This window comes from Mixophyes fleayi, chromosome 2 (assembly GCF_038048845.1).
Source record: "Mixophyes fleayi isolate aMixFle1 chromosome 2, aMixFle1.hap1, whole genome shotgun sequence".
In the NCBI taxonomy this organism is placed as follows: Eukaryota; Metazoa; Chordata; class Amphibia; order Anura; family Limnodynastidae; genus Mixophyes; species Mixophyes fleayi.
Window position 1 is genome coordinate 38,135,682 of NC_134403.1, and position 144,179 is coordinate 38,279,860.

The 144,179-nt window shown below is 40.2% G+C and overlaps 1 protein-coding gene across 1 annotated transcript; it reads right to left on the minus strand.

The window, feature by feature from the left end:
* Positions 1-2,831: 2,831 nt before the first annotated feature.
* On the minus strand, positions 2,832-115,249 carry CWF19L2 (CWF19 like cell cycle control factor 2). The gene is made up of 18 exons (XM_075198821.1): positions 115,030-115,249; positions 112,430-112,540; positions 102,574-102,678; positions 101,418-101,528; positions 92,044-92,163; positions 81,574-81,667; positions 79,756-79,871; positions 77,017-77,651; positions 67,694-67,790; positions 64,090-64,188; positions 48,236-48,361; positions 44,478-44,615; positions 31,967-32,179; positions 23,683-23,799; positions 15,752-15,907; positions 11,491-11,571; positions 5,177-5,278; positions 2,832-3,102 (listed from the first exon to the last, which is right to left on the minus strand). Exons 1-18 carry the CDS (start codon positions 115,120-115,122, stop codon positions 2,962-2,964), a joined length of 2,655 nt encoding a protein of 884 aa, XP_075054922.1. The 5' UTR covers positions 115,123-115,249; the 3' UTR covers positions 2,832-2,961.
* Positions 115,250-144,179: the final 28,930 nt, after the last annotated feature.

Consider the following 144,179-nt stretch of genomic DNA (forward strand, 5'->3'; position numbering starts at 1 on the left):
GGCAAGATGTGAATTCTACGATGCAATTCAATTTACAAACTACAATGACTGCTAAAGAACATGACCTATATGTAAGCGATCAAATATCATGATGCATTGGTCTACAGCAGTGATGGGCAAACTATAGCCTGCGGGCCAGAGCCGGCCCACTTAGAGGTTCTATCCGGCACGCCAATATTTTAAAAAATTTCATTAAAATATGCATAAAATTATTAGGACCCTGTGTGTCAGAACCTTCATTTTTATGCCTTCCCAGCTATTTCCTCCATTACACTTTATCCTCCTTCCTAAAAGACACTTTGTATGTCAATCACTCAAACACCTGCCCTCCCCCTAATGGCTGAAAGTCATGTGAGAAGAGATGGGCTGGGCCATATACTAAGGCGGGAATCAATTGGCTGCTGTGTTGTCAGTTAGTGGCTCACCAGAAAGATGGATCTGCAACAACCTGCTGAAATAAGTGCTGTGTCTGTACGATCGCTGCACTTATAGAGGTAACACTGCTATATAACACCCTCCCGTCCCATTCAAAAAAAATTATATTTTATATTTCAATATTTGAGTTTTTTAATAAATTATATTGGCCCGCCTAAAGTTTTTCTTTTTTATTTGGCATGCTCCTGAAAAAGTTTGCCCATCACTGATCTACAGTATATCATCCCTGGCAGAATCATATTGTAGCTCAATCATTTATCCAACAATAAAGCAATTGGGAACTAATTATACATACTATAAATTATGGCCTGAAACAACATTCATGTTTCTTATTTAGTAATCATACACAGCAATACGTTTCAGGATTCTATTTGCATTTTTGCTAAGCTCTGGAAAAATCAATCATGTGAACAATACTATCAATTGTGATATTTTCCATTTAACTAATAGATGTATTCGCTCTATTTACATACAAATATAAAAGTATTGAAACATGTATAAAAGTTCCATAAGCCAAGGCTCTGCAAAATATAATACATATAAAAAGTAAATTTCTGTGTCCCTAGCAATACATTTTAGTTTACAGAGTGTAATCTCCCCTAGAAATATAATTTCTGATTACATAGCATTGTATGGGAAGAATTCAATTTTCTAATCTTGTTATCTTTTGCATTGGGGGATAGAAAAGGTTAAGAGTTTTTATTTCCTAGGTGAACATTGAAATGGAAAACAGAGTCAATCCATCTCCAGCTCTTTACTTTTGGGAGGAAAAAAAAAAAGAAGTTTTAATAGCTTTGTATACTGAACGGTGAACTTGCAGCAGACTTGGTACCTGCATATTCACTGTGATGCATTTTGTTTTTTTACATTTTGGGAACAAATCAAAAAGCCAAAGAAAATTAATAGAGATACTGTGCAACTTGTCACATACTCCTCCCTCTCACATAGTAATAGTTGATTGAAACTCTGCCGTGCACACGTCTGTCCGTTCCTCTAATAAACACATTTACTTCATCTTGTCTGGACCAGTTATTGTTATTCCGGCCACCTGTTATTTACCTTGGCTGGTTACAGATTATACTTCCTTGCTAGTAACTATAACATTTGGCTCATGTACCAACTATGATACAGTGTTGCGATTTCCTTACCCTGTCAACTCCCTGGCATCATTCTATGTCCTCAATTCACTACTACCCTGTCCTGCTCTTGTCAGAAGCTGCTTAGTGGGACAAGCCTAAGGGCTGTTACGAGCTGCAGCAGTGCCTCTAGCCTCCGCGACTCGCTGTTTCCCTCTGGCTGTGTCCCGACCCCTTTATACTGTCCCGGTATGAAGTGGTCCAGGTGCGTGTGCAACATGTTTAATTCAAAAGTCTATCAAGATAAACAAAGAAAAAAACCTTAAGAACCTACATAATCCAAGTTCTTTTTTACCATTTTATAAAACTATTTTATAGAAATAAATTTGGAAGTAGTGACTTTATTACGCTAGAGTTGTCCACTTTCATTTCTTTGCATGCTTCCTCTAATGAGCTTATTGGACGAAGGATGAAGATTATAGAGACATTTCTGAATGCTTATGTCCATTTATTATCTGGAAAGAAGAAGGCAAAGATACCTTTGAATGTTTATGATTACCTACTGTCTGGTAGGAATCCATTTTATTCATTAACACGGAGGTGATGGTGAGGTGTTTGTCACTTTGGACTTGAGATTTCCAGATATAAAGCTATAAGTCATATCATTACCAATAAGATTTTTGGGGAAGATCACATTGGAAAAAGAACTGTGGACTCTTGTATTGTTTTCTTTTTATTGTTTTTTTGTGTATTTATTAATTTTTTTCTTTATTTTTTTTCTCTAATCTCCTAAGCTTTGGGTACATTTAGGCGCCGATAACTTTGGATTTTTGCTATACAACCAGTTGAGACCACCTCACGCATTCTGTAATTTACCTGCTTGCTTTTGGAACACACTGTTTTTAACACTTACTACTGAAATTCTGCTTTTACCCATTTTTCCTTAAAGTACTATTTTTATACTAACTTGTTGCTCCTGCTGTGTTACTTATGGAAAGAACAGGAGAGCACTGGAATAGCGGAAACACTACAGGGTAAATTAAGACACTTGTCAGCTCTCCCTTATCAGCAGATTACAAATACCTAAGAATATGCTGTCAGTTCTTTATCAGATGCATGGCAGAAAATAATACAGATGATCTCCTCGTACATAGATGTTAAACTGTCACCTGCACACTGTGAATGCAGCCTATTTGTGAGATGAATCATAATTCATGAGAGCAGTCAATCAATTCATGAGGCACCAGTGAAATCACTGAGGTATAATACAATACAAAAACATTACACATTAAAAACACATTCCAAAATGTTTTAATTAGAAAATATTTAATAAGGAAACGTGGTAGATTTTGTTCTAAACCAAAATTAATAAAAATAAAATAAAAAAAGACACATCCAGGAGTATACGAAGAACTAAAACACACACAGAGGAACCCTGCAGTGTTAAAAATTAGTCTTTTGTTTTTGTGACATCGAACGGCTTCCACCACTGGGCGAACTGTAAAACTTTCTTCCTCTGGTCATCAAAATTCTCCCGAACAGCTTTCCTCCAGACTCTTGGCTCCAGATCCAGCATGCCACCAATGATTTCCTGCGAGACACAAACACCATAAACCGGTCAGCAGCTGCCGTTCTGTTCCTGCACTGACTTGCTATTAAATCAGGAAAGTTTCCCCAAGTACAACAAAGAACAATGCAGGATCTCATTATTGAACGCACTTAACAAGGATCAAACTCTGACCTGCAGCTGTAACTCAGCCAGTTTGTTTAATTTTATTATATCTGTTAAGGCAGACCTATCATAAAACTATAAAGCATAATTATTATCCCTTACTTTTAAAGCGCTGACATATTACGTAGCACTGTACATTGAGGGGATAATGACGCAAACAAAGAACACACAATGACATGATAAGGTCCTGGGCAAATGAGCTTACAATCTAAATGGTGCAGGGAACACATGATACATAAAGTAGCAGAACAACAATTGTAGCTGCAGCAGTATTATCAGATGACAGCAATAAAAAAGCCATTGGTGACTGGTATTGCTTTGCAGACTATAAAATACATTGTTTTGTGTTCATTCAGTGCTTCAGTGAGGATCGAGGACAGGTTTACTACAGAAATCCACTGTGCTGCGGACATAACTAACTCTAATACAGCTTAAAACACTATAGGTCTGATTCATTAAGGAAAGTTAAGCAAAATAAAGGAGTAACTTTGAACCTTGGCAAAACCATGTTGCATTGGAGGGGGAGGTACATTTAAAATGTGGGGACAGATTTATAGCTGGGGTAGGGCATGTCCTAGATCAACTTTTAATATCAGTGTACAAATAAAGCTATCAAGTGTGTGTGTCCTACATGAAAAAACAGCCAGTATTTTCCTTATGTGCAAAATAATAACCTCATTTGCAGCCCTTGCACTGCAACATAGCTTTGCCACGGTTCAGAGTTACTCTTCTTTTTTTGCTTTACTTTCTTTAACGTATCAGGCCCTATAGCGTTACTTAGTGTGCCCAACCTCACGGGCATTGGCTGGATAATGACACGGCTTATATAATAGAATAGACTTTGGGTTGTTTACAGGGTAAATATATACCTGTAGTTTAATCTAATATTATTTGGGGAAAAAAGCTCCACTAATAGACCATAGTCATCAAGAGGAATTTACCAAAGGATGGTTAAGCAATTATATGTGTTTACAGTATTTCTCCTTCTAACAAAGAATCTAAACAATTGACAAAGATACTTCCTACAAAAATTAAACTTGCTGATTTGTAAGAGACCTCAGCACGCCAAGAGTGTAGGATAATGGGGAAAACAGGGACGTGGATAAAACAGTGACATACCAGGCAGCCAAAATAAAAGCAGATGTAAAAATAAATAGTAGGAGAGAAAAAAAACGTACCTTTTCGCCCTTAAAAATAGATTTTTCAGCTTCATTAAAAAAGGGCTTTCATAGAATAAATGTTAAGTCATATAGAACATATTTCTTTCAAAGTCAGGTTCTTCTGTGGCACCAACTACGCACTCTGTTACTCATTAAAATAAGCAGCAAAGTGTGTATTTGGGGGGGAGGGTTGGAAATGGCCACATAACGTTACAGAATAAGGAATACAAAGGAAGAGCACCCTAAAGACACATGTCCGCAAATTTAAATGTATCCTCTTTAATAGAATTTCCCCCAATGTGTCATTATATTGTTAATTGTGTTTACTGCAAGAACCTATTGAAAGGGCACTGTACACACAGAAAAAGCATCAAAACTCAGATGCCCGTAACAGCTACTGATATCTATGGTAAATGCATGTTATACTCCTGCTCTATGGCGGCACTCTACAAAAATAGAATAAGCTGCATTCTAGGGCTACCTAGAATCCTAGTGTGCACAGAGGATGCGCTTATCAGTGATGTCAGCGACAGCAGTTGCTCCATCTGTGTAAAGCAGTGAATGCTGCTAAAGGAACAGCAGATAAAGCACTGATTTTTATTTTTTTACTAATATGAACAAGCCCCCACTCCCACTCTGTTTCTAGCTGATCCCCATCTTCCTGTTAACTCAACAGAGGGAGTAAACCCCTGGAATGTTCATAAATGATCTGTCCTATTCAACAAATCAATAACCGACACACTGCATTTTATGGTGATAGGATATAAAAATACCTTGCCAAAGTAATGTGGAAACTTGCTCTGATCTTCAATAACGTGAGCAAATCCTCCTTGCAGCCCAAAATCCACAGAAAAGTACGGCAAACCTTTTGGAACCTTCGCAAAAAAAAAAGAAAGAAAAAAACACAACAGAAACAAAAAATCATTAAAATTATTTTTCAATCCAGAAAACAATGTCAATGGAATTAAAGCTAAATTTACTTTCAGTGCTACGTCATGTAAGGAGCCTGGAATGAATGCACAGTGCTCCTGAGATTGGAAAAAAAGAAGTCGAGATTTTAGACTTTTCTGAGATGATACCATAAACTCCCGTAATATCGACCATGATGACATTACAGCTATGCAGCTTTAAATAAAAAAGGTGACACAATATAGTAAATTACATGTCATATAAGTATCAGAGGTATTTAATGATTTAAGGCTTTGCTCACTCTGCTGAATGTTAACTGTAACTTTATGTTTGTCCTATTTTTTTCCTCATCTACCAAGTTTCCCATATAGGTCATTCCTTCCTGAAAGAAACCAATATTCAGTATTTTGTATAAATATACGCTTAACCTAAACCAGCCATAATACACAGAGCAGAACTAGCACATAACCACTACTATAATGACAGAAGTAATTCAAAAGGAAGATTAGTTGGATCTCTGAAAGTATACGGTCAATGATAGGTGTCACATCGAGGCAAGGACTGAGCGAGCTAATGGCACAAAACATTTCATCCCCAGAGCAACTCTCCTGCTTAGCTGTAAAACAGGATTCTGTGTGGAATGAGTCACTGATGATATGTGAATGGAACCAAGAGCCATATAATGTCAAAAGGTGAATAGGCCTTTCAGGCTCAAAAAAAATAAGATCTCAATTTTAGTTGGCACAGGAGATTTTTCTTCTTCTCTTTAATAAGCCACATCGGATCTGTTCCTTTTATGTTACTTATATATCTAAAAATAAAGAGATCAAAGTAGAGACCTGAGAAAGGCCTTCAGTGCTCACGACACCAGTTAGTATGATCTATAAATACATTTTTTTTTGATCATTTCAAGATGTTTTTATGGTATCTGTGAAATGCCTTTACATATGGAATTAATATATTGTAGGTGGTAAATGGTTAAGAGGAATTTCATAACACTGGGCCTGATTCATTAAGGATCTTAACTTAGGAAACTTCTTATTTCAGTCTCCTGGACAAAACCATGTTACAATGCAAGGGGTGCAAATTAGTATTCTGTTTTGCACATAAGTTAAATACTGACTATTTTTTCATGTAGCACACAGATATCAACTTTAAATTGCAGTGTACAAATAAGCTATCAAGTATTTGTTTGCTACATGAAAAAACAGTCAGTTAAGATCCTTAATGAATCAGGCCCACTATGTGCAAATGCCCAGTAACAAAGTGTCAACAACACTTCTCTCCCACCAGAAAACACTTATTTATCAAGGATCGTTTTTTTTAAAAAAGATGATTTTTTCCTCCAGGATTTACAATGGAAAGTTTATTAAATGCAAAACCCAAGGTTTTGGGTTGGAAAACTCCTGGTTTTGCATCTAATAAAGTTGCCAATTTAAATCCCGGAGGAAAAATCTCAGAAAATCGACAATTTTGAAAAACTGATCCTTGATATAAACACCCTTGGCCAGCAACCAATACCTATCTCCATTTATACTCTGGACTCATCATATTCCAAATGGAACACAACGGGCAACAGTGCATGACAGAAGTCGATTGGTCTCTAAGCCTTCGAGGCATGGACGCCATCATGAGAAGACATTGCCGTCCTACCCTATACTCCCCATACTTTTCTCACTATGTATTCAATTTGGACTCAAAAGACAGCTAATTTCTGTCTGGATGAGTCCTAAAGTCAGCCGAGGTGTGTACATATATCAAAAAGATAATCAAAATCACATCGGTTTATATCCTTAGATTGTACTCTCACCTGAGCAGGGCCATCTCTCCTCCTGTTTCCACCACTTCTAACTCTGCTCTCCAGCTACCTAGCCCTCCTCCTCGAGGACCCTCTGCCCTCCGAACCCTCTCGCTCCCTCCTCACCCCTCTGGGGTTCTCCTGGTCATCCGCGCCCTCCCTCTTGGGCTCCGTCGTATGCGGATCTTCCCTCTCTCCCCCCCCCTCTAGCTGTGCTTCGAGCTTACTGAGTGACTGTGCTCATTGTTTACTGTACCGTGCTGTCTCACCTCGTATTGTAATTGTTTGTCCCTGTACGGCGCTACGGACACCTAGTGGCACCCTATAAATAAAAATTAATAATAATAATAATAATAATAATAATCATAATATAAATACTAAAGGAGGACTTTACACCTTTCCTATTAATGTTCTGTTTTAGTCTATTTGGCCTTGGCAAAATAGCTTCTAAAAGTGTCTGTATGTAACGTGTTCCATGTCGAATACCATCTGGGACTACTTTCATCTCTGAAAGCTGCTCTCATGCGAAGAACATTTCCCATCATGCCTTTCTACAGTGCCTGGAGCTTCACTATGGTGCCATAGATAAGAGAGCCGGCATAGAATGGTCTGAAAACAGTAGAGTTGTCCAAGCCCAAGTGTTGGGAACTGTTATTAGATATATCCACATCAGTGTAATGAAAGAACGATGCAGCCAAGGAGGAAAAAGGCATAGGACATATATTTATACTCATAAGTAAATAATGTTTGGGTGATTTTTAAGTTTTCAGGTTACTGTATGGCAAGGGTCAGGGAACTTTTTTACCTTTTACCCCCAAATATATTTAGATACGTCGACGTTACCCCCTTGATTTGAAAGGAAGGAAATCATATATTATTAATTATTGGAATTCAAAATTTTATTGAATCTATTCAAAATTTCTTTGAAAGCTTCAACTTCAAAACGTTAGATTTTGGAGAAATGATGTTGCCTCATTTTTGATACGAGAGCATCAATATTGGGGCATTTTGATATCAGAGCAATTTGGATACAGTCTTCAGCGTCCAATCGATTTCTCTGCTTTGTTTTATGTTCATTAGAGTGGAAAATCCTTGTTCGCAAAGGTAGGTTGTTGCAAAAGGCAGCAACTTTTTGACTGCCTCCTCATGTGCAATTTTAAATGCCTTTGCAGCTGTTGACATCCAAAGATATGACAGATCTGCTTTGTTTTCAAATGCAATACGTGCTTCATTATTGAATTGAAGCTCAAGAAGTGCCTCTGCTAACCCTTGAGGCTCTTCTGGTACAACAGCAATTTCACATTTAAAGGGGTCTACAATCTAACTGACAGCATGTGAATCGTTAGCATTACCCCCAGGAATTTCATTTTCCCCCCATTTGGGTTAATTTACCCCTGTTCCCTGACCACTGCTGTATGGCAATCTCATGTCCAGTATTTCCACATCACCGCCCAAAAGCCTGCTCCATCTTCCATTAATAAAACCAAGTAGATATATGAGTAAATCTAGCCACCGGCTTCAAAATATAATTATTTGCGCTAAGATTTTAGTGCATGACATATGATGGTCTACATTATAAAACCTAGTTAAAGTCACAACCCCACAATGGTATCTACAAAACATCAAATACAGATTTATTAACAAAAAGCAATTAACTATTCTAATTACAATTTTATTTCTAGCCTTTAAGCTAGCAGTAACAAAATCAAATAAAAAACAAGTGCGATCCATCAGATACAACTATATAAAAGCGTAATAAAATAAAACCAGCAATAACTATTACAAAACTGTTAACAAAGTTTTGAGAAATAAAGACAAGAAAAAATAAATGGGAAACTGAAAACTCAAAAATATTACATGAGCAACAAGTGAGAAAAAGATTAAAGTAAAAGGCGTCTTTGTGAGACGAACATTAAATCTGACATTGAAAATGTCAAAGAGAGGCCACGGGCTGATTTAGACATTGTGAGATTTGTCATTATAGGAAAAGCTGCAGACAGCTCGACCTCCTTAGAAGGACGTATAATGTACATGAGTGGATATAGAGAGACCGGACGTCTACAGTGGCATATGAATAGCAAAGCATTGCAGGCTGAAGACACAGTGATCTGTGCAGATGATGGATAACATTACTGGAAAACACATTAATATATCACTTAAAGTAGATCACATTTGATGTTCTCATCTAAGAAATAGTGGAGAAAATGTATCCTTGCTCCACAAAAATCATACAAATAGAAAATAGAGGTAATCACAAACAATAAGCTAGCAATTTAGCACTGTAAAACAGACTTAGATTTTGTAGTTCAAAACCGTGACAGAAGTGGAGGGCTGCACTTGCGGCCCCACAGTCACCAAAGGGGCCACACAGAGAAAGGAGGCAGAGCACACTGCACGCCCTGGCTGCTAAGGTCTATTCTGGTAATCTAATGGAGTATGTTTTCAAAGTTACTTGATACAGGAAGGCCGAGTTCTCCAGCACACTAGTAGATGTATTAGAACAACTTTACTACAGGCTTTAATTACAGTGATTTGCAATATCATTATCGATTGACGTTCTAAACAACACCGCTTTATGTACCTGTTTAAAGGGCAGATCATTAAAATAATTTAAACAATATTCATGTCATCCACTGCAGATGTCCCGGAAATTCCACAGGTTAGATCAGAATTGGCCGGCGGATTCACCTGCTTAAAGTGGATCTGTACACTAAACAGGATGCTTTTTACCTAAATATATAAAATAAATGCTGAGCTCACCACAAACGGTTAGTGGCTACTAACTCAACCTATTCTACTCTTTAAGCCATTATGCTGCTTTGTGTAAGGCAAACATTCAACATAACCAGTTAGAAAGACAGACAATGAAACACATGCAGACAGGGAGAGATAGACAAGGAAACATAAGAATGATATATAAATAGGATATAGAAAAGATAGACAGATACACGTGAAAAGACAGATCTATAAACATGAAGAGTAATAACACAAATTCCTTATTTTCAGTAAGCATTCATCGGTCTTGAACATCGTATATGAGGAATTTTAGCCCTCTTCTTCTTACAACACTGCTTCTTTTCACTAATGTTTGAGGATATTTCGTTATGCACTGAATAAACCACAACTGCATCTCAGTGGAGTTCAGATGTGGGCTTTGACTATTCCAAAACCTTGACCCCCCCCCCCCCCCCAGCTATTTAACTGTAGATTTGTTGGTGTGCTCAGCATCACTGACCTGTAACATGATTTAATCTCAGCCAACCTTTAACTCTCGGACAGATGGCCTCGTGTTCTCATTTAGGATACTTTGGTATCCACAAATGCCTTACTTGTTCAGTCTTCTTCTCATGGCAGAGTCATGAACCTTAACATTTACTGTGACAGAGACCTGTAGATCTCTGGATATATCGTTTGGTTCCTTCACAATGTGTTGGAACACTATATGGTCTGATCTTGTGGTGAATTTTTGGGACACCCACTACTTGGAGGACTGGCAACTGCTTCAATATTCTTATTGTAAATAATTTAAAGTCCATCATCCTACACTGAGTGAATATTGTTTGTAAAAGGCCTTATACCCATTTACAGACTGATGAGCAGCAAGATTTGCTTTTTTTAATCTCACAGCAGATGTCTTCACCTTGGCCTGGTGCGAACACAAACCTGATTGGTCCAGCCTAAACTGTCAAATGTTATGCTTTTATATAGAGGTGGACAACACTTGATTAGGATCACCTGGCTCAAATTAACTTCTTTATAGGTATGGAACAAGAAAAGGTGTACATACTTTCTCACACATGACTTCTTCTGTTGGTTTATTTTTTTGTTGAATAAATAATGACAACATAAAAGCTGTTATGGGTTACCAGTCATGTGAGATTAGATTTATAATATTATAAGACTTGATGATGCCTAGATTGTTTTAACTACAAAGCCATAATTAACAAAGATTTGAAAGAGGGTGTACTTTATATATATTTATATATACATATACATATATATATATATACATCCATATATACATACATCCATATATACCTAAGTATGAAAGAAACAGAACCATCGACAGACAAGAGGATGCATTGACATGGTAAATATATATATATATATATATATATACACACACACACACACACACACACACACACACACACATACATATATATATATATATATATATATATACATCCATATATACCTAAGTGTGAAAGAAACAGAACCATCGACAGACAAGAGGATGCATTGACATGGTAAATATATATATATATATATATATATATATATATATATATATATATATATATATATATATATATATATATATATATATAATGTATTAGATAGACAGACAGACAATATTTAAACTACCATGGTACTCACTGATCTCCGAATATCCTTTGAAGAAAGATCTATCAACTTCTTATTCATGGACCATTCCTCATCAGATTCCATTATTGCTTTCTGGGACAAAAACAAAAATCATATCTGTAAGGAGGCAATTTTACTGTGAATTAACATCCTTGTTGACATTAAAGTAGCAGCTCAATTCTTTCCAAATGATATTGGAATGAATGTATTTTTAAAACTTTAAGTTTAAGGCACCCGGATGGTCTACATCATTTTTTCAAAGCTCCCCTAAGCCAAAATAATAGTAGTCCACCGTCTTACCACTGACCCTGGCCATGGCACCCCTGTGACATTGCCGTGGCACCCCAGGGGGTCGAGGTGCAGTTTGGGAACCACTGAATTAAGCTACAATTAGACAAGTTCTAGAATTGCCTGTTTAAAGGGTAGAAAAGATGTAGTCCAAAATCCTATAACCACACAGTGATTGAGATCGTCTTACAATTGAGTATTGCTGACATTACCAGATAAAATGCAATAGATATTTATGACATAACAGAAAGGGTAGCAGTAGAGGAGGCAATGAGGACAGCCATTGTCAAGAGTTAATGTAATGGCGACACGTTTTGCCTAATGAAATCTTGCCTGGGTTCAATGTCATTCTGCGAAGCCACATGTGGATGTGTTCTTGAACACCCCAGAGTTCTATTTGCAATGCATTTCACCTCTGCTGCTGAATACATTGAGCTGTGATTCATTTCTGCAATATCCAGCCATAGATCTCTGATAATGAGTTTTAAGTAAGTCTGCAGGAAAATCCTTCTATATACGGAATTGTTGCCTGATTGAAAAGATGTGATCTTTAGCCTGCCTGCTACAAGACTTCAGGTGTAATATTACTCCAGAATATCATATAAGACGTTCCTGTGGTGAAGACTTAAAGTTTCTTCAAATAAGAAGTTATTCCGAAACAACAAGAATCAATATTGCATTCATAACTCGCATGTAAAGTCATTTCATTAAACTCTTGAAAAAAAAATAGATGACATTTAGGCAAAATTGATTGTAGAAGAATTGCTGTGTGAAGCTTGTTTTGATAGAACAAAAAATAACATTTACAATAGCTTTTCCATGTAAAGTTATATTATACATAATCTGCAAATCGTTCCTTCCAGTTCCTTACAGATTCTGACAAAATACAATTTATTCACCTCTATTGCTATGTTGTACTGATCCCTGGAGCCCAGAGCTTATAGGATGTGTGCGGAAAGGTGGTTGCTAGGATTGCCCTGAACGTACAATGAACACCAGCTGCCAGAATAAGAGATAATAAGAGCTGCCATGGTCTTCAGACTGTGTGCTGAGCATTGGTTGCTAGAGCCAGATACAATGTATGTTAAAGGTGGATGCCAAGGTGAGAGAGTTTATGGAGCAACCTGGCAGCCAGGCCTGGCTACAATATACAGTGAAGACTAGTTGCCATGGTTAGCAAGAATGCATTCTGAAAGCTGGTAGTGAGAGTAAGAGGGGATGTGCGATGAAAGGTGACTAGAAGGGTAGGGCGGAATCTATTCTCAACCCCAAGAATATATGCCAATTTCCTGGTGTAGAGAGATCGCCTGCTGGATGCTTGGGTAGAGAAAATGTATGATGAATGCTGGTTGCCAGATGAATAGAAATGTAGAGTAAAAACTGGTTGCTAGAGTGCTCCAAAATGTACGCTGCACCAGGTTGAATGTGAGCTGTACAACTAGTTGTCAGGATCAGAGAGAATGTATCAGTAGTACTGGGTGCCAGGGTCAGAGAGACAGTGTCAGGAACACAGGTTTCCAGAGTAAAGAGACTGTATAAGGAGCAGTTTGCCAGGGTCAGAGAGAATGTATAAGGAGCACTGAGTGCCAGGGTCAGAGAGACTGTATAAGGAGCACTGGTTGCCAGGGTCAGAGAGACTGTATAAGGAGCACTGGTTGCCAGGGTCAGAGAGACTGTATAAGGAGCACTGTTTGCCAGGGTCAGAGAGACTGTATAAGGAGCACTGGTTGCCGGGGTCAGGGAGACTGTATAAGGAGCACTGGTTGCCGGGGTCAGGGAGACTGTATAAGGAGCACTGGTTGCCGGGGTCAGGGAGACTGTATAAGGAGCACTGGTTGCCGGGGTCAGGGAGACTGTATAAGGAGCACTGGTTGCCGGGGTCAGAGAGACTGTATATGGAGCACTGGTTGCCAGGGTCATATAGACTGTATAAGGAGCACTGGTTGCCAGGGTCATATAGACTGTATAAGGAGCACTGGTTGCCAGGGTCAGAGAGACTGTATAAGGAGCACTGGTTGCCAGGGTCAGAGAGACTGTATAAGGAGCACTGGTTGCCAGGGTCAGAGAGACTGTATAAGGAGCACTGGTTGCCGGGGTCAGGGAGACTGTATAAGGAGCACTGGTTGCCGGGGTCAGGGAGACTGTATAAGGAGCACTGGTTGCCGGGGTCAGGGAGACTGTATAAGGAGCACTGGTTGCCGGGGTCAGAGAGACTGTATATGGAGCACTGGTTGCCAGGGTCATATAGACTGTATAAGGAGCACTGGTTGCCAGGGTCATATAGACTGTATAAGGAGCACTGGTTGCCAGGGTCAGAGAGACTGTATAAGGAGCACTGGTTGCCAGGGTCAGAGAGACTGTATAAGGAGCACTGGTTGCCAGGGTCAGAGAGACTGTATAAGGAGCACTGGTTGCCAGGGTCAGAGAGACTGTATAAGGAGCACTGGTTGCCAGGGTCAGAGAGACTGTATAAGGAGCACTGGTTGCCAGGGTCAGAGAGACTGTATAAGGAGCACTGGTTGCCAGGGTCAGAGAGACTGTATAAGGAGCACTGGTTGCCAGGGTCAGAGAGACTGTATAAGGAGCACTGGTTGCCAGGGTCAGAGAGACTGTATAAGGAGCACTGGTTGCCGGGGTCAGGGAGACTGTATAAGGAGCACTGGTTGCCGGGGTCAGGGAGACTGTATAAGGAGCACTGGTTGCCGGGGTCAGGGAGACTGTATAAGGAGCACTGGTTGCCGGGGTCAGGGAGACTGTATAAGGAGCACTGGTTGCCGGGGTCAGGGAGACTGTATAAGGAGCACTGGTTGCCGGGGTCAGAGAGACTGTATAAGGAGCACTGGTTGCCGGGGTCAGAGAGACTGTATATGGAGCACTGGTTGCCGGGGTCAGAGAGACTGTATAAGGAGCACTGGTTGCCAGGGTCATATAGACTGTATAAGGAGCACTGGTTGCCAGGGTCAGAGAGACTGTATAAGGAGCACTGGTTGCCGGGGTCAGGGAGACTGTATAAGGAGCACTGGTTGCCGGGGTCAGGGAGACTGTATAAGGAGCACTGGTTGCCGGGGTCAGGGAGACTGTATAAGGAGCACTGGTTGCCGGGGTCAGGGAGACTGTATAAGGAGCACTGGTTGCCGGGGTCAGAGAGACTGTATAAGGAGCACTGGTTGCCGGGGTCAGAGAGACTGTATATGGAGCACTGGTTGCCGGGGTCAGAGAGACTGTATAAGGAGCACTGGTTGCCAGGGTCAGAGAGACTGTATAAGGAGCACTGGTTGCCAGGGTCAGAGAGACTGTATAAGGAGCACTGGTTGCCAGGGTCAGAGAGACTGTATAAGGAGCACTGGTTGCCAGGGTCATAGAGACTGTATAAGAAGCACTGGTTGCCAGGGTCATAGAGACTGTATAAGAAGCACTGGTTGCCAGGGTCAGAGAGACTGTATAAGGAGCACTGGTTGCCAGGGTCAGAGAGACTGTATAAGGAGCACTGGTTGCCAGGGTCAGGGAGACTGTACAAGGAGCACTGGTTGCCAGGGTCAGGGAGACTGTACAAGGAGCACTGGTTGCCAGGGTCAGAGAGACTGTATAAGGAGCAGTGGTTGCCAGGGTCAGAGAGACTGTATAAGGAGCACTGGTTGCCAGGGTCAGAGAGACTGTATAAGGAGCACTGGTTGCCAGGGTCAGGGAGACTGTACAAGGAGCACTGGTTGCCAGGGTCAGGGAGACTGTATAAGGAGCACTGTTTGCCAGGGTCAGGGAGAATGTTTAAGGAGCACGGGCTGCTGGGGTCACGGAGAATGTATAAGGAGCACTGGCTGCCGGGATTAGCAACACGATAACATTGTTTCCAGGCAGAAGAAATCAGCATACATTTTATAACATGATTTATATTTAAAAAAAACTGCTGGAAGAAAAGAAAACACAGTACTAAATATTTTAATATACAAAAAAACTGTTAACTCCATGATGTCTAAGGGTTACCAACCTTAAAATAAATCGGTGCCATATCTCCTATTTCCTTTGGAAGGGGGATACATTCATAGACCAGATGAAAACGCTTTTTTATGTTCATGTTCATTTCAAGAAAAACACAGTCCAATCCTTTTTCTGCAAACATTCTGACCAAAGCTTTCCGGAACATCTAGATGGCATGAAAAAAACAAACAAAATAACAACTTGTATTGGTTGCAATTCACCATGTTACACGTAAATTGGTATTTTATTTCTCTTAGATGTGAACGTCACAAAATCCACCTAGTCTGTAAGGCCTCCAATGATCCCATGCTAGGTTCACCTTTAACACTCCTGCTCGCCTTGATTCAAACTAGCAAAGCTGTTGTCAATGCCCCTCTCATCTGTACTTCCATGGGCAAATGAGGATTGCACTTAGGAAGTTGAACCGACGGCAGGTCCAGGCAAGCAGGACTAGTGTACAGGAGCCCAGCAAGAAAATGTTAGGAGTCTTCACTGACCCTTCACATCGAGCGACTAGTGCATCATATTTAATCTTAACAGTGTGTGTTGAGCAGAGTTGTTTAAAAGGTTTTGGAAGAAAGATTTCTCTTTAAAATACAAACCAAAAGAACATGTTCATAAAACTACTTCAAACCACTGTGAAAAAAAATAAATAAATTATATAACCAAAAAATATAAAGATATATAAAGTCAAATGTGAACACAACAGCAAATAAATACATTGGATTTACAGAACAGATCAACATACATAATAATAAGGCACACCGTGTGTTTATGCCCACCATTAAAATACTGCTTGAATATGATAGTTTCTTATACAAAAAGGAATCCAAGGAGTAGATTTGCCAAGCGGCGGCTCCGACGAACCTCCGCCGCTTAGTAAATATACCCCCAAACCTCTTATACATTCTCTCATCTCCTGCCTTGACCATCTGATGTTCCCCTCACTTATCTATCACAGCTTTAGTCTGGCCTTGAAGCCAAGGCAAGAGTTTTCTTCCTCTCTACCTGCTCCACATCCGCCGCACTACTCTGCAAATCCCCCTCCCCCATCTGTGTGGAGTTTGTATGTTCTCCCTGTGCTTGCGTGGGTTTCCTCCGGGTGCTCCGGTTTCCCCCCAGACTCCAAAAACATACTAGTTGGTTAATTGTCTGCTAACAAAAATTAACCATAGTGTGTGTGTGTGTTAGAAAATTTAGACTGTAAGCTTCAACGGTGCAAGTACTAGTGTGAATAACAGATATTCTCTGTACAGCGCTGCAGAATTGGTGGCACTATATAAATAACTGGTGATGATGATGATCCTACTACCCTTAATGTTAAAGTTCTGTGTAAGGATGTTGGAAGATGTGGGAATCCAGAAGTGCAGAAAGGTCTATGGGGGGAAGAAAATAGTTCTTTTGTTCTAACTGGCGTTCCCCTTTAAATACATTATCCATTGTAGGGTCTATTAAACCTCATTCTGAAGTATGTCATTGTCTTCACTAATCTACATAATTAAAGTTATGTTAATAAAAAGATAGAGAACATTAAATAATGTTTATGCTCACGTTACATAGAATTTAATTACGTTTGCTATCATTTGCAGCACATTGTGTTATATTCACTAAATGATCAAAACATATAATTTTATATAAGCCCCCCCAGGCAAGGAAGTGACATGTTTGGATAATTTTAGATAGCACTGAGCTTATTGTACCTGTTCTCAATACCAGTTTGAGTGTTAAAAAGATGAGTAATGAAAAATGAGGGATGCGGTCATATTTCGGACAATGAAATGTTGGCAGGCTGAATGCCGACACTTCGGTTCTGGTGACAGCTTCAAAATGTCGACAGTTTGATTGTCGACTTTCACAATATCAACAGTCACAATGCTGACATTAAGGGGCGTATTCAATTAGGTTTCCGGTCCGCGGTAACGTGCGTTACCATTAAAAGTGTGCAGTATTGACGGTAATACGGTACCGCAATAACGCAGATTTTCCTTCGCAACCCTATGGGGTGCGAATGAAAATCTATGTTATTGCGGTACCGTGGATTGCATTCACGGCCCGTTCCGGCGCGTTACCGCGAAAATGACAACATTCTTAACATCAAGTATTTCTACATACAGTAATCACCTCTTACTTGGGGCGTGGGCTTGGAGTATTAGCAGTATCCTCACAAAACAAAGATTAAGGATGTTAATAACCCAAATGCTGTGGTCACTCAAATCAATTTTTTTTTAATGAGTAATGTTGTCAGTAGAGATGCTCACTGACCCCCGTGAACTGGTTTTGGTTTTGGATCTGGATTAGCTTCGTGTTTTGGTTTTGGCCAAACCACCCTCGTGTGTTTTGGTTTTTGATTTTTTAGAAAAAATCCTAAAATATGCTAAAATCACATAATTATGCTCTTTTTTTGTTCCTACATTTTTATTAACCTCAATAACACTAATTTCAGGTGATTTGCAGTCAATTTAGAGCACCTCACAGGTCACAATATTATTTTCAGACATTTTCAAACAAATAATGCAGGATTCTTGCTGGATGGTAAGCGACAGAGCAATGACACAAACACACAGCAGTTCCTAGCACATCTAGGAAACATTGGCACACAGCAGTGGAAGAAAAGCTAAGTGGGGGTCCTTCCTCCCTCCCACCCTCTGTGATGTTGGATCTTTAAAAGGAATTAAAAACTCGCAAGATCCAATGACGTCACAATGACTTTTGCCTCATTTTCAATTCTGAGGGCGCGTGACAGTACCGAGCTGGCTCGGCTTGGCAATCAGATCCCCTAAGTTCGGGTGTGTTCGGTTCTCGAGGAACCAAGCCTGAGCATCTCTAGTTGTCGGATTTAGAATCTCTGTGTACAAAATGCTTGAGTTTAAGTGTACCCGTCTCCTACACACAATGGAGGTAGATATTGTGTGCGCTACACTGACGTTAAGACTATCAATTCACTAGGAACCACTGACATGACTAAGTCCTTCATACCGCAGTCCAAAGTAAACTTAATAGGCTGCATTCTCAAAATGGCAGACACCACTGTGTGTAGGTGACAGGACTACTTTACTGAGAAGGCAGAAACTAGTGACATCACTGCACACATGGGAGGCAGACATTTTGTGGGCTGTAGTAAGAAGTGCAGAGATAATGTAGAAGGTAACAGCTTTTATCACGCCAATAAAATTGCTCTTACTAAAAAATATTGGTAGAGAACACTGCTGGCACATTCAGATGTTGGTTTCCTGAGGTGATGTGGAATACAACCCCCCAACGTTCCATGTCTGGCATTCGGGCCACCGCTACAACACCTCCGAAAAGGGGGTGTGGCTGCCCCGTGCTAGGGCAGCCACATACCCTCGGGGGTGTTCGTGTTCTTTTTGAAGCTTCCCCGACCCCTCACCTAAAAACACCCCTTCATTGCCACATGCATTTTTGTGAACATTTAAGACATACGGAGTAATGCTTGGTTCGAATTCATAGGATTATGCCTTAGCTCAAAAAAAAATAAAAAAAATAAAAAATGGCTGCTTCCACTTATGTGAGGTTTAACAGATTGTTTAATCAGCAGAATAATGGAGTCTTAATTGTATATTCTAATATGACAACCAAAAAAAAAAAGGACCGCTGCCACTGAAGGGCCCACAGCCTACAAATTACTTACATGTTACCACAAACGACTGCAGACACTACAGACATTCTAATGAGGGGAGGAATGAGCAATTATAAAATAGGAAATATAAAAGACTGCTTCTTAATTCCAAACACTTCATAAAAACAAATGATTTCCTTACCACTTTGTCAGCAGCTAATTGACCTTTACTTGTTCATTCTGTAAAGTCATTTTCATGACAAACGGGTCCGCTCCTATTTAATGCAGAGAATTTTCTCTGGAAATGTGCAGCGTGCTGTTAGCGGTAGCAGGTTAAGTGGTAGAACTTCGTTCCCCACTCCTGACATCGTTTAACCCTCATCTCAATTAAACATGCCACAATCCCTGTTTTCTTTTTCGCTCGCATGTACAATAAAGATCTTCAGCATCTTAAAATTAAAACCACTGGTTGCCCATTAAAATTCTGCTCCGTCTTTTGCAATAAGTGCATATTTGTTTTTCTTGCCATTAGGGTAAAGGCAGAGGCCTGGCAAACGTAACCCAGTGACTGTCCGTTGTGAATTTATAATTGAGAGATTAAATGATTATTTAAAATGGAAAACGCATAATTAAACTACTCTGCATTACAAGGAGGTTAGAGACATTGAATTATATTTGTTTGTTCTTGCTCACAAAAGTCACAAGAATGTTACAACTTCCTGTATGTTAAAGAATCTGTGGTGCCCTATAATAAATGCTGACGATAATTGTCAAGATTATTGGTCATGGCCTTAAAATAGCTGCCCCCACTTTACAAAAGAGTGGGGCACTTTAACCTCTGCGGAGTCCTCATAAATTCATAATAGAAATGCTTTATTTTTTTTAATCATTAACATTTCTGCAAACTTTCCACAGCCAACATACTTGCCTACTCTGTCGGAATGTTCGGGAGACTCCAGATTTGTAGGAGACAGGCAGGGCTCCCTCCTGGATACCACCAACCTCTCTAATGTAGTAGGCGGAGGTGGGGCTTGATTACACAAATTGCTGGTAACATCAGTTAGGAGACAGAGATTATTTATATATATATATATATATATATATATATATATATATATATATATATATATACACACACACACACATATATATATATATATATATATATATACACACACATACATATACACATATACATATACACATATATATATATATATATATATATATAATAACATATATTTATAAAATTTACAAAAGGGATTGTAAAACTGTGGAAAACAGGAAATCACAGCACATACAGTTCTTTACTAACTTTAAAGCCACTAACACTAAATTCATAAAAGTTATTTAAAGCATTTGTGTGAATTGCACTTCACAAGTTAGGTTTAATGTGAAAGTGCTCTTAAAATATGAAAGTAAAAGCACAGTATAATTTCAATCTCCAGCAAGTGGCCCCCTGACGCGTTTGGCCACAGTGACTTTATCAAATGTTATTTATCATGAATGCATCTTTAAAACATCACAGGCCAAAGTATACTTCACATTAAACCTGTGATGTTTTAAAGATGCATTCATGATGAATTACATTTCTTTGATAAAGTCACTACACGTGACGAAACGTGTCAGAGAGAGACAGTTGCTGGAGATTGAAATTATATTGTGCTTTTACTTTCACTTTTTAAGTGCACTTTAACCATTAGTACCTGCTATCAGAGGACTGAGATTGTGGACTTCTATTCAATACTTTATAATAACTAACTGAGATATAGGATATAGCAGCTTATTATCATACTCTCACCATGTAAGGAATCATCTGTGTTAACAAAATATACAAAAAAAAAAAAAAAAAGAGTTCTCTGGGTTGGAATGCTACAGTTAGGGGATGAGGAATCCCCTATCCAGCTATGTGTTTTATCGCCACAGCGGCAATCATACCCGCTTAAAGAATACTCCTGCAGAAGGGGAAGGAAAAGCTGCTGCTTGCACCTATTATCATCCGCAACAGGTGAAGTGAGACATCAAACTCTTTGTTAATAGAACTGTCTCATGCCCCTTGCAATGACAAATGTTTATTGGCAAAACGGACCCCAAATTCGGCTATAGTTATCCTCACGGGGAGTGAGGTGGTTCATTAAATATATTAATATTTATTATCATTTGTTATGTTACAGAATAAAATCTATAAAGGAGTGAGGTGAGCTGGCCTCCTTTGTAACTATATTTGCTTATATAACATTCTCAATCAATGATGCAGCTGTGGATACTATGCGGTATATTTGCTAAACTTTGGGTTTGAAAAAGTGGAGATGTTGCCTATAGCAACCAGATTATATCTGTCATTTTGTAGAATGTGCTAAATAAATGATAACTAGAGTCTGATTGGTTGCTATAGGCAACATCTCCACTTCAAACCCGCAGTTTAGCAAATATACCACTATGTTTTTAACAATGTTTTATAATTATTCTTTCAATATGTACTCAATTTCTATTCGTTATTAGGCATTTGATTTTATATTTAATATTGTATGAATATGGTAGGGTATGAGATAACAATTTATCTAGTTGAGAGCCCTTCGTGTATTATTCTGCCATATCATTTAAAATAATAAAAATACAAAAATACAAAAATAAATAAAATAATAATATATATATAATTTTTTTATTTTTTTTATTTTTTTAAGGTGATTGTGTGTTTTAATAAGGGCATAGGTTATTCGTTTTGGTTTACGATAAATAACATATCTATATCTATCTATCAACATATGTAATTTATCTTAAACCAAACAGATTAACCTATGCCCTTATTAAAACACACAATAACGTATTGAAGAATGGGCTAAAAGAGGAAGAACGAGGAAGGGAGGCAGTGGAATGCGGGGTGTCAGAATTAAGTCCTAGAGAACCACACCCACATCCAGGCTGAACATAGCGTCTTCCTTTTTAATTTGATTTTTAGGTATACCCTCTGGAATACGGCCTCAGGCGGTGGCAGGGGTAAGACTTTTGTTACCCATCTATAATTTTTTGTCTCTGATACATAAGGGTTAGGAGACACCTAGTATGATCTAACTGTATGTGAATGTTTGAATTCTACCCTTGTAAGCAATGTGGTGGTGAACTCGGAATAATTGTCACTGCCAACATTATATTCATTGTCATATACTGTAAACAACCAAACCACTCCTTACATGAAAGGGCAAGGAGAACCTCTAGTGTATAGGAATAAGTGGCTTGGTAGCATTATTTATATGTTTCAGGAGAGATTTCTTGTATTTGGAAACAAAAATGTCAGAATATAGAAGCTAGACACCAGGATCTGTTGACACCTCACAGTGACTGTTTTCTCCACACAGTTTGGTAACTTTGCAGCAAATTGGAATAATCTTTATACAATCCCACCAGGTGTGGACAAAGTTGCCAGTTGCTAAGTTACATCTCCAGAACTTTGACGGAACATCGGGAGAGAATCTGTGTAGTCCACCTGGAGTTCTACACCACCTGGACAAGACCTCAAATGGAGTCTCATCCACAGAGACCATGAGTGGACAAGCACGTGTCATCAGGAAGATTTCTGGCCATATGCTAAGGTAATAGGTAATATGTACACAAGAGAAGGACACTGAAATAAAAAGAATTCCACTCAAAGACTGAAATTCTTCCCAGAATACAATCTCCACAGGTAGAAATCCTTCACCTGTGACTCTTCCTTTATAGTTGTTGTTAAAACAGCATCTGAGCTCTACACAGGCTTCAGAGGTGAATCCCCTGGGTGAAAAATGTAAATAGTTGCCAAGGTGACATCTGCAGTGACAGCCACACCTTAATTTATAACCGCTTAGTGTACACTCCACTGACAACTGTCCAATCAGGTGTTGATTTAAGTGTATCCTCCCTGATGACAACAGTTTTAACCCTACATAGCGGCTCTACCTCTCCAGTCCAGAATACAGTAGAATAGCGTCTCTAGCTTTCATTCAAGCATGTCGTCCTGTTATCAATGTGTCTGAAATGCAAATCAAACAGCTGTAGTTAACTAAAAACAACAAAGTGGGTGAGTATTATCATTTAATGGGCGGGGCTTGTGATAATCATCATAATTTATTTAGATAGCGCCACCAATTCCACAGTGATGTACAGAGGATATTTGTCACTCACATCCGTCCCAGTCCCATTGGAGCTTACAGTCTAAATTCCCTGACACACACTAAGGTCAATTCTGATAGCAGCCCATTAACCTACTAGTATGTTTTTGGACAATAGGCACCGCATATCTCACAAGCTCCTCCTTCAGGTAGCTGCTAGCGCTGTCTTAGTGAAAATAATTATAAGCAAGATCTCCAACATAGAAATAAATCACTGACCTGAATTTCATTCCATATGTCTTCATCCAACAAAGTGCTTGCAGTGTAGTGCTGTAAAGGAACGATAAGACAATGTCCCTCTGTGAGGGAGAGGTGGTTGGGGAGACACAAGTATACCTAAGGAAACAAACAAAGTCACATAATGGTCATATAATTACTCATGGCTTCTGGGTCACTTTATAGTTTCAATTTAAAATATTTATCTGTATAGTCATCCCTATAAGATACATTTGGCATCTAAAAGGACAATGCTTGGGATATAATTAGGCTAGACTTTGAACTGGTTTAGTTTGAATTTTCAACATAGGACAAATAATAGACAGACAAGGAAGTGGGTGGAGAACAGAGGTCATTTAATCACTACTAACCATGGACGCCCTGCAACTAACCGTGCACATCCCTCGCAATATATCTGTTGTGAGCCTCACAGGCGTGCAGTATACCCGATGCACCGTATGATCTGTAGCTGGCACTAGCCTTTCTGCCAGCAGTTACTAGTCTTCCTGCCAGGAATCCACATCTACATTAGGGCATAAAGACATGCCATCTCTGTTTGCACTTCGAAAGCTCCACCAACATAGGATGGTGAATAAACCAGCAGAGCGGAGATAGTTGTTTAGTGAGTGAGGACTTTGTAATGAGAGTTCTCAGTCCCAATAGTTCACAAGTGATGGGGTGTTGTCCAAAACAACTTATAAAGCATGGTGCAGTTGGAGATATCTACACAGCCAATACTTCTGTTTGAGTTGGTCAAAACACAGCTTCCAGAAATAAGTTCCAGAATCTTAATACCAAACATTGTTCACTCCCGAGGATTAGGTAACGCCAGAGCGTATGACAGATGCAGATTATCCCCATAAGGGAGCAAAGGTAGACTGTGTTACAGGGACATTAGACTCTCAGCATATGTGATGCTTACATACATGTCCTGACATGGACAAAGTTATATCACATCTGGACCAAGATGAGCAAAGACCCAAACAATGTCAACTTTAAGCACACCTGCCTGGTTGTCAGGATGTGGGAGGACCCCCCCCCCCCCTGTCCGTATCTAGCTGTGCTATCAAGTAGTAATTAGAGAAATTACTCAAAGGCAAGCCCCCTCTCAATACTAAAGCAGGGAACTGTACCACCCAATAAAAAGAACACAATAAGTCTATCTGTCTTAAAATTTGTTTTGAGAGCCAGACAGGAAATTTACTATACATAAATCCCATCTTTCTTCAAAATGTTGCCAAAGATTATTTTAACACAACACTGTGACCTCCTCTTTAAAAAGATGTTCTGCCAAAGAAGGGGGGCACATAGAGGATACACAAAGGGGAAAGGGGTTCCATAAAAGGCCACATGAATCAGAAACACCAGGATTAGGAACAGATGGAACATTCAATCAATCCAATCCAACTCTTACAAATTATGACATTTTGTTATTTTAAAAGATTTTCTTTTGCTCCAACTAACGGCAATAATCCTTTAGAAATATTTTTACGTTCGAATACATTTATAAGAAAACTTACATTTAAAATTTTATTTTAATTAATTCGTTTTGAAAGTTATTTCCTTTAAAAAGCGAGAATATAATCTAAATGGGGCTGTCTTGAAATTTGGATTTAAAGGCCGCTCTAAATTACCTTTAATAATCTAAAGGAAGGTATATTGATATTTATTTTTAGGAACCAGTGAAGAAAGATATCTCCACATTAGAAGAGCGAAATCAGTCCAGAGGCTAAATTTATCAAGCTGCAGGTTTGAAAAAGTGGAGATGTTGCCTATAGCAACCAATCAGATTCTAGTTATCAATTATTTAGTACATTCTACAAAATGATAGTTAGAATCTGATTGGTTGCTATAGGCAACATCTCCACTTTTTCAAACCTGCAGCTTGATAAATTTACCCGCAGTAATTTAATTGAACAAGAACACAGAGCCCATAAACAACTTATGAATAATCAAAATATAATTTTGGTTAAAAGAGGTGGATTGGTTTTAATAAACAAAGTGGATTGCATTATGCAAACTAACGGATTTTGGGTGATGAGAAATCCTATCAACTGATTAATCAAAATCCTGTGTCAAATACATGTTGGATGAAGGTTTGGAAAAGGATTGAAACAAAGATGAATTTGAGTATATGTTGATCCACAGTCCACTTATTCCCATTTTTCCTAAAAGATACACAAATCATTAGATAAACCTCCTGTAAAAGCCCTAATTGCAGTCGCACATTCTCTGACATCACAAGTGTCTGAGTACGTGGAAATATTTCTAAAAAAATATGAAGATAACTGAAAACCCTTCTCAAAGACACTACTGCCATATTGAAGAGTTTATAGGAGCTCAATAGGAATGATGCATCTCAGACATACATACATCTTCGTATATCTCTATAACAGTAAAGGAATACAGAATTCACAAGATATCTACCATAACATCCCATTTACAAAAGATATTGAGTTTATTAAGAGACATATTGATGATATTTTTGTAATTTGGCATGGCCATTAACAGAAACGTATTTGTAGAGGGGGGTTTCCACACCACGCCACCAGTGGGCGTGACCAGCAGGCATGGGGGTATGGCTATAATATTAGACAGTGCTTGGCTGTTCTCCAACTCTTCCTATACTATACACGGGCAATGCTGCGTGCACTACTGTTAGGTGCACACAGCTCTTCCTTTTCAAGCAGAGCTGTGTGAAGCGGGGGCAGGGTCCAGCCACCTCAATTATACAGTGCCCCAGACTTGGAGAGGGTGTCCAGGCACTAGGGACCCCCCTTTGGTTTGCCTATGATAATGTTACCCAGAAGGATTCCAATCAGTAGGCATAACAGCAATATCTAAAGCTTTAGCTGTCAGCTTACATTATAGAGATTTTAATTTACTCTCATGGGCGGGGGTCCTCTCTACTCAATGTCTAAAGTCTGCATTTCTACCTCGTTTGCCCATATGATGTATCACACCCGAATTCTTTGTGTGGCCACATACTTGTGTTTTGTACCACACGTATGCTTTTATGCTTAATTTTATTTGTTATTAGACTAATGTGTATTTATGCATCGGTATGCTGCAGAATCTGTGGCACTTTATAAATATGACGATCATCCCTATAACGGTACACATGGGTTTGTATCTCAGTAAATTAAACTTCCGACAATTTTGCACACTGCTCATTCAGTTATGACAATTATTCTCAGAATATATATGAATTTAAAGCTTGATGAGTAGAGGGTGAAGACTATTTCTATTAAATAAACAAGAAATCTCAAATGTGCAAAACACATTTTGCTTGAATCATTATCTTACCCAATACACTTTTGGGAACGGAAGTAACGGTTTTTATGGGACAATTATTTTGTCCTGACATACTGTTGGGTCTATTCTTAGCATACAAAGAGCTGTGAGATTCGGTTACCCAATCGTTGTCTGTGACACACAATAACCAAATAAACTAGACAGGCTCTGACATATGCTGTTATCGTCACTCTATAAAAGAGGACTTTTTCTAGGCTATGATTCTAATCGCACTGCAGCAGCAACAACCATTAAAGTACAAGGCCTTTTTCCAAGAACACAATGTCAGTTTTCATCTTGTAGATTTCAAACCAGTACCAATGCCCCCATACTGCTAATACTACTAGTGCTAAATTTCATCCGTACAGCAATTTCATGCTAACCTGATTCAGTCTAAGGCTTCAAGCTACAAACTAATCTTGCTGTAATCTGATAGAAAAAAAAAGTAGTGTCATCTCTAGACTTTGCTGGCCTGTTAAGAACCTTTCTTTTCTTAGAGGGAAAAAAAAAAGCTGTAAAACATGTTTGCTGAATGGTTTCTTGCTATCACACTTTGCAGCAATCAAGAATCCGGTTTTATGGTCATCAAAAAGCAGCAGCATCGACTTTTGGGGAAATTATTTGTTAAAATCTAATTTTGCTTTGTAGGAATGGCTTAATGAGATCCACATTTGCAAGATTTGAAAACTGCTGTTCAACAATGGTCTCATCCAACCTGACGTAACTTGAGCAACACTGAAAAAACAATGGCCAACAACTGTAGTGTTTATACGTGCAGAGCTAGTAGAGACTCACCCAGAGATTCACACCAGTAATTGCAACTGGGGGCTTCTACCAAGTATTAACACAAGGGGTGAATACTTATGGGATCAATTATTGTCATGTTTTCTATTTTTAATAAATTAGAAAAAACTATTTTTTTATTTTATATACCACTTGACACCATGGCACGGTGTCCCTGGCAGCCTGGCACAGTGTCCCTGGCAGCCTGGCACAGTGTCCCTGGCAGCCTGGCACAGTGTCCCTGGCAGCCTGGCACAGTGTCCCTGGCAGCCTGGCACAGTGTCCCTGGCAGCCTGGCACAGTGTCCCTGGCAGCCTGGCACAGTGTCCCTGGCAGCCTGGCACAGTGTCCCTGGCACATCCCTCCTTTAAAGCAGAAAAGGGCCCTCCTGGGAGGATGCCTGCTTTCCAGGATCTGACTCTAACCCCCCCAGAGAGTCTTTGGGAAAGTACACAACTTTTAACACCAATTATTGTTTTAAGATATGTAAGCAATCCATTTACAAGTCCTAGGAAAGGGCAACAACCTTTGCCAGTAAAAAAAACCTCCTAAAACACAAGCCACAAATGGACACGATTTCCAACTTTTCATTATACTGGACTGCTGCTTGCAGACTATATTGTTTTTCATAAGCTAAACAAAGATATTCATGTTCTGAGTACAAACAAAGCAAACTTGGCTTGTTTAGACAATGTGTTCAGACAATACCCAAGTGTGCGGATATTTGTACTTGAGAAAAACACGTTACATTAAGCTGTCATTCCGCTGACTCATCCATTCCTCTCCATTGTCTCATGTCGGCTGGAAGCCGCAGTCTGTTCTAACCTTTAGTCCTACTGCACTCTAAATAGCCAAACAATAAACACAAGACCTATACGGAAAACAAAGCTTTGATTGCAATGGTGTTAAAGGACAACTAAGCATAAATCATAAAATATAAGTTGCCTTATATAAAACAGTTACTAATGAGTCACACATATACTGTAGGTAAAAGTTTTCTGAGCTTATACAACAGGAAAGATTCAAGCTTACAGTCTAAATTTTCTACCACACAAACACTCTAGGGCACATTTTGTCAGCAGCCAATTAACTTTATGGTATATTTTTGGACTGTGGGAGGAAACCCACGCAAACTCCACACAGATGGGGCCTTAGTTTGAATTGAACCCATGCCCTAGAGCTGTCAGGCACAATGCTAACCACTGTGCCAAGTAATCATTTTTAGCCACAGCCAAAACCTTTGAGACCAACTTTAGCTTATTACATATAAACATACAGTGGTCAGGTGGCCCTCTAATAAAATGATGGCAGTGTATAAGCGTCTATCTCACTCCCTTTTCAACTGTATGTTACTGAAATTACGCCATCGACATTACACTGAAACTGCACTCACAAAACTGCTCTACCAGTCCTGTTACCGTCGCCTTCAAAATATTGCTAGAATATCCGGTTTTCTTACCGAAGAACCAACTGAAACTCCATTCTCTAAACACCTCTCACCTCGGCTACTGCAGTTTCCTCCTGTCTGGCATTCCTCTGGCCAATCGGTCCCTGCCTATATTTGCCCAAATGTGACCAAGCATTCTCTCTCACCACACCAAATCTGCCCACTCTACAAATCCCTATACTGACTCCCAAAATCCTCCAGAATCCAAGTCATCTGACTTACCCTACAAAGCTGTCAACATCTCCTTTGTATCTCTTGTTTTTGCCTCTGAATTGCATCTCTGCCTCTCTCTGATGTACACCTCTCACTACCACCTACAAGACTTCTCTGCTTTAAACCACATGTGAAATTCCCAACCACATCTGATCAGACTCTTCACATTCAAAGCTTTAAACACTCTCTGAAAACCCAACTCTATAATAGAGCTTATCCTACTACCAACTATACTAGTCACACTGGTACACCCAGGCTACTGTCCACATTCACTCCTCTCTGCTCTTTTCCCGTAGATTGTAAGTTCTCTCACAAGCATGACTCCCACTCTACCCTTTGTTTTTACATCTGCATTTATTTTATCTACCCTATATGTCCCTGTTTTATTTATGACCTGTTTTCCCAACTACTGTGGGAAATAACAATAATAATAATAATAATAATAATAATAATAATAATAAAGGGTGTTTCAAAAATATGGAACCGATTTGAAATTGCTTTGATGACTTCATTTTTCATCAAGATGGAGCACCTGCTGGTTCGACGCATTCTAAATGACGCCCAGCCTCAAAATAGGTCGCTCGGGACCCCAAGACTTGGCGCTACACTCTTGTTCCCAAGATCTTTTTCTAGTGGGATACATCAAAATCAGTGTTTTTGTGCCACCATTTGCAACTTACCTGAATGACCTGAAAAACAAAATCACGGCAGCTGTGAACTCAGTGGAAGAAGACACTCTGAGATGCGATTTGGGGCGAATTCAACTACTGTCTCGAAGCTGTCCGTACAGCAGGTGGAGGGCACATAAAGCATTTATAAAATTCTTGGTAAAATTTGAAAAACTCATTAAAACCCTTTGTAACTTTTTGTGTAACTGTAACATGTTGCCATCATGAAATATATTGCTTTGAAATTGGGTCCATCTTTTTGAAACACCCTGTACAATTTAATAACGCAATATATAATAATAATACAATAAATAATAAAATGGAATAATAATAATAATTATAACAACAACAACAATGGTTCTTCAAACACCAGACACTTAGACCAGGCCTACTTCCAAGGCAAATTTAGTCAACTTCTTATGGGTATAAACCTTCAAGACAAATATGGGAAAGGAAGCAACATGCCAGTTTAAATATCAAATGGGTATTCATGGGTATACACGGGGGTATCCATGGGGGGTACCCGTGGATTGTTCAATAAGGCCCTATTCTAGCTCACTGGTGATAAACCAAATCCTACAACTATTTTTCTGCAGATATCATATATTATTGTATGTGACGTTGCCAGTTCTGTACATGTTTTTTTTTATGTCATAATGAATTTCTGAGGAAGTTGCTGTGGAAAGAAACATAGACAAACTTCTGTTTGCAGAAAACTTGTAGCCGCTCCCCCTGAGGAGCCATTCAGGATCTTGGGGGCTCTGTATAAACAAAAATGTGCTGTGGTTGCTACGGTAGTTTCTCAATGTATAGGACTTAATGCCCCCTTTAAACGTGGGATGGAGAATACAGTCCAAGGCTGGAAACATCACGTTGTCAGGTGAACGACATGAACAGTGACAAGGAATAGCATGTTTAACTGGGAACTAATACAAATGCACCAAATGTGCTTAATCACACACTAGAGCACTGCTAGCACCCAGAGGTGATTGTCTTGGTGTTTGTCTTTAATAGGATGTTTCGTGATAATCTAATAAAAAACGTCCTCTCTGTCCTATGCCTAATTATGTAGGTTGGAGGACACACAAGGAAAACGTACCGGAAAGTAACAGTAAAAACTTCACATCAATTTAGCGTCACCCCCTATATTAAACTTAAGTCTTTCATGAAAATACTGCTCAATTTATGCCTTAAATGACACAGAGGACATCGAAGCTGTCTTTATTATATGTCACTTTATTTCTGTGATACTTTTAGTACATTGGCTGAAGTGAGCCTAGAAATGTGCTTTGCCGCAGAAGTACAAGTGGAATGGGCAAAGTGTGCCTCAATATAAGTACAGGTGCGAGACTCGATCTCCGGGATCGCAGAGGTGGATGGGACTTCAAGTCTCTTTGCGGGGAGGAAAAAGTCTGTGGGCACTGCCGCAAAATAAGGAAAATACGCCCTCTCCACCCCTTTGTCTAATTTAAATAATCCCGTCTTGCAAAATTAAATCTCGATTTTGACCTTCAGTCCGCGTTTAATCCACACTTGGTGAGCAAGGTGCTTTATCCGCCTAACTCCTCCCAGTGGACTGCACACCAGAAGACACCGCCATCCTAGACCACAAATCTACGCGGTACCCGTAAAACTAGATGCACTTGCGCAGACGTAGGAGCGCAACTTCACAAAAATGTGTTTACACTTTTAAGGTTCGTACTTTACCCTTTACCGAGAAGAAAATAGTAGCGCGTATGCCCTAACTCATTTCGGCGCAGAAGGAATTGACTGAAATATAACTTGTTGGAGAGATTTAATCCTATCAGCGGGCCATGGAACAGGCTTTTTATGATTTGTAAAGTAGACCAATACTGGAGAAAAATAGAATGTCACAACTTACCTTGACGCCAATAGCGATGATAAGATGCTTTGGAAGCTCTGCGTTACCAAAGCAGTATGGACATTTATCCATCCTGGCAGCGAGCTTCCGATGCTCAGATATCGCTTGTTGTCTCTCCCTCTCCTCTTCCGCATTTGCATGCTCTTTCTTTGCGGCTTTTGAGACAAACATGTCATCGAGGGTGTAGTAATCTTGGTCTGTTTTCTCGGTGAGCTATAAGAGAAAAAAAAAAAAAAAAAGACACCACAATTTTACAAGCACAAATCTTGCAAATATTAAACTATACCATACTTGCCAACTCTCCCGGAATGTCCGAGAGACTCCCGCATTTCGGGTGAGTCACGGACTCCCGGGAGAGTATAGCAATCTATAGCTGTGAAATGAAGCTTTTGCGTCATTATGTCACTGGGGGGGGCGGGTCCAAAATTATGTGATTTTTGGAGCCCCGTCCCCCGCGCGCCCACCTCCCCCATGAGGCTCCCGGACACGAACTACAAAAAGTTGGTAAGTATGAACTATATAAAGACAAAATTAAACAAAAACTGAAAATAAAAAGGAACTCTGCGCCAGCATAGCAAGCCAAATAAAATGCTTTATTTGTGAGTCTATGAGACCAAATGTAAAAACAAAAATAGATTTATCACAACAAAATAATATATTTGAGTATATTTAATATCACAAATGAGAAGAAATATAACTCCAGATATTAAAAGTCTATAAAACTTTAGAGCAAATGTTGTAATTTGCTGACATTTTTCAATTTCATGAATTTCCTTCAGAATGTACATGGCTCTGTTCAAAGATTGAGAGCCAAGAGGGATGCTGTCCAGAAGGCTCACTGACATTTGTGTGCTTCAGAACACATCACTCACCTGCCACCGTCTGCCCTATACATGACATATGCCAGAGATTTTCACCTACTGCCAACTAAACTTTTTTCCCCCTGTGAAAATCACAAATCTAGATACAAAGCAATGAAGTTGTTATGGAAACAGTATTTATCGCTTTGCTAGAAAACTTGACAGGGTCACATTATCTCTTCCAATAATAACATTACTCTCAGCCATTACTGGCGTCTAATTCTCCTCGACCTCTGCCATAGTAGTGGTCAGTGTCACATGCTGCATTCCCAAAGACACAATCTTATAATGGATTTCACCCAACCTATCAAATCGCTCCTTCAGTGTTTGTATCTCTGGATCCACCTCTTCTCTGCTTCCTTTATAAGTTGGAATACCACAAGCACAAGGCTTGGTCCTAAGGCCTCTGCACATCTCTATCCATAAAACTTATCTTGGAAAACAAATAAAAGTTGCTTTAGGAGCAGCACCATCTCTATGCAGATGACACCCAAATGCATCTGTGGTGGCTTAGTGGTTAGCAACTCTACCTCACAGCACTGGGGTCATGAGTTCAATTCCTGACCATGGCCTTATTTTGTGCGGAGTTTGTATGTTCTCCCCGTGTTTGCGTGGGTTTACTCTGGGTATTCCAGTTTCCTCACACACTTCAAAAACATACTAGTAGGTTATTATCCTATCAAATTGACCCTCGTCTGTCTTTTATGGAATTTAGACTGTAAGGTCCATTAGGACAGGGACTGATTTGAGCGAGATCTCTCTACAGCGCTGCGGAATTAGTGGCGCTATATAAATAAATGATGATGATCTTGTCTTCTCCAGATCTTTCACCATCTCTAACAGACAGGCTTTTCTGAATGTGTTTGACATTTTAATTGGATGCCCTCTCACCATCTCAAACCCAATCTTTCAAAAACAGATATAGTAATCATTCCACCACCCAACAAAAACTACTTACCCGACACCTTAATTTCTGTTGATAACACATCAATGAACCCCTGAAGCTTGCTGCCAAAATGTCATCCTTGAATTGTCCCTTGTTCACCATATACAATTACACGCATCTAAGAAACCCCTCCAGAATACACACATCTCACATAAGACACTACAAAAACTGTAATTCATGTGCTCATTATCTATTGCACGGAGTATCTGAAATCTGCTTCCTACTGGTCTTTAGCTAACCAGATTTCACTCCATTCTGAACAGAGGCGCTAGACATTTTCCTATCAGGACACTCATCTACTGCTGCCCTGCTTAGCAAGTCCCTACATTGGTTGCCTGTACTTTCTACAATCCAATATGAAATATTTCCATTATAAAAGCCATTAACAAAACTGCAGCAACATACATATTCTCACGTCTCAAAATATCTACACAATTGATCCCTGTTCTCTACCCGAGATCTATGCACTTTAATCCGCACTCATTACTTTCTCCCGTCCCCGCATACAGGATATTTTTCAGGCTGCACTCACTGTAGAATGTGCTTCCTCCCACCCTTGTACAACAAGCGTCCCAACCTTCAAGCTCTCTCTGAAAAATTGCCCCTTCAGGAAAGCTTACTCAATTCCTGAGACACCTTTTTAAACTTTCTATGCTGTTCTCTATGGTCACCATCCTCTACACAGCTCACAACTGCAAAGCACTGGAGATTATCCTGGTGCTATATAAATCTATGTTAATAACAACATATCTCACGAACATATCCAGTTTCAGTCCCCTTATGCATTTATAAAATGTTTACCAAATTCCTTTCCACTCCTAATCTAGCATATAGCAGAATCTTGTATTTTGCTTATGCTATAATGTAAATAAAATAATCAAATATATAATTGATATATTCCTCACCCACAATTTTCTCTCCCTATCATAACTTACCCACCCTCTGCCCTCTCTACACACACTGTGTAAGGCTTCAATTATAAGCCCTGGCTGAGATAACAACATTACTTAGTACAGCGTCTCAACTCCAGTCCTCACATCTCCCCAACAGCCCATGTTTTGAGGATTTCTGCCTGAGATGATTAAAGAAATCCTGAAAACATGAGCTGTTTGGGAGGTTTGAGGACTGGAGTTAAGAAACAATGACAGTGTGATAGGGAACCAGAAGGGGGCAGTAGAGAGCTCAAACATGTAGCATGTGGCTGTCATTATATAGTCACAGTGTTCCAATGCAGATGTTCTGCTGTATGACCATCATGACGCCCAACGCCACTCTCTGGCTTAGCTACTAGAAGAGGGGGGAAAAAAGGGGGTGGATATTTCAACCTGGTCAGTTAAGCATTCAATTGGGAAACCAACATGACGTAAAAATTGTCAGCATAATACATGACATACCGACTGTACTTAGTGTTGTAAATCGGTCATAAGTGCCCTGGGCATATGGTTACCGATCTACAACTATAACCAGCATTGACTGAATTTGAGAATAATAATAGACTAGAATACAATGTCTTCTAAACTGAAAAAATAGCTGGCTAGCTGAGAGGAGAAACTGCATTTTTGGGTGATGTTTTTCACTATAGTATTTCCATTTATATTTGTCAAATATATAATTAGATTTTTACTTTACTTTAAATAGTCCTAAAAAGGTGCTATCAATTTTAGGCAAACTAATTGCTGCAAGCAGAATTCCACTAGGTGTTGTCCCCTAAACTCCCAAAGTCACCCTTTCAATGTTAATTTGCAATAATCCTTTTACAGTACAACAGCATAGGGTGTGGAATAGATAGAGGGTAGATCTGAAATGATTGGGGACATGGGGCTGACATGGAGTTCAGTGTTCGGGCAGCCAAGGTCAGGTGACTGGTTCCTGTAGTTTGTACACTGCCTGCACAGTGCGGAACATAGGTTCTCCATTCCCACTATTACGTAGTTCTGTAGCATAATTTTAGAATGTGACCTTCCCTCATTTCCTAAGGTTCTGCAGATATAGATAGCAGGTATAAGAGGTATCAAGCAAAGAGAATCAGGTCTGTAAACGATTGACACATACCCCTGTCCCTGTTCATTGGTGGAGGTTACAGTGCCTTTAGTGATCTTATTTACTAAGATATGCAGAGTTCGATATTATTTCAAAAGAAAAATTTTGTAGGCAAAAATAAGAAAAAAAAACAAAATCATCATCCAGTAACCTACTATGTGCCAATAACTCTGGTTAATTTCTAGCTTTACCTTATACTAGACATGAAGACCATATATGAAGTCTACCCTCTTGGCCTCTTTCATAAGACATCTTTATTATATCAGCTTATTACACTCCAGTGATCTACCACACATTATGTGGTAGAAACTTTACACTCTGCCTTTATTCAGAATCATGTGTTTGTTACCTTTTTAATAATAAAATATGAAAACTGAAAGATCTCAGTTGCTAATAAACTGTATATTTTGATCAAGTCCACAAGTATTGAGCCCTTAAGCCCTAAAGTCAATGGACTGAACTTTCAGGCATGACAGTAAAATCCCAACAGCTGAAAATAAAACAAACCCATGAGCCACGTCTTTGTATACAGAGGACATGTTTGACAGTCGTGGCATTTCCAGGTAAGTGGTCACCTGAATAGGACAAGTACAAGGGTCCCCCTGGAGATGGAGCCATCTGACCATGACTTACAGGGCATCCTAGGCTCTTTGTCGAACCTTTTGGGACAGACTTGATGGTTCATGTATTGTATAAAATGCTCTTATTCAAAACAACTTATTTTAGCACATAACACAGCAAAAGTAGAAAAATCATATTTCACCTATAGTGTTTCTAAACATATAGACAACATAAGCAAGGGCTATAACAAATTAAAAGCACACTAACCCTGACTTGCAAATTGTTCCTTTCAAAGGCGGAACTAGCGAGCTGTGCAGGGAAGCGGAGGGGAGGGAATCAGAGCCCACAGCTCGCTAGTTCCCAGTGCAGCGGGCCCCATTATCTACATGGGCCCCGATGCACCCCACTTGCTGCACCAACGGTAGTTCTGCCACTGGTTCCTTTATTAGTTACCTAATTTACAAATGATTTATGGCTGCCTGCTATACACACAGTAGAAACGTCACTTTGTGACATTACTCACCTAGATTTATTTGAAAGCAAAACATTCATATGGGGAAGCACATGAACTTGTGGACAAAGACGGTGGAATCTGTGGGGTGCATCATTTTATATCTTCTAATTGGTATAAAACTATATAACTGTGCTCTGCAAATTTAGTGTTTGCTCAGATGTTTTTGTCGCTCAGCTAACAAAGAAGATGGGCTATGAGTGGCTGCTGTGATGTCACTGTAATGTCAATCTGACTATTCAGAAACCCGGCAGCCAAATTAAGGCTTAAGCTACGGTCTATTATCCTATACACCTATCGCTGCTGTTGAAGAAGTTTCTGCAAAACTTTTTATCAGAAACAAAAAAAGAAAATGCACACAATAAACAGTGTTAATATGTGTAACACTATTTGAGTCATAGAAAAACGAACAAACAAGAATCTCCAATAATCAATCTAGAAGATAAATATGTATTAAAGTACTGGCTTGATAATAAAATTACATTTATTAATGAAACCTAAGAAATGGGAATTAAAAAAAAAAAAAAAAAAAAAAGTCATTCCTGGCTGTTATGTTTTTCACAATATTCATTCATATCCTGGTACGGATCTATCTGGCTAAATATATTGTATCATCTAAAATTCATACAATTATAATTTACTCCATCAATAATATTAGTTCTTAAATTAAGAAGCTATAATCAACCCAAGAGTATGATTAAGATGAGGATCCGGGTGACTAGCACTGGCTGTACAATGTAATTGCCAAAGCCCTGATCCAACTCAAAATCCAATTAACCAGCAGCAGAAACATAACACAGTGATCAGTGATATAAATAGGATCACTATGTTGCCGATGTAATACCAGTGTCCCAAATAAATCATCTCAGCCAGATTAAAAGAAAAAAACAGGACAAATAAAGTGAAGTATGTGTTAAGAATTTGCTTTAGAAACATATTTGCTAAATATCATTTTTTCTTTAGAAGTTTCCTACCTTTTCATTATACTGGTGGTACTATGCACAGGAGATTGAAAATATGACATTTAGCTGCACTGCAGTATATAAACAGAGCACTATAAGGTGTAGTTCTAAATATACTGCTACCCATAGAAGCCCGAACTGTGGGTACTGTAGGTATTAGAGCATCCCCAATATTTCCTGGGAGGGGGTGGGGGTGGACATGAGCACCTCAAATAATTTAAAAAAGTTGACTCTGCGGCTACCGGAGAGTGTGTTCTGGTGTCCCCCCCCCTCTCCTTCTTCATTAAGTGAGGGGTGGATTTCATTTTTAGAACACACATAATCACTAAACTTTTCAAGAATGACAGGTTCAAATTTTTGTTGCAGGATGCATTTTTTTTCTTCTTTAAGTAACTGTAGTGCAGAAGGAGGTTCCCGCATGCAAATGTCTAAGTTATTGGCTTGTATATGCTCTCCTACAGCTACTGCTATAAACATACACTACATGGGCAAAAGTATGTGGACACCCCCTCTAAGTAGTGTTTTTGGCCATTTCAGTCACACCCATTGCTAACCAGTGCATTATATCAAGCATACAGCCATGCAATCTCCATAGTCAGACATTAGCGTATAATAGTCCTACTGAAGAACTCCGTGACTTTCAAAGTGGGCCTGTCATAGGATGACACTGTTCTAAGGCAGTTCGTCAAATTTGTGCCATGCTACAGATGTCCCGGTCAACTGTTAGTGCTGTTATTGTGAAGTGGAAATGTCTAGTAGCAGCAACAGCTGAGCCGTGAAGCAGAAGGCCCCACAAGCTCACAGACTGGGATTGCTGAGTCCTGAGGTACATAGCATGCCAAAATAGCCGGTCATCGGTTGCACTATTGAGCTCCAAACTGCCTCTGGTAGCAACGAAAGCACAAGAACTGTTAGTCAGGATGTTCATGAATTGGGTTTCCATGGTCAAGATGGTGCCCGCGAGAGTCAGATTACCCTGTGCAATGCCATCAACTGATCTCAAGAGTCCAATGGAGTATAAAGCACACCAACATTGGACTTGCGTTATCTGGAGGGACGGGTCACGCTTCACTATCTGGCAGTCAGACAGACAGATTTGAGTCTGGCGGATGCCAGAACGCTTCTCACCTGAGTGCATACTTCCAACTATAAAGTTTGGTGGAGGAGGAATTATGACCTGGACACCTTAGTTCCAGATAAGGAACTAGGGGGTCTTAATTCTACAATAAATCTTAATGCTACAACATATAATGACATTTTTGAGAATCATGTGCTTCCAACTTTGCAACAGTTTACAGAGTCCGTGACATCATTGAAACTCCAACCTCTAAATTTACGTGGAGCCAGTAACATCGCTGAGGAACGTGGAGCCAGTCTAGCGGATCTATATGAAGCCAGCGGCATTGCTTTGGCACTAAAATGTTTGCGGCTCCTAATCACTTAGAAATGTAATTTTGTGTTGGACAAGCAATCAATGTAATGATTTCTACTCTTGTATTAAATACAAATATGCAAGAAAATTATGTTATAAAACTATATACACCCATAGGACTAAACAATCAATAAAATAAAATGGAAAAAAACACTGCTTAGATGATGTTTCCTCTTTAAACAACTTTAAAACAGGAAATACAATAAAAGCGCAGATAAGTGGGATAAATGTTACACAAGGAAACATGATAATAGATTGCTCATAGAAGCCTTAGAGACGTTTAAAATATATTGAAATTGTAAACCTACGTCTTAACATCAGTTTAGATAATACTGATTATGACTGAACCGTGGTTAGATTGCTTTCATATTGCTCTGCACATTAATATGGCTGGAAACTTTATACATATCTCAAGGCCTGTTGGGAGGGATGATTTAATCATTAGGTGCGCACAATAGTTTGCTCTCTACCTACAGAAGATTATAAATAATCACAATAACTTCTGTAATTCTATTTTAATTGCCAGCTTTATTTATAACTCAGTTAAGCCTATTGTGTGCATTCCACATTAAAATTAAGTCTAAGCATATATAGAGGCTTTAGTTTACATACTAAAGTTAAGCATATTAATCTTGCCCCAGGTGGACACAAAATACATCAAATCTGTCTCATTGATGCACAAAGTCTTTACGAAGTACTGCTACTATATGTGTAAATCCCTACAACTGGTGAGCTTGGATGTCATTGCTTACAACATGTGATGTATGATGTCATAACTTCAGGATTCATTAAGGAAACTTGTGTAATAAATGAAATAACAAACCCATTTAAATTATTACGGATATTAGACGTTCCCTCTGATATCCATGACCTATATAAAAGCACCCAGCCTGCATATCTTTATATGGTCATTTCATATTAACGCTTTTTCATACGTACATACCACACACTTAGACAGGTCTGGACAATATGCCCGTTTTATCGGTGTGTGTTGAGCTTAAATATACTTGAGAGAACCCATCTGAGATGAAAACAACCTGGACTTACACTCATTTGCATACAGTGCCAGCGACAAAGGAGATCTAAGCGGCAGATAAAAGGGTAATTAAATAAAGTAATAAGTTCTAGGGAAAAGAACCAGTAGCACAAATCTGTAAATTGTATTTGTACTATGGAATAAAAAATAAATGGTGACAAGACCGGTAAAAAAGGAAATATGGTGCCTGTAATAAGGAACAAAGCAGGTTAGTAAGTGGGGAGTGTAACAGACAACCACAGTAGGAACACTTGCTCTTATGGTAAGAGACTTTTACAAATGACCTTCTGTTAAGAGACTGCTGTCACGTGAATGAGTGGGTGGTAGAATCTGATGATGCTATTAAAAATCCTGCACTAAAAGCAATATCTGGGAAAGAAAGACAACCTAAAGCAATACATTAGTGCTCAAGCGGACTGAGTCTATATAACTTAACTGAAACAAAACATTTATTTTTTCTACAAATCCACATACGGAAAAAGAAGAATCCCATCAGAACAATGCAGAGGCTTTCTATTCAGTGATTTCCACCTGTCTCTAGGCTTTTGCAGCAGTAGTTTCCACTATATGCTGTACCACACAGCTGCAGATACAGTTATTCTTTCATCACTAGTCAGTAACCAGGGGCCTCTAAAAATACTATCTTAAATCTATAAGTACTAGAAGGATAGTTTGTATAAAGTGATCTCATTAATAAACAGAACATGCTCCTTGTCGTGGCTTAATTTCATATAAATGTGTATTTTTTGTTCAGTAATATGACAAGAGCCTACACCACTACTGTGTGCTGTTAGGGGACCCTGCGCCTTCCACTATCTAACTTAGCCTGTGCCTCCCATTTCCCTTCTGATATTACTGCATACTTGCCAACAACATTTTGAAGTTGGTGTCTGGGAGTTCCTGGAGAGAGTATGGGTGGAGGGGATGGGGCTTAACAAATCGTGCCATTTTGGTCCCGCCCCTGTGACTTAATGATGCAAATGCGTCATTTTACAGCAGCGAGAGGGGGGGGGGGCAAAATGACACGATTGACTGAGAATCGCATCATTCTGGTTCTAATTCTACCCACTTCACTAGGAAGTGGGCAGATGCGGGAGGATTACCTACTACGGGAGCCTCCCGGGCATTCCAGGAGAGTTGACAAGTATGCATTACTTACTCTGTGTTTTTGGAGGGCCGCTGTTTTTACTATGGCTTCCCTCTTGCCTCCATTCCCCTCCTCATAACACATGCAGCCCTGTTCTTACTTCTATAAATCGTATGAGCAGATCAGTCACTGCTTCCTACAAGACCAGCACACTCATGCCATGATATACTCTGTGCTGCTGTGAGCACTTTGATGACCCAAGTAGCTACATGTTGTTCTCTCCCTACAAAACCGGGGACACATGAATGAGGAGGAGGAGAGGGAGGCATTTACAATGTATCTGTCAGAAGGCAGTGTGAGTACCGGGATCCTGGAGGAGGAGATACGCATGTGCGTAAAACACCTGTGTGCCACTAACTTAATGTTGTGACGCAACTGGCCACACGATAAATTTTTGGGGAGTAATGCATTAATGTGAAATAATTGTAGTAAATACAAGGTCAATCGTAAAAAAGTATGTTCAGAAAAAAGTACATTCAAAAAAAAAAAAAGAGGTCTGATTTTGTATCAATGCAGTAATCTTAATTTATAAAAAGTCCGTCTTTCTGTTTTCCAGATGAAAGTAGGAGAAGATGAAGTTGTGATGAGCAGTGGCAGTAAATGACCACTAGGGGTATATCTACTAAGCTGCGGATTTGAAAAAGTGGAGATGTTGCCTATAGCGACCAATCAGATTCTAGCTGTCATTTTGTAGAATGTACTAAATAAATAACTAGAATCTGATTGGTTGCTATGGGCAACATCTCCACTTTTTCAAACCTGCAGCTTAGTAGATATAACCCCCCCAAGCATTTGGCAAAGATGCTTCCATGTGATTTACATTCAGAATGCATCATAGTGCATTGGGCAACATGCACTGAAATATGTGGCATACTCTGCACAATTAATTGCAGCATCCTGCATACTCTTAAATTACTATGTTGGGGAAGAAATTCATGTAGGGTTAAAGTCTAAACATACCTTATTTATTATAAAAGCTTAATCAATACGTGGGCAGCACAGTGGACTAGTGGTTAGCACTTTAGCCTCACAGCGCTGGGGTCATGAGTTCAATTCCCAACCATGGCCATATCTGTGAGGAGTTTGTATGTTCTCCCCCTGTTTGCGTGGGTTTCCTGCGGGTGCTCCGGTTTCCTCCCCACACTCCAAAAACATACAAGTAGGTTAATTGGCTGCTATCAAAATTTACCCTAGTCTCTCCATGTCTGTCTGTCTGTCTGTCTATATTAGGGAATTTAGACTGTTAGCCCCAATGGGGCAGGGACTGATGTGAATGAGATCTCTGTACAGCGCTGAGGAATTAGTGGCGCTATATAAATAAATGATGATGCTGATAATACAATCCCCATTTTCATATAAAAAATGACTAAATAGAAAGTATGTCACCATAATGTACCGCGTGTAGGAGAAAATACAAGCAATCTCTCATACGTAACTGCCCTCTTTACCACTACCGACTCTTTAAAGGGATAGCAAAGTTTTAAATAGATGTACTATGCCATTGAGCAAGAGGACTGATATAATAATTACACAACACCTCTGCCGTTCTAACTGGCAGTGAGCTAGACATCCATTACTTTTATGTGGGGATTACAGATTAACTTGTCTTTAATATTTTTTACTAGAAAACAAAAAAAAAACAGGACTCTTTCCTATAAGCACTTTTCAGAAGTATATTTTCTGTACAGTTTTGTACAATTTATGATTGCAAAACAGTAACTAATTATGCAAGTGTCATATGATGATATGTGGCATGAGGTAAGAAAACCGCAGCTTTAATTATACGGACAATCTGATGATCTCCAGTCAGGTCACGCATGGAACGTGTTTCTGGAGCAGAGATTTAATTTAGTAAGAACCGTGCACAGCCCTGACGACACGTTCCAGTGGCAGCCCGAGCGACGTCTGACAACGCAGACAGCTGTACTTAGTAATAATTTCACGCATTTGGCATCAGTCAGGAGAGATTAGCCAAAGTCGTCTCTGATTGCAATAACGCCAGAGCTGTTGGATGAGGAGACCGTTCAGTCTTCAAAATCAGTTATGATAACAGGCTACATCTCTGTATATTGTATGACAGTAGGACATTGCACTGGCATAATGTGTTGTGTTTGTCTCATAGATTCGTATAACCAAAAACTTTAACTTTTTTTTTTTTAAACTATGGCATTCAATGTAATAAAACTCTAATTATATAATAACAGAGGTACAATATACACATATTTACAAACAAAAAAACAATGTAACAGAAGGTGGTGCTTAGTCCATAAGAGCCTCATTTTGGATGCCAAATGCACTCGACTTATACGGTTTTCCATACCTATTATTTCTGCTAATCTTTACAACTTCTATCTCCAGAAGTTGTAGGAGGGTAATGATTATAAATGACAGATTTCACCAAATGTGACCACTTCATACTATTATCTCCATAATTACATCTCTTGCCCATATACTTTCCGAATACACTTACAGCCTATGTCCCATTTAAAAAAAATATATATAATGAAGATACAATCCAAGACACAAGAAAGTAAACAGTTTACTTAATAACTTGGCAAACACTTGCTGTAGCGTGCACTCCAAACAACTCATCTGAGACTGAACACAATGCAGGGGAGTAGTCTGAAATATTTGGAGCTGCCCCCTAGCATATATATATATATATCGCTCTTTCACATCTGCATCACATTAAAATAAATATTTATATTACATGTGAGCATCGTATGTGGTTAGACCTTTGCATGCAAGTACTGAGCACACTTACTAAGTTACCGCAGGAAAGCCGCAAAACGACTTTTCTATAACTGAAACTGGACATAATATCCCATCGGTGTCCCAGTTTATCATTTCATGATTTAAGTCCTAGTTATAGAGATCACCGGCAGCCCTGGCGCGTTTTGCAAGCATTCACCCTGCCTTGAACTCGAACAATCTCAGAGCTCCCGCTGGCATAAGAGAATGATCTGATAATTAACTAATTATCACCAATGACAAACTAAAGGAGGCCAGACATTACCTTGGACATCATTCTCATGTACATTTTATTTTGGTCTTCGGCTGTTCCCATCTTCTCTCTCTTGACGAGATCTTGAAGGCTCTGGTTATCGTCATCGTGGAAGTAACGGATCCTCTCCTTATCAATGTGCGTCTCAGCCTGCAACACAGAGCAATGTACAGCTTATATCATACAGTCCAGACACTGCTTCTTGCACTGACCGAACCATTTCTACAGGCATTCAGGAAATCATTTCATTTAACCTTGTAAACGATTTAATAACAAAACAGAATGTCACATGTCTATATAGAGTATACAGCATCTTCGCCAACGCATCTGGAGCGACCCCCCCCCCCCCCCCCATTTAAATGCGAACACAAATCTGAATTTTCACGTCATCGTTGCTATACTTCCATATGGGATGAGGTTTACCTGCACACAGCTTATAAATTCAGGATGAATTGGTTATACGTAGTGTAGTGTAGGACTGACCAGAAAAGGAAAAACTTTGGCGCAAGTTGGTAATCTTAACATATATGCAATATATTGAACCAACTTCCCCTGCTTTGAACACACAGTACAGCTTAAAAGCAGCAAAAAATCCATTTATGATATCTATGGCCGGGGGAACATCGAATGGGTTAAAACTCAGCACTAAAGGATTAAAGACGTATTAAAGGGTATATTTATTCATTTAAATGTAAATATTTAATGTATGGGCACTGTGGTGCTGGTTAATAACCGGCGCACAGCACAGAAACGGCTAGGTCCCTGCTCTGGAGTATAAATGGATTTATTTTCATATTCATGTATTAATTCCTAATGCAATAGCCTTGTATGTGACGGAATTTTTTTATTTCGGAGACCAGGGAAGGAAATTTGTTTTTTGATTCAACCTTTCTAGAGGAAACCCCAGTTAGGCTAATTAGATCTTTGCCATCTGAGTGACCAACACTTGAATACACAGAAGGGAGTCGTTACCGGCATCCTGTCTGATTAAAGTGAAAGGAAACCTCTGAACACTGTGATTTAGGATATCACATTAGTGTAAATTTTGTTATGTATAAATTGCATTTAAAATCCAAGTTTAAGGAAGATCTCACATTCTGATGTTAATCTGTGAATGAAATATTTCAGTCTTTGCGGAGCCATCTCGGATCAAAGGGCTGGTTTACCCCCTGAGAGGATTTGTCAGGATCTGTATTAAAAGGAGAGCTGTTTGACCATGTGATGTATTATTGTTCCATCTGGCCGTCTGATCACTATACACTAGTGTTGAACTGTTCTTATTAGGACACAAGCTAATAAACATCATTTGCTTCAAGATCCTGCCTTGACAACTTCTTTCCTTCTGTAATTCCTCTGACCTACAGATTAGACCCAAATATAATCCGTTATCCGGCTGTTCTGAGGTTGGGACCCAGCATTCCAGTACCAATGCTCTGCCTGCTGCCTGCAGCTCTGGCCAGTCGGCGAACCATCCACAGCAACCCTGATCTGAAGGCAAGAGGACAGGGGTACCAGTCCAGGTGTACCAGCTAGGGGGTACACTAGCAGCGACAGTCACCCAGAAGGAAGCGGTTCTAGGTGCCGGTTTAGGAGCCTAGTGGTGGCAGCAGGCCCGTCCTTCTGCGACAGGAGGGGCGTATTTGGGATAAAAAAAAAAAGGGGGGGCGGTGGCAAGGCAAGCCCAGCCGGTCCTCAGCAACACAACAGACAGAGTGGCATAGGCGGTCATTCCTGTCATAATATTTATTACATATTTTTATATTTCAATCAAATGAACCAGTACACACAAACACTTCTAGAGCGATTATGTCAATTTCAGCACTGCAATGTGATCCACCTGTAGACATTAATACATACGTGTGTGCAGATGGATCACATTTATATTAGACAAACGGTGTGTTCTAGCGTCTTCCGTGCATTACATCCTTTGCACCACTTGCTGCTATCCGTGCCATGCTGCCCTTGTTAAACAAAGGATGGAGGCTCTGCTATCACCAGAACATGTGGTCTAATGGGCACATACTTTTTGGTTGGCCATATATTAAAAACCACTGCGCATTGTAAAAGTTTCAAGACATCAGCAGAAGGGAAGATATCAGGTAGGACCATTATTGGGCCACGTAACCGTTTCTGGACAGGTTCTGTCAAAATATGGAAACTTTACCTATGCAGCTGTGGTTGTTATTAGCAACTTTCTCCTAGAAGACAGCTTAATATTTTTAGATTTATTCGGCCTTTAAGGTAGAATCTCTATATTCTAGAATGGTTTACATTGGCATTTAGAGAAAGCATAAAAGAAACTTTGGACATAAGTATCTCACACACCTTTATATTAGATAACAGCACAATGTATGGAAGAGAGTAGCGAATAAGCGCACCTCCTATTTGGTAGACCATAACTAAGCTTAGTGTGCAGCGGTAGGATGCTGGTCTAATGCGTTACTAGGCAATATTATCTTCTGAATATTGCATGCATCATACTGATGTGAATATTTCCCAGGAGAGGAAGCCTAAATGAAAAAGCCCTCAAAGAAAATGAACATTAACATGAGCGTTCCTATTAATACAGAGTGAGGGAAAGTTCATTTAGATCCACCCCCCCCCCCCCCACATAAGGCTCATTAACCCTGAGCTCCTCTTTAAAGGCCTCTGTGCTTTATGAACTGTGCAGAGACAGACAGGGAAAGGTGACAACGCTGATATGTAGATGATCCAGGACGATAAAATATGCAGCATAAAGGCAGCCGCCTGCAGGTGCTGAGATGCTGGATAGCAGTGACCGGAATAAATACTTTATTTACAGAAGGCAGTGTGTACAAACCCTATAAGTAGACTCCCTTACAGTACATGTGTCCTCCCCCCCCCCCCCCCGCCAGAGTTTGAAAGTGTATTCACCTCTCAAAAATAAAAAACATAAAAATCTGCAGTAGCATACATTACTGCTAGGCCATGTATTTATTGGTACAAGTCAGTGACTTGGTATGTGGCATAGTGAATCATATGGCAGCATACAGTTAGCAACTTCTGAATCATTCTCTGGCTATAGAACTGCTGTGACTCCAAATTTGAGCTACATGTCCTGACCCGCGGCCTGTGCCTGACTACAAAGTGTGTCTTGTTCTCACTGCTTTAGGTGTCCCTTGTTTATGCCTAGTTGGACAAGACCTGGGGATGTTCTGCAGTGAAGATGAAGCCCTCCTCGCATGGACCCCTAACAGATTCTATGTGTCCCAGGTGAGCCTGCACCAACTGCTAGCAACATGGTGGGTTCACTGCTAGCTCCCATGATGGTGAGTTGTAGCATGCTCAGAAACAGAAAGGAACCTCACATTTCAAAGGCTCGTTGATTGTATCCATTAAGTCTAGTCTAATGAACTTCTACCATATGACAAATATCACCTTATTATGGCCAGCTATAAAACTCTCCAGTACATATACGAGATAAAAGGTATGTACACCCTTTCCATGTGCCCATGGCAAGTCCTGTCTCAGCTGTGTTCACCTCCCAGTGAACGCAGCTCAACCAAACAGCAAACAGGGTTAATTGAACTCGAAGAAGAATGCTCTCACAGTTAACAAGAGCGATCAGAGTGAACGTTGCACGGAACATGGACAACAGGCAATAGAACATGCTACCTTAATGATCCACCCAGGGAATGTATATGTACATTGTCCGGTCTTCTTCATAGGGTTCCATGACCCTATCCGCAGCGCCAACTGAACCCCAATCACCCATGTGTTAAAACCCAAAAACGAAACACAGAATTTACCAGCTGTCTCTTTCTCCTTCCACCTCTTGACTCTACTGGATCTTCCATCGATTTCAGAGGCCATGCTCGTCCGGATTGATCTGTCCTGACAAGGAGAACCTCTTGTTCTTCTCTTGCGCTAGAACCCTTCAAGAAAAAAAAAAAGTCAGGAAAATAAAATTAAAAACAAATTGTTTCAAAACGATTGTCCAGCCACTGTTTAAACACAACTTCCAGAATGCTCTGAGAGCAGAAAGATATATTGTTCCATTAATAGACTCGTTTTATAGCAGTATTCTCTCTCGGTGATGTAGAATGAGATTTTCTTTTTCATAAATTCATAATAAAACTTTCAAGGTGTTAGAAGAATTTAAACTATACATAGAGGTACTTAAGTCGCAGAGCTGACTTTTTCTTTCTGAAGTGCATGCTAAATTATTCAGATGTGCAGAAGGCGTTTAACATTTATTGCTAATGAATCTTACTGTGTGTTTCTGCCCTTTAACAAAATGATTAGGCCTCTTCGCTTTGGGAGATTTTTCGTTTTGAAAATGAAAAGAAGTAAAACCAGAATGAAATAAATTGGGAACTCAGGAGGCCGTCTGAGATAAAGCCATTACCTTATAAAAACGAGGAAGTACTAAGCAGGTGGTGATTCGTCAATCACGCACTATTAATGCATTTAGGAATTGTGCTTGTTTGTATTGCGTTTCTGCTGGTTTAAAAATGATCAACGCCATGTGGATCTCAGATAAACGCACTGTGGGAGCATCAAAAGAGCGGTGTATCAAGTTTAACATTCCCAATTCCTATCTAATTTTATTACATTTTATTTTCTATGTGCTCAGCAAAACATATGCACTTAACCTTATTGTTCTGCATTATTACATTTATGAGCAAATTTGCTTAGCAAAAGTAAAAGTAAGCAGACTCCAATAAAACAGATCCCATAGAGAAAACACGTGCTAAGCATTACCAAGCTATACATTTTACAAAATCTCTCTCAGACATGGTCACACCACTGCTTTATATAGTAAATAATGTTTCAGTATAATGATCCCTTTTCCTCTGTACTTCACATGTACTCCAGGTCCTTTATTCCAAATTAAATTCCAGTTCTATCTATAATATTCCTGTATCAAAACAGTACAAAAATCACAATGCATATACTGTATATGTATGAAATTGAATCTTTACTTATACAACTTACACAATAATGTAACAATATAATTTAAATAACAATCTTACACACAACAAATAATTCAACATAGATGACATGTCTGTGTGTAAGTACAATAAATTATATCACTAATTTATTACTAATTGTAGATATCTTTCTCATGTATGTGCGTGTGTCCCAAAATTAATTACAATTCCCACGTTGGCTGCATTATATCCACCTTACATATAGGGGAGATTTCATTTGGCTGCGTCACTCGTGAAAGAAACACGGCCCACGCACTATTACCGATAGTATGGTTATCTATCGCTATCTATATCTAAATATATATCTCTTCCAGTACTTATACTTTAGTACTCATACATGTACAACTCCTAATTTAATTACAACTCTCTTCATTAAGCACAGTCGACACTTCAGGCACAAACTTCACCGTGCACAGTCAACTTCATATATATTTATCATCCGTATTCCCATACAACATATACACAGTCCCACAATTATACAGTCTTACAGGGGTTAACAAAGCATGGTACAATGTCGGCCATCTTGAAAGCATGTTAACAAAGCATATGCCCCAATCTTGATTATGCAATATTTAGCACAGTATTTAAACTTAATTGCCTGTGCTCTCTCACAACCACAAGTCTTTATCAAATGTATACAATTCATATTTATGCAACATAATGCAGACAAAATATATCACAATAAATTCCATATCAAACACAAGCTCTATTATATGAACAGTCAAACTCCTTATGTATCACGATAAGAATACTGCACTTCCAGCAATCAATATACCATTCTGTCTGCTACGCAATGAGCTCGTAACTCCAGGTTCCCAAGAACAATGCATAGCAATATTACTTACACATATAACATAGTAACATAGTTGATGAGGTTGAAAAAAAGACACCAGTCCATCAAGTTCAACCTATTTTGCATCTCCTGCGATCCCTCACTTATATTTGAAATTGATCCAGAGTAAACAACCGCTAATCTGTTTCAATTGTGAAAATCCCCCCACACAAAATATTGCAGTCCTATTTTTACCCTATATCCACTAATATCCTTCATTTTAATTAACGGTCGTATCCCTGGATACACTTTTCTGCTAAAAATTTGTATAACCCTTTCTCAAACATATCTATTGAATCTGCCACGAGAACCTTCCCTGGCAATGAATTCCATATCTTGACTGCCCTTACTGTAAAGAACCCCTTCCTTTGCTGGTTGTGTAATTTCCTCTCCTCTAAACTTAGCGGGTGACCGCGTGTCCTGTGTATAGTCCTTGGGGTAAAAAGTTCCCATGAAAGTTCTCTGTATTGACCCTTTATGCATTTGTACATAGTAATCATATCTCCTCTTAGATGCCTCTTTTCTAAAGTAAACATGCCTAAGCTGGCTAACCTTTCCTCATAACTTAATGACTCCACACCCATTATCAATTTTGTCGCCCTTCTCTGAACCCTTTCTAGTTCCTTTTTTATAGAGTGGTGCCCAGAACTGTACTGCATAGTCAAGATGAGGTCTTACTAATGATTTATAGTGGAAAAATTACACTGTCTTCCCTTTTGCATCTATGTCCATTTTTATGCATGCCAATACTTTATTTCCCCTTGCACATGCTGCTTGACATTGAGCACTATTGCCAAGTCTACTGTCTACGAGCACTCCCAAATCCTTTTCCATTATAGATTCTCCTAAATTAATTCCATTTAATTTATAGATTGCATTCTTGTTTTTGATCCCTAAATGCATAACCTTACATTTATCTATGTTAAACCTCATATTCCATTTGGCCGCCCAATCCTTCAGTTTATTTAAGTCCCTTTGAAGAGAAGCTACATCTTGTTCTGATATTATTACCTTACAGAGTTTAGTGTCATCTGCAAAAATAGAAACTTTACTCTGTAAAGCATCACCAAGGTCATTAATGAATATATTAAAAAGGAGTGGCCCCAGCACGGAACCTTGAGGTACTCCACTTAAAATTTTTGACCAATTAGAAAATGTTCCATTTATCACAACTCTCCGTTTCCTATTCTCTAACCAGTTTTCGATCCAAGTACAAATGTTGTTTCCCAGACCCAGTTCCCTTTTTTTGTAAACCAACCTCTTGTGTGGCACTGTATCAAAGGCCTTTGCAAAATCTAAGTAGACCACATCTACTGTGCTGCCCTGGTCTAAGTTCCCACTAACTTCCTCGTAGAAACTAATTATTAGTTTGACATGACCTATCCCTCACAAATCCATGTTGATTCCCACTAATAATCTTATCGCGCAACAAGTAATCCTAAATACTATCCCTTAATATACCTTCCATCTACAATATCCATGAAATCTAATGTAGCACATCAATGCTACCTCAGTATAATGTATACATCTTTCCTAGGTCACCATGTCCACATAAACTATTTACAACTCCTATTACTAACCTCCATCACAATTATCTATAATTTCAATTTTACAATATTTACAGTCTTAGTTCATACTCCGCCTTATATTGAAACCAGTGCTCTCTGTGTAAGTCCATGTGTTGGAGCAGGAAGGAAAGGGGAGAGAAATAGATGGATGTGGTCCTTTCTGAATCTATCCTAGTAAGAATGCAAGACAGATGGAGCGGAAATCTTTTTACTGCTCACCTATCGTGGACGGTGTCTCTGTACAAGATGTGAGCCAGGACTATTTATTTGCACCTAGAAGGTCGTTAGTCTAAAACTCATCTAGCAACTCTCAGGACAAGGACTAGTATCATGCCATGTAAGGTGGTGGAGGAGAGTTATTTCGAAGGACTTGTGTATATGGAAAATTAGATATTATAATAATTTTTCACTACCCCATTCTGTTCCCACAATTCTTGTGGCCAACTAACAGAGAGAGGTGGTTCTTGAGCCTTCTGTTCCCAAGATCGGCTCTCAGATTCCCTGCACTCAATTAACAGGGAGGCATGATTCCTACCCCCTTCTTTCCCCAGGCATAGCTCCCATAATCTCTGCACTCTACCGGCTTGGCACGTTACCTAATATTTCCTTAGCTGCTGCCTTGCCAGTGTCAAGTGGATGTGTCGTAAAAAAGCAAACAAAAAACAGTATTTTTGGCATATTTCAGCCACCATAGCTGGTGAGTGTACAAGTTTTTAGCTATATTTATGTGCCATGTATTGTGAGTGTGGGACTCTCAAAAGACCAATGCCCCTCTGACTTTTGTTTTTCAGCTTGCATACTTTGGCCAAAATATAGTATCTCATATTTTAATTGCGCTACATACAATATGTACAGATTTACACTCATAAGTATAAGCAGTGACAGTCATTGTGCTCTGCAAGCAAGGCTACGCATGATAATTACAGAGGGTGGAGTCCCCTACAAAACAACTTCAAAAAATTGTCCGTAGGCACATCCCACCATCAAATTAGATGCAAGTATATCAAGAAGACAGCTTTGTGTCTTATTCCAGAGCCTACTTACATAAAGAACAGGCTGAGAACTACAGAAGGCAGCTAGAAAATAAAAGCAATGTATTAAGTAAAAATGTGAGGAGGGCACATACAAGCCAAGTCATCAGGGAGTGGAAAGCCCATTTACCTTATATTTTCTACATTTGCAGTGCTGGCAAGTCTTTATACTACTATAGGCAAACACCAAGCATAGACTGGAAACGTTTTCCAGAACTTGTAGTTCAAAAAATAAAATGGAGAAAAGTGGTCATTGCTCTTGAACTTGTAAAAAAATAAATATGTGCTTTGTGCCGCTCAATGAGGGTGTTTAGTATGCCATCAAGGAGGCCAGACATTGCCCATATAATAATACACAAAAGGCGAGATGCTAGAACACTTGGGAGACAATGCAGACAGAACAATGACAATAGCTACAATGATTGTAGAATTATCCGATGAAAACTCTGGCTCACTTTATTTCCTAATAACCCGCAGTCCCCACCTGCTGATTCTCTGTGCAGAGTTTTCCCTCTGGAAATTTGTCAAAAGCTAAATGCCGGGAATCTCAAAGACAATAACTAAAAGTGTCTTATTTAGATTTGAGAAAGCTTATCTAAAAAAATGCAATTAATTCCAGCAAGACAGTCTAATTGCTACTTGTTATGCCATATTTTAGTTTGGTGCTCGGAATGTTTGAAGAAATGAGACAATGCAATTTTATCAACGCTGGCAATCTGTACATAACAAATGTTTTACATTAAATGCATTACTTGAGAACCTCTCATTAAATGCCAAATTGGTGTTAGTATTAGAGTACGCAAGACCCCTCAGAAGCAGAGGGAGACCATATAGAGAAGAGATAGGCAACCAGATACACAGCAGGTACGGCCCTCTAACATTCAAAGGGGCCGCACATTACCCTTAATCTCAGTATTAAGCTAAAACAATACATTTAATCAAAGAAAGAGACACCTATCTGTAATAACTTATCAGAGGGCATTTTAAACAAGTGTTACAAGCTATAATATCATGGGCAGCATGGTGGCTTTGTGTTTAGTACTTCTGCCTCTCAGCACTGGGATCATGAGTTCAATTCTCAACCATGGCCTTATCTGTGTGGAGTTTGTATGTTCTCCCCGTGTTTGTGTAGGTTTCCTCCGGGTGCTCCGGTTTCCTCCCACACTCCAAAAACATACTAGTAGGTTAATTGGCTGCTAACAAAATTGACCGTAGTGTGTGTGTGTGTGTGTGTGTGTGTGTTAGGGAATTTGGACTGTAAGCCCTAATGGGGCAGGTACTGATGTGAGTGAGTTCTCTGTACAGCGCTGCGGAATTAGTGGCGCTATATAAATAAAATAATAATAATATAACACATCTGACAATAAAGTAGGAAGGAGCTGAAGGCCGCAGGTGAAGGCTCAGATGGCTGTCATTTTACCATCATTGATTTAGAGTTACAGAAAGACCAAGTTTAGAAGACCCAGCACTAGGCATCCTCCGGCGTTACAGTCACAAGCACGGTTTACTGATATTATATTCTGGATCCTATCAACATAAGGGGAGCTTGTTTAAAAGACTAATATATCTCAAAACCAAAGAAACAACCACCCCCCCCTCCCCAAATTAGCAGAACTTTGGTTACAAGTTAATGAAACATTTGTTCCATTTCTTTTTTCCATCCCCTCTATAATGCTCCATCAATCATCACTAGAGGCAGTGTTAAATATGATTTTTTGTTAAGGCCTCATAAGGCCTTTGTTCAGCCATTTTATTGTAACTTGTATAGAAATATTATTTGCTAGAAGAGATTATTCATTTTTCTGTTAACTTGCAGTTTTGCAATATGTGAGCCTATGGCCTTGAAGTTGAACTAATAGAGAACACCTGAAGAATGTAACCAGTTATGAAAACAATAATGAGCTTCATATCCAGCTGGTAGTATGGGAGCTGTATCCATGGTGTTGCACATAGCATATCTCCAACTCCCCTTGAGATAAGAAATAATAGGCTCATCTGTCCTTAGAAGGGGGAGAAAAGTAAACACCTCAAGAATACGTGAGAAAGTTAATCAGTAGCGCTTCTCATAAACTAGTGGTATAAACTATTGTATGCATATGACGTAGGATTCATTTATTCAGTAGCCTATAAAAACCTGTATCTTTGTATCAATAAACTAGAGAATATTCCTTGCATACAGAACTTGGTCTGTGTCAATTCTCTCCAGCTGATTGAAGCGCTTCCAGATATACTTGACACCACAGGCTGACTTGGGTCAGAATTTTAGATTTAACAGCAGTCTGCACAAGAATACATTTACAAGTATTACTCCCAATATATGCCACCTTCTTTATACCCCCACCCTTGCTATAATGCCAGGTTTGGCCTGTGTTTTAAGTTGAAAAATGACACAATCAAAACTGCATCCACTGAAGCTAAAAACTATTTAAAATAAATACAAACCCAAACAAAGAAAGATGAGAACATAGTATAATTTACAGAATAAAAAAAACAAATCAATGTACAGTGGCCTACAGAGGGTCAGCCTAAGAAACCACGGAGCACACCTGGATATTGAGTGCCTGAGCCAATCATCATCAGCAGCAGCAGCTATTTATATAGCGCTACTAATTCCGCAGCGCTGTACAGAGAACTCACTCACATCAGTCCCTGCCCCATTGGAGCTTACAGTCTAAATTTCCGAACATACACACACACAGAGAGACTAGGGTCAATTTGATAGCAGCCAATTAACCTACATGTATGTTTTTATAATGTGGATGGAAACCAACTCAAACACGGGGAGAACATACAAACTTTACACAGATAAGGTCATGGTTAGGAATCAAACTCATGACCCCAGTGCTGTGAGGCAGAAGTGCTAGCCACTAAGCCACCGTGCTGCCCAATGCAAATTTTTACATATGATGGACTAGTCAGCTGTTTTGGGAACACCACCCAGAACAGAGGGCTGTTTCCACCTACGCCTTATTTAATGCCCTACGTGAAAGTACAATAAATGTACATGCAAGTTATTCTTGTACTGCCTTTCCCTGTTTTTATTTGCAAACATACTGTATGCCCCATATTGTATCATGCAATTTTTCTGTGGATGCTTGGCATTATCAGGCATTATGAACAATATATAAACAAATCCTATCCGGGAAATTCTAAACAAATCGTTTCAGGGTAAGGGGCACAGTGGAATATTGTGGGACCTTCTAAACAAAACGGTGATGATTATTTCTCGTTTTAATCCTAAGAAGTCATGCAAAACACTTTCACCCCAGAGATCTGCACCAGACATTGGAGATTGGATACAGCTGTAATCATAAACTAAAAATAGGGTTTTTTTTTGTGTGTGTGTGTGTTTTACAACATCTATCATCGAAAACTTGAAACGGGTCCACATTCTTGGTGTGCAAATAAAATACTAAATCTAACGAGACAAGAAAACTACTTGATTTATAATAGAAATATGCAGACAGTATGTGTGACTGGATCACTTATAAATAACTTATGGTATACATTTATTTAAAGGAAATAGCGCAGGGCGCTTATTTATATAATTGCAAATGTAGTTATTTTTGAGATTGTGTTTATTTTGGTAAGGGAAATATCTTTATTTCTGAGACCAAGGAAGGAAATTCATTTTTTGTTTTAACTTTGCTAGAGGAAATGCATTATTTCTGAGGTATATACCTGATGTAATAAGCCTTTGTTGAGGAAGTATTTCGTGTATTTTGGTAGGGAAATGACTTGTTTGGGGTTTTGTAACTTTTCTTTGGGAATGTGTATTCTGCAACTATCTGAAGAAAGGACGCATGTTAATTTCATGTAAATTAGACCTTTTGATGTGTGAGGGTCCAGCACCTGAAGTCACAGGGAGGTTTAATTAGACTTGTTGTTAGATTCCCTGTGTCTAAAACAAGATGCAGGATATCACAGCAAGTTTTAGGATATCACAGTTAACTGTAAATATTGTTAGCTTTGCATTGCATGTTAATCCATGTTTGGGTAAGCAAATAGCATCCTGATTCTATAAAAAGCTCAGACCTCAGGGGGCTGGCTTACTTTGTGAGGCTGTCTCCAAAACTGTATAAAAGGCACTGTTTTGTACTGAAAATTGTTCTTCTTGTTTCATCTGACCTGCTCACTGGTACCTTCAACCAGGGTGAGCAAATAAACATAACTTGCTTCAAAGACCTGCTTGGAAACTTCTCTATCCCTGTGACCTACAGATTAGATCCAACTCTAATCCGTTCAAGGTTGTTCTGAGATTTGGACCCAACCTTCCGGTACCACCGCTCTGCCCGCAACCCAGCAGCTCTGGTCAGTGTGGTAGTCCAGGGGGGACCCATCCACAGCAACCGTGGTCCATCAGAAGAGGTCAGGGGTACCAGTCCAGGTACACCAGTAATGGGGTACACTAGCAGCGTCAGTTACCCAGAAGAAACCCGGTACTGGATGCCGGTAAGTCGTCCAATAGTGGCAGCATTTTTAAGCCCCTCCTACTGTGGTTAGAGGGCGCATTTTGGATGCTCCCACTAACCACCCTCTAACAAAGGGACTGGTGGAAAAGTAAGTCCAGCCGGTTCCCAGCAACAGACAGGGTGGCATAGGCGGTCCATCCTCTCACAGATGTATGTGCAGCATTTATATACTTTAATACGCTAGCAACTACACTGGCTCACAAAATGATTTCAAAATGTTTTGTGTTGTAGGTGGGTTATTTGGCTACAAACCTTAAGTAGGGGGTCACAGTGTGCATTGCATTTCAAATCAAACTATATGGTATTGTTGTTGGCAGAATGCGCAAAGCAGGACTGGGCCTAAAAAGCAGACCTGGCAAACATATCACACCAGCCCAAACAAATATGTTCCCTCACCATATTGCATCAAATATGGCTTGTGGTTGCATATACCTATTGGTGTCTCCAGCAAACCAGGGCAAAAGTGGGGGCTGATTGCAGAGTGTCTCGCGGCTGCAATGAGACCATATGAAAAGGAGGACTGGGGGGTGACTAATACTGATCTGTTATCCCAGATCAGACTGCTTTAGCCAACCTGCTCTTATGGCAACTGCCAGAGCTGGCAGAATGCTAGCCCAGGCCTGGAGCAGGGATATAGGGATTTTACTGCCATGTAAGGTAAGCAAAGACACCCAATTTATAGCTGTTCAAAGCTAATGCTATATAAAATGCTAGTTGAGTTTTTCTCCCACACTATACTTATCTCAGTTCACATTCCTGGTGTGCAAATAAAATGTTAAAGCTAATGGGACAACAGAAATATATATTTAAGTTTTAATAGAAATATGCAGACAATGGGCCCAAGTCATTAAGGAGAGCAAAGCATAAAAAAGGAGTAACTTTGCACTTGGACAAAACCATGTTGCATTGGAGGGGGGGGTAAGTTTAAAATGTGGGGAGAGTTTTATAGTTAGGATAGGGCATGTACTAGATGAACTTTAAATATCAGTGTAAAAATAAAGCTATCAAGTATTTGTGTGCCAAGGAACAAATAGCCAGTATCACAAAATAAAAAACTAATTTGCACCCCTTGTATTGTAACATGGTTTGTCCCAGAGAACATTTACCCCTTTTTTTGCCTTACTTTCCTTAATGGCTCAGGCCCAATGTGCGTATGCAGTATTTGTATACAGACTCTCTTACAGCCTTTAAATCTTTATCTGAAAACCCATCTCTTTATTAGAGCTTACCACTACTCCCACCTATACTACCCACACTAATGCACCCTCACACCTTACCCTACTCTCACCTATATTACCCACACTAATGCACCCTCACACCTTACCCTACTCTCACCTATATTACCCACACTAATGCACCCTCACACCTTACCCTACTCTCACCTATATTACCCACACTAATGCACCCTCACACCTTACCCTACTCTCACCTATATTACCCACACTAATGCACCCTCACACCTTACCCTATAAGTCCCACCTATACTACCAACATTAATGCATCCTCACACCTTATCCTACTACTTCCACTTAATTCCACCCACACTAGTATACCCTCACACCTTACCCTACTGCCACCTATACTACCCACACAAATGCACCCTCACACCTTACCCTACTGCCACCTATACTACCCACACAAATGCACCCTCGCACCTTACCCTACACCGATTAAAACTACTCACATTAATGCACCCTTCACTGCTGTCCAAATTTCCATTGAGCCACACTTTCTCATCTTATTTAAGCTGTGCCCTCTTCCAATTACAATATAAGCTCTCTCATGAGCCCTCCCCTGCACTGTGTTCTCAGGTCAGCATTTTCTTTTTCTACTGTGTATGTCCCTATTTTATGTATGCCCTGTTTACCCCCCACTGTCCAGCTCTGTGGAATACTGTGGCACCTTACAAAATAATAATAATAATAATCCCTCTTTATAACGTCATCTAAAAATACAAAGCAAAACTGGGGTTCTAATAATGGTGGAGTTAACAGGAGGGTGACAAAGCATGAAAATAATACAACTTAGTACTATTGCGCAGTGACTATATTGGATGGTAAGCCAGGGTGGTATTACAAAGAGCATTGTTATAAAGAGTGAACACTTTGGTCTAACTACACAAACTAAGATAAAAAGCAATTTAAACGTATGCAGATTTTTCTTCACACATAGCCACTTAAATATAATCTATATGCTAACAAAATAAAAAGTCCATCACTCATTGCTATAAGCAGTTGTGTAACTATAGCTGGTAATCAGGACAGCTGCCTATGATAACTTTCAAAACAGGGCCAAAGAGCTTCACTTCCTGAGTTTCTATTACTAGGAATTAATTTTCCACATCAATACACAATACACCCAAGTAAGATTTATAATTTAAAGGAGCATTGAGTGAGAGGACCACAGTAAATTACTGTCAATGATATGCTAATAGCTTCAGTGCAGGTGATTTATTTTTAGATACTTTTAAATTACTTTGGTCATATCTTAGCATTTTTTAGAAGATACAAAGAAGGATGAAGCAATTAACATTGTGTTGCACCCTGGTGGAACTTAATTGCTTTAAACAGGAATAGGAAGGTAAGAAACTAATTCAGGTTTTTTAACACAGTGAGATGTGACGTGCAAAAAAAATAAAAAAATAAATAAAAAAGGTTTCTCAGATTTAGTAACAAGAAGACTTAATGATGTCAAATTACAAAGTGTAACTTTCAATTAAACACAGTGATCCTCATTCATGATGCGCACCGGACTGCACAGCAGCCAGATAGCATCATTTCACCGTGAAGCATAGTGGTGGTAGCGTCATATCATGGGCATGACCGAAATCACTTTCAGTTTACGACCAATCGCCTTTATGATGCGCCCAGCACACTTCACGCCGACTAGTTTGTGAAGATTCCTTCACAAACTAGAAGTTCGTCGTCAAAATGATAACGTATTTGCACAGTAATGAAATGGAAATGCCCCATTCCATATAGCAAGGAACGCACTTTATAAAAAGTCCCTCCACCTCTTTATCTCATTTTAGATCTCTTTTTGTTCTTCTACCCAGAAAACTAGGTGCTCTGTACTTGTCAATGGGTCCCCTCAACCCACGTAACTCCCCTGACTGTCCGATGTAAACCTCTGCTCCTATACACACACCGCTTTCTTGCTCTGCAAACCAATGTGCTTTACAGAAAAGTTTTGCATACCAATGTAAATCGAGGGGAGGTCACCAAAGAGGATTTTGCATCTCAGCTATTTTGGCAACTGTCCAGCACCTAAATGAGGTCTAGTAGTGGTCTAATGTTAGTATAGTGGCAAGTATCCCCCGCCTGTCACGCAGGAGACCGGGGTTCGATTCCCCGACGGGGAGGCCTTTGTTTTGACAGCACGGTGGCTAACTGGTTAGCACTTCTGCCTCACAGCACTGTCATGAGTTCAATTCCCGATCATGAACTTAGCTGTGTGGAGTTTGTATGTTCTCCCTGTGTTTGCGTGGGTTTCCTCCGGGTGCTCAGATTTCCTCCCACACTCCAAAAACATACTAGTAGGTTAATTGATGGCTATCAAAATTTACCCTAGTCTCTCTCTCTCTCTCTCTGTGTGTGTTGGGGAATTTAGACTGTAAGCTCCAATGGGGCAGGGCCTGGTGTGAATGAGTTCTCTGTACAGCGCTGTGGAATCAGTGGCGCTATATAAATAAATGGTGATGATGATGATGTTGTTCATTTGTGTTTATATTCCCAGAAGTTTTTACGATCAGGTAGACTTTTCCAGTAGGGGAGATGTTCTGCAATTTAGGGTTTGTGGTAGAAATGCTCTACAGATCTCCAGCATGGAACTAATTTAGCAGTGGAAGTTATCCTATTATTGGAACCGATGGTGAAAACTTCCCGTAACCTGTCCCTGCACAGTATTCTAAGTGTGCTCCAATATGTAATGCTCAGCAACAAATGTATGGAGTTTAGAAAAACTGGGCCTGAGAAGGGGTCCTATGTCCCTAATCACAACGAAGCACATTTAAACTTTTTAGAAGTAACAAGCCGGGAAGAACAATACTTTAAATGCCTTATAAATAATGAAATAATAAAATTAAGGATAAAATACATGTCTAATTGGTTCCTAAATTATTTAGCAGGATGAAGCCTCAAGTTAATTATTGCAGAATCTCAATTATAAAATATGAGTGACTCATTTACACAGCTCCTGTACTCTGAAACTATGAACAGGGTAACTGAGGTAAAGTCAATCTGCTGAAAATAATTCCTTTATTATAAACTGTAGATGTCAATACCGTCAATTATAAAGACGGCAACGACATACGGGCAAAGTAAACAAGTGATGGTCACCAAACAAGCGCAGCATGCTATATCCAGGGCAATATAACTATTGAGGATGCCAAAGAGAACATATACCCGTACATTATTCATTCTATTTAATGCGGTAATGTAAAAATCAATTGCAATCTGGGTGGACATGCTTGGCCGGATCCTGAAACAGTATTCCTGATGATTCTCCTCTAAAACTAAGTAAGAAATTAGAGCTGACCAAGGAACGTGACATGTTCTCTCCTGTTGACAGAACCGGGAGTAATATCCATATATATCTCTGCCTACAAGTTACATTGCAAACCACTGTTCCACATCTACTATAAAGAAATACATCTATCACTCCGATAATAAAGTCTTTTATAATAGGCTGCACACTGTATCCAATCACTGCTCAGAGGGTAATACAAGTCTTTTAATACCAAAAATAGTATCTATTACAAGTCAGCATTGACACACATACAACCACAGGGGGGGGTAGACTTGCTTATCTTACATGACAAATTGCTTATCTTCCATGAACAGAACAAATTTCACATTTTCCGATGCTTTCATACAAAGGGGTTGTAACTTTTTTATTTCTTAATCCACCCAAGTAAATTTTAGGTTGTTTTTTCAGATACCTAGAACTTGTGTTTGGCAGCACATACAAATTAATATAATTTAATATCATGTGCATTATACAGTGAAAAGGAGATGGATTATTATGAACTACACTTTTCAATGATTCATCCCACAGTCAGTCACACATAGTCACAAGAAACAGATATCTACCCTAAATAGACTATTTTCCTGAGTACAGGATTACCAATAAACATGTAAAGATCTCACATGATTATTGGGCCTAAGATCAAAGGCTGTGTACACACTACAGAAATTCTCTCCTGATGTGTTATTTATAACGATTGTACCAACGACTGATAAAAACAAAAAACAAAAACAAAGTCCCGATCAGCATACAGATTCATGTGTACACACTATACATGTTTTATAAGATTTTCCTTCAGATCTGAGCATAACCATTGGCTGAAAAGATCTTCTCTCTTAACTCTATGGAGATCCTGATTGCGAGTGCATACACACTGCAGAATTGGAACGACATTGTTCCATTAACGAACAAGATTTTTAGTTTGGTTTAAAAATCAAAAGAAACGATACAATGCGCTAATTGTTCATCGTTGGAACGTACACACCAATGTAATATCGGTCCGAACACTTGTTTATCGGGTGAAAACCCTGTAGTATGTACCCAGCCTAAGGCTAAAATAGTTTTAGTGGCAACAGAGATCTGATCTGGACTCCCCAACACAGAATGACTTCATTATGACAACAGCAGGTTAACGTTAAGCGGTAGTAGTACAGAGTAGTGCATTATGGGACAATTGAAAAAATCAGAGACTCCAAAATACCCAGAAAGTAAAGGTTTTTGTTGTTTAAATATTCTACATATTGAACATCACCCAATACTAAAACTGTGTGTGGCGTTATCCTTTAATATAAGACAGAGGTTTTACTTTTTGCCTTTTGGTATTCATGTCTGCCGCTTTGCTGGACGACCCTCCCAAATGTTGATACCATTCTATACAAATGACAGCATAGGGACAGACCCACCAGACATTCTATTAGTTAAAAAATTGTGGAAAACAAAGCTAATGATATACCTGAATAAGGGACTTTGGGCTGACAGAGGTTTGATCAGTTTATTTGCAATTCAAAGTAAACCAAGCAAAACAACGCAAGTAACTAATTGATGTAGAGAACGCCAACACATGTAATCCAAGTAAAACCGTTAGGGCCCGAGTCATTAAGGCACGTATCTGCCTGTTTTCAGCTTATTCTCCGCAAAATTGTTTTGTGCACGAGCAGAACCGGCTAATATGTTTTGTTAAAATGTACAGTAAAGGCAAAAATCAAAGGGTCCCCATGACCCTAGATTTACAACTACCAGCACTAGGCCGACAGCACTGGGATGAGCAGGCTGCTACAGGAGCTGACCGGTACGCACGTATCCTGCAACGACCTGTGTAGAAGAGCAGAGATGGAAAATACACCGGTAGTCAATAAGGAGTGTGTCTTGAGATCCGTTCCTTGTTGACTAAGGGTGTAAACAGAGCCTATTTGCTTGGAGTCTTACTACTCCATGCAGATACGTGCCTTAATGACTCAGGCCCTTAGAGAGCACCTATTCTTTACATATTCTGTGGACTGAACCAATATCCAATAGAAGGCATCTTGCACATTTTGCAGAAAGCAATGGCTCTGATTTTGGTCACACCCCATTAATACTGGTCGAGCCTCATTAATATTGGTTGCGACATTACTCGGTGATGTCATGGATTCCTGCTGAATAAATAGGCTATCATTCCCGCAGATATTGTTTCAGGCCTCTGAATGGCTACAGCCAATGTGTACAGACAAGTGCGCTTTACGATCCTTAGTAATGGCTTTACCTCTGGCTTCTCTCTGCTGTTTTTCACAGGAGCTTGCGGCTGATTTTGTCGCTGCTGTCGGGCTTCTTCCAACTGAGCTCGAAGTTTTGAGGCCAACTCCTGAACAAAAACGGGTTACAATAAACACAAAACAAGTTTCCCATTCATGTGAAAAAAATAATGCAAAATGGACAGTGTTTATACTGCCAAGAACAAAAAAAAAAACCTTCACATCTTAAGATTACCCCAAAAAAAAAGAAATAAAACAATTTTAGCAAAACATGAAATGTCATTGTTCTGTATACCTCCTAACATTTACAGCGGTGCTGGAACTGATCTGAGATTTCTATATGTTGGTGGCCATTTATGAAAAAAGTTCTACAGGTACGTTGTTTGTAGCAACCAATCAGATTGTGCTTTTTCCCAGTTCAGCTAGCGCTATCTGTGGAGCAGTTTTCATGAAAGGTGGATAACTAGGTTTGCATCCAATTGAAACGTGTACCCTAGATGAGTGTTTTTTAAACCTGGTCCTCAGAATCCCTAACAGTGCAGGTTTTCCATATCTCCTTGCTTTAGCACATGTGTATTCATTACTAGTTGACATATTGTAACAGATCCACAGGTGGTATAATTATTTCACGTGACACCTGGAAAAGCTGCACTGTTAGGGGTCCTGGGGACTGGGTTTGAGAAACACTGCCCTAGATGATGTTGTATGTTACCAAGGGGTGAGGGTATACACACCCTCAACTAGTTAAAAGAGTTTGCAGACCAAGAAGTGGAGCAGTATGCAATGATCATGTGTTACAGGCAGTGCTGATATTCAGACCATAAGTTATAGGGCAACTTTTTTGGCCTTTTATTTTTTGTTTGTTTTGCACCAAAAATACAGTAAAAGGTTCTCGTCTGCATACCGTGGCTTGTAAAATAAATCGAGACAGGCGGTTGATGCCTTTTCTCAATCTGAGCTAAACAAATGCACCTTTTCAACCGTACACACATTCCAATCAACGTCACATCTTCCAGTTATATGCAATAAAAAGTCATTATTTGAATTAATGTACAAAGTGGGTAACCAATCTTTATGCGGTTAATTGACATGCTGCAATAATACAAAACTGATTTACTCATTATTGCTAAGCTTGCTATATAATTAAAAGCAATTAATTTTGCAATTATGGAGGGGAAAACAATAGCTTACGTTATTAGTTTATATTAAACCCTAGAGAGATTGCATTATTGCTGAAAATATCATTAATAAAAAATGTAGCTGCATCTGCAGTTGGTCTGGTGTTAGTGGAGATCTGTCAAGGGTGACATTTATAGGAGCTGCAGGTAAATTTATAGCCACACATTTGGATGAGATCATCTTCAGCGGAGCTAAACACACAATAGATGCAATTTCTACTGGCGTAGAAAAGGGTACTGTGCCCGTCTGCAGATGCTATGTTGCAAACCAAAAAAGACAGTTAAGCACTTATCCTTCACACAGCATATCTGTGTGTATCTAGCAAAATTAAAACATTAGGTATTGGTTCATATTTCCATCAGAACATTTAAGCCTGCATCCCAGCGTCAAGGGCACCTTGACGCTGTTGACCCAGTAGAAGACTGCAGTAAGTGCACCTCAGTGTAAGACTAAATGACGGATTAAGGATGGTTGTCTTTGTAGTCTGAGAAAGTGAAGGAATCTGAACTCTAACTTGCCTTTATCTACCAGGGCACTCTAATACAACAGCCATTTAAATTCAGCAATACCTCCTCTACCTAATAAAAGGGAGGGATCACTGTGAGAATCCCACACTTAAGGTCCTCACCATTCCCAAATACAAAACCTTTGAAATTATATGGATTCACTGAAACGTACAGAAGCAACTGTGATATCGCCTATAACTGGATTACTGAATTCAAGGGAGAACAGTTGAGGTCACTTGTAAAACAAAATTATCTTATTTATGTTCAATGGTCCCCAAACAATAAAGAAATACACCAATTCAAGAGTTATTAATGGTTTTACGCCCAGGACCCCAATTATATTTTTGTGACCCATTGTTTAATTTTTGCATAAAAAAAAAAAAAAAACTTTTGCATAATTACTTTAACATTGTCTTCAAACAAAAACCATAATTAACCCCTTCTTACACAAGTGTACCACCGTCACTGATCCCCGATCAGTGATAGTGTGGTCGCCCAGCACTGGGGCAAGGAAATGTTTAGATCCTGACACTACAATCACTGCACATAAAGCTGAAAACAAAGATAAGTGTGTGTGCACCGCGTTTCACAAAAGGAAATGCTTTGACTGGAACTAGGACACCCCCTTACTGTCAGGCAGGCTAGGGCTCCTCTGTAGGCTTGAAGTAACTCACATCGGCAAACTGGATGTAACAGTAGCAGTCTTCCCAGTTATTATTAGATCCGGGTCACACTGAATCTGTAAGTGCTGGCAATAAGTGGAGACCACTGGCATCACCTGTAACCCTTCAAAAAGAAAGTCTAGAACTGCATCAAATCAGCAACTAAAGCCACATAGATTTTGTTAATCTTATTTCTGAAAACTAGCAAATGAAACTTTTACGTATATGGGGTAGAACTATTTTCTTAAAGTAGCCTTTGGCTGAATGTGAAAAGTGCTTTTTCTTATTATTCTAGCTGTGATTTCCTGTATATTCAGCTTAAAACCAAACTGTATTCATTGAATACACAACATCTTTCAGAAATGAACATTATAAAAATACAAGATATGGTCAGTCACTGACATTCAAGATACCTGTAGTCATTAATGGGTTATAATAAGTAGATGGTATTATTAGCCATTATTTATAAAGCACCAACATACTACGTAGTGCTGGACATTGAGGGAATCGTACAAATAAATAACATACAATAAAAATAGTAACAATACACAATGGGGACTGGGTTTGAGAAACACTGCCCTAGATGATGTTGTAAGGAAAGCAAGGTAAGGAAAGGAAAGCACAAATAATGAGTAACTTTGCACCTTGGCAAAACCATGTTGCATTGGAGAGAGGGGCAAATTTAAAATGTGATGGCACATTTATAGTTGGGGTAGGGCATGTTCTAGATCAACTTCTTAATTTCAGTGTAAAAATAAAGCTATCAAATATTTGTGTGTTACATGGAAAAACAGCCAGAATTTATCTTATGTGCAAAATAATAAACTAATATGCACATCTTGCATTGTAACATGGTTTTGTCCAGGAGAAAACTTACTAATTTTTTTGCCTTACTTTCCTTAAATAGGTTTGAAAAAAAAGCAGAACATGGGAGCCCAGCATAAATGACGTGCTGACCCATGTTTTCATCGGGTTTCCTCCGGGTGCTCTGGTTTCCTCCCATACTCCAAAAACATATTAGTAGGTTAATTGGCTGCTATCAAAATTGACCCTAGTCTGTCTGTGTATGTTAGGGAATTTAGACTGTAAGCTCCAATGGGGCAGGGACTGACGTGAATGAGTTCTCTGTACAGCGCTGCGGAATCAGTGGCGCTATATAAATAAATGGTGATGATGATCGATTCGATTTCAAACATTTCAGTATCCACATTCATTCAGCAGGGAAGGAACCACACACAGGGTAAGGGTTAGCAAGAGAGGAGGCTTACCGTGTTACCCATTATTTCTGCTTTGACAATCTTGGCACCGAGCTTGTTCATCTCTTCCTCAGAAAGTAATTGGACTGGCTGAGATCTTGAATCCGATCTGTATAACACAATGTAAGGGTAAGAACACCAAAAACCACCCCTATTCTCATGGTCATTAACATTCATAACATAATAACCCAGATGGAGGAAAGAGAGATTTCAACTAAACTTCCCCCAAATATTCCCAAAACCACCTGTGGCCGGATTACTCACCTGCTACGCTATGCCACGACCACAGTTACAGACTACAGTAGGGTTATTCTTTAAATCCACTAAACACATTCAGTGCCAATTGCTATTGTCACTGTTTGACGCCCAAATGATGGTTAAAGACATGACTGGGGCGGGGGGTAAAGTGGTTGTCTATCACTACAAACAAACAGTGAAGCGAGGCACAGTGGTTAGATACACTCTCAGAGGGTGTCTAACAAATAATAAGCACTTGGTAGGATCGTGCATTTGTAAAAATTAATCCAAGGGTAAAGTCATTTTAGGTAAAAATGTTTTAAGACTAGGGGCATTAGCCTTCCACTCATGTGGATTTCCATTTGACATCCTTCATTAAGTCACATGACATAATTTATTCAATTATGAGTGATATTACAAAAACACTTTGTATTACATGACTGATCACTTAAATCGAAGATCTTTAAGACACCAATAAAGACATAAGAAGCCACATGCTCAAGATTAGTAACGAATAGAAAAAGGATCAGATGCAATAAAATATTATGTTGTTCTAAAAGTGTCAACGTAAATAAAACAAGGTAATATAGCAAGCATACACAATATTACTGGAAATGCTATTGAAATGCATAAGGATAGTCAAACTAAAACTGTAAGTTATATATTTTACTAGTAGATAATCAATATATATGTGATTAGGTACAATAAAAAGGTATAAATTCACAGGTATACAGTCATGTGAAAAATGTATAATTAACAATCATCTGATCCTCACCAAGGGCTAGATTTACTAAGCTGCAGGTTTGAAAAAGTGGGGATGTTGCCTATAGCAACCAATCAGATTCTAGCTGTCATTTTGTAGAAAGCACTAAATAAATGAAAGCTAGAATCTGATCGGTTGCTATAGGCAACATCCCCACTTTTTCAAACCCGCAGCTTAGTAAATCTAGCCCCAAGTCCTGAAATTTGATAAATCTAATAACTGGTGCCAGATAACAGATTTTGATAGCAAAAAGAAAACAGGAAAGAGGTTATGCAATGGGGCACTCCAGGATAAATGGTTATGCAGAAGTAGCAATATTAAAACAAATACATTTTATTGGTATATATTAAAATTGAGACATCCTAATGAACAAAAAAAAAAGCTACGCGAAATATAAAAACAAAACAGATACAGTGAAAAATAAAAATTGCAGATCAACTGCAAAAGGCTCTGTGGTCAGACTTGGTAAATAATAAATCATATAATATGGATAAATGCATCCGTGGGCACGTGTGAACCCTGTATATATGTCTTCAATTAATAGAAAATATAAATAAACAGAAAGACACATTTCCAGGGTTATACCCAAATTGTGTATCTCCTACACATCTCTCCCATTAATAGGTGCTGTAAATTAATAAGTTGGATGGATTCCTTTAGATCTGCCTGTAAAGGTACTAATTGCTATTAATGGTTCAGTTCTCTGTTATGTAATTGAAAATACTTAATAATTGGATCTGACATATATAGAAAAAATCTCACTTATAAACACTGTAATTGTTTGTGTTTGATCTATCATCTAATATGGGTCACAGATCCTGGAGTCCAATAATATCAACAGTGACGCCGAGGTAAAACAATATAGGACAAAAGCGGCTCTAAAATAGTCATTAACATGAATATTACAAAATATGAATCTAACAGTAATGTGTGACTTATAACAGTAACAGAATATGCAGAGAAATTATTGTGTATTACAATAAGATTATTGTGATTCCATTCATTGATGACCGAGGTAAGATGCAACAGAAGTGCATATTAAGTGCCTCACAGAGAAATATAATATATATATATATATATATATATATATATATATATATATATATATATATATATATATATATAATGATGTAGGTGATATAATTTAATAAAATTCAATATACATTAGAAAAAATAAATAAATTACATGTGAGTGAAACAAACAAAAAACAAATGAAAAAGCAAAAATAATAGGCAATATAAATGTAGGTAAAAGTGAATTAGTAAACAGTGGTTAAGGGTCATAAAAAAGGAAAAATAATCGTTACATGATTAATTAAATATTTATGTTTCAGCCTGTTCCTCCTCCATTATACAGGCAGTGACTTTATAACCCTGAAACTATCAATTACAGTGTTTATAAGTGAGATCTTTCCTATATATATGTCAGATCCAATATTTAGGTATTTTCAATTACATAACAGAGAACTGAACCATTAATAGCGATTAGTGCCTTTACAGGCAGATCTAAAGGAACCCATCCAACTTATTAATTTACAGCACCTATTAATGGGAGAGATGTGTGGGAGATACACAATTTGGGTATAACCCTGGAAAGGTGTCTGTTTATTTATATTTTCTAATAATTGAAGACATATATACAGGCTTCACACGTGCCCACGGATCCATTTATTCATATTATATGATTTATTATTTACCAAGTCTGACCACAGAGCCTTTTGCAGTTGATCTGCAATTTTTTTTTTCACTGTATCTGTTTTGCTTTTATATTTCACGTAGCTTTTTTTGTTCGCTAGGATGTCTCAATTTTAATATATACCAATAAAATTTATTTGTTTTAATATTGCTACTTCTGCATAACCATTTATCCTGGAGTGCCCCATTGCATAAGCGCTTTCCGGTTTTCTTTTTGCTATCAATTGAATCGTAGGTTATAGGATGCACCACTCAGCTATTCTGCTGAACACTGACCATACTGGATCATTAATGATACATCATAAACTTAATATCAGGATATCTGGTCTTAAGACCTAGTGCGGTTATATTTTTCTTGCTACAAGATAACAGATTTTACCAATATTTATTAAAAAAAATAAAAATAATAAGTGCTATTTATTTCTATCATGATCCCTCAATGTACAACGCTGCATAATATGCTGGTGTTTTATAAATGATGATGATTATGTTATAATCCTTAATCAGATTGTTATCAATCTAGTTTCGGGCTAATATTGTTGCGTGTGGCCGGTTGAGAGTTATATGGTATAGTATAGATGGGTGTGAAGATTTTCCTCTACAGTGGGAGCGGCATTGCGTGTAGTCCCATTATATTTTACAGGAGGGGCAATGCTATTCGGCATATATAAGACATACATTGATATCACTTGTGTACTATCATTGTAAAACAAGGACTGAAAATATAAATATATCAACTAAATAATGTATGTATAACCCGTGAGTTCTGATGTCATCACTAGAAAGTGGTCATCAGAAAAACAGGTGTATTATAAGAAATAATGGACCCCCTACTGTAAATTATATGCATATTAGAAGTTGCCTTGGAGTTCGGCATGAAAGCACTCCGCTTGTGGCCTTGTCCAGATATATGGTCACGGAAGTCCTTGGACTACTAATATTGTTTATAGTTTACAATAGGGGATGCATTATCCCATATATCCGATGAGTAATGTTACTACATGATGGCATCCTTATTATCTGTCCGGAAGGCATATGAGCAACACGTCTAAACAAGTCTACAGTAAAATAAGGATATTTGGAGGTCACGTCAGAGGTCCATGACTTGAATAAACACAAGAGCCTCTGTCCTCCATATATGCACAGATCGAACAGTGACAACTGTAAGTTATACTGTTAAAAAAAGATTAACCAATTATAAAATATAAATATCTACAACTATATTTTATATACATTATAACAAAATTAAACTATAATTATGCACAAAATATAAAACATCTTTGTGGCAAGCTGGATAAATTTAAAAAGGTTACCTTCTGTTCTTCCAAAAATGTAGATTAATTATATGAAAAGCACAAACACTGCCTACCAGGAAAGGTAATAGCAAAAGCTGAGGGGCCTAGAAAACTGCCAGGGAGAACTCTCTATTAAATGCAGCTTAACCCTTCTGAGGCTTAGCATAAGTTGTGTGAGAAACAAAGACCCAACTTCTTCTTGGATGTAAAGCAACAATCCTTTTACCAATCATCTGTCATTTTTCTATCTTCCTACAAATCATTTTCTCCTTTTCAAAAGCGCTCTGTTTGACAAACAAAAATGTCTGCCAGACACATACAAAGGCTTACAGCTCTCATCACGTTCGGTGATGGCAGAGGGGGAAGGCGGAAGGGGGATGTCATAGTGCAGACGGCTCATTGGGGCGTTTCAAACCTCTGTGCATCATGTGCCACGTGACTGTGGTTGCCATGTTGTCCAGAATCATAAATTATTAATAGCAGTATGTAGACAAAACACAAGGACAATGGTAAACACCAGCATTCTTCTTATAACCTGCCATCGTGATTTATGTTGTTACTTTTATTGGGATGTTGATTTAATTATGCTAGAATAGAATCCATCCTAAGTGCTGTGTGTACTGCTATACATACTGTATGTCATCCATTGCATATAACATTGAGCCAGGAAAGCCAGCACAGTCACTCTATATATACTCTAAATATATCTTTTAAAGCAGGCTCTGGATAAGCTTTGTTTTTAAATTAGGTCATAATGAACTTCTAGCTGCCAGCTCTCATAGATTTTCTGTGATGGTTTAACGCAGACAATAACAGTCCTCTAAAACAATTTATTTCTCTTAAATTTCATGGATTCCTCCACACGACTGTATTGTCACGAGTAAATCCCCAACACCCCTGTCACTTGGGAGGATGTGCTCTGTTTGTTATAGAAGCCTATCAAGTATAACTGCATACACTTCATTTTTATTCAACATGCTTCTGAAAAGAATAGGCTTTAAATAATTGAAAGGTTGATGTTCCCTTGATCTTCAGTTACTAAAACACCAGTTGCAGCAAGTTCGGTACAGAACATAGGTCACCTATCTGGCTTTAAGAGATGCAACATTCCATTATGGAACTTTGTCAAAAGAAGACACACAAATGTAGGCAGGGACTGTTTCTTGAATGGGTTTGGGTACGTTATACAGACTACCACAAACCCGATGAAACTTACCCCAAAACGGATTAGCCGACCGTCAGTTTTCCTACACAGTTGTAAAGCCGAATGTTTAAGTAAACAGATTTGCAAGAATTCCGATGAGATAACATGCCGTCAGTTGTAAATGACGTCACTTTTAAAGACGATAGTATTATTTCTGGTGTTAAAGGATTCATTTAAGGAGGCGCCGAGTCAACAATGTGTTTTAGTAAGGCTTTTAAATTATAGAGGCGGCGCCTCCTTAAATGATCTCTTTAACACCAGAAATAATACTGTCGTCTTTAAAAGTGACATCACGTTATCTCATCGGAATTCTTGCAAACCAGTTTACTAAACATTCGGCTTTACAACTGTGTAGGAAAACAGACAGTCGTCTAATCCGTTTCGGGGTAAGTGGTATCGGGTTTGTGGTAGTCGGTGTAATGACTACCACCTTCTTGAATACATAGAGCCGGACATGTTGATAAGGGGCATATTGTAGATGGCTCCAGGGAAAATAGAACTGAAATTTCTATCCCTTTCAGTGGAATTAGTATTACATGCAATGAAAAAAATAAGCAGCCTGAAACAAATTGTATATAAGAAGCAATCTATTGCAGCAATACCTTTTCACTGCATTACAGCCAGCTGCATCCTCCTACATATTTAGGATGGAATCTGATACAGGTCAAACAGATGATGCTGGGTCACTATGATATTACTGGCCCTGCCTGAATCAACCAATCCACACTGTGCATTTCAGCTTGTTTAGGAGGAAACCAGCTAGAGACGTGTGACAAAGAGCACGGTAGCATACCTCCCAATATCTCAATTTTCGGCTGGACAGTCCGGTATGCGGGTCTAAAAGGAGGAGGAGCTTACACTGAAATGAGCTTGAATAAAGTGGGTGTGTTCAGCAGCAGGGTTTGGGCAGATTTGAGGCAGAACTTATTTTGTCTTTATAAATGTTGGTGGCATGTGGCAGATATATTTGTATAACTATAAACACTCCAGTTATTTCATATTTATTATTCATCCGAGTAATATACACAAAGTTTTATATATATATTAATGTCAAATAATTACTTTACTGGCCCCTTTAAACACTAGCACAGTTTAGGTATAAGGACAGGAGGAAAAAAAAAAAGTGTACTTTCAGGCTAATAAGCACCACACAGGATACTAGTTACAACAGGGACTCAAGCAAGTCTGGGTGTGTCTGCTACAATCTTGAATTATGGTTGTTTTGAAATTAACATTACTATATTACTTTAATTAAAGTAAGGCTGTTGGGATACTAAATACTTACAGTGGAAGGAAAAATTTGTATTATACAGTTGGGTATTTGTAAACGAGGGTGGTAACCGACTATAATTTGTATGAACATGTTATTTTTGGTTCCTGGCCTGCTGGCTAAGAACCCTTCAGTAATAAGTTGGAATCCACTCAGAAAATTTTAACCTGCTCATCCAGGTTGTGGAATTTAAGCCAAACGTGGAATTAAAGATTGAAGCGGATACCTGGATTTGCTTTGGGTCTTGCGGCAAAAAATAACTTCCTGCAAAACCCATATGCGAAATCACTCATGTGAAGAGCATTGCTGGTCTAATTAAAGTTCTCTACAACAAGGTCAATAAATAAAGCTATTTACCATATGCCATATGGACAAAGTTGGGGACTACATGCTAATAGCAACTGCATGAAATGGAGATATATGGAACACAAAAACTTTCCAGGGATTTAGGAGAGAAAGCATAATTAGCCAGCTAAAATACTTTTCTTGATTGTAATATCAAATTCACAGGTCATTCTTGCACTAGCCTGTGAACGTTACAACCTGTCGTCTTTAACTTGTCAGATGGGCAAAGATTATATAAGTATCATTTTTCTTATTACTATTTTTTAAACTTCACTCTAATCTTTTCTTGTATGACACATTCGTAGTGGTCGCAGATTACTAGACTGCAGAAGACTAGATATAGGGCTACACAGTGGCTTAGTGGTTAGCACTTCTGCCTCACAGCACTGGAATCATGAGTTTGATTCCCGGCCATGACCTTATCTGTGTGGAGTTTGCATGTTCTTCCCATGTTTGCATGGGTTTTCTCCGGGTGCTCCGGTTTCCTCCCACATTCCAAAAACATACTGGTAGGTTAACTGGCTGCTAATTAAATTGAACCAAATCTATCTCTCAGTCTGTGTGTGTGTATGTTAAACAATTTAGACTGTAAGCCCCAATGGGTCAGGGACTGATATGAGCGAGTTCTCTGTGCAGCGCTGCGGAATTAGTGGCACTTTATAAATATATGATGATGAAGGGCTAGTGAAGTACGCTTTGCCCCTAGTGTTTCCTATGATTGGCCAATTCAGTTCAACGTCCCATGGTAACAGTCGCAATTTACTTTGAATCTGATTTGGAAGCTGGAGTTTCCATTTAGAAGCAGAGCTTTTCTACACCCTTTAGTAAACAGACACCATAAATCATTTTCATATTGGGGTGTACAGACAATGGCAACATATGAAAATCATTACAGATGAGCTAATTTATTCTCTTTATAAGTTCATTATTGAAATGGAGAAAACATCACATTACACAGCAGCTCTCCAGCACTAATATTAGAGGAGAGCAGTGTAACGCTGTCTGTCGTGCACATACGGAGAAAGAAAGATAAAAACCTAATAGATCTGGTCTGCTGAGCTGCAGGAAACTAGAAAGCAGAGAAGCCGCACGGTTTGATAGGGTGGGGAAATATATTTCCTCTCTGTTGGTTTCTGAGATTTGGGCTTGCAAAACCACTGGAAGCAGCAGGTGGTTATCAATTAGGAAAGCTTTCAACTGCACTCCTCTTTTATGCTGTTTTCTTAACCTATTCAGAACACGGCAGGTCTGAGAAGAGAACTGTCTGACCTCTGCCGCACACTACAAAGCATGTATTATTGGAAACACTTCTTCATCTAAATTATTCCAAACAACAGTAGTAGAAATGTAACTGGATAAGAATAATATTTAGAAAAGATATAAATAGTAAGATGCATGTTAATAAAATAGATTAGAAACCTGTGTAATAGAAAATATAGCTTTTGTATGCAAGGATTTAGTTTATTGAAGGACAGCTTGTATGAATACGAATGGTTAAAAACAATAACTAGCACTCAGTTGCTTAACAAATGTAAATACAATGTCAAACATTTCAAAATGTGCCAAGCTATGAGGGAGGGGGAGAATTACATAAATATATATTGGTGTAATATAATATGCTTTCATTGAATAATCATGAGCTAAGAACCAGCGCATACTTGTCTACTCTCCCCAAATTCCAGGACACCCTCAGATTTCGTGGGGTTTTCCCAGATGCCCGGAAGAGTAGGCCACCCTCCCGGATCCCGCTTCACTTTCTTCTGAAGTGGGCGAGTACCTTGATGACATAATTTGATGTGAAACGCGTCATCATATATTAACGGATGCCATGTGCAAAGGCCGCTTTTATATCCATCTTTACTCCATTCCACCTTTCGACGGGAGAATTAAGGAGAGCTGGATACTTGCCTAAAGAGACTGCCGGACGGTGCACACGGATGGCCATTGACAAGCAGTAAAGTGGGAAAGTAGGTATGTTCTACTTTCTTTAGCTCAATCAACCACTTCTAAAAAATGCTATTGTGCACATGCTTGAAGATCTCTCCTTAAAGATCGATGATCTGGAGACAAGTGTCCATATGCAGAAGGCCAAAAGCCACAGTGCAAGTTGGTGGCTTTAGTAATCTAATATTATTATATATATATATATAATATATAATTATAATATATATATTATAACATATAATAATATATATAATATAATATTATAAATATATCTACTGAATTTTCCTGCCCCTTAAGAAGATCATCACTAGTAGGAGAATGGACACATGCCTTGAAGAAAAGGCAATCATGATATCTGTGCAGCTTTTGAGGTTATAATTTTTGGTTTTATTTATTACATGTTAATTAACGTTGACCTTTTTGTCTAGTGGAACTTTCACACTAAACTACAAGTTTTATCTTGAGAAGTGTTAAATGCTAGAGCTCCGATTATTGCATTGGATCATCAATATATTTACTAGATAAGGTTACGGGCAACATTGGAAAAAACAACTGCTCAGATTCCATTAATGAAAAGCTTACCGTGGAGATGGCGGCCTGGTTTCAGAAGGCTGCTGGTCTTTCACACCTGAATCTTTGCCACCAGACTCCTCACTCATGTTGACGATGTTACCGTCTTCCGTACTGGATTCCTGCTTCGCTTCCTTGTGACTTTTTGATGACGTCCTCTTCCATGATGGCTGAGAATCATCACTTGTAGGCTTTGAGAAGCGACTCTTCGCTGGCGTTTCAGGAGATAAGCTAGGCTTATGTCTTTGTGGTTTAAATCCCGAGGTAAATGATACATCCTCGGCTTCAGATGGTTTCAGGAACTGATGCTTGAGTTTGGAAAAAGAACTCTTTTGATCAGCAGCTTCTTCAGAACGTTTTACTAGATATCCTCTACGTTCCGGTTCTATTCTGTGCCCCTTGGAATCTCTTTCCTCCGTATTTGTTTTATCTAAACCCTGTCTATGAGAAGATCTATCATGCCTGCTATCGTCCCTATAATTATCTCTATTTGTTTCGTAGTCATCTGAATGACCCGGTTTTGCAAATCTCGGTGAGTCATGGTGTCTCGATTTTCTCCACCTTCCTTGTCGGTCATCATGTTCTCTAGGATTCTGTGATGCCGCCTTTTCTGCGGCTTCCATTTTATTTTGGAAGATTTCCATGGACTGCGCAGAAATAAAAATAATAATAATTTTTAAAAAAAGCATGAAAAAAATTGAATGCTTATAGTTTAACTGTCCAAATTATGAAAAGAGCAAATAAAATTCAATATCTGAATGCCACAACATAGCACAAATATCACAAATGGCTTTATAACCTTAAAACAAAACAACAACTAAGCGCAGCAGTCAAACAAAACAAAAAATAAATAATAACAATATAGAGGGATGTGATATATGATCGCTTGGTTTTATATGGTTTATGCAGAAAAAACAAACACTGGGCAGAATGATTGTTGCCGTTACAGTGTCCCCCATCACCTACACACAGTGGAGGCAGCCATTTACCAATGTTCATAACAAGGCAGCCTTTCAATTTTCTGAAAATATTGACATCATAGACATGGGATTGGCTGCCTCAGATGTCAGTAGCTGACACTATAACAGCAGAAAGAGAAAATAAAAAAAACTGAAGCTAAGGGGGTATTCAATTGTCCGCAAGTTTTTTTTTTTGGGTCCACGTTAAGTCATTTTAACGCTGTTTTTTTATCATTTTCAAGCGGGTTAACTTTACCCGCAATTCAATTCCATTCTTAACGCTCAGTTTATTTTTCATGAAAAGGTCCTCTCGCGCTCCAGTAGAAGGTCTATTGAAAGTAAAGGGTGTGCTAGAGGCAGCCGCGATAAAAGCTATTCAATTGTTTTTTTAACGCAGTGCGTTAAACAGGCCAATATGCTGTTTTATCTTGCACCTCTTTGGGGTGTGTTAAAAATAAAAAACCTCTGAAAAGTATTGAAATCATGTAATAATGTGAAAAACTATGTTTATCAGTAAGGCCTAACAGTAAAAAAGTTGATATTCTTGTGAAAAAATAATGAAATAAAATAAACATAAAAAAATAAATAAATCACAAAATAATTAGATTTATATATGTTTTTGATACAAATATGAATGTAGTAATGTGTTTTGACATGGTATAGATGATTCTATGTTAAAAAATAGTTCAATTAAAAAATGCTAAAGAAAGTACTGTATCAATGTGTAATGCAATCTAATGTATGCACAACCTTTTTTTTGTGTTATTCACTCCCCTAAAAACGCGCAAACACAATCTTTAACGTGCGGGTGCAGCCTTCCCTCATTTTCAATTGAACTGCACGAGTTTTCGCGCTGCGCTAACTAAAAACGGTCGGTATTGCAGTCGATTTTTTTTTTTTTTTTATTTTTTTTTAACGCTGTGGGGAAAAAGGAAAAACTCGGACAATTTAATACCCTCTAAAAGTGCTCAAATTGTATATACAAAATGTATGGATTTCAAAATATTGATTGATCTCTCTTATTTTCTTAGATTTGAACAAGCAAGCAGCAAATTTGGGAAGCAGTTGAAAAAAAAAATCCCAATTACACTGTCTTGTATATTGTAAAAGTTGTAATAACGGGTGTTTAATGTAGGTCACATTGTTGGGCAGTAAGCATCAGAGAGGCTGTCCACCTGGTACATCAAACTCCCTTAGTAGAACTCAATTTACTGTAGATCGTAAAAAGCATTACTAGATCTTCTTAAATAGCACTTATTCCACAAGCAAATAATCCATACTCAGCCCACCCTATGAAGAAGATATACAGTGAAGAGGTGTCAGGCCATGTCCACAACATAAAACAGTTGTGCATACCAAGGTAATTCCAGGGAGATTGCATGTTAACAGCAGACAGAGTCAACATTCCATCTAACTCCTTGCTGTCCGTATTTAGTGACATACAATGAAGTTGCAAATATTTTTATTGGTAAATACTTGAACATATATCTGCAGTACAGTCTAGTCTAAATACGCCCAGCAATGGTGCTAGTACTATGCTGAAAAGACCATAATAATAGAGCATGGCTCTACAGCACACGTAGGCTGCCGGTGAACACACAGTTGTTGTGGAAATACAAGAGTCATGTCCACAACAGTCTAAGTCTAGACCACTTAGCCAAAAGTCACTTTATGCTGGCTCTGGCATAAAATAATGGAAAATAGAATGAAACTCTGGCAAGTACTTTTAGCATAAATGATTGGAAATGATAAGGTGAAATAAAAAAATCAATATTAAAAATATTATTCTTACACCATATCTCTGAGCCACGATGTCCTCCAGGCTCCTCTTCTCTCTTTCCGATTGTTCCTTCATTCTCTGCAAGGATTTTTTCAGCCAACTCAGGCCACCATCTTCAACAAGCTGAACTAGAGAAAAGATGCCACAGTATAGGACTCCATCACATCATTAAGTAAACACCAACCTCTCCCTCCAAAGTCTACTGCTATGGAATCCCAGCCATAAAGTGTAATGGGGATTATAATACTTAATCTTGCTGTCTAACCTATGTCTTATTATTGGTGGATACATATTTTTACTTTCATGGAAAATCGGACATCAGTTCAAGAGGGTGGTGTGAGTGGGCTTACACTCCATGCTCCAGAGCTAATGACAGCCGGATTTGTAACTATCGCTCTACTTATATTACATTAATATTACAATACAAATCTCTCTAGTGGTCTTATGGGACTCGTAAGTGCATGGGACTGGTGTTGGTTATGGACTTGTTCCCTCAATCCACCAGTTATTTATAGATATATACCATTCTGGATGCTCCTAAGGGACTCACAACTAGCTGAGGGTGAATGGTTCCCCGCAGATCTTTTGATTGTTCCAATTTACCTTTATTCTACTGTGAATTGTGATTGTGCACAATCTTTATTGTCTTTATGTGTATTGTTTTAATTAAATAAGATTATTTTTATCCTAGTGGCTTCTGAGATAAAACACTACATTTTATGCATTAGCTACATAGATGTGGTGGTAGTTTAGCACTGCTAACAAACTGTGTGTATTTCTACCATTTAAACTGCATATTCCTCTCAACAGTAACATTACCTGAGATGAGTTAACAGTTGAGTTGAGTTTGCAAGGAATGAATAAACTGTTGAATCAGAAAATGCTGATACATAGGTCCATACTGCTGATTGGGGGGTTTAAAGTTACAAAACTTTTTTTTCTTTTGTTCTATTGAGGGGGCTTATGTTCCCTGTGATTTCAAAAGAGCTCTATGGATGACTTCTATAGAACTCTATTAAAAAGTGATCAATGGATTGAGTCCTACAGCAATAAGCACTGTTGATCTCGGCTTAAAGGCATGGGATCGATTAGACTTGGGAGGATTGGGGGATCTATTAGGCAGGGGTCATCAACTTTAATTAAATAGCAATATTAATGAGGAATTGCACCCACAAATAAGATAACATAATAATTTAACAATCCATCGTCTGGAATCTTGGCTATCAATCCCCAATGCCTGAATCAAGGGTCAGTTCACCTGCTGGACGAGGCAGCAGTCTGAAATGGACTAACCATCCAGACAGCCCTTTCAACACAAGGGGATAAATGTATGAAGCCGAGGGTTTGAAAAGTGGAGAGGTTGCCTATAGCAACCAATCAGATTCTAGTTTTCATTTATTTAGTACATTCTACAAAATGATAGCTAAAATGGGATTGGTTGCTGACAACATCTCCACTTTTCAAACCCGCCAGAAACTCAAAGTTTGATACATTTACCCCAAGGTGTCAATGTGCTTGAATGCAAACATCTCCTGGATCCTGCGAGGAGTCACCTTTGTGGATTTGGACTTAACTGGGAAATATTAGAAAACTGTACTATGCTTGCAAAGAAACTTTAGTAAACTTGTTCTGTTAATTTGTTACAAAAACAAAATACAAAAAGAAGAAAAATGCTAATAAAGAAATGACAAATGTGCAATAATCCTTTCCTGTCGAAGCAGATCTGCAATTTCCATTCTTTCAAGGCCCCCAGACTCTTCAGTGTGACAGCGAAATATAACAACAGACAAGCTAAGCATAGGAAGCCGCCTCAACGGAAATTGCATTTACCTTTTTTAACTGAGGTTACATCTCCCTCCTCTGGTGGCAATCCTGAACCACCATCCTTCCAGAATGGGTTTAATTCCCTGGCTTGCAGCTTTACCTGAAATAAACACATTCAATCTCAACAAACACTACATTCTCTCCAAAACATTTTAGTAAAAAGCACAATAGAAATGAGAGCCCAATGTGTTCCAGTTCCCCACTTCAAGTGTCAAAACTGGGGTTGGATTTTAAATGCTAAGACTAAAAACAGCGAGAAACTCATTTTTAAAGAACAATTTTAACCAATTTTAATTCATACTGTCCCGCCACCCACAAAATAAAAATGTAAAACTGACAGGAGAGGTACATTAAAGAGGTTCATCACATAAGATATAAGTCTAGACCATCAACCGAAGTATATTAAAATGCAAAAATATCATCTATTTATATAGCGCCACTAATTCTGCAGCGCTGTACAGAGAACTCATTACCTGAAGTCCCTGAATTTAGAGCTTACAATCTAAATTCCCTAACACACACAAACAGACTAAGGGCAATTTAATAGCAGCCAATTAACCTACTAGTATGTTTTTGGAGTGTGGGAGGAAACCGGAGCACTCAGAGAAAACCCACACAAACACGAGGAGAACATACAAACTCCACACAGATAAGGCCATGGTCGGGAATTGAACTCATGACCCCAGTGCTGTGAGGCAGAAGTGCTAACCACTGAGCCACCGTGCTGATAATATCACTCAATTACCACCCAGCAAGCACCAGACAAGCGGAGTCTATGTATGCGACAATCATACAATGTGGCACAACCGCCTAGTGACAGGAACAATCAGATTGTAAAGACAGCCAGTCACATTCAACTTTTAGGTAGACCTATGGCCTGTAGGGACCACGGGCCAATCAGGTTGTAGTTTGATCATTCGTTTTTGGCATTAGCGTCAGATTTGCTGCCTGTGCTGGGAGATAACCATGCACAGAAACTGTTGCGGAATTAAATGAAAGATGTTGCAGCAGACACATATTTGTACCGTCTATACATAGAAATACTCAGTAAAAACACTGTTCTCTGAAGGCTAGGAATGCTAATGTAGGTCAAGGTACATGTAAAACAAAAGAGGAGGATAAAAACTCTACTTCTGAATAAGCCACATTTACCCATTTCTGGGACAGTTGTGAGATCTATACTAACTCCACCAGCAAGATGACAGCAGATCTAACAAACGATAAATATAACGAATGTTCTAATAATCAATCTGGAAAGCATAAAAGTCCTATTGTCATCTAACAGCAGCCTCACATTGTGAGGAGAATGTAAAGCAATACATGCCTGGGGCAAAGGGCAAATGGTAATGTTGCAGCATCTAATGTGATGAATTACAGTTATACAAAATGACATGAGTAATGGCGAGGGGGCGGTGTGATGGGACAACCAGGACGTGTCATTTTCTATGCTAAGCAAGACAGATTTCAAATAAACTCACAGCTACACCACCGTCATTAGCGCACCCAGGTTATTTTTGTGCCGTAAGAACTCCTAATGGTTATGTTGGAACAAAGCTGTAGCAGCCACACAGGTCTACAGGGACAGACGAGTACTGTGCAGCACTGCACTGTTAGGGGGTAACGCAGATATGGCTGCATGCTGAAGTGACTGGCACCAGCTGGGCAGAATGATTTTTTTTTTGTTAGTATAAATCGGTTCACATATGTAGCAAAAAAAATATAAAAATCAATATTCTCTCAGTTTGCTCGGAGAGAAAAGGTCCACAAGACAGCACAACCACCATGCGCGGGCTACAGAATCAAGCTGAACAGTGCTATCCTCTCACCAAGGGGGCAGCAGCCTCCTTAAGATACAGATAATTGTGAACTCCTGCACCTGATCACTGTACACCGGTGTGCCACGAGATGTTGCCAAGTCTGCCATGGCGCAATGCCTCCAACAGAAGACAAAGCATGGTGGAACAGTGGTTAGCACTTCTGCCTTACAGCACTGGGGTCATGAGTTCAATGTCCTTATCTGTGAGGAGTTTGTATGTTCTCCCCATGTTTGTGTGGGTTTCCTCCGGGTGCTCCGGTTTCCTCCCACACTCCAAAAAAAACATACTGGTAGGTTAATTGGCTGCCAACAAATTGATCCTAGTCTGTGTATCTGTGTGTGTGTGTGTGTGTGTGTGTTAGGAAATTTAGACTGTAAGCCCCAATGGGGCAGGGACTGATACGAGTGAGCTCTCTGTACAGCGCTTCGGAATTAGTGGCGCTATATAAATAAATGGTGATGATGCTGATGAAGATTCATGGGGTATATACTATTGTTAACTGGAAGACCTTCATCATTTGTTCCATAAGTTTTGTTTGTAAAGTATTTTAGTGCAAAAAAGAGTTTACTATCATTATTATTATTATGCTATGGGTTGACACTTATGAATGTATTGAGTGCTTGTGACGTTCCCGCATGCGTGTTCCTTTTCTCTCCACTGTTGTCGCTGCCTTGCGTGCGAGAGACGTGAGGACTGAGGTGGGAACAATAATATGCCTTGAGAAAGCATTCCGACACTGATCACATCTGCTATCTGTTGCGTTGCTTCAGAGACTATTTAATTGCTAATAATTTAATAAACTAACATAGTTAAAAATCGTTATAATAAAAAATAATTAAATGTAATTTCTGTGTATGCACTTTGTAATTCCTGCTTTTTTTTGTATATATTTTTCCTTTTGGCGTGTCGCGGAATTCTGTGGTGGGTTTAGGTGTGACGAGGGTGAGAGAAGGTGAGAAAAAGAAAAATTGTTAATCCTGCCCTAAAACCAGCAGCCTGAAGATTCCCATCAAATATTACATCGGTCATTGTTAATAATGTTCCCCGTAAACCTAGCCCTTTTCTTATTGTTTCCTTTCTATAATAGTTATCCATTAATATAGTAAGGAAGCCAGAACGTATTGCAAGAAGGACACACAGTTTCCTGCAGGGCATAGCAGCTAATATCTACATTTAGGACGACCCTAAATGATATATTACTGAACACAAATCAATGCAAACATCATGCTACTATAAAAAGCAAGCAAATAACCAATATAAAATGGGCTACACAAACATCTACAAATTGCATAAATACAACATAAATATGAACCTGCAATACTTTAATAACAATATGAAATACATTTCAATTTTGCACTTGGAGAGATGAGCAGAACAGTGACATCACACACGCATAAAAAGAATTGCTGTACCAGTTCAATGATATTTAGTCTGTAGGATACATGACCTTGAGAAAGCCATAGCGAGAGACAAATATTGTCAGCACGAATATTAAAGCTGCCTGGTCACAAGAGCAGCAGTACAGAGAAATGCCTTAGGAAGATAACTCTCCTTGCGGTTTACAGGTTATGTTTACTAAATGCAAAGGCAAATAATACTCTCCAGCAGCGATAGAAACGCTCACATATATTATAGGAGTCATAAGAAATAAACATGAAGGGCTGCAAGAGTAAAATATACAGGCAGAAGTCATTATTGGCAAACCAGAAATGTGCATTTGTATTTATGTCTGAACATATAAATTTTACCTAAATTGCCAATCTTCCCAACCAGCAGGCTGGGCTGGGGGTTCATCAGCCCCCTGGGCCAGTTCGATAGTGAGCCACCTTGGGCTGGGTCACTGGGCTACTTCAATTTTTTCTCTTAAAATGTTCCTATTAGTCGAGTCTCACCTCCGGGGCTAAAATTTGCCAGCTAGCCAGCTCCTGCCCCTAGGTTCTTCCATCGGTATCCCCGATATTAATTGCATATGGCACATCAAAGTGAAACAGTGAAGCACCAAAGAGACGTGAGCCTGCAAACCTGTCACAGGGGGGACATTTAAAGCAATGCAGTCTAAATATAGCACAGTCAACGCCGGAGTCCTAAAATGAGATTAGGGGGGGGACAGAAACGTCCCGTTGAGCAGAAGAGCAAAGGCTAATGTTCTGCTCAATGGAAGGTTTCTAACCTCAATGAGCGGACCACAGGACACCTTCCTTTTTTTTTTTAGTAGTAAATTCTTAGTCTCCAAGTTAACGGTACTGGTGGATTACTAAACTAGGGCACTGTCAGTGAGGGCACAGACAATATGAAAGGAAACAAGACAGAGGTCGTTTTATTATCTGAGCTATCTATATTGTAAGAGAATTTTAAAGGCATGAGATCCATGGATGGAGGCAGCCAATTACTGCACATGCAGTGATATCATTCACCGACCAACAGCATTTTCATTAAAGAGAACCATTATATCATTGATATGGCAATAATAGAAACTTTTCGCATAGACTATTAAGTTTATTGCTAGTTTACACTATTTCTTCTCACTTCTTTTGCTACCATTTATTTTTCTGCGCTTTTCTTCAAGGACAGATTTAAGCTCTCTCCCCCCCCCAGGCTAATTTTGATACAATTCCCCCATCGTCTTCCCATTTAGCTGCCACATCTCAAGTGTACCGAATAAATAAGTGTATTCTGAAATTAAATCTCATTATGCCAGTAGCCATGTGTGCCCAAAAGCAGTACAAACATATATTAAAAAAGAAAAAAAACCATATTGAATTAATGGCTACTAGGGGAAGCGTAAAGAGCAGCCTACAATCCCCGAATTTCTGCTGCCTTAACCCTATAAATTTTGACTAAACAGTAAAAACACTGGCACTATCACACATTTATGATGAATAATGAAAATGGTTTAAATAAAATTTCATTAATTATTAAATTGAGGTGGCTCTCTCACAATAGTGTAAAAGCTAATGTAAAACCATCATGTATGTTAATAAGTCCTCTAATTGTGGAAAAACAAGGTGCTATTAATGTATAGCAATGATCACATAATGAGGAATCCATTATAGCCGCCTCTCATGATATGCAAAAGCAAAAGATGGACGTGATGGTGTGGCTGGATCACTTATAAATAACTTCTTGTATAAATATAGTTAAACTAATAGCGCAGGGCGCAAATTTATGTTATTGCCAGTGTACTGATTTTATTTATATTGTGTTGTATTAAGGTATGGGAGATGTATTTATTTCTGAGACAGTGCCAGGGGAGGAAATTGGAACTTCAAACTTTCCTAAAGGAAGTCTCATGCTAATGAATTATTTTCATGTGAAGAGACCAACACAAACTTTTTAGCCTGAAAGCAACGCAGGGAGTAGTTTACCTGTTATCCTGCCTTGTTAAAGTGAAAGGAAACGACTGAACAATGTGATTTCTGATATCACAGATTAGTGTAAATTGTGTTAAGTAAAAATTGCATTTAAAAATCAAGTTTAAAGAACATCTCACATCCTGATGTTAATCTTTGAACTAAATATTTCAGACTTTATTGGCCTGGTTGGAAATTGGGGCCCTCAAAGAGAGGTATCAAACAATCAACTTGGTGCCTCAATGTATAAAAACAAGCACTGTTTGACCATGTATCATTATACCAACAGTACTTCTGGAGAGCACTAGTACCTTAAACTAGTGTGTGTCTAACTGTCCTTATTAGGACTACTTGAGCTAAAGAAACATCACTTCTTCAAGATCCCGGTTTGACACCTATTTACCTGCAGCAATTCCTGTGACCTACAGATTAGACTAATCTTTTCCGTTGTCCGTCTGCTTTGAGGTTGGAACCCAGCATTCCAGTACCAATGCTCTGCCCGCTATCTTGCAGCTCTGGCCAGTGTGATAGGCCAGGGAAAGCCATCCACAGCCACCCTGATCTAAAGGAAGAGGTCAGGGATACCAGTCCAGGTGCCCAGTGAGGGGGTATGCCAGAAGCGAAAGTTACCCGAAAGTTCTAGGCGCTGCTGCAGGAGCCTAGAGGTGACAGCAGGCTCCCCATACTGCGTTTAGAGGGGCGCAATTTGGAATAAAGAAAGGGGGCATTGACAAGGCAAGCCCAGCCGGTCCTCAGCAACACGTATAGGGTGGCATAGGAGGTCTATCCTGTCATTGATGGTCATTAGTTTAAAGTAAAAGATCCCTTTGCTCCATGTCTGGTTTGAAGTTAATTTTTCACCTACACTGTGGAAATAGACAGACCCAAGTTAAACAGATTTCTGTATGCAACTTACACAGCGTCCTAGAAGGAAAAAAGAGGAATGAAATAGAGAAAAAAAAAAAAAAAAAAAGAGATGTGCGATGATACAAAATAACAATCAAATGCCAGATGTTAGATATTAAAGTAGCTGCCAAAGAGATTTTGCTTAATCCGGTTTTCTCCCATACTCCAAAAACATACTAGTAGGTTAATTGTCTGCTATTAAATTGACCCTAGTCTCTCTCTCTCTGTCTGTGCCTGTGTGTATGTTAGGGAATTTAGAGGGAATTTAGACTATAAGCTCCAATGGGGCAGGGACTGATGTCAGTTCCCTTTACAGTGCTGTGGAATTAGTGGCTCTATATAAATAACTGATGATGATGTGTAGAAAATAGAAAATAGGCCTCAATATTCAAGATGTTTTAATTCCTAAAATGAGACTTGTGTAATTGCCAAGAAGAAAGGAATATGCACTGATGAGAGAACTATTTTCTAAGCAAAATCTAGAGTTCTGCCCATGTACAATATGACAAAGTTTTTTTTCTTCTATTCCCCGTTTCATACTGTAAATACCAGTGTACTCTCCAGCATTTACATGGTAAATTTATGGTAGTTGTAAATCAGGCAAACACCTGGAGAGTATTCAAAGTAAACATGACTGGTTCCTACTTTACTGAACCCTTCTTCCACAATTACATGGTGTTTGAAGTGGGATGTAGACGTCTGCAGAAGGAAGGATAAATAGAGCTGGCCAGTTCCTGGGTGTAGTCCAGCACCATAAAAACAAGGTAAGGTAACACTTTAAAATTCCTATTTGAGGATTTGCACTGTGGCCTGTCGTTCCATCTTATTGCCAAGGATAATTAAGTCTGACCTTTGTCCTGACTGTCCAAATTCATTCTGAGATAAGAATATAAGGATTCTGACATTTTTAAATTAAATAGAAAATGTGGTGGTAAATGAACAGTTGTGTGAATTGAAAAAAGTCCTTGAATGTGCTGCGTGAAAATAGTGTTCTTGTTGACCATGTCTGGGAATTAAACGGAGTTACTCAGTAGGAAATGCACTTAGGGGTAAATGTATCATACCCCGGTTTTTTCAACACACGGGAGATCGGCGTCTTTGCAGCTATAATTTAAAGGGGCGATGGCTTGTAAAGGCAAGTTTGCCTTTAGAAGCCATCTCCCCTTTAAATTCTAGTTGCGAAGACGCCGATCTACCGTGAGTTGAAAAAACCGGGGTATGATACATTTACCCCTTAGTCTTCTTGAAAATCATTTTTCATTTGCATATAAGGACCATGCCAGACACTTTTCATGAACATGTGTAAATGGAGTAGAAGTAGTTTAAATTGTATATAGGTATCTCATAGTTCCAATTCTTTAAACAAATTCCAATTGGAAGATCATTCTTGGGCTAGGTTCCAGAACCAAATCTAGAGCCTTTACACGATAGGGACACTTGTCCCAGTTCAAAATTTTTCTTCTACTACTTTCCTATATATTTGTTGCAGTAAAAGAAGAATTAGTGTCATCTGGATTTATCCACTGTCTGTTCAGTAATAAATGCAGCTATTTTTATTATTATGTGACTGAAGGAGAGAACTGAGAGGTTAAAGATGGAGACAAGCGATAGTAAATGCCTGCTTCTCAATGGGAAGCGTACTCTGATTGGCAACATTAAGATACTAACAGACAGGAAATGTCCAAACTAGGAAGTTCAGAGTCTTGCCCCCATGTTCAGGTGCGAGGAATCTGAAACCTTGTGCCCTAAGTAACCCCGCCTGTCCTGTGAAAAAAAAAACCCAGTACATAAGAGCCTATAGAAATCGTTGTCATCTGAAGGCATGTTGCCTAATTTGGGGAAAGTTTAAGGGATATTTTAACTTTGTGTAACAGGACCCTTTCATTCGAGGAATGCCGATTTCAGGTCTAGAGGGGAGATTCAATTCAGCACGTAGTGTCTCTGTAGAAGTCCAGAGACGCACTGTGCTGAAGGATAGAATCTCCAATCATTTTTCCTCACTCCCCATAGGTGTAATGAAAAATGAGTGGAGATGCCTTAACATAATGACCAGCAACGTGCGCAGCCGGACAACGCGGTGACGTCTGGTGGTACAGGGCGACCAGTTGAATCTCCCCCTAGGAGTTAGAGAGAGGTACAATCAACTTTTTGCCTCACTGGGACAGCTTCCAAAAAAACAGGAGGTCCACAAACTGTGCATGTCCCTAAAGTATTCCGGTTCTCCCAGACATTAGACAGGACACCGATAAATTTAAGGAAAAGTTACATCAGTTGTTATAATCGGATTTGGATTTCAGTAAACAAACTCTTAAAGACACATGTAAGCAAATAAGGGAGGGCTTCATCTGTAAACCAGAATTGGTATGCTCCAAATTTACTGCTGCTCAACAGTATTATTACATGAGCCCTATTTGTGAGGCATATACTGTGGACAAGTTTGAGAAGACACAGAAAACAGAGTGTTAGGAAAGGTTAGCAATGAAACTGCAAGTGCATTACAGAAGATCACTGTGCAAAGGTCTGCCATTAGCACTGCAGTACACAATGTTACGCTGTATGCTGGACAGTAAAGGAATAATAGAATAAAATAAACTGTATAAAGAGGAATCCCTGAGTTTCTTAAACATTTGTAAATATTTTTCACAGTTGTTTCTTTTGGATATCCCTTATTTCAGTAACTTGGGGCAGAAATAAAATAAAACAAAACAAAAAGCATCTTATTTAAAGCTGCATTACCAGTAAAATTCTGCCAGTTTTGTAATACAGAAAGGGAGAACCAATCAATAGCCCCAATTTCATATGACTTTTACTAGGTGGTAGAACCTAGGACAGGTGTCACTTCCTAATAGCTATATAGAGGAGAATTTAGTCAATGAATCCCGTTCCCAACAATCGGCCAATGACCGTTGCCTATCCTCCACTCTGATCACCTCATCCCACTCCAGAATCCAGGGCTGCCCCCTTTCCCTATGGAACAACCTCCCACACTCCATCCGACTGTCCCTTAATTTGTGCACCTTCAAGCGGGCATTTAAAAGTTATCTGTTCCTCAAATCCTACCAGCCATCCAATTAACTTTCTCTCCATGCTCAATCTCCTCTTTCTCCCCTTGCGATTGATCCCCTCTAACTCCCCATTGTGCCTCCTGTCTGTTTCCCTCCCTTTCGGATGTAAGCACTTATGAGCAGGGCCCTCTTCCCTCCTGTCTCTCACCTAGAGGGGTAGATTTATCAAACATTATAAAAAGAAAAAGCAGTGGAGGGGCCCAGAGCAACAAATCAGGTTTAGCTATCATTTTCCAGAATGTATTAGATAAATGATATCTAGAATCTGAGGTGTTGCTATGGGCAACACCTCCACTTTTCCTTTTTTAGAAGATTTGATAAATCTACCCCTAAGTGTATATAAGCAAACATTCGTTACAATTAAGTTTCTCTACTAAAGGAATGACTCTCAGAGTATAATCCCATTCAATTTTTGATCTTAAATAAATTTTACGTTAAAATGACACCTGTAAGCAAGCGTAATGTCATCTATGTTTACCATTTTGGGCTCTCAGTTGCTCTCTGCTGTGTACTTTAGCAGCCATATATAGAAGGCATGTACGTATATAAAAAGCTGCTTCCAGGCACACAGTTTTATATTGTATACCTTTAGTTTTGCCAAGCTTATGGAATTTTTGGATATATATTGGTGAATGTAATTAGTACCTTCTGTTATAGAGAGCACGCTGCATTTTATGTGGATTCATTTTTTAAGACTTATGTATGTAATGCAAATAGGCCCATTTAGATTAAAATGATTCAGTTTTCGGTGGAATATACCAAGGAAAACCTATTCCAAAAAAGATTTCTTACTTGGGATACGGTGTTCGGACTATTTGTTAGGTACTCTGGTGTCCACACTCTTCATGGCCTGGTGGTAAATTTATCAAGCTGCGAGTTTGAAAAAGTGGAGATGTTGCCTATAACAACCAATCAGATTCTAGTTATCATTTATTTAGTAAATTCTACAAAAGGACAGCTAGAATCCGATTGGTTGCTATAGGCAACATCTCCACTTTTTCAAACCCACAGATTGATAAATTTACCCCCTGATCTTTTTACAGACACGTAGGAGCGCGCTGACCAGCGGCGGCACATGCAAGGTTCATGAAACCTACTGGATCCCATGAATGCCGGACCCCAGGCAAGTAATCTTTTGGGTTTTACTTAGGATATTCCAACTGAAAGTGAATGTTGGCTGAAATTATCCTTTAGACACAGCGTTCCATTACTTATCCCAGAAACAAAGCAATGCACACAACATAATAGATAAGTTGGAAACACAAAGTTTTCCAAGACAACTATTAAATTCACTGAAGACACCAGTCTATACAGCTTTCAGATGAATGACTTTGTTACCTTTTCTACAGCTTCAGCTTTTTCACGCTCCAGTGTTTTTTCCTTTTGTTTTTCTGCTCTTAATGCGGCTGTCGATGTCGCTTTCAAAGACATAAAGTCTAAGGTCATCCACTCGTCCCTCTGAAATGGAAGCACGGGTTCATTTAGCATTACAAAACATAGAGCGGATCTTTGGTCTCATGGGTAAAAAGCTTTACTACACAGAAACTGTCAGGTACCTAAGTGGCTGGTGCGTCACCAGCACATTGCTAGCATTATAAACCGTGCACAATTCTCACACAAGTGTCAGAAATTTAACTCGATTCACTGGGAAATGTTCACCATAAAAAGACACAGAACAACGTAATATTTCACTGTGAAGGTAAAAAAACAAAACAAACTATATCTAAATAAAATGTAGTCATTGGAGAAGCCTTTATTGATACTGAAGAGATGCATGTGTCATCATTTCCACAATTAGGCAGCAGATACTAAAACAACGTCACTACAAATGGTTGCTGATGCAGTCTACGGAAAAATCTTCATTTATTCCTCTGCTGAGGGAAGCAATAAAGCTGCTCTCACTTTTACTTAGGAATGCAAATTTGCAGAGATGGTATTATTAACTTGCTTGCAGGTTGCCAGAGTCAAAAACTTGGAGGGCAGATTTTATAGACTGAGAAAGGCCCTGGGGCAGATTTATTAAACCTTCTAAAAAGGAAAAGTGTAGGTGTTGCCCAAAACAACCATTCAGATTCTAGATATCATTTAACACAGTGGTGGGCAACAGTCCGCCAGCAGCCCACTATGCCTGTGTTAAAGCAGAGAATAAGGCAGGCAGTGGGCAGCTGACTTTACTGTCACGTGACCTCATCATGTGACTTCAGGGATGTCACGTTACATAACGCCAGACAGAGTGCTGTTCGCTCTCCCTCCTTTCTCTGTGCGGCCCTTTGGAAGGATCGGTCGTCAAGGAAGACGAGTGCGCTCATCATTGATTAATCCACGCTCTATCCCGCCCTCTGCGTTCGGCTAATGACCGTCGCCCCTCCTCCCCCCTGGCTACCTCCTCCCATGCTCACATCCAAGGCTTCTCCCGCGCTGCCCCCCTCCACTGGAACCAGCTCCCCCGCTCCATCAGAACATCCCCCAACTTGTCCAGCTTCAAACGGGCCTTAAAAACCCACCTCTTCCTCAAAGCCTTCCAGTCCCCTACCTAACCGACCTCCTTCCAGCCTCCCACCTACCGCCCTCCCTATCCTGCCCTCCCTATCCTGCCCTCCTCCTGCCTCCCTCCTCGTCATTCTCCTCTCCCCCCTCTCCCTCTCCTCTTCCTACCCTTGTGTCTCTGTACGTCCTACCCTCCCCTTAGATTGTACGCTCCTTCGAGCAGGGCCTCCTCTCCTCCTGTTCTCCACCACCTTAACTCTGCTCTCCAGCTCCTTGTCTCCTCCGTGAGGTCCTCCTGCCCTTCTGCCCCTCTAGCTACACCGCTGGGGGCTCTCACCTCTCATCTAGCTGTACATTGAGCTTCCGAGTTACTGTGCTTTTTGTTAACTGTTCCGTGCTGTCTCTCCCTGTATCGTGTTTGTCTGTCCCTGTACGGCGCTACGGATACCTAGTGGCGCCTTATAAATAAAAATTAATAATAATAATAAAAATTAATAATAATAATAATAATAATAATAATAATAATAATAATAATAATCTAGTGCATTCTAGAAAATGCTAGCTATAATCTGGCCGCTATGGGCAACATCTCCACTTTTACTTTTTAGAAAGTTTGATAAATCTACCCCCAGTGTTTTCCAATTTTCACAGGACAACTCTGCCATTGATACTCAGAATGGAAACTTTCCTACAGGCTGAATCTAAATCAACAGTGTCCAGGTTTTCAGATTTAAAAAGGGATTTGTATACCTACTTCTGGTCATGTTTGTACAGCAGGTAAAACACAAGCAGCTTCCTGATCACGTGAAGGGGTGAAAAGTGTAGTAAAGGCGAGTATTGGCAGAGGCTTTCAGAAGGACTTGGTTGAGGGAGAACATTTCCCCTTACCCAAACCCAAAAAATGATTTATTTTGGTGTGGAAAAACTAAGATCCTGGAAATTCATTGGAGCTGAGGCAATAGGGGAACAAAAGTGGCATCAGGTGTTGGACTACTGTGGTTCTGATACTCAGCAGGAGGAAAATAAGATTTTTGTACTAACCGTAAAATCTCTTTCTCTGAACACGAGCTGGGGGACACTGCTCACCTTGGGGTATAGAGGGCGCTGTGGGAGTAATGGCACTAAAAAACTTGTCTAGCCTGGTCTCCTTCCCTCAATGCCTCCTCCCCCGAAAGAACTCAGTTTATTACTAACCAAACCACAAGAGAGGGCGGGAAAAAAATCCCACCACACCACAGAACATACAACAGGACTGTCAGAACAAAGGGTGGGAGCGCAGTGTCCCCCAACTCGTGTTCAGAGAAAGATTTTACGGCAAATACGAAAATCCTATTTTCTCTTTCACACTAGTTGGGGGACTCTGCTCACCTTAGGGACGTTCCAAAGCTGCCCCTATGGGTGGGAATGCTCAGAATGAGCGGCACGTAAAACTTTACGGCCAAAACCTACGTCTTTTGAAGCAAAGACGTGTAAAAGATAAAACCTGGTGGATGTATGAAGACCAAGTAGCTGCCCTACACAACTGCTCAGCCGAGGCACCATGCCAAGCCGCCCAAAATGCGCTAATCGACCTCGTGGAATGAGCTGTCAGACCTTCAGGAACCGGAGAGCCCTCCACAATGTACGCCTGCCGGATAGTAGCTGTGATCTATCTAGCCACTGTCTGCTTTGTGGCCGGTCAGCCACGCTTGCGACAGTCATACAGGACTAGAAGACTATCAGTCTTCCGAACCGAAGCTGTAGGGCCCACATAAATCCTCAAAGCTCTGACCACATCTAAAGAGTCCTGACCAGGCGACAGCGAATCCTGAGGAAGAACCGGCAGAACAATATCCTGATGTTTGTGAAACCTCAAGACCACCTTTGGTTGAAACGAAGGCTTAATTCTAAGCACCGCACGATCATCATTGAAAATAGTAAGAAGAGCCCAACATGACAGGACTGCCAACTCTGAAACCCATCTGGCCGAAGCAATGGCCAGCAAATAGATCACTTTCCACGAGAGAAGTTTTAAAGAAACAGACTCCAAAAGGTTCAAAGGGCGACTTTTGAAGCGCCGAAAGGACCAAGTTTAGGTCCCACAGAGTCACTGGCGGTTGTACATGAAGCATACCCTGTAGAAACCTTTGCACCGCCGGTAACAGAGCTATACATTTCTGAAAATACACCAACAACGCCGCTACCTGGACCTTTAGGGAAGACAATCTCAATCCCTTGTCCAGACCATATTGCAGAAAAATCCAACACCCTGGCTAAATGAAAAGAATTAGTAGACACTTTGATCTTCTCACACCAACATATATATGCTTTCCAAATGCGGTGATAAATGGTGAATGATGACGGTTTTCTCGCCTGGCTCATGGTTTGAACCACTCTCTCCGAAAATCAAGGATTCAACTTCCAAGCCGTCAAAGCCAATCAATCTAGGTCCTAATGAAAGAATGGACCTTGACTGAGAAGATCCTTCCTGAGAGGCAGACACCAAGGATGATCCACCGACATGTCTAGATCAGAGTACCACGCTCTTCTCGGACAATCTGGTGCCAATAGAATCACTGGGACCCTTTCGCCTCACTTTCTGCAAGATCCGCGGTAGCTTCGGAAGTGGAGGGTAACGGTACACCTACTTGAAGTTCCAGTGTACCGTCATAGTGTCCACTAAGAACACCCGAGGGTCTCTTGAACTGGCACAATACCTTTCTACCTTGCGGTTGTGCCGCAAGGCCATCATGTCTATTTCTGGCTGACCCCCTCAGAGGACTATTTGAGAAAACACCTCCAGATGGAGCGATCATTCACCTGGGTGACGGGCTTGCAGAATTTATTGTTCCGCCATTTTCATGATCTTTGACACTTCCTTCGTAGCAAGAGGATTCCTTGTTCCTCTTTGATGATTTATGTAAGCTACCGCCGTAGCATCATCATCATTATCACCATTTATTTATATAGCGCCACTGATTCCGCAGCGCTGTACAGAGAACTCATTCACATCTGTCCCTGCCCCACTGGAGCTCACAGTCTAAATTCCCTAATATAGACACACACTCACAGACAGAGAGAGAGACTAGGGTCAATTTTGATAGTAGCCAATTAACCTACTAGTATGTTTTTTTGGAGTGTGGGAGGAAACCGGAGAACCCGGAGGAAACCCACGCAAACATGGGGAGAACATACAAACTCCACACAGATAAGGCCATGGTCGGGAATTGAACTCATAGTATTGTCCATCTGTATTGGGATCGGCCGACGTGCCAGAAAGGACTGTGCCTGAACTATAGCATTGAATACTGCCCATACTTCCAGAACATTCATGGGCAACCATGCTCCCTCTGGCGTCCAAGTCCCTTGCAATCTGAGGTGAAGAGTGACTGCACTCCACCCCTGACAAGCTGGCTTCCATCGTTACCACGGTCTAGTTCCACTCCAAGAAGGACGCCCCTGTGTTAGGATGTCCCTCCTCAGCCACCAGAAAAGAGACAGGCGTGTTGTTGGTGACAACCGAAAGACCTGCCTTTCTAAGTGGGGATCCGACCTCAACCACTTTGCCAGAATCTCCTGCTGGAACGTGCGCGAATGGAAACGAGCAAACAGCAGAGCCTCGAACGAGGAAACAATGAGACCCAGTAGCTTCATACACTGAAGTACTGATACACGATTTAGAGATCTCACATGACGCCGGATCTTCCACACTTTGTCTGAACGGAGAAAAACCCTCTGACAATTTGACAATTTGTGTCGAACAACAATCCCAGGAACACCATACGTTGAGTTGGTATCCAACTGGATTTTTTGTAGTTGATCACCCATCCGTGTTCCTGCAGAATGTCCCTAGTCAGCTGCAGATGTAACTGAAGCTGAGGTAACGACTCCGCCTTGATCAGCAGGCCGTATAGGTAATGTAAAATAGTCACCCCTTGTAAACGCAGCTCGGCTGCCATTATACTCACGGTGAGGTGGTCAAACCGAATGGGAAAGCCCTGAACTGAAAATGCTCCAGACCCACCGTAAACCGCAAGAGACATTGATGACCTGTCCATATCGGAATGTGTAGGCAAGCATCCTTGATATCCAAGGATGCCAAGTACTCGCCATTCTTCATGGAATTTATTATAGATCTGATGGACTCCATTCGAAAGCTGGGTACCCGTAAGCAGTTGTTGAGATTCTTCAGGTTTATAACTGGTCTGAAGGACCGATCCGGGTTTTTCACCAGAAAAAGGTGACAGTAAATGCCTTGACCTCTCTGCCCAAACAACTGGAACTGGAACAATCAACCCGAAGTGAGTGCCCCCTGCAAAGCTTGTGTTTTCTATGACTCCCTGGGAAAAGGTGTAGTCATGAAATGCCATGCAGGTGTCCCCACCAGGTCCAAAATGTATCCTCTGGACATTATACCTTTCACCCAGATGTCTGTGGTGGACCTGAGCCACCGCTCCTAAAAGAACAGTAGGCGCGCTCCCACCACCGGAGCCCCCGATGGAGGATACAGGAAGACATGCTGCTTGTTTGTCTGCTGGCTTAGGGGCAGGGCAAGGTTCTGTCCAGGCCTGTCTGCCTCTTTGCCCCCCTCCCCTTGTAACCGGGGCTTAGCTTCTGGAAGAACCACCTCTTGAGCAACAGGCAAAGCGAAAGGAGTGAAAACTCCTCCCTTTTTGTTTTGGAGCAGCTACCGGAAAAGAAGAGCACTCTTCCCCCCTGTAGCCTGAGCAATGAATTTGTCCAAAGAAGAACCAAACAAAGTCACTCCATCATATAGGACAGATTCCAAAGCTATCTTGAAATCAGCATCTGACTCCCAAGATCTTAACCATAATGTGCGCCTAGCTGCCACTGCTAAGGAAGAGGTTTTTGACAACCCCTGACCCTCATCCCCTAAAAACTCAGCAGCATCTTTAATATGCTCTGCCAGAGGAGCCAGACTGAATTACTGCAAGAAGGGTAGTGGCCCACTTTTCAACAGCATTAACGACCCAAGCCACCACCATCACCGGGCTCAGGCACACCCCAGACGCTTAATAAATCAATTTCAAAATCGCTTCACACTTTTGTCAGTACTGTCTTTAAGAGACGCTGCATTCAGCAACGAAAAACAGTAGACTTCGCCAAATGTGCAATAGGAGCATTGATACTGGGACGAGTCTCCTATGATACTAGATCTGAATCTGCTAAGGGAGTAGAAAATTTCAGATTTGTCTGGGAATCTGAAATTTATTATCAGGCTTAAGTTTGGCCTTGTCCCAAATTTCCAACAGTTGTGCAGAAGGAGGGAAGAAAACGTTCTTTTCTTTGCCCTTTTAAACGTGGAGGTCTGAGATACAGATTGTTCCCCATCCGATATGTTAAGAACCTGTCGCACTGCCAGGATAAGGACCTCAATGTCCTGTCTATTGGACATATCCTCCTCACCTGTGGGCAAGTTCTCATAGTCAGAATCCTTTAGAACATCACCATTCCCCAATTCGGACGGATCCGTGTCCAAATCTACTAACTCCTGGGCAATAGGCAAATCCAAGCGCTTAAGCCGTCCACCTGCCATACTCGAATGGAACAATTTTTCAAGGGAATTAGACACTCTGGTCAACCCCTGCACAGACCATTCCAAACTACTCATCCAAACAGGTTCCTGGGAGACCCCTGGACCACCCTGCAGCAACTGAGACGCCTGTCCCGAAGGAATGGCGTCTGAGGACTGCGTACCTGGAGAAGAGGAACAGGTATCAGCACCTACCATCCCCAGGCGTGGGTTATCTCTGCTTAATTCGGCAACAGACTGTGTCAGCTCTTTGATTGCCGTGGAGAAATCCTAGCTATCTATAAAAAATTCTAAGACTAGACTAAAGTGCCCTACTCCGTAGGCACTAAGAAAAAGACTGAGCTAGCCCTTCCGGTGGAGGGGGCATAGAGGGGAGGTTAGCAAGCTAGACAAGTTTTTTAGTGCCATTACTCCCACAGCGCCCTCTATACCCCAAGTTGAGCAGTGTCCGCCAACTAGTGTGAAAGAGAAATCATTTCTGTATGATGTACATGGCTTAAAAAAAAAAAAAATAACACAATCAGATGGTGAGTCATTACAGCACCTGCAAAACTCTCTGTTCACATTATTTTAGAACATAAAAATATCAAAAAAATAAATTATGATTAAATAAGAATTCAATGTCACTGGCGAATGCAAGAAACTAAATTTTTAGTATATTGATGACTTTTGATTAATCATATTGATTATATTTAGAAATGTTTCTAGCCTCTGCCAGATTCCCACTTAACTCCAGTCAACTACTCACCCTATGACACTGAGCCGACACATGAATATCTGCCCACACTAACATAACCACTCCCTCCCACATGATAAACACACCTCCTGCTACTGTGAGCATTCTAAAGTTTTGATTTACTAGGCGCTGAGCATTCCGATAATCACATTTATTACGTGGTGAGCTGTAATGATCTGATTTACTAGGTGTTTTCTGATTATCTGATTTTATTATGTGGTAAGCATTCTGATGATATAATCTAATATTGGTACACACAGACAAGCAAAACATGAAAACTGGATGCAATAAAGGTGCTCAGAGCCAAACACACTTTAAAAGATTTTTTTACTTGAAAAAATTATATACAACATATTAAAATGTATTTGTTTTAAGGATATTAGCCAAAAGAAAGCACATCAATCTTTCTGAAAGTATTAAAAACTTCAATTGTTAATGATGGAGAACTTAATCCATATGTTGCTCGGCAAACATGGACCAGGGACATTTGTGTGATTAATCCTGGAAGCAGTTAGTGAATACACTGAACACCTGCGTCCTCCAGTTCAATGGGACATTCGGCTTGTGTGCCCAGATGGCTCTCTGACTTATCAATTCCTAGATGAGGAGACAGCTTGGACAAATCATGGCATTGGGGTGTGAAGCAATTGAAATACTCAGACAATAAGTCACTTTTCATTCTAGGTGAATTAACGTAGGAACAAAGTTATAACAAGGTTTCCAACAGAAAACACACTTTCATCCTGAAGGAGATGGAGATGTGAATATCTGCATATGTGTTTTATTTAATCATACTGACATTGCAACACATGGCACAGCAGTTACAGAGAAACTTTTCAATCCCCCCCCCCCCCCCCCCCACAGTCTCCCTTTATAACCGGCATGGTAGCCAGAGGGAGTGCTGCATGCTAAATAAGATAAGGGGGGATCTGTTCCTCACTGAAAGAAGGGTAAAATACAGGGACTCCCTCAAATTTGCAAGGTCAAAAGAGAAGGTTTGTCAGCCTAAACCCCAATCCAACCCACACATCAGATACCCGCTATAAGGTCTTGATTGAATGCTACTCTACATAACCAAGCTTAGGGTTTTCCAAAGGTAAACTTGCCTCAAACGTACCCTCTATTTCTTTTATGTGCAGGAAATGTGAAACTGTTGTCCGTTTTTATGTTCCCTCCTTGGGTAAAGTCTGGTTACATACAGCAAGCCGCAAGTCCCTACTGCTCCCTACTTCCCATCCTCTTCCCCTCCAAACAAATGTCTGATAGGAAAGTAAAGTAGCTCTAACTAGTTAGTTGAGAAGTGGTGCAGACAGACGAGCAGGTAACTTTTTTTAGCACACACACACACACACACGTAAAAAAAGGTCCATTCTGAAAGAGCAACAAGAACGACAGAGGTGTTTTAAATGGGCTGTTGAACTGTTACTATATACATAGTGTACAGAAAACTTCCCATATAATTGTTTCCATATAAATTCCATTATATAAATCATATAAAAAGCTTTAATAAAATTTGCTAAGTCTAAGCCTTTGTGTTACCATTTATATAAGAGGCACGAGTCTGCTGCCACTCATTATTTACATGTGTACAATACAGTGCCTCATGATTGTAAATAAACTGTTAACTGTGCTTCTTAAAATGTTATTTCTTTTTGAATTACTGTATACAAAAGAATAGGAATAATTGTCTTTGCTGGCTGGCAGCAGTTAAACAGCACTCGCCTATCACTACGTGGCTGTTAGTCGATAAAGACAGTCAATATGGGCCTCCGAGATGCAATAAAGTGTAGCACGACGGTCAATAGGCCCAATGATTGAACATCATTAATCCTCTGCGTGATTGTGAAATGAGCTTTTTAAATGTTAGTATTGGGAATGAAGAGTTCTAGAAGCTGTCCTGGCCCTTTAAGGACAGTAAAATAAGAAAGACACAACGACAACAAAGCAGTACAATACCTCAGCTGCTGGCACCGATTCCCTCACAGGAGAATCCTTCTGTACTTTCCAGGTCTTCTTTTCACCCTCTTGCTCAGCAGGTGCAGCTACAACCCATTCACCCTCAGAATCCTGGAAATAGAAGCCTAGTTATTAAATAACAAAAACCATGGCTGATTAAAGTCCAATAATAGTCTGGGGGCTTATGAACAAAGTGTTTGGAGAATAATAATAATAATAATAATAAATAATAATAATAAACAATAACAACAACAATAGCAATAAAAATAATAATAATATTACATCTAGTATTACTAATATTAGTATTACTATTGTCATTATTAATAATATTAACAACAGTAATACGAATAGCAACAATAACAACAATAAACAGTAATTAATAAATCCTCTCCCTAGACATCCTAAAGCAGACAAACTACATAACAAAATGTATGAAATATAAATTTTGAATGCGATAAACGGCAAAATTCCATTTCATTCTAAACAGATTAACAACGCTCCAGTCGGTTGTAAGGTTGGATTCATATTCTGGAGATCGTAGTCTATCAATTCACTAAGAGTCGGTGACATCACTAAGTCACTGGTAGCGGCAGACACCTGTGCTCTATTAATGAGAATAAAGGGTGTCGCGTGTGCAGTAGACCCGATATGTAATGTAAGAGAACTGCAGTTTTATTTTTTATTAACAGAACAGTAACATCTCCACAAATTCATTGCACAGATGTGCTCATCAAATGTGATGGAAAGAGTTTGAGTTAATTAGCAGCCTATGTTCAGATAAATTATTATAACATTAAGCAGTCATAAGAGGTGTGGACGAACGCCAAGGTTAATTGAGAGAGAGAAGGTCATGTGGTTGCAGGCTTACACGTAACAAAAGTAATTTCCTTAATGGAGGCTTGTGTGCAAAGCCATTCAGGGATAGCATCTTTTACTATTTATTCAGGATTTATCTGTCACAGTAGGATTAATGGCACTGGAAGGAGAAATTATACCAAGATAATGGCGCTCTTCTCTGAACAAAAACATTGCAGCTCAGCAGCACAATTTACTTCTATTGCTTTTAAATTAAATTACAGCAGGACGCCAAAAAGGCCGAAGATAGAGAAAGAAAAAGTAAAAGCTCTTTCTCCATAACAACATCCGAGCCTCATACCGTAGAAGCATCTGAGCTGCCGCTATTCTCAGACCTGGTCTTTTTGCTCTTTTTCTTTTTTTCCTTCTTTGATTTTTTGCCTTTTTTCTTCTTGCCAGAATGTTCCTAAAACAAAAAGGAACAAAGTTTGTGGTAACAGCAGGTTTCAGCAGTACCGTCAGTATTAGAGCTTTTAATATAACATTTTTTTATTTTTTATTTATTTTTGTATTATTTTTCCATTGCCAGTGAAGTCAGCAGGTCACTAAGAAACATGTTTTTTTTTGTTGTTGTTCTTTTTAATGAATCATTCTGAAAACAGCATCTCTTCTGCACAGCAAACAATAGAATAGAATAGAATATCCTGGATGCAATTTAAAAAGAAAAGATAAAAAAAAAACAAAAAAACAAAAAAAACACATCCTCATTTCTATCCTCAATAGCTTCCCCCAAACTAACAAAAAACACTGATAAAAGTCTAGTCTACCATTGTCATTTAACAAACACATACCAAAAATGCTAAAATGTGTCTGGTCAGAATGTTTACCTAGTCATTAAAGGGTTTGTTCAAATGAATAACAGACCATTAAGGAAAGTTTTAAAAAACAAACAAAAAAAAACCCACAAAACTCTTTACATTTAGCTAACGACACTTAAAAATAGAATGCCAAAAATTTAGCTTTTGCAATAGAGTAAGCTGAAAGGGTTCAGCTATATAAAGTATTACATTGTTTCTTTGGGCAATTCTGTTATCATGGTGTAACCCACGCAGTATGCTTTCTCCATACAGGTAGATATTAAACACAAACAAATCATTGGACGGAGGTGACTGTTAAGTCTCTATTCAGTTCACAGTTCTCCGCTATTCATCTGCATGATTTTTCTTTAAATTATTGACATTTGCTCAGACCACAGATGTTGGCGATTCATTAATTTATAATGAACACAGCAATTTGATTTCAGCACAGTACAAATGAGCTGTATACTTTTAATTCACCTGACATGTATAGCACGATTCTGTCAAAGTAGCATCGGCTTGTAGAAATATGTATTGCAGGGAATTTCAATTATTATGTTATGGCTTGGGAATCACATGACGCAAAGTGATGAGTTTCCCTTAAAAGTCATCACGCGGAAAGCAATTAACAAAATCAACTAATGTTGGAAGATAATTTGACACTTGCTACATTTGCATCTTTCTAGCTAAAGGGAGGGAGGATTCAATTCAACACGATGTGAATCCGGTGCACAGAGGACAGATTGTACCGATATGGAGGCTGAAATATCTGTCCCCATAGAGGTGCAAGGAAAAAGGATTGGAGATTCCATAACAGAATGACCAGCAACGTGTGCAGCCAGATATCGTGGTGATGTCCGGCGGCCAAATAATTCTCCCCCAAAGAGTTAGATTGTTGACGTACCCAAGCATCACAGAGGGACCGTTCAAGAGACTATGAAGTATATTAACTAAACTGCAGGTTTTAAAAAGTAGAGATGTTGCCGACAGCAACCAATCAGATTCTAGCTGCCATTTTGTAAAATGTACTAAATAAAATGATAACTAGACTGATCTCCACTTTTTGAAACCCGCAGTTTAGTAAATATACCCCTATGAGTAAAAAAAATAATTCCTGAAAATAAAATAGCTAGGAATCAATGTACAGGTAGAGTAGCAGATATTATTTAATCATGCTACCAAACGCCCAACATAAATAATACATTATTATAAAATGTATTTTAGGTTCAGTGGACCTTTTAAGGGCAAGTTACAATAAAAAGTTAGCTTATATACAAGAACTGCTAATAACATTCACAAATATCTATGTAAAAGTTCCAGAAACTTATAAGAACTAAAGATATTGGAGGTAAATTTATCATTGCGGAGGGAGATATTTTCCTACGCACAGAAAACTTCCTGCCAATATTCCCACTGAATGACTGCAATCAGCCTCTCTTCAGCCTGCAATGGATAACTATATCCGTAACAAACTTGCCTCCATCCACGACCTCTTCATCTCCAACTCTCTTAACCTTCTTGCCATCACTGAAACCTGGCTCACTCCTTCTGATACCACCTCACCTGCCACTCTCTCCTACGGTGGCCTCTCCTTCACCCACTCCACCAGACCAGATGATCGTCCAGGAGGTGGAGTGGGCCTCCTCTTGTCCCCCTGCTGTACATTTCGGGTCATCTCCACCCTACCTTCCCTCTCGTTCTCCTCCTTTGAAGTTCACTCCATCCGTCTCTTCTCTCCCATCCACCTCCGTGTCTCTGTCATCTATCGTCCCCCTGGCCCCACCTCCCTCTTCCTTGATAACTTTGCTGCCTGGCTCCCTCACTACCTTTCCTCTGACCTTCCCTCCATCATACTTGGCGACTTCAACATCCCCATCGATAACTGCTCCGACCCTGCCACCATCAAACTTCTCTCCCTCACCTCCTCCTTAGGCCTCTCCCAGTGGACCTCCACCCCCACCCACCGTCTCGGTCACTCACTTGACCTTGTCTTCTCTCATCTCTGCGACCTCTCTGATTTCTCCAACTCTCCCTTCCCACTCTCTGACCATCATCTGCTCTCTTTCACTCTGTCCTCCTCCCCTGCTCCTCCCCCACCAAAAGCTACCCTCACCAGACGCAACCTTGAACCGATTGACCCCATCTCCTTCTCCTCCTCTCTTGATTCTCTCCTTTCCCCCATTCCCTCCCTGGCCTGCCCTGACCAAGCGTCCTGTCTCTACAACCACTCCCTAACTACTGCCCTGGATGCTGTCGCCCCAGCCTCTCCCATTCGCCGACGCCGCCTCATTCCCCAACCTTGGCACTCCAAACTCACCTGCTTCCTCCAAAAATGCTCTCGCACTGCAGAACGCCTCTGGAGGAAATCTCGCTCCCTGGCCGACTTCCTCCACTTTAAATTTATTCTCTCCTCATTCTGCTCCGCCCTCTCCCTCGCCAAACAAACCTTCTTCAAGTACCTCATCTCCTCTCAGTCCTCTAATACCCGCCGCCTTTTTGCCACCTTCACCTCCCTCCTCTCTCCCCCTCCCCCTCCGGTCCCGCTGTCCCTCTCTGCTGCTGACTTCGCCACTTTTTTCTCTTCTAAAATTGAAGCCATCAGACGTAACATCTCCGCTTCTAAACCCTCACCTGCTGTCCTCATCGCTCCACTCCCATCCAACAATCAACTCTGGTGCTCCTTCTCCCCCACATCAGGCGAAGAAGTCCGCTCCCTTATTCTTTCCTCTCCACCCTCCACCTGTCCTCTCGACCCCATCCCCTCCAACCTCCTTCGCTCTCTCTCTCCCACTGCCTGCTCCTACCTGGCACACTTTTTTAACCTATCACTCTCCTCCGGTGTAGTACCCTCCTCATTTAAACACTCTCTTATCTCTCCGATCCTCAAAAAAACCAATCTTGACCCCACCTCTGTCGCCAACTACCGCCCCATCTCACTTCTCCCCTACGCCTCCAAACTACTTGAGCGGATAGTCTGCTGTCGCCTCACCAGATATCTCTCGGACAATTCCCTCCTTGAACCTCTCCAATCTGGATACCGTTCCCTCCACTCCATTGAAACTGCCCTGGCCAAAGTTACCAACGACGCCTTTGACACTGTGGACCATCCCCTCCTTCTACAAACTCTTCTCTCTCTCGGCCTCTCCGGTTCCGTCCTTGCCTGGTTCTGCTCCAACCTCGCTAACCGCACCTTCTCTGTCTCCATGTCTGGCTCTTCCTCCACCCCCTCCCCACTCCCAGTAGGCATCCCCCAGGGCTCTGTCCTCGGCCCTTTACTCTTTTCGCTATACACTTGCTCCCTTGGTGCGCTCATCTCCTCCTTTGGTCTTCAGTATCACTTGTATGCTGACGACATTCAACTCCACATCTCTTCTCCTGATCTCTCTTCCTCCCTTATCTCTCGCGTATCTGACTGCCTCTCTGCCATCTCCTCCTGGATGTCCTCCCGCTTTCTCAAAATTAACATCTCCAAAACTGAATTCATTGTCTTTCCTCCCCCCAAACTCCCCTCCCACCACAACCTCTCTATCGTTGTTAACAACACCACCATCTCCTCTGTTACCCAACTCCGTTGCCTGGGTGTCACCCTTGACTCCTCTCTCTCTTTTGCCCCCCATGTCCAATCCCTTGCCCAAGCCTGTAGACTCCAACTTCGCAACATAGCCCGCATCCGACCCTTCCTCTCACAAGACGCCACCAAAACCATCATCCAGGCACTCATCATCTCCCGCCTCGACTACTGCAACCTTCTCCTCACTGGCCTCCCCCTCTCTCATCTCGCCCCCCTCCGCTCTGTACTCAATGCGGCTGCGCGACTCATCTTTCTCTCACGCCGCTCCTCCTCCGCTTCCCCTCTCTGCCTTGCCCTACACTGGCTCCCCATCCCCTACAGAATCCTCTTCAAACTCCTTACCACCACTTACAAAGCTCTCTCCCAGTCTACTGCCCCCTACATCTCCGACCTCCTCACCATTCACACTCCTGCCCGATCCCTGCGCTCTGCCACTGACCGTCGCCTCTCTTCCACTCTCATTACCACTTCCCACTCCAGAATCCAAGACTTCTCCCGAGCTGCCCCCCTACACTGGAATGACCTCCCTCGCTCCATCCGTCTCGCTCCCAAGCTGTGCTCCTTCAAACGAGCACTTAAAACTCACCTGTTCCTTAAAGCCTACCAATCATCCACCTAACCCCTCACCTACTCTGCTCGCTCTTCCCTCTCTCCCCTGGTATCACCGCTCCCGCTTGTGTCTGTTTCGTCCACCCTCCCTTAGGATGTAAGCTCGTTTGAGCAGGGCACTTCTTCCCTTTGTGTCTCCACACCTGTTCTTCTGCTCCGTCCTTACTCCATTTGTCTGTCCCGGAGTATCTGAAGCACTGGTACTTTGTGTTTACTGTTCTGTACTGTTTAACCCTGTATGGTTTACTGTTTGTACTATGTACGGCGCTGCGGACACCTTGTGGCACCTAACAAATAAATGATAATAATAATAATAATAACTAAAAGCAATAACTTGCACTTGGCTACAAAGCAAATGTTAATACAATGGGAATTATTCCAAGTTTTGGCAAGTTAAAGAAACATTAAATAAATATTGTATATATTAATATAAATACTTAGTAGTAGTTTCTAAATATGAGACATTCAATTCTGCCGCATTCAACGAGACGTTAAATATATTACCGTTAATGAGGTAATTTCAACCCTGATTTCTGCTCGCAGCTCAGGGAGGAGGAGAGGGGTTAACGATTACCGTACTAACGGTAATTATGCGCACTGTTACCGTAGTACCGCTAATAGTGCGTAGGCAGCGTTACTTTCGACAGTAACAGGGCCAATTCAATATGCTTCTGTCTGTATTTTAGATTTCTTTAATGCTATCACATATCTTATAGACATTTCCCCACACACTGTCCCAAAAATGAGAAGGTATGTGCTATTTCAATGCGGTTTCATTATATAAAATCACAATGGAAATCACACTGGTTTCATTGCCTATAACCATCTGTGATTTCATTGGACAAAACCACCACATTGTCACTGGATGAAAATACAGTGTTTCCTTCCCATTAGCATGCTTTTATGCCCCTTGCTAAGGTGAAAAGAATTCGGACCACAACAAAGATAGTGTAAGATATAGAGACTGTTTAATGGAGGTACAGAACAGTATTGTGGGAGAAAGCTATAATGCTGGGCACAAGGCTGTATATACTGGACACAGAACATTATTGTGTGGGGCATTTGCCTGTAATAGTGTACCCAAGGCTAAATGCAGGGAGCAGAAAACAGTCTTGTGGTGGGCATAAGGCTTGGCACAGGGTACTGTGGTGGATATGGGGCCTGTACTGGTAGACACAAGGCTCAATATAGATGGCAGAGAACAGTTCTGTGGAGGGCATGAGGAGATAGTGGTGAGCTCTTAAATGTATGTAGCTAGTACAAAACAGGACTGTAATGAGTATGGCTATAATGGTGGGCACAGTGTTAAATATAGTGGGCACAGACCAGTAATGTGGTGGGCAGAAGGCTTTAAAAGTGAACACAGAACAGTACTGCGGTTGGCAGAGAACTGTACTGAGGTGGGTGTGAGGCTATGAAAATAGCAGGCACAAACAGTACTGTGGTTGGCATGTGGCCTTTTTAATGGCATAGAACATTACTGTGGTGGACATGAAGCTACAATAGTGAGTATAGTGCTGTATACAGTAAGCCAAAGACTGAGGACACAGGGTTGTTATACTGAGCACAAAGTTGTATATGCTGTGTACTGGGCTGTATATTGTGCACATGGGAGCAACAGGCTCTCTACTGTTCGGCTACAGACAGGATTTACTTTATTGTCATGTCAAACTCACTAAATATTTATATGGATACCATGCACTAAGCATATCCTTTCCTCATCATATCACACAGTACCTATAACAGTGCATCAAGACGGTGTAATGTATCACATGGCAGTAAAAAGGGTTAAGGTAACATGACAGTTGTGTAAGGTAACAGAGGATGGACCTCCTTTGCCACCCTGTCATGTTGCTGGGGACCGTCTGGGCTTGCCTTGCCACTGTCCCCTTTCTTTATTCCAATTGCGCCCATCTAAATGCAGTTGGAAGTGCTCTACTGCCACCACTAGTCTCCTTCACATGTGCCTAGAACTGCTGGGTAACTCTGGCTGCTAGTGTACCCCCGTGCAGAGCGTTGTTATTAGATGCTGGGTCCCAAACTCAGAACAGCCGTATAACGGATTAGATTGGTCTAATCTGTATGTCACAGGAATTATAGCAGGTAAGTAGGCATCAAAGCAGGATATTTAAGCAGTGATGTTTATTAGCTCAAGCAGTCCTTATAAGGACAGTTACACACTAGTGTGATGTACAAGTGATCATCCAGCAGCTACAGATGGAATACTACAATACATGGTCAAACAGGGATCTTTTTATACAGTTTCTGACACACATGTTGCCAGGATGTAACCCAGTTCCCTGATCCTAGCTGGCACCACAAAGTCTGAGATATTACCTCTGATTTTTAGCATCCAGATATAATATTCTCTAGACTTAGAAATAACGCAATTTTAAAGTTTACAAAATTTACATCATCAATCTATGATTTCGCAAATCACTTGCTGTTCTATAATTCACACAAGGTCTAAGACAATGGATGAAAAACTGCACAAGATAGAAAGGTAACTACCCCCTGCTGTGCATTCGGACTAAAAAGATATGTTGGGCACTCTGATGAAAATAATTCTTTTGCATGGCAGTTCCTTTCTTCCAAAAACAAGCTTCCTCCAACACGACCAAATAATTATTTTATACCACTTGAGATCCAAGATGAGTTTCACCACCTATTCTAAAAATATTCCCATTCATTTAATAAAACAACCTCAGGATAAAATTTTCAAATTCCGCATTAAGTAAAATTTACTCAGTCATCTGAACATCCCTAAAGTGAGATTGAGTAATGCCTCCAACGTCATCACAGTCCAGGTATTATCGTCCTCTTTGTATCACGTAAAGGTTTGCCAAGTACTGAGTATTAGTTTATCCCAAGTACCCGTTACCGTGCATTTAATTTATTCCAAATACCCCTAAATGTGCGTAAATGTTTGTCAAATAACCATTTGGGGGAATTGAATTCCCCCCCCAAAGTACCGCTGCGTAAAAACTATTACTATTATTACGGTTATACTAACCCGGCTTTCTGAGCTGCGAGCAAAAAAGCCGGCGTTAAAACTACCGTAATAGCAAAATTTACAAGTAACGCGGCCAATTGAATTCCCCCTTTATGTCTTGAAATGTTTGAAAAATATCCATTCCTATTTTAAACTAAATTTGTATTCATTGTTTATATACTGTTTGGAGTTTAAATTTGACTGTCTGAGTCACTGGTTGAAAATGTATTTTCCCTGCCCAATTTGCATTCTAATGCCCAGACCCTAAACTCATTTCTTTCAAGTAAAAGTTTGGGAAGCCTTTGTGGAGATGTTTCATGTATGAAAACACAAAACTCTATTTCCTTGAAAGATAAAACTATTAATCTTTGTTTGGCATAGAAAATTAAAGTCACTTTTTTTGAGGGAGAGGGGGCATTAAACTTCTTTGAATTACAAGCTATAAGAGTGGCGAGCGGAGCACAGGTGACCAGAGACCTCACAAACACCTTGACGCGTTTCTGTGAAGTAACGCACTTTCATCCTTCTGATGAAAGTGCCTTACTGTAAAGAAACGCGTCAAGGTATTTGTGAGGTCACCTATTTAGACTACTACAGAGCTGTGCATAAAATGTTTTAAAAACACCCATCAAAAATAGTTTCTATCATTCCAACAAAGGCTAACGAGACACTGGATGGAAATTCACTATACTGCCTTGACGGCAGAATTTATACTGGAGAGCAACGACTGTCTGATTAGTCGAATGGACACAATAAATTTATCTACCAGGCTCAAGCACTAGAGCCTGCTAGCGGGCTCGGACGGCAATATCCTACAAGAATCAGAGACCAATCATCTGTGGGCTAATTGAACTTTTGGTTGCTGTCAGCGCTTTCTCTCTATATCAAGATAGTCCTCACATCGATATTGAGACTGTGGAGGATCACATAACGGGTAAGATTGTTTCTTTCTTTGTATGCATATTCAAACGGAGCCGCATATGCGGTAATTAGGAGATAACAAACATCATAATCCCCACAAAGGCACTTTATTTTGAGGATCCAGACCGGACACTCATTTGTCGTTTATTAAGCTTGTTGGGGATTATAAAACATTGTAGTTATATTCAGAGACCGACACAGTACTGCACCAATAATACAGTTTTATATGTATGGCTTTACAAATGTATTTTATATTATACTGTTTCAAATAAATGTACATCTTTTAAATTTTTAAGAGACTGCAACTTTAGTATAACTCAGAGTTGGCTCTTATCTCAGATTCATAGCGTAGTCCCTAATTTTGTCTTTCCTGTACTAGGGGTCGTCATCACATGACCAAACTGTTAGTTCGTGAGGAACAGTGGAGACCCAGGAGTTGGCCTGCAAGGTCTACCAATATTCCAAGAGAGTAGCCAACTATGACACAGACAAACAAACACAAAGGAGAGTGGTGGCCATTTTCTTGTAGATCGCCTCTTGCTGATAATTACCTCAGTGTAAGTAAAGGGAATAACCTGTACACAGTAACAGTTAACCAGACACAGGGAATCTCCTGTGATAGCACAGACTGTACCAAGACTCTCAGAGATTATATAGGGAACATTTGGTCTTAGTAATACCTATAAGTGCACAGGATATGAATGATTTGGGGTATTGTGAAACTATTTTATAATTCACCAATGATCTGTACAGTATACCAAGTTAGTGCACCCACTGTATACCAGCACAAAGGACCCTACATACCAGCCCACACCCCACGGTTTAAAAGTACCAATAACCCCCCTGCCAGCCTGTGCCCCAAGTTAACACGTGCCAGTACAACCACTTATCTGCCAGTGTACTCCATATAGCCATGTTGGTCACATGATCTCAGTTTATAAGCTTAATTTGTCAGGGCCTTTACCATCTGTTTCATGTAGTTGAGGTAATTTGTTTGTATCATGATCAATTTATACTGCACCTTCTAAAGAAAAATGCTAAGCGACACACTGGAATATTTTTTTTCAGGTCATAGCTGTTACCGCAGTAAAAAAAAAAAAAAAAAAAAAAAAAAAAAAAAAAAAAGCTGGCACAAGTAGGTCACATGGGGCCAGCACGTTGTCAGTTGCACCGTCGTCTCTATGTGACCCATTGAACTGGTTGACAGGACACATTTTTTCAGGCCTTTTCCAAATGTAAACTGAAGCTAGAATAATGAAGATATTACCTGTTGTATCTGCTCCAGGCGCTGACTGACATCATTCAGCATCCACGTGTCTTCACCCCGCAACCGTCTCTGCTCTTTTCTCCTTTCTTCCTTTTCATACTCTTCTTTAGCCTGTATTAAAGAAAGCAAAGTTAACCTCTCTGCGATACCATCAGCCCTCAGTGTTATTTAAATACAGCTAAGTTTATTTATTGTGCTGGTGGTACAAATTCCCCCATCTGTACGAGAATATGACATGACACTCCACGATAGGCTGCCGTGGTCTCTGTGGACTCGCATTTCTCAGACCAATATGTTAGCAAAAATATTAAGCTTGCATGCGCAGGATTTTCATAACGCGAGCTCACAGTAGTTCATGAATATTCATGAACTCAAATCATCAAGATAGCTCTGCTTGCCAGGTGATGGATATGTTATTCAGGTTGCTTAGAGATGTAATTTACTAATAAAACACCTTGAATAGTAATAATTGGAAGTGGGCACCAGATGCGCCTGCATGAGTGTTATCAGTAAAAGCAACACTGCAGGGAGTTTTAAGTACAACTGTGTCATAGATGTACCAAAATTATGGCATTACCTAACTAACATTCAACGGTGGTACAGTGGCACAGATTAGTGATGAATGGAGCAGGCACAGGTTAACTTACAGATGAAGAGCAACAGACATTATAGTCCGTTAACTAACAGTAGTACAATACAGCTGTCAAAAGGGACTTATCAGAAAGCACAAGAGGTCATACTGTGTCACTTATTGGGTATGGCAGCCAATGAATTCCACTCCAGTGGTAACAGCAGTGAACTAACACACACAGGACTGTTGGAAAAACATTGTCAGGTCATAAGCATGTCTAGCAGTAGAGTACAGCTCATTAAAGTACATAGGGGAATATTTAATACCACAGACATAGAGCAAGGTGTACCAATGCAATGTAACCCTTAACAACAAATAATATGATTTGCTTTTATTTTCTAAGTTGTAATAAAAATGATACAACATGATACAACCCGATCGTTGTGGGTTACGGATCATTCATATGCACTGTTATTAAATAAGCTGCGAAAAACTACCTCATTGAAAATGCTACATTCATGTTGTAAATATGTGCTCATATGTATTTCTTGTTTATAGCTATGTTGGGAAAGGTGGTGTAACTGGGTAGAGGCAGGTTAGCATTAAACTGCTATTAGCAAGTCTAGTAAATGTGACAAACTGAAAAAAAGGACAATGTGCTTGTAAGGGTGGTACTGCTGGGTTGAGGTTTGATATTGTTGGGGGTACAGCAGTGTGCTGGTAAGCATGTTATTACTGGGTGCAGGACAACAATCTGGTAAATTGCACTGTTGGGGTGAGAGCAGGGGGCCAGGTGAGGGCAGCATGCCCAAGGGGAGACCAGGGGGGCCGGGCAAGGGTTGCATGCCCGAGGGGGGAACCGAATAAGAGTAGCATGCCCGAGGGGGGAGCAAGGGGGGGGGCCAAGTAAGGGCGGCATGCCCGAGGGGGGGAGCAGGGGGGCCAAGTAAGGGCGGCATGCCCGAGGGGGGAGTAGGGGGGGGGGGCCAAGTAAGGGCGGCATGCCCGAGGGGGGGGGAGCAGGGGGGCCAAGTAAGGGCGGCATGCCCGATGGGGGGGAGCAGGGGGGCCAAGTAAGGGCGGCATGCCCGATGGGGGGAGCAGGGGGGCCAAGTAAGGGTGGCATCACCGAGGGGGGGAGCAGGGGGGCCAAGTAAGGGCGGCATGCCCGAGGGGGGGGAGCAGGGGGGCCAAGTAAGGGTGGCATGCCCGAGGGGGGGGGGGGCAGGGGGGCCAAGTAAGGGCGGCATGCCCGAGGCGGGGGAGCAGGGGGGCCAAGTAAGGGCGGCATGCCCGAGGGGGGGAGCAGGGGGGCCAAGTAAGGGCGGCATGCCCGAGGGGGGGGAGCAGGGGGGCCAAGTAAGGGCGGCATGCCCGAGGGGGGGGAGCAGGGGGGCCAAGTAAGGGCGGCATGCCCGAGGGGGGGGAAGCAGGAGGGCCAAGTAAGGGTGGCATGCCCGAGGGGGGGGGGAGCAGGGGGGCCAAGTAAGGGCGGCATGCCCGAGGGGGGGGGGAGCAGGGGGGCCAAGTAAGGGCGGCATGCCCGAGGGGGGGGGAGCAGGGGGGCCAAGTAAGGGCAGCATGCCGGAAGGGAGAGCAGGGGGTCGGGTAAGGGCAGCATGCCGGAAGGGAGAGCAGGGGGTCGGGTAAGGGCAGCATTGCAGGAGAATGGAAGGGGTGACATTGCTGGGTGGAGGGCAGAAGGCTGGTAAGGGAGACAGTTCTTTGCAGAAGGCAGAATGCTGTGGGGCATTGCTGGAGGATCTGATAAGGGAAGTACTGCTGGGTCGAAGACAGTACACTAGTAGTGGTGGCACTGCTGGATTGAGGACAGGGAACTGGTAAGAGTGGTACTGTTGGGTAGAAGAAATGGCATTGGTTGGGATTGCAATGTTCAGAGCAGGATGCTCTTATTTTTGCCTGTAGACATGGGATATGGTAGAAGTGGCTAGTGTAGAGCTGTCAGACAGTGTTTGGATAGAAATAAATGGTCGATCAGGTCACATAACACACACAACAGCTTCAGTACCTGAACCAGCAGCTGCTCCCGAGCTCTCCTTTTACTCTCCTTCTTCTCTTCAATACTCCTCACGTTCTCAAAACTACCCCCGTACGCAGTCATCACCTTAATGTCGTAAACCGTACAAACTATAACTGTAAAATGTTAAAAACAGCTGCCTGTCGCAAACAGTACCCTGCATGCACACATCTATGACCCGGATGGAGAACCGAGCGCCGCCATGTTGGTACACCCGGAAGCGAAATGAAACGATACTGCTGTACTCTTTGAACAACCTGCTTAGTAAAACGGAGGCATTGGGATAAATAAAAGTCCTTTATTCTTCTCTTTAACGCTGTTAACGATGTCAGAACTTTGCATATTTCTGAAGGGTCTTTACCTGCAAATATACCATTTCGTCTCAAGGTGATTCTTGCAACCTCAGTGTGCTTATTGGCCATCATGATATATGTATTGAAGAGCCTTATAATGTTGTGGTGGGTTTTATTTTTGTTTTTAAAATATACTGCTTTATTAAACAATAATGTGTAACTTTCACAGAATATTATCTGATGAAAGATTCTGTAGTGTGTATATCCAGTTTAAGAATTGATAATTAACATTGCAGTAAATATGGAGAGATTGTACTGAGCAGTTGGTTAGTACTGAAAGGCAGAGGCATTTCCAGAGACACATCTTTAAAACCTGGGACTGTGCCTGATAATTTGGGAAAACAAGAAACTATGACCACATCTTTTAATCGACAATATTGTGCCACAAAAACTATACCCAATAGATTGTAAGCTTGCGAGCAAGGTTTCCCATCAGAACATTGCCCAGAGCATCACACTGGATTTAAAGCCCAAGGGAGTTTTCATGTGTTTGGCAAAGAGCTTCCCAAAGATTGTTTTCGGCTGCAGTAAGAGCTGATGTAGGGTTCCTGGGGTTATGAATGGAGAGAGAAGGGCGGCTCCATACTTTAGGCCAATTTCTGGTCTTCCAACTTGCCAGACACTTGTGCAGCTCATTAATTAGCCAGCCTGTGAGGTGTAGTTAACAGGCTGTGAGGCTGTTCCCTCAGGCGCTCACTGTCTGGGGAACAGGTCAGAGGCCCACTGAGAGACACTGCCATTATTACCTGTAAGATATGTTATTTTGTGTGTGTGTGGGACATTAGGTCCTTCCACCTTAGAGAGGGAAGTCTTTACTGTGTTAGTTAGAGCCACACAGGCTAGAATTTACGTTATGTTTTGCTTATTTCTATGCTGTTAACTAAAACTAGCTGTGGCTACTTGTACTGAAGCACTGGACTGGTGTGCTATTACTTGGCTTACACATGGGAAGTGCTACCGTTTACCCAAGGAGACGGCAACCGTAACCTGATCATGCAGCATATCATTTATAGCACCAATCATTTCATACAGCACCACTGTTCTACCCAGCACCTATTTTCCGAGTGCTTGCCACCCAGTTCCTGGAGCCCAAAAGAGTCCTATTATAATAGAATAAACCATTGTTTCTCCAGTTAAAACAGGCCCTATGTAAGCACTACAGCCAGCAGCGTGTTGCTAAGTGGTTAGCACTTCTGCTTTACAGCACTGGTGTCATGAGTTCAATTCCCAACCATGGCCTTATCTGTGTGGAGTTTGTATGTTCTCCCTGTGTTTGCATGGGTTTCCTCCAGGTGCTCCGGTTTCCTACCACACTCCAAAAACATACTGGTAGGTTAATTTGCTGCTAACAAAATTGACCCTTGTCTGTCTGTGTGTATTAGGGAATTTAGACAGTAAGCCCCAATGGGGCAGGGACTGATTTGAGTTCTCTGTACAGCGCTGCGGAATTTGTGGCTCTATATAAATAAATGGTGATGATGATGATGACCACCAGTCTGACAGGTGTGGGCAATAACCTCCAACATTTTTCATGATTATTGCAAATTATTACAACTTCCCCCACATGGCTGCTTCTTAATGCCATCCGGCTGGCAATTTTTTCTGGGGAGAACACTGCAGCACTGTACATAGAATATGTAATCATTCATCGGTCCCTGCCCCATTGGGGGTTACTGTCGAAGTCCCTAGCAGACACACACACTAGGGTCCATTTTACAGAACATGCCTCTCAAACAAACAATACAGAAGTGGATGTTGCTCAATTTATAGGTTCATGGCAGGTGCTTGAAAGGGTGGGGTTATCCAAAAGGAACAAATACAGAGAAAAATCCCCCAGCACACTGCTATGACCAGCAAAGGAGGTGCTATTTGAACTTGTAGATAAAAATGTAGAAATCTCAGTTGCACTCGTTTGCAAATGTGTGGTAAACCACCTGCCCCATCAAGGCACACTTCTGCTAATAGGGAGGTCCTAACTAAACAATGAGAGTCCCTATTTTTGGGCCATACATATATGTATTTTTAAATTGAGAGCTAACTTACCAAGAGGTACCCCAAAAAGCCTCCAAATGGCAATACAGCAACAGCGCTATCCATCAGTTGCTGACACCAAACAATACAGAAGTAGAAGTTGCTCAATCAATTTATAGGTTCACAACAGGTGGGGTTATCCAGAAAGGAAATCAATAGAGAAAAATCCCCCAGCACACTACTCTGAACTAGTAAAGGAGCTGCTTTTCTACTTGTACTTGGGGGCAGCATGGTGGCTTAGTGGTTAGCACTTCTGTCTCACAGCACTGGGGTCATGAGTTTGATTCCTGACCATAGCTGTGTGGAGTTTGTTCTTCCTGTGTTTGCATGAGCTTCCTCCGGGTGCTCCAGTTTCCTCCCACACTCCAAAACCTTACTGATAGGTTAGTTGGCTAATTGTCTGCTTTCAAATTGACCCTAGTCTCTCCCTATCTGTGTATATATGTTAGAGAATTTAGGCTGTAAGCTCCAATAGGACAGGGACTGATGTGAGTGTGTTCTCTGTACAGCGCTTTGGAATTAGTGGCGCTATATAAATAGCTGATGATGTTGATGTACATAAAAATGCAGAATTCTCAGTTACAGACATTCAATATGATAAGCCACCCGCCCCGTCAAGGCGCTCCAGCTATTAGGGTGGTTCAAGCTAACAGTGAGTGTCCCTATTTTTGCATCATACGTATATTTTACTTTTTAAATTCATAAACTCATTCATACCACATAATATTTTTAACAATAAAAAAAACATATACTTACCAACACCTGTTTTCTTCATCTGTAGTGGATCCAGTCTTGTAAGCTTTTAATACAATAATGCAGCCGCACCCACAGGCGGCTGTAGGAGCTGACATGTATGTATCCTGCAGTGTCCTGTGTTGTAGAGCAGAGATGGGTGTCAAAATACACCCGTAATGTGAAGATGTGAGGTGGTATTCTTCATTCTGTGCCCCAAATACAGCCGTCACACCGGCTTCCCCTAATGGTAGGCTTGATCAGTAGATCTTTTTTGCCAGGCTTCTTTGAAATAGAACTCGGGTGGGTTTAATACTATTAGGGGAAGCAGATGTGAGGACTGTCTTTGGGGCACAGAATGAAGAAAACCACCTTTTTATATTGAATTTGAACTATTTTCCAAATTTTACAGTATATGGTGTGTTTAGAAATCAATTTGTGTTGAGTGTATTACACTAAATTGTTTTTTTATTTCTATTTACATGATTACCTCTGAATAACGAATGAAAACAAAAAGATTTTAATATATCAAGAGTTGATAATTAAGTATATTTTGTTCTGAATTATTATCACAATACATGATCACTTCTAAAATATATGTATTGGAAGAATATTGATTATAGAGGAACCAATAGCGCTTGAACTCCTCACTTCTTACATTATATTGGAACTGGTTCATTGCGGTGGGTTATTATTATTAATATTTATTTATAGCGTGCCACAAAGTGTCCGTAGCGCCGTACAAGGACAAAGAATAGCACAGTACAAGGTGAAACAGCACAGTACAATTAACAGTAAGCACTATAATCTGGGAGCTCAAAGCACAGCTAGAGAGAAAGGGTGAGGATGGGGGATAATCAGAACAAGCTGGTAACCTGAGCCCAAGAGGGTGGGCGCGGATGACAGGTTAAGAGTCACTGAGAGGAAGAGAGAGAAGCGAGAGGAGTCGGAGGGCAGAAGGTCCAAGAGGAGGAGAGCTGAGTAGCTGGAGAGCAAAGTTAAAAGTGTGTGTGTATATATATATATATGTAAAAACACACCACTATTTATAATTATTGGCTTATGCATATAGAGCCCTTGTATAAGTCCAATTCATGCGACTCAGAAACCAGCATCATAAAAACATCAAGATTTCTTAAAAAGCAATACATTTAATATATCATTATAACATCATAATAATTGCATTCTTAGTGATGGATAACATATTCAATTAAAATGCACCAAAAGTCATTAAATTTACTGATAAACTCATGAACCAAGCAGTTCTTACATTATTTAATTTACATTATTATGTGGCTTCTGAACCTGGACAATTATTTGTGTGTGTGTATATAGAGTATGTATATAACGTTAAAATGGGGCACGGTGGTTGTTCTTTTAGGTCAAAATTGAGAGTGAAAATCAGAAACACCATGTTAAGCCCAGGTTTAAGTTTATAGAGCAATGAAATGCAGACAGGTGAGATGTAACACATGACCTGGCTGGTCATGTGACTGACTGACATCATGAGGAACCATTGTGATGTCACTCTGCTGTGGTATATAAGTTATTGCTGGGTACAAGACAGTCAGTTATCAGCTGAGTAGGAGCTGTGTATTACACACACATTGCTTATTGCTGTGTCTGCTGATATAACATCTCACAGTGTAAGGTAAGCTTATTTTATTCTAAATTTTATATGAAAATATGAAAATTATGTTAAAATTAACATGTCACCCATTTGCAATATGTATAAAAATATAGTTTAACACTGTCAGCCTAAAGGGAAATCCCAAATTACTAGGCTTAACAGTTCCATTAAATATCGGGATGTTTTTGACACCAAGGAATGACACTGCCACAAGCCATTATTATTATCTGTTTATTTATAAAGTACTGACATAGTACATAGCGTGGTACATTGGGGGATCATGGCATGACACAAACAAATTGCATACAATGACATGAAACCAGATAATGATGACCCTGCCCAAATGAGATTACAATGTAAGAGGTTAAGGGGTATATTTACTAAACTGCAGGTTTGGAAAAGTGGAGATGTTACCTATAGCAACCAATCAGATTCTAGCTGTCATTTATTTAGTGCATTCTACAAAATGACAGCTAGAATCTGATTGGTTGCTACAGGCAACATCTCCACTTTTTCAAACCTGCAGTTTATTAAAATCTAGCCCAATATGTCAGCTTGGAGAAACTGTGTGTAGCTCGGTGTTCTGCTTTAGTCTCTGCCAGAAATAGAGCCAGGACAGTTGTTCCCCATGTTCGATGGCAGCTGCTGTCATCAAGGGGGCACCTGAGATCATCCAAGGAGGAATAGAGATGGTAACTCCAATGACAGATGACAGCAATTACAGTTCCACTCACTGGGTCCAGCAGCTGAGCTGAGATAGTAATCAGTAGATCTTCTAAACACCCCGTCCTTGGTGTGATGTCTCCTTGGCTGCACTGCTGTAATCCCCCACTGCCTTCACACATTGTCATATGTTTTATATTTGGGGGATGATGATGATGTGAGAGGTAAGTGCAAAGCTGATCTATAGTGTAGCCATCTCCAGCTGCCGGCCGCGTGCCTCCCTCCCCTATATAACTACGATTGAGCACTCGCCTATATCAGTGAAACTAATAATAAGAACGTCACTTTGTCTAACTACAGTAGAAACACTGATGGTTTTAGTTTAAAGGGACTTGAACAGATACATTTAGTATGTAGTAGAGGCAACCATTAATTGGACATATTCGAAAGGAATCTTATTGGGTCTCTGAGCTCATAACTTGACCCCAGGGGGCCTTTATAAGGGTAGTGACTAAGCCTCATTTTTGTAAAATTCTCTTAAAAGTCTGTTTTGATATTCTCTAGTAGAAGGAAGCAATTAGCTTCAGATAGGTTGGTCAACAGTCTCTGCCATGTGTATACCTAAATATTTAAGCTTAGTGAGCTGCCACTTGAAGTTAAAGGTAATTACCAGGAACGTGTTGGTAGGAGAGAGAATATTAAGATCCGGGACGTCAGTTTTATCTGCGTTAAGTGATATAGTTATGTACTTCTAGGAACAGATTGGGGAGTAAGATCAGGGGGGTTCATAAAGGGTTAATAAGATGCATAGAATGCTTTATTCTGTGTTATAGCGCTGATTTCAATACCTGATGCCACAGCCTGTATAATGTTGTACAGGGTTTCTGGTCGGTTATCCATGATAACCATAAAATAAGTTTGAAGATTGCTATTTTAGTGACAGGTGAGCATCCATACCTGTGTCTAGAAAGAATAAGAGGCGTAGGTGATGGTCCAGTGTTTGTATTACAAGACACATTAGTCTATAGGTAATTAGTTTAGTTTCTGCTTAACCTTTAAAGAGACACTAAACCAAAAATAAAAGATGTCTTCTATAAATAAGCTTTTAATAATATTCATCTTAAAGGTTTCAAGAACTTATCAGAACCTAAAGGAACATAAGATAAATTAGTGATTGTCATATGACTCCTGTCAGTAGTCCCACTGCCCAACACTGCAGCCAGCCACCAGAGATCTTTGTTTAGGTAAAAACAATATTTGTTTGTTTATATAGCGCAAATCCTTAATAAAACATAACAAGGCAGCACAGTGGCTTAGTGGCTAGCACCTCTGCATCACAGCACACTGGAAAATATCAGAGAGTAATACAGAATAATAACAAGGTCTTATAACTGAGAATATTAACAAAAAAATACCACAGCATAACAATAGAGAGTAAATAATAATATAGAATAATAGCGAGAGTATATTAACACCGGTTAATAACAGAATACTAAAAAATATCATCACAGAGTAAAAGCAGCATTATAAAAAGAAAGGGAAATAACAAAATAGTACCACATGCTATTAATAGAGAGTGAATAATACTAATAATAATATAGGATAATAACACAGGTTAGTGATATAGAAAAATGTAACGGGAATAAAAGAAAAATAACCTAGGATAACAAGATAATATTAAAACTGTAATAATAGAGAATAATAACAAAATAGAGATCACAATAATAAAACAGGCAATAACCGAGAGTATGACGGAATAATAATGCAGGATAATAACAGAGACCCAAAATAGAAAAAAAAACAGAATAATAAAAGAGCAATGACACAAGCTAAAAACATAGACTAATAGCAGAGCATAGATAACATATGTAAATAACATAGTAAAAACAAAAATAACAGGGTAATAAAAGGAGAATAACTCCCAAGAAGAGGTATAGAGGGCATTGGGAGGGTGGAACCTCTTCTTGGGAACAGGGCATTCCCACCACCAAGGCTATTAACTGAGAGTAATACAATAATAACAGTGAATAACACAGACTGATAACAAAATAATAACACAGGCAATAAGAGAGAGTAAAACAGTAAAAACAGGGTAATAAGACAAAGTAATAACATAATAATAACACAGTGATCACAAATATTAGAGACACTGAGAAATAAGATAATAATAACATAGGATAATAATAGAGAGTAATGCAAAATAATATCACAGGTTAAAATTACAGTGAGAATTAACACAGGGTAATAACAGAATAATAACACAGGCTAAAAATACAGAGTAAAAATAACAATAAGAGAGGGAATTGCAAGAATTAATACAGAATAACATCAAAGGGTAATACTAGTTTAATACTAGAGATTAATAATGCAGGGTAATAGCAGCATATAATAAATTTTGGTAATAACACAGGGTAATAACATAATAATAACACAGAGTAATAAGAGGCCACTCCTGCTCCCAACAAGAGATAAAGAGGGCATTGGGAGGGTGGAACCTCTTCTTGGGGGCACGGCATTCCCACCACCATTGCAGGGACACCCTAAAATCAAGGGTGCAGGAGACAGGCACGGCTCTTTGATCAGTGTTTTACACTCTTTCTTTGCTTTTACTTATTTATCAAAGAATTTCTATCGGATAAATCATAGATTTCTCTGGCATTAACTTCATTATTGGAGCTTATAAAGCTGTGTAAAACAAGGGAACGCCATCTCAGGATGGTGTTACTGAAGCTTCTCAGGCTTTGCTGGATCCATCACGGGAAAACGCTAGGCTTTCCATTTGCCAGCAGTGTTAACCAACTGGTAAAGAGGGAAAATACTTTGTGGATGAAGGGGGGTGGGGTCAATGCCGGGTCTCCCAGAGCAGCCCCAGCGATTTGCATCACTGCATATAGAGGCCTACTGTCCTAGGGTCATAAATAGACCTCTGAAAGTTCTGTTCACCAAGACTCTGCTAAATTGATGATTTTCTATAAATTCCTTTTGCAGCAAGAGAATTTAACTTCTGCACAGTTTATCATTAAAATATCACCAGGAAGGTTGAACAAAGCTCAGCTCACCAATGACATTTTTGTGTGTAGAAGTACCAAGTGCTGCAGACCGACTCACCCGGACCTGAACCAAGCAGATCTGTGAAGATTTGCTTTAGTCCAATCACTGGGCCCCATTGCAAGGTAAAAAGAGCTTTTCGCGGCCAGTTTGAATCTCTACGTCGATTGGTCACCAAGTCATGATCCCTCACCCCTTGCTATTGCTTATATTTAGCCATTGCGACCAGCAAAGACAGACTGATGGATACCTGGACCTGCAGAAAGAAGATGTCAACTCCAGGGGAGAGAACAGCGTCAGACCTTTGAGGATGGTGGCAGTCAGCGAATCAAGCAATAACATGACGGAATCAAGCAAGAAGATGGTGCTGCATCCAAAAAGACAGCAAATAACAGAAAGTATGATGGTAAGGAAGTATAATATAGCAATAACAGAAAAACAACAAGGTAATAACAGAGAGCAATGACACAGGGTAATAACAGATTAATAATGCAAGGTAATATATAATAACACAGAGTAAGAACAAGAAGAGAGAATAAAACATAGTAAAAACATAGGGTAATCATACAAAGTAATAACCGAATAATAACACAGGGTGATATAGATATTGGTGATACATAATAACAACATAGTATAATAATAGTAATTCAGAATATTATCACTGGGTAAAAATAACTGAGTATTAACACAGGGTAAAAACAGAATAATAAGACAGGCTAAAAAATAATAATAGAGGGAATTGCAGGAATTAATACAGAATAACATCACAGGGAAATAATAGAGATTAATAATGCAGGGTAATAGTAGCATATAATAAATTTGGGTAATAACACAGAGTAAAAACAGTATCGCAGGGTAAAACATAATAATCACCATTTATTTATATAGCGCCACTAATTCCACAGCGCTGTACAGAGAACTCATTCACATCAGTCCCTGCCCCATTGGAGCTTCCAGTCTAAATTTCCTAACACACACACACACTCAGATAGACATAAAGAGAGAGACTAGGGTCAATTTGATAGCAGCCAATTAACCTACTAGTACGTTTTTGGAGTGTGGGAGGAAACCGGAGCACCCGGAGGAAACCCATGCAAACACAGGGAGAACAAACAAACTTCACACAGATAACACCATGTTCGGGAATTGAACTCATGACCCCAGTGCTGTGAGGCAGAAGTGCTAACCACTTAGCCACCATGCTAATAATAATAACAGAGTAATAACAGGCCACCTCTGCTGCCAAAAAGAAGGCTTTGGTAGGGTGCAACGTCTTCTACACGGCATGGCATTCCCACCACAATGGCTGGGACACCCTAACATCTAGGGTGCAGGAGGCAGGCAACGACTATGTGATCAGTGTTTTACACTGCTAGGGAGATTTTGGAACTCAATATGAGGGCTCATGCTCCATAAGTCTAAGTGGCAGAAATTGGTGGTGAAATTCCAAGAAAAGGCTTTTTCACTGCTTTTTGTTATCTATCAAAGAATTAATGTCGGATAAATCAGAGCTAGGGCGGGTAGCTTATAATACATTTGCACATGTGTGCAACTGAGAATTCTGCATTTTTAAGTACAAGTAGAAATAGCATTGCTATTCAATGCTTTCCTGGTTATAGCAGTGTGCTGGGGTGATTTTTTTCTGTGTATTTTTGTCTATGAACCCCACTCTTACATGCACCTGCCATGACTCTATAATTTGATTGAACAACTTCCACTTCTGTATTGTTTGTTTTAGAGGCATGTTTGGTATCAGCAACTAATGGGGAGTCCTGGTGCTGTTTTGCCATTTGGAGGCTTTTTGGGGTACCTTTTGGTATGTTAGCTCTCAATTTAAAAACACATAAATGTAGGGCCCAAAAATAGGAACTCTCACTGTTTAGAGTTAGGACCACCCTATTAGCAGAAGCGCCTTGACGGCGTGGGTGGCTTAAAATACATTTGCAAATGTGTGCAGCCGAGAATTCTGCATTTTGATGTACAAGTAGAAATAGCAACTCCTCTGCTGGTTATAGCAGTGTGTTGTAAATTTTTCTCTGTATTTGTTCCTTTTGGATAACCCCATCCTTTCAATCACCTGCTATGAGCCTTTAAATTGATTGGGCAACTTCCACTTCCACTGTATTATCCATTCTACAGAAGCCAATTAACCTACTGGTATGTTTTTGGACTGTTTGGAGGAAATGCATACATGGGGAGAATATATAAACTCCACACTGAAAGGGCCCTGGTTGGAATAAAACCCATGGCCGCAGTGCTGTGTGTCAGCATTGCTAACTATTGTGCCAATGTAGCTAGGCTACGTGATTGCTATAAGACTAAACAGACTGCTGATTAATTTTACTACCCACCATATTTAAGAAATACTTTAAAAAAGCTAAAGCAAGTAGAATCATACAATGATGCACAAATTATAAAGTAAGCAGAGTGGCAGCATGTTACCTCTGCAGGAATAGAGGAGTCAAGAGAACAATAATGGGGGCAGTCCCTCTGTCTCACCTTGCACACTGAATATGCAAATGATGCAGCGTGTCATTGCTGCGCAGTCACAGCACTCTTTAAAACTAAGAATAAAGCAGGTGGAATCTGCCCCTGTTGGTGCCCAACCTTGCCGTCAACACCCAAGAACCCGCTCCACTCCTGTGTGCAGGTCCCTCCTCTGCTAGCCAGCAGATAATGCAATGTCATTTCTAATATCACAAATAGCTGTCTTAACTCTGCAGTGGTACATAATTGACAATAAACTAGACATAGCACAGACAACCCTTGTTCCCAAGAGGTGATTTCTTTGTTCAGGTTTCTGATCCTGCCAGAGGGAAAGTTTTGTGTGTTCCTAATGGTAAGTAGAATGTATCCCAGGAAACAATCTGCCCAGTCTCTGGGCAATCATCAATGTGCCTTATTCTCTTAGTAAGTATTTATTCTGTGTATCAAATTATAACCTCCTATATGTATTTTATTTAAAAACACAAACTCCAACTACTCAAGCAAGCAATTGGAGCAATAATACTTCACACTCTAGGAACAGAAGCCTAATCTGGGTGAACACTAAAAGAGGATAGAGCTGTGGAAAATATCCACCTGAGACGTCTTGTAAGGTTGTATGTTCAGAGGTTCCTTTATTAAAGGCAAATTACAGATTCATTCAGCAAACATAGCTCCCACTCCCAAGCCTAATAATTGTAGAGGTTATATAAATTGTTCAGAGAAATGTGACATACACTACATATTAAACGTTTGTTTTCTTCAAATACAAAGAAATATTCCCAAGAGAAAAGAAAAAGAAATCTATCACATTGATAATAAGATAACATGATGTCCATCATTATGCCTTCCCCCATATATACCTCTTTACCAGTGCACGTCAAAATGATAGACTCCTGAGCAGAAATCAAACCCCAAGTACTCAAACTGTCAATTGAGGCAATGACAGAACAATGACAGGGCAAACTGTCAGTTGGGGCAAGGTTACTCCAGGGACAGTAACCTTGTCTGGGTGAAGAGCTGTGGTTTTCAAGCAATGAGATGCTTGGACCCAGGTGTTACACTCCTGGCAATTGACCATTGTGTGTGTAGTCAGAAGCATTTGATATCGTGTAGTCCACCTTAGCTGTAGGGAAGATTTCCTTTGATGCACTTTGATGTAGACCCTGTTCATTGGCTCTATGAGGTGAGACAGATTCTCAGACTTGCTTCTTGTGAGACAGTACCAACATTGTAGATCTGACATACAGTTAGGAACTTCCACAGCCAGCAACACAAAACCTGGAGTCTACTCAGAAGTCTGGTTTTCGCTGGAGCCCCTAGTGGTGGGGACAGACTTGGCCGCAGACAGCTGAGGGTCGTGAATTGTGCGCTGACTGGAGAGAACCAGTGATAGAGGATAAGAGCAATAGCAGAGTGAGGTCCAGGCAAGGGTCGAGGCCGGCAGCTGACAGAATATCCAGTACTCAAACCGGGGTCAGAGGTCACAGGCAAATCAGCAGCGTAGGAGTCCAGGCAAAAAGGTCAATGGGCACAGGCAATCAAACGAAGTCAGGAATCAGGCTAAAGGTCGGCAGCAAGTAATCAATCCAATGGTAACAGCAGCCAGGAACAAAGCAGGCTTAGTCAGCAGCAAAGCAGGAACTATAACTGGCAGGGGAGGCTTGCCCCTCCCTGCCTTAAATACTAGCACTGGCCAATAGAAATGCCAGAGGCACAGGAGGGTTAATGGGCCAGCTGCTATTTTCTAATTTGCGCACGCGCCCGGCTGCCCTGGATGCCGGGACGCGGCGCAACACATGAGGAGCGTTCCAACCGTTGCCTTAGCAACAGTCGGGGTAAGGCGGAAATTACGTCCCGGTCGTCATGACGACGGCCGGGACGTCCGGAAGCTGAGGGGAGCGAGTCGCGGCGGTGCCCAGAGCCGCCGCGGCTCGTAACAGTACCCCCCCTTGAGGAGGGGTCAAGGAACCCCGACAACCTGGCTTTGCGGGAAATCTCCTAAAGAACTCAGTAAGTAACCTATCTGAATGTAGGTTTCTTTGTGGTACCCACGACCGTTCTTCGGGATCGTACCCCTTCCAATGGACTAAGTAGTGAACCTGACCTTGGACATTCTTTGAATCCAGGACTACAAACTCTTGATGTCCATCCACCGAAACTGATTGAGGTTTGAATTTTCTGGAAGATCGGGCAGGTTTCAATAAAGAGCAGTGAAATGTACTGGGAATCTTTAAATCTTTAAAGATTCCGGAAGCTTCAGTTTGAAGGCCACTGGGTTGATTCGCTTTAGGATGGTAAATGGACCAATAATTTTAGGTCCTAATTTCTTACACGGCTGACGGAGTCTTATATTCTGAGTGGAGAGCCACACAGAGTCCCCAACCTTGAATGAACAAGCGGAACGATGTAAATCCACAAAAACTTTGGACCTAAAGGAAGCTCGAAGTAAAGACTGATGCACAGACTTCCATATCTTCCTAAGTCGGGTGGCCGTGGCTCTGGTTTCAGGTGGTCTATCGGTGGATAGAGAGGATAAGTAGTTGGCTCTGGGATGGTACCCCAGGTTGCAATAAAAAGGAGAGTACCGGGAAGACGTGTGGCATGCGTTGTAATTCGGCCCAGGGAAGGAGGTCAGCCCAATTGTCATGGTGTTTGGAAATATACAGTCGAAGGTATTGCTCCAAGGATTGATTCACCCTCTCGGTCTGTCCGTTTGACTGCGGGTGGTAGGCAGATGACAAACTGAGACTGATGCCTAGGAGAGAGCAAAAGGGCTTCCAGAAGACTGCGACGAATTGTGAGCGCCGGTCTGACATGATATCTTCCGGTAGTCCATGGTAACGGAATATATATTTGACGAATAAGGTGGCCAAAGAACGGGCAGAAGGAATAAAATGGGCCATTTTGCTGAACCGGTCCACGGTTACCCAGATGGTGTTACACCCAGAGGATAGTGGTAAGTCAACGATGAAGTCCATGGACACATGGGTCTAAGGTCTGACCGGGACAGGTAATGGCAGTAATGGCCCGGAAGGGGAACTCCGGGAAACTTTGTTCTTGGAGCACAGGTCACAGGACAATATATACTCTCTTACGTCCTTAGACAATGATGGCCACCAGACGGTACGAGAGACAATTTCAATGGTCTTGGCAATACCGGGATGTCCAGAAGCCTTGTTGTTATGACACTGTGAGAGGACCGACTTCCTGAGGTGTACAGGCACAAAAAGTTTGTCCATTGGTGTTTCAGAAGGTGCCTGTGGTTGACATTGCTGAAGGGTTTTACCCAATTCCTGTGTGAAGGCAATCAAAATAGAAGAAGCGGGAATAATGGAACATGGCTCAGAAACTGGAGTTTGAGAAGAGATAAAGTTATGGGACAGAGCATCCGCTCTTAGGTTCTTTGAACCAGGCCGAAAAGTAAAAATTAACTGGAAACGGGAGAGGAAGAGGGACCACCGTGCTTGCCTGGAGTTCAATCTTTTAGTGGACTCAATGTAGGAGAGGTTTTTGTGATCCGTATAGATTGTGATGGTATGTTTTGCTCCTTCAAGCCAGTGGCGCCATTCTTCCAATGCCCATTTGACGGCCAGTAACTCACGATTGCCCACATCGTAATGTTCTTCAGCGGAAGAGAATTTTCGAGACAGATAAGCACAGGGATGAAGGCGGTGGTCTTTAGGATCTTTCTGAGACAATACAGCTCCAACTCCAACATCCGAAGCATCAACTTCAACAATGAAAGGGAGGTCTGGATTAAGATGTCTCAGAACTGGGGCAGACATGAAAGCACGTTTCAAGGCTTCGAAGGCGGAAACTGCAGTAAGTGACCAGACCTTAGGATCAGCGCCTTTGCGGAGGAGAGCTGTGATGGGGGCGATGAGAATGGAAAAAGAGTTAATAAACTTCCTATAATAATTGGCGAATCCCAGGAACCTTTGGATGGCCTACAAATTAGAGGGTTGTACCCAATCAAAAATAGCCTGTACCTTTGTGGGATCCATTGCAAAGCCTTCAGGGGAAATGACATACCCCAGAAAAGTGACCCTGGAGACTTCGAAGTCACACTTTTCTAGTTTAGCATACAGATGATGATGACGGAGCTTCAAAAGTACTTGTCGAACATGTTCCCGGTGTTGCTCTAATGAACGGGAGTAAATCAGGATGTCATCCAAATAGACCACTACGAAGGACCACAAGAATTCACGAAGGACATCGTTGATCAAGTCTAGGAAAACAGCTGAAGCATTGCTGAGGCCAAAGGGCATAACGAGGTATTCATAATGGCCTGTTTAAGTATTAAAGGCGTTCTTCCACTCGTCGCCACTTCGGATACGTATCAGATTGTAGGTCCCTCGTTGGTCAATTTTGGAGTAAATTTTGGCTCCCTTTAGTTGATCGAAGATGGCTGAAATAAGTGGCAAAGGATAAGTATTTTTAATGGTTATTTTATTTAACCCTCTGTAATCAATACAAGGCCTAAGCCCACCATCTTTTTTAGCCACAAAGAAGAAGCCTGCTCCTGCGGGAGACTTGGAAGGCCGTATGAAGCCTTTTTGCAGGTTCTCTTTACATATGATTCCATGGCTTGGGTCTCTGGAATAGATAAGGCATATAATCTTCCCTTGGGCAACCTAGAGCCAGGGACAAGGTCAATCGCACAATCGTATTCCTGGTGTGGAGGAAGAACATCTGCTTCTTTTTTAGAGAAAACGTCAGAAAATTCATGGTAACCGTTCAGGACAGATCTGAGTAATTCTGAGTGGTAGAGACAAGCATGAGGAAGAACATCGAGGACCCCACTTGATGATTTCACGCTTGGTCCAGTCGATACAAGGATTGTGAAGAACAAGCCAGGGGTGGCCTAGAATTAAAGGGACTGAAGGGCAATTAATTAGATACAGAGAGATAGTCTCGGAGTGAAGGGCACCCAACTTTAACTGCAAAGAAGGTGAACGATGATGTATCTCACCTTTATCTGGACGATTTCCATCCAATCCGAAAATAGTGATGATGGATTCCAAAGGAACGGCTGTGAAACCCAAGGACCGGGCGAGGGCCAAGTCCAAAATTTTTCCGGCAGCTCCACTACCCAGACAGGCTGGGACGGAAATATCTCGTCTATTAAAGGTGAGCTGAGCGGGTACAAGCAAAGAATTTTTTGGAGAGATGACTTGTAGGCCTAAGTGGACACTCTCCATGTTCACTTGGCCCGGTCTTTTCCCGGTTTAATGGGGCAGGAACGGAGCAGATGGCCCTTCTCTCCACAGTACAGGCAGAGACCCAAAGTACGCCTCCGGGTTCGTTCCTCAGATGATAGTCGATAAGCCCCCAGTTGCATAGGTTCGACTTGGTCAATAGGAGCAGTTTGCGGAAGCATAGGAGAAAAGGTGGAAGAACATTCCTTTTCAGCCTTCCTTTCTCTGTATCTCCTGTCGATTCGGATAGCTAGCTACATAAGTTCTTCGAGGGATCCCGCATTAGGGTAATGGACCAGGGAGTCCTTTATTTGCTCAGAGAGGCCCAGACGGAATTGACAACGAAGAGCTGGGTCATTCCATGCACAGTCTGAAGACAAACGCCTGAAATTGGAACAATATTCCTCCGCGGAACATTGCCCTTGTGATAAAGATCGAAGCTGTGCTTCGGCAGAAGCCACCTGGTCCGGGTCATCCTAAATCAACCCAAGTGTTTCAAAGAAGGCGTCCACAGACTGCAACTGAGGGCTGTTGGAATCTAGGCTGAATGCCTAGGATTGCGGATCCCCTTGTAGGAGAGAGATAATTATCCCCACCCTCTGCTGTGGAGATCCAAACAAGAGTGGTCTCAATTTGAAATAGAGCTTGCAGCTGTCCCGAAAGTTACGGCAGAGCCTGCGATCTCCTGAAAAGCGGTCAGGTAAATGCATCTTGGGTTCCACCACGGAGGACTGAGCAGCTTGTGAGGCTCTAGACGCTTGTTCTTGGGCAGCCTGCCGCTGGGACAGCTCCTGGACCATCTGGGACAAGGTCTGGATTTGTCCTGCCAGCACTTGTGCCGGACTTGGTTCTATAGGACCGAAAGACACAATTCGCTCTCTCCAGAATAAATTTTTTGGGCCAGTTATAATGTTAGGAACTCCCACAGCCAGCAACACAAAACCCGGAGTCTACTCACAAGTCTGGTTTTCGCTGGAGCCCCTAGTGGTGGGGACAGACTTGGCCGCAGACAGCTGAGGGTCGTGAATTGTGCGCTGACTGGAGAGAACCAGTGATAGAGGATAAGAGCAATAGCAGAGTGAGGTCCAGGCAAGGGTCGAGGCCGGCAGCTGACAGAATATCCAGTACACAAACCGGGGTCAGAGGTCACAGGCAAATCAGCAGCGTAGGAGTCCAGGCAAAAAGGTCAATGGGCACAGACAATCAAACGAAGTCAGGAATCAGGCTAAAGGTTGGCAACAAGTAATCAATCCAATGGTAACAGCAACCAGGAACAAAGCAGGCTTATTCAGCAGCAAAGCAGAAACTATAACCGGCAGGGGAGGATTGCCCCTCCATGCCTTAAATACTAGCACTGGCCAATGGAAATGCCAGAGGCACAGGAGGGTTAATGGGCCAGCTGCTATTTTCTAATTTGCGCACGCGCCCGGCTGCCCTGGATGCCGGGACGCGGCACTACACATGAGGAGCGTTCCAACCGTTCCCTTGGCAATGGTCGGGGTAAGGCGGAAATGACGTCCCGGTCGTCATGATGACGGCCGGGACGTCCGGAAGCTGAGGGGAGCGAGTCGTGGCGGTGCCCAGAGCCGCCGCGGCTCGTAACACGTACAGGACAAGTTTGGCAATGCTGTTGTGCAATGGAATTTATTCCCACTGCAAATCAATCCTTGTTCATAGCAAAACTCTTCCTTCGTTTGCTTACGTATGCCAATCCATGGTGCATGCGTGTACGCTGTGGGAGCAAGACCTTTGCAACCACTAAGTGTCAGTACCAGTAGTTTTCGACTTCACTGGCCTCATTCAAACACTCAGCAAGCCACTGATTGTGGCCCTCCCATTTGGAATCCTTAACAGAACTCATCTGGGGTCAGCCTCAGAGGCTAGAGATGACATAACACCTCTCTCATTGTGTTTCCACAAACCTTCAGTACTGATGACACCTGCGTGGAAACACCAATCAATCAGCCCTTATAAGAACCTGCTCAGTACACTCCTCAGTTGGCTGAATATCAATTGTGTCCAACATCAATACACCCACTCCAGGACTATACTAGGAAGTATAGCTGCTATTCATGTTTTTCAACTCCTGTGTCCAGTCTCTTTGACAGCAGCATACCCATACACGTCTTTTTGTCTGTGGTATTTTCGACAGCGTCTTCATACCAGCTAAGTACTCTGCTGCTATCACGGAACCAACCAACTACACTGGGCCATGACCTGGGTCCTCACTGAGCAAAGTCCATATCGTCTTGCGGAGATCCATGATTCCTGGTGAAGTCTGGAGGGTGTGTCAAGAGCCGCTTCCGCACCATCTCCGGGTGCGAGAGGCGTCCGCCTGTCACTTCCGACATCAGCCTCCCGTTGCCTAGCAGCGGGACGCCTTCTTGCTTCCGGGCGCTGACACCCCCCCCTCCAATCTCAGGCCCTTACCAGGGATATTTATGGAAAGGCTCTGGCACCACTTTGGTGCCAGACTATTGGTTTCACCCTGCGCCAGCACCCAGCCTGCATCTACTCCTGATCCTGTTTCTGACCCGGCTTCGCTCTGACCTTTTTATTGGAATTCATCTTGTACTTTGTTGCTAGCTCCGGTTTCCTGATTTTGGTCTGCCTCTGACTATTCTTTGGATTTCCCTTTGTACGTCGTTGCACGTTGGTTCTGACCCGGATTTGTTGACTACGCTTTTTCACTCTGTTGCTACTCTAGTAGCATGGAGAACCGAGACCTGCATACCCTTTTGCAGCAAAGCCCAAACTCTCTTTTGGGGGCCCTGGTGAATACCGGGGGTACGTTAGACTCCACGTCTCCTTCTTTAGCTGCGCCAATACCAATTAGTACCTGATCATGACAGGGTGTCTTAGAAAATGTGCCAGTGTATTTGGTTGTGCAAATTCCGCCTGCTAGCTATTGTCGTCTGTGTGTGTACTCCGTTACACTTGTTATTTTTCTCCGCTCTACAGGGTCACTACAATATACTCCATTGTATCAATTTGTTTATTGCACGCTATGAACTGTTTAAACAGTGCTAACACATCTGTGTATCCCAGTACACTCTACACGCTGCTCAGGCAGTGCCTACAAACTCTCTGTACTGTGTTGCACATTTTGTACATTACCAAACTCCCACACTTTGTGTACCCAGCTTTACCCTCAGCATTTTTCTACAGTGTGAAACGCCTCAGTTTATTCTGGTGTATTGCCTCCATACATCTTCCAGTGTGTTCCCCGTAGATACTAAATCCCAAGTTATCACACTAAGAAACTACCTGCTGATTTGCAGTGGTTATTTGTTTATAAGTGTAGAATTCCAGATGTAAAGTTACCTCATCAATTCCAGAACTGCCCATAGTCATGAAAATCACCAAAGGCATATCTGGAGTTAGTGGATATATTCACTTTTTTGCCTTCTGTAAGCACATAGACATTATGAGTAGCCAAGGTGAAACCGGAAGATATAAACTGAACCAATACATGAGGCAGAAGAGTCATCAGGAACAGGCAGAAGTCAAAGCCAGGAGATCCAAAACAGAACTGATACATCAAGCAGATGACTAATCAAGATCAGGCCAAAATCAGAACCAAGATGTAGTGAACAGTGAAACCAACACCAGATCACAAGGGAAGTTGATCTAATATTCTGACAGTGAACCAGTGCCAGAGCCTGCCTTATATAGGCAGTCCAATCAAGGTAGAACTAAGGCTGCTTCCAGTGCTTAACAACAGAACGTGCATGTGCAGTGAATGCAGCAGGGGATTCAGAAATTGCGTCTCATTTATAGGCAACACATTACCGGTCAAAAGCATCAGTCCCTGCAGTATAGGTGGAGAGTGGGGCACCACCTAACCGTTATAAGCTCTGCCACAGCCAAAGGTAGCCAACATTTCTTAAAAAAAAAACAAACATAAAAAATAATGTAAGCATTTTATATAGAGTTATACATTTAAGATCTATCTTTGGTGAAGTTAAGTAAGATGTCACTTGAATGTTGTTAAGTTTTACTGCTCACACACAGAACGCAGCAGTGAGGCAGGATTAAGCATAGATCATTTTGAGACAGACACATGAGTTTCAACATCAGTAAAAGCTCAACCCCAAACAAAATCCCAGTTGTGCCTGAAATAATGTGTAAGACAGATTCCACTTCATCTAACATGTTAATATTTGGGATACAGTAAACATCTCTTTTTTTGGAAAAGCATGAGTCCAAAGAAGTGGAGAGAATATTGTATATATCAGTGCCTTTCTTATCTACATTTTGTCCTTAATAACGAAGTTATCTTATATTGGGACAGGTACCATAAAGCTAATATCTATTCCGCTCAAGTGATACATTTGTAGATATATCTCTCTAGAAGCATTTGGGACATTTGTATTGTTCCTAAGGAAAAGATGTTGTGAGGATCGCATGTCCCACTGGGTTGTTTTAAATCACCTAGGCACATTTTTGCGACCCAAATACAGTTTATTCAGTAGATGGCAAAACAGATATGTATCTATACAGACAGATGCAATTCTTTGCGGGTAAAGTATACTCATGTGAAGGAAGCGCAGTTCCTAGTCACCAATCCGCAAAAACACACCCACTACATGAAAAAAAAAAAGACAGGTTATATCCCCTTCAATATTGCCATGGTGGTGGAGCTAATGGTGGGCGGACTAGGGGCAGTAGCCAGGTTATGATAGGTGGGACAGTGATAAGAGTGAGTGTCCACCCCCATGATGGTTAGGGGTCATTGACTCTCTGTGGAGTGGTGCCTAAGTGTCTAATCCAGGGTACTAGCATAACAATGCCCTTGTTGGCTAAACATGAAAAGTTTGATAGTATTGTATCTGCATACACTAATTGTTTAACCCAGGCACATTTCCCTGATTCAACACTCCATCTAGCAACATTTAAGAATAACTTGTCTAACTTAAATAACAATTAACATAAATAGGCACAATATACAATAAATTGTTAACTAAACTCTTGGGAACAACAAGTGACTCAAAACTATGCGGAAACGAGACGATGACAGTTCAAGGTGCGCAGAAAGGGGCGATGGATCACAAATGTCTCTATTCTTCAATCGCACAAGTCCAAAAATCTCACCGCCTGGTTTCACAGATGTGTTGAATATACTACATCAAAACATGTTGTGCATTTATATCTGATGTTACCATATGAATTAGCTGTGAACAGCCTATATGTTATATCTTGCTGATCAGAATTTTGTAGTCCAATTTATCAATTATATATTTACTTATTTAATTGTTGCTGTGTTATTAGATGTCATTTCATGTTTTTATTATCTATATGTTATTTTAGATTAATAAACAGTAGTAATATCAGCAAGTTTATAATCAAATGTATTTTTATTAATCATGTGTATATATATATATATATATATATATATATATATATATATATATATATATATTTATTTATTTGTTGTCTAGATAATTATCAGTTTGGCTCATTTTAGATGCGTACATCCATTATTTAATTTAATGTTAGTGTAATGTAGTGTAGGAATATTTATCAGCATGGCTGCTCATTTTGGCTCAGTGATGCATTTTAGTTTTGAGAAAAATTTCATACAGAGACTGTAGATCATTGATAGGAAACAGGTGGCCCTCGGGCCACATGCAGCCCTCTGGGCCTTCACCTGCGGCCCCCAGCTCCTTCCTGTTTTATTGTCGGATGTGTTTGTTCTAGCTTGTAACACTTGTTTAGAATGTCTGCTAATATGTTATTACAGATAGGTGTCTCTTTTTTTAAGTGAATGTATTGTTTTAACTTATTACTGAGATTAAGAGTAACATACCGCCCTTTTGAAGGTTAGTTGGCCACCCATGCGGGCCTCTGATGTGTTTCAGGTTGCCCATCCCTGGTATAGAGTTTGTGGGTCTGATACAGAGTTGAACGCAACTTGGGCTTAATTAAATACCCAAAAAATAGCATATCTCAGCCCATATCCTGAAGCAAGTCCATCTGTAGCATATGTGCCTGGTTCTTTCACAGAATCAGAAGTGCAAAAAAACTTTGTAAACGTATGTTTTCATAGGGAAAAGCGCATTTAATAAAGCAGACATAACCGTCCTTCTCACATATGCATGAAAGTAGCAAAAATGTTTTTGTAAATACACACAAAATACTATAATATATGCAGGATTAATAAAGAAAGCACCTAGCAGCTTGAGATGTAAAATCACAATCATCCAATCAGAAGAGGTCAGCTAGGCTGGTGCATATAATATGTCTGTAACAGACGTCTGCATTCAGATCTGCATCGATTCTCAATGCTGTGAACACTCCCTTACTATACTGATCTTATGTTAGAATGCCCCTTCCCTCTCTGTTCATGCCTCTTCAGGTGCAGGCAGGCGCAAGTGTGGATGTGTGCAGCTCTGCATAGGCAGAGGTACTTGCAGGCTTTTCGTGTGCATATGCAGAGCAAAATGACGTAATCTGCGTACAGACGTATCTTCAACTCTGTATCAGCCCCTATGTCTCTTAAACTCTTCATTAGTTACCATTTTACTCACAAATGTCTAGCACAAATATCCCCAAAGAAAAACCACGGAAGGGGAGGAGAGGACAAACCTTGACAGTATTTCTGAATTCAGCTGCCCTGCAATTTTATGATGAAATGTGCAATATACAAAAAGGACAAATCAAGGTGATAATATAGAAAACCCTGTTTTTCTGATGGTAGAATTTCTGTTTTTACTCCTTTAAAACCTTAGCTTCTACACCTATTCTCTACCTTTCTTTTAATAGTTCCTTTAGTACGATTGCACAGTAATCCTTGACCCCTAGAGGGAGGGAAGTGGCCTTATAACACACCAGCAATTTCTACAGATTTATTTACTGGAACAAGACACTTGCACGGAAAGATAGAGGGTGTTTTTATTGTTGGAGGGAAACTTATTTGTGAATGTATCTGTTTTTAAACAATGACAAATACAATTTAGATTTTATTTAATTTTTTTAACCACTTCCTACCACTGAATTCTACTGTTTATAAATATAGACCTTGTTTACCAGGATGTGTGGTGGTAATGTGTTAGACTTCTACCATGTAGAACATGGGTCATCCACCCAGCTATAGCTCAGTCTCTTCCATCTCAGGATCCTGTGGGTTCAAGTTAAACAGGTGCAAATGCAGATTAACAATAGAACTAGTGCAAGGCAGATGATTTGAGTGGTCATCTTAGTTGGATACATAACTGATTAAGATTTATTTACAATCACTTATTTATAATGACTAATTTCTATTTTCTACAGCACAAATCACTTTATTGCATCAAATTAGTGTGCAGTTTAAATTATTCTGCCTCATCATATGAAATGCATTTGTAGTCACATAACACTTCAATACTGGCTGAAGAGCTGACACTCGTGTGTTGTGGGACTGTCACTGCCAATCTAGGGCCAAGGGATATGACAAAACTAGAACTAGGATGCAAGACACAGGATATATGCTCACACAATATGTGTGATAAGTACTGACCACAAACAAGTGCTATATGTAGTTGAAGTTAGATGCATTTGCTTCAAAAATGTACACAAATTTACATGGTTTTGTTGAGTTGAATGTATATTAAAGATATGTTTAATGTATGTCAAGATAAGCTTAAAGGGAATCATGATTAGGTTGCATACTAGAGACACCAGTATCTTCATTGGTATTCTCAGGCAGCATACTTTTGACTGCCAGAGCATACTCGTGTTTGTAGAACGTAAGATGCAATTATTATAAACTGGTAAACTCAGAGGGGTTAATTCAATTGGCCATGTTACTACCAAACGTAACGCGGCCTGCACTCTATTAACGTTAATACAGTCATTTTAACCCGGATTTCTGCTCGCAGCTCCCCGAGCCACGTGCACAAATCAGCATTAAAGATTGCCGTAATAATGCGCACTATTACCATAATAATGGTAATAGTGCGCAGGACGCGTTACTTTCAGTAGTAATGCGGTCAATTGAATTCCTCCCAATGGTGTATATATTTGTTATGTAATGTTATGGTGTCTTATAAATACACATATCTAACAACCACTACTACTCACCTTGCCTTTCAGATAATTGTTGCTATATCCCAGACTTATTATCACAGAGTCATGAGTACTTCCAGGAAATGTGGCAACCAGGCATTGGATGAGGGGATGCATATCACATGTAGCCTGGGTGTTGATGGAATGAAAATGTTTTATATTCTGAAAGATTAATTTATTTATTTTACATGGTGGTTTTAGAGCTATATGTGTAGCATCCACTGCCCTATCAAATGCAGAAGCTGAGCAATGTTGTAAAATTGCTCTTTTGTCCGCAAAAGGGAGTCCTCAACCAGAGGCAAATTAATGAAATATTTGATGTGTGGCAGGAATGCATGTATGACCTGTTTAAGTACCTGACTAACAGTAGGATGTGACATCCCTGTGCCACAGCTACTGTGGTCAGGAATGACCCAGGTGCACAGAAATGTAATACAGCTAACAGTTTAGTCAGTGGTGGTATTGGTGTCTGGATGCTCATCATCAAGTTCACTATGCATAAGCTTCACAGTTTCCAGAATATGAGGTGGTAGACTGAACCAGTTTATCACCTCTCTGTCAGGAATCCTAAATGGCCTTTAGATGCGCTCCCTTCTCCTGGGCATTTACTGCTTCTGCTCTTTTTACTCCAAGATAACTTGAACCAAATATACCTTTATTACACATGAAAACAAAGAACAGAGGATTGATGTTGGTGTGTGTGTCTGTGTGTGTATTTTGCAATGCTTTTCATAAAACTGAAAAATTTACATTTTATAAATATAAACTCAAATAAGGAAAATTGTGTTGAAGACACACTATCACTCTTCACATTGTCTAATGTATTTTTAAGCAATTGTATATAAACAGTAAGTACATATATGTATGGCATCCCTACAATATATGTGCAATATATGTGCAATATATGTGCTTAAAGAAACCTTTCTAGTCCCATTGGAAGTAACCATATATAGAGTACATTTAATAATATAGCTTTATACTCTAAAAAAGTAACAGTTATCCTATAATAAACAACTTTACAGACACAGTGAATAAATATCTTACCTGACATATGCAGCATCGAACATTTTTATAAATAATTCTCTGTTTTTTTAAAATAAGGCAAAATCATGCTAAATTGCACATGTGTGTCTGCTTACAACAAGATATTTATAGATGGATACATGTGCAGACATGCATTCTTGTGGTGGCGATTGATAATCATATCAACTTTTTTTTTTTTTTTTTAAATACCCCCTCCCCCAAATTGAAAATCTAGCCCAGCACTGGTCTAATTGCTGCTAAAGCAGGGGAACAAATAGTGTGGGATCAGCTTGCAAGAGTGACAGCCACATATTTTTGTGAAATTGACATAAACATTTTTGATATTATATTTTGATATTTTATTTTTTAAAACATGCATTAAAATGACCTTCTCTTTAAAGTTTAATTTCTCATATTAAAAACAAACTTTCAATTGTTAGGATTAAAAAAATATATCATTAATCTTTGCAAAACCCATTTTCATATTATACAAATTTCACATAAAAACTAAAAAGTTTTTTTTCTCTCTGTTGCTTGTTTTCCCTGAGCAACTATAAAGGCATTCATGAGTTTTTGCAATTTGTTCCCTAAACAAAGACCTTGATTTAAACATCACCCAACCTACATATCCCCAAAGGTCTGTTTTTGAGGAATGATTCCTGCAGCTGAAAAGAAATTGATCTTCAGGATGTAATGTCTTATGTTCTAGAAGGTATTACCCTTTTATGTAATGTTCTGTTTTGCCTTATGCTTATTGTATGGCACTGTGGACACTTTGTAGTGCTGTATAAATAAAATATAAAGGTTAGTGGTTGGAGCATCACTATAACAACATAGTTTAGGAAGATTGGGGGAGTATGCTAAAATGTCCAGATTACCTATTACATTATTTGAAATAAAGACAGTGCCATGTCTCATCCCACAGTTTAACTTAAAGCCCAAACGAGAGTGAAATTATATAAGAAAATAATTGTGGAAATGTATATTTATTAGGTACAATTAGACAGGATTTTCCCCAGACTTTTTCATATTTGCAAACAAGGGCATAATGGAGTCACAGGCCATGAGGTTCAAAAAGGACCCAAATCCAATTTTATAGAAGAACATTTCTGATGGCCAACAATTCTTACTGAGTAATTATTTATTTATGGAATTCTAATATGTATCAAAATTGAAAAAGTATCATCTAAAATTAAAAAGGTCCCAGGGAACTAAAATAGGAGGCTTATAACCCAATTCAGACCGAAAATCATTGGTATAATGAAACCTCTGTGAAATTTTCAGCTCATATTTTTATTGGATGTTATTTTTTACTATAGAGTTTACTATCTTTTATATGGGCATTCTGGGGCCACAGAATACAACATCAAAACTGGGACATTCCAGCCTGACACAAGATAAAGTGTACATCCCCACAATATGCGTGACAAGCACAGACCCCAAATAATGGCTGTTTTGGGGCAAAATGCTAACAAAATATTCACTTCCATGATTGCTAGATTACAAGTGATCTAAACTAAACTAATGCCACATGATTAAACTATATTTTTGACATAAAAATTAAAAATATATATTATTTGTGACTATGTACAGAACAGAAACGACAAAAAGTGTAAAACACCATAATGTGATGAGCGCATAGATTCCAAATATGCATAATATGTTGGTGCTTTAGAAATAAGGGATAGTAATACATAATCCTGAGGTCAACAACTGGGTCAAATGCAATAGAGGAGAAAATTACACGGAAAAAGTTGGGAGATGGTATCTCCAATTGAACGTCATGAAGAAATTGCAGAAGGTAATTGTAGAGGAGAACTGTCCTCATGCAATATTTTCATCAGTCTGACAGATATGAGTGACGCGCATTGTTATGAAAGGAGTCACACGATAGCCCTCTATCATTGCAGCAATGTTAACACTCCTCTAGAACACTGTAGTTATTGTACTCATCTCCTGGGAGGTTGAGTAAAGTAATGTTCCTCTGACAAGTCAAGGTCAAACAATATTATGCAGTGGCATGGCAAACCAATTGTGGCCCCATCCCTTGGAGGTCTAAATCTTTGTATTTTCTAAGTTAACCAACTGTTGTCCATGAAAATGTATGGTTACCTGGATTTAATAAAATAACTACATACACCGCAAGTCATTTGTTGTAATACTGGTCTTGAAAGTAAGCATAGGCCACCGTGTAAATAATGATCGGGAAGAAATACTGGAATTTCTAACCAAAGTGACCATGCATTGCAACTAAATATATAACTACGATGTACACTCTAGAAATTCTATCGATGCTCTCCAATGTTGTACTCACTATTTAACACAGCTTTCCCTTCCATAATGAAACCTATTTATGCTCATTGTCAATGTCCGAAAAAATGTATTGGGAATTTCAACTTAAATACTCTGAGCTGACTGTCTACATAGTGTAGACTCCTATCTAGGTACAAATCACTTGTATTGACAGTATATGTATTGTATTGATACTATACTCTTTGTACAAGCGTGTAGACTGTCTTTTCGGAGAACCTGTGGTCTAGTCTCTTTTCCGTTCCCCAAGGTTGGGCCCACAGTTAAGCACACAGCAAAGCCCTTTGACAAACTTTTTTCCATTTTTTTCCTGATTCTTTTATTTCTATTTTTATTGCTTTTTATGCTACAGGTCTATTTGCCTGATGTATGTTTACTACACCTTTTAACATGATTGGGCAGCACAGTGTCTTAGTGGTCAATACTTCTGCCTCACAGCACTGGGGTCATGAGTTCGATTCTCGACCATGGCCTTATCTATGTAGAGTTTGTATGTTCTCCCCATGTTTGCGTGGGTTTCCTCCCACAATCCAAAAAGATACTAGTTGTTTAACTGGCTGCTATTAAAATTGACCCTAGTCTGTGAGTTTGTTAAGGAATTTAGACTGTAAGCTCCAATGGGGCAGGGACTGATGTGAGTGAGTTCTCTGTACAGCGCTGCGGAATTAGTGGCGCCATATTAATAGCTGATTCAAAACTAAAAGCATTCATGCTAGCGCACAATTCTTCCAATGAAATAAGGGAGCAACAAGTAGGGTAGCTTGATCCAAATGCCAAATATGAAAACAATATAAGGCTGAGCTTCCAATTTAGGGAAACTTTCCTATTTTATTGCCCTGAATTGCTGTGCATTATGTTTTGATACTTGCCAGTAAAATGGAAAGGTTTCCCAAAATTGGAAGTTAAGCCGTATATTATGATATAATACTATATTATTATTGATTTTTTTTGTTCTTCTCACCATTTAAAATAACATGTCACCCAGAGCACAATATTCTGCTTCCATTTTTCCTACCAATTTTATAATTTACAGCGACCTGCATGGATTAAGTCATTTATAAGAAATATTTTTTGAACATTAAATATCAGGAGCTAAAATAGAATTAGACGATTGTGTGGCAGGGAAATGGCCCATGTTGGGGGGTATTCGTATCTACTTTTGTGTTATAGATTTTGAATAGTATATATCAAGTTAGTCTGACAACATAGCAGTCTGTACAGTGTACGTGTTAGGAGTTCACCATTTATCAGGGTTAAACATTCAGTCACATTATCCAACATAATTTGTTGATTCGTAAATCAAAAACACACTGGATAGTCACAATCAAAAAATGTAGACTATGAAAGCAACGTGATAAGTAATGCATGATGAGTGTTACATGAGGAGTCACATTTACATGTGATGTATGATGAATGACATGTGATGTGTGTTGAGTTTTGTGTGATGAATGACGTGTATATATAAAACATTTTGTTTAATGCTATTTTATCTCATTGTCTTTAAGTGATTCACATTCCAATATAATATATTGTCTATTGTCAAAAATCATTATTTACAAATACATAGTACTATTGCAGTACAATATATTACACATAGTGAAAGAATATTGTATTAATATT

Coding starts and splice junctions, on each gene's coding strand:
- CWF19L2 (XM_075198821.1), bottom strand. CDS start 115,122: ATGACTGCGTACGGGGGTAGTTTTGAGAACGTGAGGAGTATTGAAGAG. Junction 81,668..92,043: donor AAGCTGAAGCTGTAGAAAAG/GTAACAAAGTCA, acceptor TGTTTATTTCAG/GTAAAGCTGCAAGCCAGGGA. Junction 32,180..44,477: donor ACATGAGAATGATGTCCAAG/GTAATGTCTGGC, acceptor TTTCTCTTATAG/CTCACCGAGAAAACAGACCA.